The 121896-nt window shown below is 34.0% G+C and overlaps 4 protein-coding genes and 1 long non-coding RNA gene across 16 annotated transcripts; 1 reads left to right on the top strand and 4 right to left on the bottom strand.

Annotated features, from left to right (window-relative positions):
- The first annotated feature begins 1951 nt into the window (after positions 1-1951).
- On the top strand, positions 1952-59814 carry LOC143222917 (uncharacterized). 10 transcript variants are annotated; one of them, XR_013012585.1, is made up of 6 exons: positions 2056-2399; positions 18220-18296; positions 21150-21250; positions 21468-21657; positions 23327-23402; positions 49901-59814. XR_013012585.1 is itself a non-coding variant. In XM_076450093.1 (5 exons), exon 5 carries the CDS (start codon positions 36518-36520, stop codon positions 37046-37048), a length of 531 nt encoding a protein of 176 aa, XP_076306208.1. In that variant the 5' UTR covers positions 2039-2399; positions 18220-18296; positions 21150-21250; positions 21468-21657; positions 23327-36517; the 3' UTR covers positions 37049-59814. The 10 variants fall into 10 exon arrangements, 8 of the variants coding, with proteins under 8 accessions (XP_076306215.1, XP_076306208.1, XP_076306210.1 ...); XM_076450093.1 differs by having other exon boundaries at positions 2039-2399; positions 23327-59814; XM_076450097.1 differs by lacking the exon at positions 49901-59814 and having other exon boundaries at positions 2058-2399; positions 23327-27568.
- On the bottom strand, positions 42863-45384 carry LOC143223958 (uncharacterized). Its single transcript, XR_013013185.1, has 3 exons — positions 45261-45384; positions 43676-43754; positions 42863-43046 (listed from the first exon to the last, which is right to left on the bottom strand). It is a non-coding gene; the product is annotated as an uncharacterized LOC143223958 (long non-coding RNA).
- On the bottom strand, positions 48384-73285 carry LOC143222916 (uncharacterized). Of its 2 annotated transcripts, none has more exons than XM_076450092.1 (4): positions 73245-73285; positions 58204-58387; positions 49664-50010; positions 48384-48514 (listed from the first exon to the last, which is right to left on the bottom strand). In XM_076450092.1, the coding sequence occupies exons 1-4, from the start codon at positions 73246-73248 to the stop codon at positions 48510-48512; spliced, it is 540 nt and encodes a 179-aa protein (XP_076306207.1). In that variant the 5' UTR covers positions 73249-73285; the 3' UTR covers positions 48384-48509. The 2 variants fall into 2 exon arrangements, with proteins under 2 accessions (XP_076306207.1, XP_076306206.1); XM_076450091.1 differs by lacking the exon at positions 73245-73285 and adding an exon at positions 69945-70151.
- Positions 73286-83455: 10170 nt separating this feature from the next.
- LOC143222914 (uncharacterized) lies at positions 83456-91404 on the bottom strand. Its single transcript, XM_076450088.1, has 3 exons — positions 91155-91404; positions 85262-85967; positions 83456-84102 (listed from the first exon to the last, which is right to left on the bottom strand). The coding sequence occupies exons 2-3, from the start codon at positions 85947-85949 to the stop codon at positions 83888-83890; spliced, it is 903 nt and encodes a 300-aa protein (XP_076306203.1). The 5' UTR covers positions 85950-85967; positions 91155-91404; the 3' UTR covers positions 83456-83887.
- A 9876-nt stretch (positions 91405-101280) lies between these two features.
- On the bottom strand, positions 101281-119631 carry LOC143222915 (actin maturation protease). Of its 2 annotated transcripts, none has more exons than XM_076450089.1 (6): positions 119495-119631; positions 114742-115045; positions 107290-107414; positions 104871-104994; positions 103793-103863; positions 101281-103171 (listed from the first exon to the last, which is right to left on the bottom strand). In XM_076450089.1, the coding sequence occupies exons 2-6, from the start codon at positions 114990-114992 to the stop codon at positions 102849-102851; spliced, it is 894 nt and encodes a 297-aa protein (XP_076306204.1). In that variant the 5' UTR covers positions 114993-115045; positions 119495-119631; the 3' UTR covers positions 101281-102848. The 2 variants fall into 2 exon arrangements, with proteins under 2 accessions (XP_076306204.1, XP_076306205.1); XM_076450090.1 differs by having other exon boundaries at positions 101281-103120.
- Between the last annotated feature and the right edge of the window lie 2265 nt (positions 119632-121896).

The raw sequence follows: 121896 nt of genomic DNA, 5'->3' as shown, positions 1-121896 counted from the left end.
TATATACGTTTTACTATATATTTTAGTCATTAAGGCCTTCTACAAAGACAGAAATGATGATGCACTTTCTGCATTCAATTTTCGAACATTACTTATGGGATGACCTGATAGTTATGGTCTTCCCTTTTATTTTACCCATAATTACTTGATTATCTTATGTGAAGGTAGTGCTTTGTGTATGTAAATTAGCGATACACTGGATACTAATGATACTTGAAAATTACATGAATTTACAAAACCAAATAAATCACACTTAAAGAAATCCAATAACTCAAATGTTTTTCTTACGTATGTTTTTAGTGTTTCTCTGATAATCTAACCGCGAACCAGTAATGTTTATATTTGAACAAAATGCAAAATTAATAATTTATGGTTGACATAGGAGTAAATGTTGCATATTAATGACACATTTTATTCGGTGGATACAGCAGATGACCCGATGTGGCTTTGCTATAAGAAAAAAGCATACACACATTTTATTAGAGTTATTTCGTCATTACGAAATTGTCTGATAGGTAGCAGTAAATTGACGTGACTTACAATGATAAAATACGGAATTTGATTCCACAAAATCATCTTAGCGCGTTTCATTCTATAGCTTTGTATACGTGCATATACTTTGTTTGTTTTTTGGAATTTCGCACAAAGCTACTCGAGGGCTATCTGTGCTCGCCGTCCCTAATTTAGCAGTGTAAGACTAGAGGGAAGGCAGCTAGTCATCACCACCCACCGCCAACTCTTGGGCTACTCTTTTACCAACGAAAAGTGGGATTGACTGTCACATTATAACGCACCCACGGCTGGGAGGGCGAGCATGTTTGGCGCGACGGGGATGCGAACCCGCGATCCTCGGATTACGAATCGCACGCCTTAACACGCTTGGCCATGCCGGGCCCAAATTGTGTTAGACATACATGCTCAATTTGATAAATGCCATACCATCACATTTGCTGAAGTGGTAAAAAAGTACTTAGTTTCAGAAACAAACACCACAAATATCAGTTTATAATTTTCATCTTACTTGGCATTGAGACGTTCATCAGCAAGTGCTATAAATGTCTTAAAGCCAGCATTCAGTGCAGCAAATAACACCCGAGCCATATTCTTAAGGAGGATATTATGGACGGAATAACTTTGCCATAAAAAAATGTCCATTCTGCTAATTAAGTGTGTTATTGAATGCATTTCACACATTTTGAATTATTTATGTCACTTACATTTCTTTTGACTCTTCTCCAATTCCCTGCTTGTTTACACTTAGTGACTTGTATGTTTCTTCCAAATTTCACATTTTCTTCATTGACTGGGTAAATGGAATGTACTCGTGTACAGTCAAGAACCAACTTTAGAATGTTATGTGCTTGAAACATAAAACAATGACGCTTGTTTTTCCGTGACTCTGTTCTAGAGCGATTTCTGCTCAAACTGAACTGAAGCTAATCTGTTGTAATCTTCACATAAAATGTTTTTCTACTAGGTGCAAATTTCGCACAAAGCTACTCGAGGGCTATCTGTGCTCGCCGTCCCTAATTTAGCAGTGTAAGACTAGAGGGAAGGCAGCTAGTCATCACCACCCACCGCCAACTCTTGGGCTACTCTTTTACCAACGAAAAGTGGGATTGACTGTCACATTATAACGCACCCACGGCTGGGAGGGCGAGCATGTTTGGCGCGACTCGGGCGCGAACCCGCGACCCTCAGATTACGAAGCACACGCCTTAACGCTCTAGGCCATGCCAGACCACGTGCATATACATACGTACATATAGAATTGAAGAAAAAGACAAATACAATGATAATAAAAGAAATATTTAAGTTTCATACCCATATTATTTTAATACGCCTCAGTTTATTGTATTATTTCAAACTGTCTAAATTTAATATAAGTAAAATGCTTTTTAGGGTATTATTGTTATTTCCTGTTCTTAAATGCGTGTCCTTAGAAGGATAGCCTGAAATATTAATGATAATATAACCTACGACAACAGCGGTAAGCTTGATTTTTATTTTTGCTATTCCTATTGGTATGTATATTATGAATTATAATTTTAACTGAAGGACGTTTAGGAAGGTTTAATTCATGATTTTTTTAAAATTTGGCAATATTTTTAGAATAGAATATGCTAGTATTAATTATAGTAGTAATTCATTGAAATTAAATTTTCAAAGCACGTGATCGCGACCAACGAATTATATCTTTTAAACTTTTAAGTTTAACAATAAAGTGCGTATTTAATTTGTTACGTTGCATTGTGATGGTGTTACCGGCGAGTGTAAAAAATAATTCTGTTTATTAGAATGGTTCGTAACCTGTAATAAATAAATAAAATGCTACCAAATTGTGTCTGCTACAGTAATTCATGTCAGCAGGAGAAGAGGAAGACCGTTCCTTTTCCCGAGTGAGTATACCTTCATACAATAATAAAGTTGTTAAAAATAAAATCCAAAGATAAAATTACAAATGTGTTGTAACAAATATACTGTAATGTGGCGTTGACACTGTCATAGTGTCAATGACAGTGCAGATTATTGTGTTGTTGAGCCGGTACGTACAAAGTTCAATCTTACATAGTTATACCATTGCTAGTGTGACACACAAAACCTATGAAACAGAAAGATGAAAGAATCCCTCCAAAGATATTCTGTATGGGGATCTGGTGGCAGGAAACAAAATCAAGTGGACACCCCTTCCCTTATCTACGCCGCAACGGTAGTACAAGGAGGATTGTAAAAGTGATGTGGAAATTTTTAAAATTTGTTTTGACAACTGGGAAGGAGTAACAGAAAATTGCAGTGCTTAGTAAAGTGAAGGAAGGCATGAAGGAAAGTGAAAAGAGCTCGGGGACTATCAGAAAAGAATTGAACTCAACAGCCTTAATGCCTAACAACCTTTGTCTGCTCAAACTGTAACAGTGTGCTTCTCCCAAGTAGGACCATACAGTAGTACAAGAAAGTGCTTAAATAATTACTTTTTGTGTGCTTAATCTATAGTCTTGAAAGACTTGCAGTTTCCTACAGTTGGAGATTTGTGTTCAAGAATAAAAATAATTAAATTTTTGGGTCTGCCACAACTTGGGAGTAATACTGAGATCTAAAGTGTAAGGGTGTTTACAAAAACAAAATTTTTAAATTTTGTAAATTGTGATATCAGTGTGATATCTTAACACGCTGAAAATACAAGATTCTTGTTAATGCATCACTTGTCATTTCTCAGCCTTATATTCAGTGACTTTAGTATACAGTGTATACAATTTTTGAAGTTTTTAATTATGGTTACAAAGCTACTTTGGGAATGGTGGGTTCTTTACTGATTGGCTAATAATGCCCATCCTTCTCCTCCAAACCCATGTTCAATGTCATGATTGGAATGCTAACAACTTGCTTGTGAGAAAAAAAGATAAGAAAATCATCTAGCCTGTCTGCAGGCTGAGACAGACTCCTAAGAGCCAGGCTTTCTTAAGTGTTCATTTTTGAACTGGAAAATATCGATAAAAGAATCTTCTCTCATAAGTATGCTTATACGGTTTTTGAAGGTGACACTCACTTGACATGTTTCAAAAACTCCTGCATATTAAATATTTAGTTTGTGTGCATGCATGTATCCATAGAGAGACATTAAAGTGTAAAATCTCGTATTACAAAGTTAGCAAAATGAGTGTTTTTTTTCAAATGTATGTTCTGCTGTAGAAAATTTCATATTGGTTTGTTTTAGTTTTTCTCTTTTTGGTGTAAGGATGCGGCACTAATATATGAATATAGTTAACATTAATTTCAGGTTAAGAATACTGAAAAATAATGACACTAGCTTATTAACTGTATTCTCATCTTACTTAGAAAGACAACCATTGTCTAATGACACTTATGAAAGTGAAGTTTCACATTGTTAAAAGTATATTGTAGTGCCTGCATAATGCACAACTTACTGTGACTTGTGTGTCAATTTACTTGTAGTAAATGCTACTGTATCTGTATGTACATGTATGCATGAATGAATCCTAGTGAAATATTTTTTGTATTTTTAAGTTAATCTATCAATTCATTTATGGAAGGTAGGATAAGGTTTGTTGTGTTCTCTTAAAATTATCCACATAAGACATGTGGCAAAGTAACTATGCTATCTCTTTATCAGGAGGTGGTGGCCCTGAAAAGGACCATTTTATTAAATACTTTTTTGGTAGCTATCAACGAACTTCTTCTCTGTCTTCTTGGGCAATAAGACAGCCAGAATGTTTCATTTAGAATGCTGCCCTGAGTGCCAGTAACACCTGATAGCAACTTGAGTTCTTCACTGTTGTGAATGGCAGGTTTGCCAAAAACCTGATACTCAGACTACATTTTATCATGGTTTTTCACCTTGATTAGCATGACTGCTGTCTCTCATGTGTTCTGTATCAGATTATATAGTACTTAGAATAAAGTCAAAAAGCAAATAAATTGTAAGAAAGGTTTTCTATTATGCTGCTGTTTTTCTGTTATAATATTTTAGCAACTGACTTTATTGACCATACTAAAATTCCAAATTTGAAACCCATTATAGAAATGTATATCCCATCTGCATATCAGCAAAGATAGGTGCAGAAATTACTGTGATTGCCTTTACATTTCAACAGTAAATTTAGCTATAACAGGCTAATAAAAATACTTTTGTATTAGACTACTTCCACAAATCATAAGCTTTTATTATATTGTGGTATTATACTAAGAAGTGCAAAGAATATGAGAAGTGGAACTAAAATGGTTATTTCCTTTTCTCATTTTGTGAACTCCTTTATGTGCATCTTACCATGTCGCTAATTATCTGTTTTTATAAATAGCCTTATAATTATTGCCCACAGAGTTAGCTTGTAATTTTTTGGTCATTTAAGCCTAAACTATCACTCTCACCATTTGAATGTTATACAGTTAGAGATACTCGCCCATTAGGTAATCCCACTTTAAAGATCTTTTCATGTAGGAAAATGATTTGTGGCAAATACGTTTCAAATGCACCTTATCTTATTCATCTGAATATCATAGAAACTAACTATGGCAGGAAAAGCATTATGTACTCTATATATTCCTCTCTGAAGCAAAACTGAAGTAAAGAACACATAAAGGAGTTCATGCAGTTTTTATGTTCAGTAATTTGTATTGAAGAATGTTACTGATAATAAGTGTTTTGGTTGTTGTGACAGAATGGCATAATTTGAGTATCAATGCTATGTACATGTGTACAAGAGATTATGTTCTGTAAAAACTAATTATGTTACAAGTTCCAAATGGACATACCTAAAATATTTTGTTACCTTATTTTTGGGGTATGATTAAATAAAATTCAGTAGCATTAGCTAATTTTCAGTGTTTTGGTAACTGCAGTCATAAAAATTGCAGCAATTCCCATATCCAGTCTCTACAAAAGTTGTGTAGAAATATCTGACATAGAAGCTTTGTCATTTGAGAAACTTTTCAACATTTTCTTAACAAGCTTGGAGATAATGAGAATTTTGTTTGATCTTTTTTCCATCTGTCAGTTTTTCAGGATGAGGAATATTGTATAAAATGGTATAAGTAAATATTAAATAAAAATGCAGAGAAGATTCTCTCCTTTCAGTTTACCTCCTCTGGCACCTAAACATCTACCCACGTTTGCCATGTGTGGTGACCCATGAAGGGGAGGAAAGAATCATGGTGGTTAAGTGGTCTAACTCTAACAAATCACTTTGGCTTTGAATTCTTGTAGATGGAAGGCCTTGGTCTACCCCCTTCATCCTTAAGGGTCAGTCAGCTATTCCACTTGGGCTAGGGTCAACTGAGTACTTATGTTTGACATTCTCAACAGGTGTTGTAGATATTGTGTCTGATACTGGTGGTCTGGTATAATGCTCATGAAACCATACCATTGCTGCAGTGTCCTTGTTTGGCATTGTAGCACATACCTTCGTAGGGTTCCACCATGATGGGTGGGGTCAATGGGCAGTGAAGTGTCTTGCCTTTATTGTGGATTAAAAAACAACAGATTATTGTAAAATGGCCATGCATGGATGACTTTGTAAAATCACTGTTGCAATTAGATTTTGTACCTCAATTTCTAACTGTCTATTCCTTATCTGAGAAATCTTTGAGCAGATGTCCCCTTTTTTATTCTAAAGGGATTAAGAGGGGCTTGCTGGCTTCCATAAGTCAGTAAAGAAGTTGCATTCTGGAGACATTTTGGTTGAAACATCTTCACTACAACATACCAAACCCCTTTAGAAATCGAAGGCCATCTGGGGAAATACTCATTGAGGTTACTCCACATGTTCAGGTGTTTCCTGGAATCTACCCTATATTACAGCCCAGAGAAGTAAAACAACCATTTTTTTTATGTTCTCAGTCTTTGGGATCTAAAAATTCACCCATGTGTTTGCCGTGTGTGGTGACCCATGAAGGGGAGGATAGGATCCTGGTGGCTGAGGAGTCCAACCCTAACACACCACTTTGGCCTTCAATTCCTGTAGATGGGCAGCCTTTGGGTCACCTGGCTGGTCTACTTGGGCTATGGTCAACCAAGTATCAGTGTTGCATGTTCTCAACAGGTGTTGTGGACATTGTATCCGATGCTGGTGCTTGGGAATAGTGCTCATGAAACCCTGCCATTGCTGTAGTGCCCTTGTATGGGATTGTAGTTTAGCATCAAGGCAGGTTATCTTAATTGCATAGTACAGCCATACATTCCAAATCCTCTTGGATGTTTCCATTGGCAGCAGTTCACTCACATGAAGATGTCATGTCATCGTTCTTTGACGTGCTCATTGAGGTGGCAAGGACCACGATGCCTATGAGTGTGAAATGGGCCCTCATTGTATCAATTGCAATGGCCTTCATCTATCATACTTTCATTCCTTCCCTAAATGGATGGAGGATAAAGAGGTGCAGTGTTTGAAAACGATTCAAAACATTACTAACCCTGAGGCTTGAAAGTTGCTGTCCACTACTTCATCTCAGTTGTATGCTGCTACTCTTCATTCCGCTACTACAGTTTATGTGCAGATGGATCTCTCTGTCTCTCCAAAAGAATTGTTCTCAAACCAAATGAAAAGTCTTGACCTCCATGGTTAAAAAAATTGATGAATCAAGTTCAACATCCATCTCTGTCCCAAACATACATTCCAGCAAATCCCAAGATCCACTTCCTTTGGTTCCAAGTATGGGCATTTCCTTGAGTACATCATCTTCTCCTACCCCATGATGCAAAGCAATCATTCATTCATGTACTCAGTTGCTGGAATCCTCTTCCAATAGTAAAGACCAACCCAATTGACCCAGGGCAGGATCCACAGAGGCTGATAGACCTCCCTTGAGTAAAGACAGCAAAGAAAAAAGAAATGGTCATAAACAAAAGGGTTCTCCACCCAATTTGCCTACACATAAATAAAAATGGTCACCTTCAATGGAACTGTCGAGGTTTACGTTATAATATGGATGACATCAAAACTTTGATTGCTTTTTACAGTCCTGTATGTCTTTCCTTACAGGAAACATTTCTGAAACCTGCTTATACAGATACCTTTTGGGCAGTTTTCTTTGTACAGAAATTCCAGGCTGCATGATGAATGAGTGCATGGAGGGGTTGCACTGTTGGTTGATCAGCATGTGCCAACCCTGTCTTTGCCACTCGACACACCCTGGAGGCTGTAAACATTCATGTTTTCTTTGGTCTTACCATCACTGTTTGTTCTCTCTACCTGTTGCTTGAAGAGCTTTATGATGAATCAGACCTTGATGCTTTTATTCAACAGTTGCTGTCTCCCTTTTTAATCCTGGGAGACTTTAATGGACATTATTTTCTCTGGGGAAGTGCTGATATTGATAGCAAAGGTTGCTCTGTAGAGCATATATTCTCTGATCACAATCTTTCTCTTTTCAATAGTAATTCTTCTACTTATTTTTATGCACCTATTCAGTCCTTCACTGCTATTGATCTCTCAATTTGCTCCCCTTCACTATTCCTCCATTTTTCATGGAGGGTTGACAATAATCTTATTGTGATCATTTTCCTATAACTTTGAGGAAGACTGGTCGTGGTTCATGCCACCCAACCCATGTGCAGTGGTGGAAGCTGGATCAAGCAAACTGGCCCTCTTTTACTGCTCTCACAGAACTTGATCCTGCCATTGTCTGTAAGCCATCAGTAGAAGACTGTGTGGCAGCAGTAACAGACTATATTATACTAGCAGCTGTTCAATGTATTCCTAAAACCTTGAAATGTTTTTCCAGGATATCTTCATCTGTGGTGGAATCCTGCCTGCTACATGGCACGGAAGGCTCAAAAATGGGCCATTACACATGCTAGGTGGGTAAGATGTCAAAGCCAGAAGGAGCTTTGGATTAAGTTCACAACCAGCATATCTTCTACCACCAGTTCCAGAGGGATTTCCTTTTTCCTTTCGAGCTTATTGTCTCTATGACTGTAATTATGTGACTGTCTTCCTGTCAAGTTATAATTACAGTTATGCTCCAGAAAGTCCTTTACAACTTGTATTATTGTAGTTTTTCTCTTACTGCTGTAAACTAGATGTAAACATTGGTTTTAATTCTATTTGTGTTTTTTAACTTTGTTTTGTTTTACCTAACTTCCTTTTATTAGTTTTACTAAATTTGATTTTAACTTTTTACTGGATGTTTGGCACAGATAGCCAAGCTGCTTTATGCTAGAAAACACAAAATCAACTAACCAACCATTCATATAGTTTCACAATAGTCTTGTGCATTTGAAAGTAATGGAGCACACAAACACCAGATTGTTCTTCTTGCTCATTCCAAGAGTAATGAAGTTAGTGTTTGACTATCTTGTCCAACTCTTTGTGTGGAAAGGATGTTTCATCCTCAAGTTTTTCATTGGATTTGCCCTTGTCTAGCAGCACCACAGATGTAGGTTTTTTCTATACAATGGAATGCTCAGCTCCTATCCATCTGGTCTCCAGTGCTCCATCCTCTAGCTTTGGGAGTAAATGCTCTCAGCCAGGATTGGTAAAGTCTTAATATTTTTGCATTTATTCTCTCCAATTCTTCTGGCACTGATTTGCTCCATTACTTTTCATATTCTTCTGGTGGAGCACTATGGTAGCTAGGTCAACTCTGGTTTCTACTCCAGTATCTTTAGGACTGTTAAACTCTTCTCCTTCCTTCCTGGCCATCTCTCTTACATCAGCCTTAGTAAGACATTTCTCATTCAGTAAACTGCATTCTTTGACTTCACATCTGGCTTTTATGTGGTCCACTGCTTGACATCAGGGACTGAAATATCAAGTGGCATCTTTATTAACACATACCATTTGACATTATTCTGTGGAAGTTTATTGAAGGAAATTGGTTACTTTTCATCGGTGGTCTCTCAAACATTGTTCAATTCTTTGTGTCCCATAATGCCATATTTCTCAATTTTTGACAAAATTGTTTGACAGATGTTTTGCAGCTTCATTTGTTGCCTTGTATAATGCTGCCCTATCAGTTACTTTTTGTGATTGTAAGAGAATAAAAGTTTTTCAGTCCTTAGTTTTGTCATTATTTTTAAAATTATCCAAGACTATATGTCCTTGTCATTCTTTCCAGGTTCCTAATTGGAATGTTATATTGGTTCTGCATGCATTAACCCTCAGCGTGGATTCCTTTATGTGGTGATGGAACCTCACTGGGAAGGTTCTGTTCTTTCAGTTTATCTCCTCTGGGATCTAAACATCTACCCATGTGTTTGCCATGTGTGGTGGCCCCTGAAGGGGAGGAGAGGATCCTGGTGGTTCAGGGATCCAACCCTAACACACCACTTTGGCCTTGAATTCCTGTAGACAGGCAGTCTTTGGTGGCCCCCTTTGGGTTGCTTGGCTGGTCCACTTAGGCTAGGGTCAACCAAGTATCAGTGTTGAATGTTCTCAGCAGGTGTTGTGAACATTGTATCTGATGCTAGTGTTTGGGTATAATGCTTGCAAAACCCTGGCATTGCTGCAGTGTCCTTGTTTGGCATTGTAGTGCATCCCCTCATAAGGCTCCATGGTGGGTTGGGTCAGTGGGCACCGAAATATTTTTTTTATTATGAATTCTCCAAATAAAAACCTAAATAGTGAAAAAACAGTCCATTGTTAAACGACCACATCTTGAAGTCTCTGAGCAGCAATCTTCAACATATGTAACACCTGTTGTACCCCATTTTCTTATACTACATTCTCTTCTAGACCAACTTTAGGGCAAATATGTCCCTTTTTCATTCAGAAGGGACTAGAGGAACTTGCTGGCTCTCCTAAGTCAATAAAGAAGCTTCGATCTGGTGACATATTGGTAAAAATATCCACAACTCAACAGAGTGAACTCCTCTTGTATTTAAAGGCAATTGGGGATATATTTATTGAGGTTACAACTCTTGTTACTTTGAATTCATCACGAGGAGTTATTGTTGAGAGTGATTTTAAGAACATCCCCGAGTCGGAGATTCTCGCTGGTTTATCCACCCAAGGAGTTTCTGCTGTGACACTATCTCCACTCCCAAAGATGGAATTACGATGCCAACCAATGTCCTTATACTGACATTTGTATCATCACGTCCACCTATCACAGTCAAGGCAGGTTATATTAATTGCAGCATATGGCAATACATTCCAAACCTTCTTGGATGTTTTCATCAGTCTTGGTTCGGTTGCTCAAAAATGTCATGTTGTAGTTCTTTGGCATGTGCTCTTTGTGGTGGCAAGGACCATGATGCCTGTGAGTGTGAAACAGACCCTCATTGCTTAAATGCAATGGCTCTCACCCATCCTACTTTCGTTCTTGCCCTAAATGGTTGGAGGAAAAAGAGGTGCAGTGTTTGAAAATGACTCAAATCATTACTTAGCCTGAGTCTCGAAAGTTGCTGTCCACCACTTCATCTAGGATGTATGCTGCTGCACTTCATTCCACTACTACAGTGGGAGTGCAGACAGATCTCTGTGTCTCCAAAAAAAAATCATTCTCAAACCATATGAAAAGTCATTTGGCTTCCATGGTTAAAAAAATTGATGAATCAAGTTCAACACCCATCTCTGTCCCTAACATACATTCCAGCAAATCCCAAGATCCACTTCCATTGGTTCCAAGTACAGGCATTTCCTCAAGTACATCTTCTCCCACTCCAAGATGCAAAACTATCATTCATTCACTCTCTTGGTCACTAAAATTTCTTCCAGCAACAAAGACCTGCACAATTGACCCAAGGCAGGATGCATCTTTGGAGTCATTTATGCTTTTACAAGTCTACACTAACTACTAGTAGACTAATAACTAAATTTGCAATTGCAAAAAGCTCTGTTTAGATGGTTGTTCCACAAGATTACCTTGGCACTCTCTAGGTAGTGAAAATTGTTCTGTATCAAATATCATATACAGTACTGGACTGCCATTCCTAGATTATCATGAGTAAAACATACAGGGACTTTGCACATCCCTGCTAACTCCTAACTTCAATAAATTATGGTTTGTTTGCTTTTCAAAATAGAGAATGTTATTTGACTATTGCACTCTCTATCAAGCATCATTCCTTGGGGCTCTCCAACATGAATCTTCCTCCTCTCTGCTGGGGGACCAAGGATGTCTTTACCACTGTCTTCAGTTGCTGGAATGTTGAACATGTGTATGTTCCTCCTGATTGATGTTTGAACTCTTTATTCCATTCAAGGAGAAGAGGGCAAAGCTGGATGCTCTTCCAACCTTAACTCTGCATGGTTTTTCCCAGAAGAGTCAGTCTAGGTTACACAGAAACCTTGTAATTTTTGTTGAGAAATGACACTTTGCTGCCTTATTGTGTGAATATGGCCTTTTTATTTCATCATTCTCATGTGATTTCTGTGACTATAGAAGACAGTTTTAAACTTCTTGTTTGGTTTTGCACAAAATGTTTTTAAAAAAATAAACAAAAATATTGAATTTTAAAGAAATTATTCAACTATATATGTTCCATGTTCTAACATTATATTGATGTCAATACATGTTTTTGTATTTTGTTGTTTATAGCAATTAAAGAAAACTTGAAAAAATAAAGTTGTGTGTACATATTATATTGTATATTATGACGTTTTTTTTCAATTTTACTGTGGGAAATCTTGTAACACAGATTGTTGCACTACCCCTAAAGTCATGTTATGCCCAGGGAGTACTGTAGTGTGTATTTGTCTATTACATTGTGCTGTCATTATATAAAGATAAAAGGGTAGCTTAGATTTATTGTGTTTGCTTTTGTTATGTGGTTGTCTCAAGGTCAATGAAGTCAGTTGAACCTCATACAGTTAGTATTAGGGTAGAGAAAATAATGGAATATCATATCTTACTTTAAAAAAATAAATAAATAAAAATGAAAATACAAATTTATTTAGAAGGTTCTAGAATTCATACAAATGAAATACAAAACTAAGATAAAAATGTATTTTTATTAAGATGAAAATAAGATTGCACTCTTGTGGACTTGGTAAAAAATCTAAGTTCACAAATCTTCGGTAGAAATAATTTCTAAAAAAAAAAAAAGAAACTAAATATTTGTGGGCAATGGTGTAATATGGAATAAAAGATTCATGAAGTTAACACATTACATTCAAAGTTATAGTATGTATAGTTTCATAGTTATGGTGATTACAAGGTCAGTCAAATTGTCTCAGTCCAAATATGGAAAGATTAAAGGATTTTTACAGATGGTAAATATATTAGAAAAATTATAAGCTTGGTGAATGATGACTGACTGCTTCCTACATATTGGGAAACTTTAATATTTAAAAACTGAACATTAAGTTATGTGGCATGAAGTTTTGTTAATCTAATTGCACCAATCAACACACAACTAAGACTAGCTTTGACATCAGCAACCCCTGGGTAACCTGTTTTACTAAATTTACAGAGTGGATGATAACATCAATCAACACACTTTCAGATATGCCGACTTGCATGAAGAAACATCCACACGAAAGAAGTCTTATCAGAACAATACTAATCAATTAAGAATCGCTACATGATTAACAACTTTGACTTAAACCTGAAAAAAACCAGTATGTAAGCTGAAATATTCCCCTGTAGTAGCAGGCAAGAGCAGTCCATAAAAGTCAGAACTCTACTAAATTTTAGAAAAGTCTGGTAACCAATATTTTTTTAATTTATGCTCAATGGCTCATCATAGTTTAACTTATGTATTTATTAAAGAAAATGTGCAAACTGTTATTTTAAAATTCTTACAATAATACATTATAAGAAAGATTAAATGGGAATATTTTTTGTAGGTATCCTGTTTGTCTTGACAGAAACATGGGTTTTAGTTCTATCATACAGAAAATGTTGACACTTAGGATACTAAGTTTTAGTGTAGATAGACAAGGAAAATAAGTTTGCTTTTTTTCACTTTCTGTATTTTAAGAAGCTTATATTTTTGATGGCTTTATGGTACTACATGGAACAGGTACACGAACTTACACAACATCTGCTCTCTTCTTTATGCTGGAAAACCTAGATAAAACTGTCATACTAACTGGATCACTGCTGGATCCTCTTATCAAATCACTTACAAAATAAAACTGCAAATTAAATGTTCTGAATTATCACTGTATAAAGCAAACCAATATGATTTTGGTTTTTGTACATTTCCTTGTCCATTTCTAACTTGCATTATTTGAATAATTTTGAAGCAAGTGGTGTCTAAAAGCATATAATTCAAGTGACTGTTTTTTGTTTTACAATTTTCAACTTTCTAAAATTAACAGAGCCCTCTTTTTAAACTATGATTGTAAATTTTTAATTATGCTAGAAGTATTTCTTAATTACTTTCTTTAAAATAATCTAAGTATAACATGGTTTTATGTTTGTTTTTTAGTGCAGTGTAAATGTAATTAACTTGTTTCTTATACCTTTTTTTTTTTGAAGTAATTATTTTACAATTCATCTTTGCTATATAACACTTCAGATTGTGATTTGGAACTCAAAGCTTTGGGGTCTTGCAATGGGTGGGCTTCATCCTGAATGAAAATGACCACCTCTTAAGTGTGTAAAAAATAAAAATCTATCCAGCCCATTTTCAGTTTTCTATCAAGCACTAAGAAACAAAATAATTTAAGTCACAGCAAGAGCAATTTCTTTTCAGTATTAAGATTATATTTGTGTACCATTGTCAAGATTGGGTTACATTTAAGAGAGAAACCTGTTTATCTGGATTTGTATCATATGGAATACTTGTTTAACATTTCAGCTAGCCTAAGTATCAGGACACTGAATGGTATAATACATTATGGAGGTTGTCTTGTGTGTAAATACTTTTTATCAAAGGATATTGGAATTAAACACATAGAAGAGAAAATAAATAGTATTCAAAAGAAAAGCTTTCAAGCTCAACACATAACAGTTAGTGATATTTGCATATGTCTCGCTAAAAATGTTTTTCCTTTTGTATATTCCACTGTATGAGCCTTGCAGCAATGACCATGAGAACTTCTTGAACTTTTTAATAATAGCAGGAAATTATTCCATTCCTGAGGTATTTTCTATGTTTATTTGTTGTGGAGTAGAAAAATTGTTTTAACTCTAAACCAGCAGTTGCTGTCAACTATTGTAGTGTGACAAAGTAGTACATCACATTGTTTATAATTTACCTGTGTGTTCTATATTGAAACATGTCTGTTAATAAATATATAATTGCACAGTGACTTTCCAAACACCCTGTATTTGTGCCCATTAGTTCTACTATTCTCACTGATGAATACAAAAGATATAATGCGTCAACTATTGGTTCCCTTTGCTATCTTAGACACATTAATTAGATCTCTTCTAACTGTTCTTTTCATCAAGAGAAAATTTTCCAGAGATTTTGGCCTCTCCTCATATGACAACCTCTATTCCAGGCACCATTCTGGCAACTTTTTCCTGAACCCTTTCCAACATTTTGATGTCTTTCTTAAGATGAAAAGGTGAATATTGAACACCAAACATGTCCGAACCAGTGACCTGTACAATAAAATTATAGCCTATTTAGACTAGTATTCAATATTTCTGGAGATACAACATAAAACCATATTTGCTACCATTAGCACACTGCCTGGATGGTTTTAGACTGATCAACTATTGCACCAAAATCACTTTTTTCATGAGTTGTTAGTCATTCCTATCAAAGTTTTACTTTGATAGCAGCAGCATCTTAATGAAACTTGCAGCAGACTAAAGATACAACTTACTACCTTGAATTATTTATTTAAAAGAACATGTTAGCCTTTTCACAGATTAAAATGGCTTAGAAAACCATTAGGGGACATTCTGAGCTGTTGATTGATTATTCACATGTCATATATTGCAGTAAGTGTACATAAGAAACTGTTTTCAAAAATAGAAAGAGGTGACTGTGTTTGATTCAGTACGTAAGTTATATCTCGGCAAAATAAAATACAATGTTCTTATTTTATATTCTAGCTTGTTAATATTAGTAATTTGAATACCTAATTTGTATGAAACTATAAGCTTAGTATTTTGACATCAGATATCTAATTTTAAGCAGTACTGCCTATAGAATACCACATAACTCTCTTAAAATCTACAATTAAGCATGTTCTTTTAATATTTACTTTTAAATTAAGAAATTAACTCGTATATAATATTAAAGTTTGAGTTATAATCTACAAGTTGATTCCAAACTCGCTGACATAAATTCATAAAATAGTAGTTCAATAAAATTTTGAATTCAAGTCAGCAGATATAATGACATGGCCTTTGACCCATGACCCCTTGCAAAAGGGTTAATTTGGTGTGGCTAATCTCCATTTGTAACAACCCTCTGATTTTTCTATCCAGCCACTCTTCTATCCAATTAGTTAACTTATCTCCTATACCTACAGAGAAATGTTTACAAGCCTTTTATGCAGCACTCTGCTAAATGCATGCTGAAATTCCAGATACACCAAATCTACACCCTTTACTTCATCTACATTAGCAGCAACCTCTTTAAAGAAATGTCAAAAGATTTGTAAGTCAAGATTTTCCCTTAGTGAAACCATGTTGACTATTCAATAAAATTCAATATTTGGTTAAATGACTTTGGAAATATGTAACCAGAATATCATGTCTTATATCTATGTGCAGCAAAGCATTAAACCTATTAGAGCAATGATCACTTGCACTGATATAGTCACCAATTTCCATCCTGTCAGTCATTTCTGTATTTAAAGTAAACAAAATGTCTAATTTAGCATTGTTTCTAGTTGGTTTATTGATTAACTGGTGAAGAAAACCATTCTGAACAGTTGCAAATAACCTTTCTCCCTCATGGTTTGAATCTAGTGTTTCCCATTTTATGTCTGAAATTAAAATCACCCATAACAAACTTTTACCATTTTACTTTTATTTACCAAAATTACTATATTTACTTATTATTGTGCCCAAATTACAAAATATTATAACATAGTTATCAAATAACTCTGAAATCTGTAAGAGAGTATGTTTCAACATCTCTCATCAGTATATTAGCATTTAGTACATAGTAATATTGTTGTAACTGACAAAACAATATGAAATGTTTCCTTTATTTCAGGAAATGCATTGAATGTTCAAAACATCTTTGACAATTTGTTTTCAGCTCTGTTAGGTCTTAAATATTTATAGCTTATATTGGACTATATATAGTTATTACTGTAACATTTCCCTTAGGCACATTATTAATATATCAGTATATTAAACAAAAGTTTGAGGATTTATGTTGAATAGCATTGTTCTTGCTACAATGTCAAAATAAACTGAATTTTGTTGTTTAGTATATATTTGAAAATAGTGAATATTTTCAGATGTCATAAGATATTTATTAAATTGTAAATTTGATTTCATCTTTTATCCTGCTTCTAGGATATTTATTTAAATGTGCCTATTATGTATTTTAGTTTAGATGTTGGTAAAAATTTTTTCTTTGTGATTGTATGTTATGCTAATACTAAAAACGCATACATCAACTTTTATGGTACAGTCAACTTGACAAAATGATGTGTGTTTACTGAAATCATGATACTTTCTTTCAGCATATCATGATGATTTTATTGCTTTTACGATGCTTAAATTTTATTTTGTATGCTATATGTTTATACTTAGTTTAACTGTTCATTTTCTATATTATTACTAATCTGTTAAACGTAACAATTTAAATTGTCATGCATTTGTGGTAATATCTGTATTTAACTTTCTCACTGTGGGCTTGGTCAAGTCACCTGAGGTCATGACCACAAATTGACCTGTATAGTTTTAATACTATAACTTTTAATATGTTTTGTGTATCTTCATGAAATTTCACAATCTTTAGTTAGCATAAAGTCTTTTTGTAGACAAAAAAATTAGAATTTTTAAGGCAGTATTTTCAATAAAAAATTATTTGAACATATGGAGCCAGTGTTGACTGTTTTAAGTGTAATGTTAATATTAAAAACTGTTCATTTATCTGAAAATTATCAGATTTCATTTGTGTAATCTCAATTTTCAAAATAAATTTTAAATGTTTTTGTTTTTCAATAAAACTTCCCATTAATCATTCTTTCAAATTTCATGAATAGTTAGCACATTTGACCATCTACTTTGACAGCAAATTTGTATTAGCTCATGTATTCTCAGAGATATGGGCAAAAATTTGGGAAATGTATTTTGTTGGAGCATAGCTAAAAATAAAACAGCAGTCCATGTGATTTCTTGTAGATGTGCATATTCTACAAATTTTGTAAAATGTTGAATAATAGTTAGTTGCAACAGATTGTACAAAAATTTAATAATCAGTATTTTCTTTGGCCACAAACTTTAATTTCATATTTTTTTGGGTTTTTTTTCACATCTATGCTGTTTTTGATTATATATAAATTACTAAAGGAGAGCTTGTGACATCAGCATTAGCTTGTTGCTGTTTAAGACTATTTATTACTCCTCTTGGAGATGTGTTTTTGAACTCACTGTGAAGAAGCTGGTATAGTTAGGGGTGAGACATGAAAAACACCTACATAGTACATATTTTCAGAAAGTTTCCCTAGGTAGCCATTTCTGTAATGTAAACTTTAAAGGAATTAATATTGCAATTTTTTTTATATTTCTTTGTGAAATGTTGCAAAAAATAATGTTTTTGAGTTAAAAATTAATTAAATATAATTATCATTTTTACTTAATGTTTGAAACTTGGCATGCAAAGTGTGCACTCAACACTTAAGAGGTGCTCTCTGGTTATGTTGGTACTAACATGCTTTCTTTTATTTTTAGGAGATTGAATCACTTCATAGTGCTTTGTACTCTGTTCAGTCAGAGCTAAAAGTGATCTGGAAATAATGACACAGTCTGTAAGTTAATATTGTTTCAACACTTATAATGTAAACTATAAATTACTCATAGTTTTTAAAACATATCACATAAGAAATTACATTTACATCTAACATTATCTCAACTTTAGTGAACACAATGAAGTTATCAGTCATATATAATTCCTTTCCAGTATAGGATGTGTGCCTGTCTTTATCCATCAACCAACACCAACTTCTCAAAACTTGTATATCCTTCACCATTTGTCATTGTGTATTATAATGAATTTTAACCTCATGTTTGTATGAATGTAAAAATATAACTTGTACAAAGATGCTGCCTGTTGATGTAATTATGTAAAATATCAGTGAACAGTAATACAGAATGTGTGGAATAACTTTTATGCTGTGGCAGTTCAAAATGCAAACGATTTATAAATAAAACTATATTACTATTTCCTATATGATAAATATTTAAATTCAAACTTGTAATTGATTATTGCATCCAACAAATTTCATAAGCTTTGTACTGAAACAGTGGATTTCACAATCAGATATAAACAAACTTTACATTTGACATATAACAAAAATATATCTTAATATGATTGAATCTACATGAGGATTATCAAAATGTTTATAAAAATAATTTAGGTAATGAAGAAATTCCTTGATAATTGTAGTATGCAAGTAATTGTGTATTCATTTTGTTATTACACTATAACCCACTTATTACTGTATTCATCTATTCTGTGAAATGATGTTTATGTTTCATTTTATGTCTAAGTATTTTTATGTAAAATTTTTGTCATAGATTTTATCATTGTTATCATAATAATAATAAAGATTTAAAAAAACCTACTTGTTAAGTGAGTTTCGTTGGTTTTTTTATAACTTCCTGTTGGCTTAAGTTTTACTGTCAAACTCTAAAATTTGCTAATCTTCTTCTTGGAGAGAGCTTACCTTTCAACCTGTGATTACAACTTCAGGACTTCATTACACATTGCTGCATGGGAATGTAATGTGAAAATGTCAAAATACCTTCTTCAGCATGGAGTAAGTGTTCACATGCAAGACAGAGAACACAAGTGCTCAATCCAGGATGGTAGTGAATTTGATTATCATTCCATTATAAAACTGATAAAGACAGCTGGAAGCCATCTTTGTCTTCCTCTCATCACCTCAGCAGATAATCTTAAGATTTGTGAATTCAATCTACTTCCTATTACAGTTAGTATAAAGCTATAATTAACAGGTTTGTGTGGTTTGTGCTTCATATTCTACACCTTATTGCTATAGAAGAAAAAAATTTGTTGTACTGTAGTTAAACAAATAGTGTAGAAACATTACCATTAACAGTAAAAATTGATATTCAAGAAACAGTAAATGTTAACCCTTTATCCACCATGACCCTGCATTGTGAGGATCTAATGCAGGTTTTGTCAAATTTTGTCCCCAAAATAAGACTAATAGATGAAATTATTCGAAACTAGACAAGAACACTCCTAAAGGTATGTAGTGTAAAACAAATGTATTTTATCTTAAACTTGTTTTATTAATTTATTTTTTTATTATACATTTATTTGATTGTGCCAATAATTTTGTTTACTCTGCCAACAAAATATATCAAATGTGTGAATAAAGCTTGAAATATGCTCTCAAGGCATATATTGTCTCTGTTATGGTAAGCTCATATTTCTGAATAGTAAGTTGTATCTTTAATATAAACTAAATTTAATACATACTCTTAATTTGTTTTATTTAAATCTGTTATTTTAAATAAAAAGAATATAAAAGCTGTAATTACTTTCAGTACAAAGTGCTAAGCCTACTTTACTTTTAAAGACTTTGCACTCGCATATCAGTAAATCGTAACCCTAATGCAGGTGAATCAACTTTTGTTTCTAGAAACATTCATTTTGAATGAATACTGCAATATAGTGATTAAAATGAATAATTAACCAATAAAACAACTTTTTGAATTCTATAAAAAAAAAAAAGCACGTATATGCTTTATGTAGTTCTTTTTCAAAAGCAAGATTTTCAAACGTTCCTAACGTAATTTTAGACTGTAGTTAATGTGTCTGAAGTTTGTCATGTTTTGCTTATCTTATGATGTGTCAATGCAAAATACAGTGCATTGAACAAAGTGGTAATATAATTGACATCTTAAGTAGTTTTGGTTAAAATTTCTAAAACTGATGTTGAACATGTCCAGACATTTTTATGAAGCAAAAATGTTTAAATGTTCATTATAGATGATTGAACAAGAACTAAAGTGAAATAATTAATTTTTTTAAATGTTTAAAGAAAATATTTAAGCCTTAGAGGTTATTTAAAACACATTTTGGATATGTTTAGGTTAATTCTTTCTTTGAACTTCATTAAGCAATTTAATATTATAGCATTATTTAAAAAACTAAAATTTAAATACAATTTAAAATAAGTAATCTTTAACTTTTTCATTTTGCTGTTGTAATTCTCCCTCGTGGCAAAACAAAATGGACATGGTGGAGAGAGGATTAAATGAAACTTGTGAAAACAAGCACAGATCATATACTTCTGTTAAGAAAAAAACTAACTAAAGCTTCAAACTTAAAAGTAGATTGCTATTAAAAACAAAATGCTTTAGTTCATTGTGTGTATTATGCTATTTTCATTTATCTGGAACACAGATTTTACACTTAAAAACTGCTTTAAAAATAAGAATACTATTTCATTTATTATCAAGACAATATGGAAAATATAAAGTGTACTTAAGTCATATTTTTAAGTTACTAGAAGTAAGAGGCTGGTCAGTGTCCTTAATCAAACTAACTAAAAAATTAATTTATTCCCCCTTTTTTTTTCTTAAGTAATTACACTCTTAAATATGACTGTTCTTAACTAACCATATAGTGCAGTTGAAAGGAACACTGTACAGTGACTGAAGCCTTTGACAATAACTGCTGCTAACCGTAAAGAACAAAATGGTTGCAAAAAGGACAGCTCTGCATGCTGTGAGTATAATGAAATCTGATTTCTAGGTATACATGTAAAGTTGAAGATAAGACTTTTTCCAGAAATGTATGAAATTATCTTCTTCATTAGAAACAAATTTTCTGTATTGCATTTTATTTTGTTCTTTATTTTTTCCAAAAATCAGTCTTTTAAATTTTTTATACTTCAAGCAAAGAGTCACATTTAATATAATGAATTTCCTTCTGATTTTTTTAGAGAGTGGATCATGAGGAACGTGCCAAGTATCTCTTGGAAGTAGGTGTTGACACCAGTTGTACTGACATCTATGAAGTACGAGTATGCGTTTATTCAGATCATTTGGATGAACCATTCAGCACATGCTTACAGAATGAGGATCTTTCTCATCTGAAATGGTTTTAACTACCATAAAAAAGACTAAATCAAGGTATTATTATTAGATGATTCATTTAAATTTTGGTTACTACATTGGAATTACCAGTAGACAGTACATCAAACATTAGTATTTATCAACAGTGCTATAAATAATTACAGTGACCTTTGTTATAGTACTAATCTTAGCACTGCTCAGAAATGAACCAAAATATAACAGTATTGGAAATTGCCAATAATTACAATTGATATTTATAACTAAAGATTGCACACTTCATATAATGTTCCAGAAGGACCATTCAGTATAGGAGGCATTTCTAAATTTGAAAGTCAACTAAATTCTCACATGCATGTATTATCTTCAGAAAATTTCAACTATATAATATATAAAGGTTCTTCATGTCAAGACATAATCTAACCATGGTACCAGCTCATCATTTTAATGTTATAATATCAATGAAAAGGTTTCTCGGTGTAAATTATTACTGTTCAAAATGTGACAAGGCATTTGATTATTTAAATGAGCATTATTGTTCTAAATATTGTAATGTTTGTCATAGTGGTGAAGGCTTGAAAGTTCAACCCGTGGTTTACACTGATTGTAATACATTTTGAAAGTCTGCAAAATGTTACAACATACATGAATCAAGCAATGGTAAACAATCAAAATCCTTGTGTGATAATTTTTACCAGCATAGAAGTACTTTATTGTTACTGGCAGTTTGTTTATTTGTTTGTTTTTAATTTCACACAAAGCTACTTGAGGGATATCTACATTAGCCATCACTAATTTAACAGTGTAAGATTAGAGGGAAGGAAGCTAGTGATCACCATTCACTGCCAACTCTTGGGCTACTCTTTTACCAAAGAATAGTGGGATTAACTGTCACATTATAACATTCCCACAGCTGTAAGGGTAAACATGTTTGGTATGAGCAGGATTCAAATCCGCAATTCTCAGGTTATGAGTCGAGCACCCTAACCACCTGGCCATGCTGGGCCCATTACTGACAAAAAAGAAATAAAAATGCAGTCCTGAATTTCATTAGTATGTAAAAATCATGTGTGGGTTGTAAATGTATAGCTTAAATAACCATTTCAAATATTTGTGAAATAAATACTTATTCTATTTGACACTGACCAAGAAACCAAAATTAGTAAGTTAGACTACTCTTATAATTAATTTGACGAATTTTGTCAATACTTGTTTTAGAAAGAACATACAAATTATAAATCTACAGCATATAATACGAAATATTGAGATAGATATTTTATCTTGAATTATCTTATTCCTTGAGGAATGAAACCCAAAATGATCATAAATGGTCAAAAAATATGCTTATGATTGTTAAAGTCTCAGAATTAAAATAATTGACAGTAATGATTTTATATGCTTGTCTTTATCATTGTTTCAAAACATCTGGATTAGAAGAATTACAAAAAGGATATTTCCCTTATCTTTTCAATATAACTCCAATCAGGAATATTCAGAACTAATACTGGATGCCAGTTTTTACTCTCCTGACACCATGTTAGTATCCATAGGACAAAAGTTCCTGAATTGTCACTTCCAGCAATGAAGGGAAGAGTACATCTTTAACTTTAAAAAACAGATGCACAGATAAGAGAAAAAAAAAACTGTTAATGTTGATTCTTATTAATTTTTGTTTTTCTCCTAAATTGTGTTGAAATTATCATTTATTGTTCTTTATTTTTATTTTTAGATACTGTTGATCAAATATAAATACATTTCAGTGGTGCTGTCTTCACTCTAGGAATGAATTACACAGAACCTGTGATGTAGGTTTGTTTATATGCACAACCATTTATTTGTATGTATGGTTATATTCAGATGGAGGTTGAAACCATCACGATTGATAGCTCTCATACCTAATCGTGGATAATTTACCATCAACAAGTACAGCCAATTAAATATTCAGTGGTTAGTTTATGTACAAAAATATTCAGGATTTCATTGAATTTTAGAAATTGTGAATCTAAAAACATTATATTTGATATATATCTAAAAAACTATGAACCCATTAGAATTGTATTTGATACTCTTACAAGATTTACGTACACGAAAAAACTTGGAAGCATATTTGATAATGATGAGTTACCTGACCATGCAGAAAAACAGCTATAATTATTAACCTGGATCCAAGTCATACACCCATTAGTCACTGGGTTTGTTTTTAGGTTAGATGAAATGAAAAAGGAGAATAATTTAACCCATTATGATAACCTGCACATAATCTTAAAATAAGAAGATTTGTGAATAACTGTTGAAGATGGACTCACAACCAAGATGTACTGCAAGGGCTGTACTGTTCAGAGTGTGGACAATATTGTATACGTTATTCTTATTATCATGGTTGATATGTAGAAACAAAATCCCTCACCTACATTTGGATCTTGCTGATATAATAACACTGGTTTACAAAGAAATTGAGGCAAGCACAAAAACAGCTGTTTTAACCTAATTTGGGGGTGCTGAATTCAGATTTGAAATCCGTTTTTACTCATCACCTCTAGTTTTTTAGATATGCATACTGTACATTTTGTACACATACTGTACATAAAGGCGTATATGCATTCAGGGTTAATTTCTAATATTGTGTGACTTATGTCTTCTCTTTTAGTTATTATGCAATAAATGTAAGTAATAGCATTACATTATATATCAAGACGGATTTTGGCAGTTAAGCGTAGCCAACACGTCTCAATCAACAGCCAGTAGTGCACTGGCAGTCAGCGCAGGAGGTTGGTGTCCCTCGACAATTGTGTTACACAATCTTTTGGGTATATATTTGTATTACAATTTCCAACGATGCACATAATTATTATTGCCTTACATATGATTTAATTTTACAAAGTACTGTTGCTTTCTCTGTCTCTGGGATAGTCGAGCTGTATCCCAGCATTACAAGCAGAAAGACGGGGTCTAGAAGCACTTTCGTTCCTGGCGAACACAGCGTCAAAGAGAATCCTCTGGTTGACATGAAGAAGGTGCTTCTTCCTCCTCTTCACATCAAGCTTGGTTTGATGAAGAATTTCGTGAAGGCCATGGACAAAAAATGGTGCTGCCTTCAAACACTTGTCTACTGTGTTCCCAGGTCTCAGTGCTGCTAAGCTCAAAGAGGGAATCTTTGTCGGACCTCAAATCCGAGAAGTGCTGAAGGATACTGATTTTGAGGAGATTCTTACCTTAAAGGAACTGAGAGCATGGGAAGCATTTAAGTCAGTCTGTAGTGGCTTCCTTGGTAACACACGCGTACCAAATTACCAAGCCTGTATTGAGAAGTTGCTAAAGACTTATGAGGATATGGGATGCCGAATGTCACTCAAAATTCATTTTCTCCATTCCCACCTCAACTTCTTCCCTCCAAACCTTGGAGCAGTGAGTGATGAGCACGGAGAAAGATTCCACCAAGACATTACAAAGATGGAAAGCAACTACCAAGGCAAGTGGAACCCCAGCATGATGGGAGACTTCTGCTGGATGCTCTTGCGTGACATCCCGGAGGCAAAATACACCAGATCATCTAAGAAAACACACTTCTAACTGTCTGCGGTACTATGAATTGTGTACATTGTGTCATCCAAGTATATTTATTCCGTCAATGTTCTTTATCTATCCTGTTTAATCTGTAATAAGCTGCTGCAACTGTTGAAATAAGCATGTATAAACTCTGTATATACTAAAATGAGACTATTTAAAAGCCAGAAAACTAGAGGTGATAGAGCAAAACTGTTTATAAATTTGAATTCAGCACACCAAAATTAGTAAAAAACATCTATTCACATTCTTGCCTCAGACAAAAAATATTTTTTTGTAAACCAGTGTAATGATGTATTAGTTTCTGATTTTTTTGTGAAATGTTTTAATGTAAATACATCCATAATAACTGATTCTGAAACATTAGTCTTAACAGTAACAATGTTAACAATAGGCCACTGATATTTGGTACTATTTATTTTCAGGTCATAATTGTAAAACAGTGGTTAAAACCTATACAGTAGTCAAGTGTTCACAGTTGTTAGGTGTAATAGGTGGAATATGTGGGTCTTATATTTGAACTTGAGACTGGCATATACTTTTAAGGAAGCTAGTGATAAAGATTTGCAATATTTATGTAGAGTTTGTAGGTTGGAGAAGTTAGAAGTTATTCTAATTAAGTTATGGCAATAGATAGAGAAGCATAGACTGAGAAATGGCAGCAGGATTTCAGGAGGAGCTTAAGCTTTTACATGCAAGAGAAATCAGCTAGCCCACGACTTTTTCAGGAAGGCAAAACAAACAGTATTGGAGTAAAAAGTACTGAAGTTAGTTACAATGAGCCTATTCTGTTGAATCTGTAAATGAACTATTGGATGGAAGAAAAACCAAAGAATCAAAGAAGAATGTGGATGATAAGTAGGGTATAGTTATAGGTAATTCCTTGAACAGATGTGTGTGCAATAACTAACTTATTAAAAAGTGAGAAAAGAATGAGATTATGCTACCTAGTGGCACAGAAGAAGTATATAACTGACAGAGCAGAAAATTTAATAATGGGGACTTGCAGAGATACAGTTAGATATAGAAACGTTTAATGAAGAATGCCATAATTTAGTTTTAACATATGCTGTTGAACATTAACTGTAGTGATGAAGCTATAAATAGGACACTAGGGATAAATTCTAGGTTAAGGACGAGCAAAATTTCAGGTTCACTTATGGGATCATTTCAATGGAAGAAGGGAGATTTACTGTAATGGATGGTTTACATTTAGATATAGTAGGGGCAGGCTTGCTTGCTAAGACTTAACTCAGCTGTAAGAGAGTACTTAAACTATGTCTAAACAATGGTGAGGGCCAGAAAAACTAAATGAGAAATGAATAAGAGGCAAAGAAATGTTTAGTATATGTAATAAGCATAGAAAGAGTTACAAAGAAAAGTTTAATCGTTATTATTGTAATACCAAAAGTAAAAGAAATGAAAAAGATGACTAGAGCACTGGTAGGAATTTTTTTATATAGCGAGAATAATTGAAACATGGTTAATTGTAGATGATTTTGATATAGTAGTTGTTTCGAAATAGAGGGTTTCTGCCTATTTAATAGTGATGGAGTGTTAATAAAGTAATAATTATGGGCAATTTTAACTTTAGGCATATATTTTTGGAAATGCTAGAGTCAAACCATGAAGATAAATCTTTTTAGGATGACTTTCTTCATCAAATTATCAAGGAACCTATTAGAAACAATGCTATTTTAGATTTATTGTTAATTTCAAATATAGAGGTGGTCAAGAGGTTGGGAACTGAACATTTGGAGGGAAATAATAATTGCTTTTTCAGGTTCAATCTTTTGCTTCAAATGGAGATATAATAAATATTTTGGTTACAAATTTCTCAAAAGATGTTTTGAAAGGATGCAACAAAAAATCATCTGATGTGAATTGGTCAGATGAGTTATGTGGTAACACTATTCATATGTGGAAAATTTTTATGAAAGATAAATTTTTTATTCTTCAAATGAAATGTATTTGTAAGAGAAAGAAAGGAGTAGCAACAAGTAAAAAAAAGTTAGCTCAGAGTTTAAGAGATAGAATTACAGAAAAGCATCATAACTGTAAGAAATCTAAATAGACTTTTATGACAAGAAATTAAGATAATAGAAGATAAAAAACAAATTTGAAACAGGAAATTAGAACATCAAAAGGTGTGTATTAAAAACACTGGCAGGAAATTAAAAAATAAAAGTGAGGATTTCTTTAAGTATATTAAGAGCAAACAAATTGTTAGGATGAGGATATAACACTTCAAGGGTGATTAAAGAGAGACTTGTACATGATGATTATGAGATGGCTGGGTTACTAAATTTTGTTTTTCCTTTAATTATAGTAATGAAGATTTAAACAGTATTACATGTCTTGGAGAGTTGTTAAATGTAAATGAGTATAAATAAAATTACAGCATTAACTTTGAACTGGTTAAAATAATTTAGAAGATTAAAAGAAATGATGTCATGTGAGCCAGCCCATATTTCCCCAATGGTTTTGAAGGAGGTTAAGGATTGGATATGTGTGTCATTTACTACTATTTTTGTCATTTGTTAAATAGTTGACAAACTAGATGATTGAAAGCTACCTAAGGTAAATTTTCCTTTCGAGAGAGATAATACAAATTGTTTCAGTGAATGTAAACCCATTAGTAGTCTTACATAGGTTTTGAGAAAAGTTCTGTTAAAAGGTGCTTTGCAAAGCCATTTAACAAAGTTTTTAGAATGTTATTGTATAGTGAACATGGTGTCACAAAGGAAAACCTAACCTTACAAATTTTTGAGATTCTTTGAAAATATTACTCCTTCTATAGATGAGGGTAAGGGTGTAGATTTAATATCTGGATTTTTCAGAAAGCTTGTGAGGAAGTTGTCTCAATAGGTCTAAGAGATAACTCGCTGTATAAAAAAAGTGACTGGATAAAAAAGGGAAAAGGATTGTTGCAAATGGAACTTATTCAAATTGGACTAATGTTGTAACAAGGAAATCTCAGGACTCACTCTTACAGCCATTGCTCTTTTTGATTTACATTAATGACTGAAGGAATGGTCAATAAATTATTTAAGTTTGATAAGATATCAAGTTCTTGGGCGGTGTTGGGTGTAAAGAGGATGCTACTGCTTTACAAAAGGATTTCGTCCATTTAATGTGTTGAGAAAATAAATGGCAGATGGGTTTTAATTATGATAAATGAAAAAATGTTCTATGTGGGTTGTAATAATTTGAGTTATAAATATAATTTGAATAGAAATGATTTTATCTGTGTAATGAAAGAAAAGGATCATGGTTTAATGATTGATCAGTTTCTAAAGCCAGTAGTGGGCTTTATTAGTGATAGGACAAATAAGATTTTATATTGTATCTACAAAAATACTGAATACAAATCTTAGAAAGGCTAGGCTGCGATTTCATTGAACTTGTCATGAGTTAGATTTGGAAATGGTGTTCAATCTTGGGCTCCACATCTTAAGAAAGACATTGAATTGTTTAAAAGGATTCACAGTACTGCTACTAGAACAATGCCTAGGATGGGAGGGGTTGTCATACAAGGAGAGACTGAAACCTCTCAAATTGTTCTCTTTTGATAAAAGAAGAGTTAGGGGAGATCTGTTTGAGATGTTTAATTCTTAAAGGGAATTGATACAGTTGATGCATTATCTTTTTTTTGTATTTAACAGTAGGACTAGGAGATACAAATGTAGCTTTTGACAGGGTAGGAGTCATCTTTAGCTTATACATTTTCAATTTTCTAAGAAGGTGGTTGGCCTTTAATATGGGTTGTCTTCAGATGCTATAGAAGCAATAAATGTGAGTTTAAGAAAAATGTTTGATAAGTATATGAATGATAATGGCTGGCTATAATTTTTAAAAATAGTTTGGTTTAGGGGATAGAACAGCTGGATGGACAAATAGGTAACATGATGTTTCAAAATATTATGTTAATAGACGTGTCATGTTGTGTATGACACCTCTTCTAACAGCGTGTTGGGCAAGAGCTGGGACAACTAGTTATGCTTATTATATTTTTAATAATTATTATGCAGTGTTACAGGTTGCAAAGAAAAAAGCTAAAAAATATAATTAAATTTTTGAACAACAGCAACCTGTATTTTATAATTTTTGCAACAAGTTCAGTACAAAGTTTCTGTATGCAAAGTTCCATACAACTTATTTTTTTCAGGATAATAACGAAAGTTACATATGGGAGGAAATATCTTTTATTATAATATATTCAGTCTTTTTTGTTTTTTGTCTGTATATTTCATTTTCAACAGTGGTTTATCTTTAATGTACTGCCATCCACGTAAATTGTGTTTTAAAATATTAATCAATCCAAATCCTGTTTCTCTGGATATAACGTGCTTGCATTTGCCATGAATGAAACTTAAATATCTATATCTGTAAAAGAATATCATAGACCTACAAGAGTTCTAATGATGTGAGAAATTTTTCCTTTACTTTCTTCAGGTAGGTTGGCAAAGTTGATAAAGTAGTTTGTATTTAATATCAAGAACGACAAAAATATAATTAAAGAACAGAAACTGATGCATTCTGGAGCTAGGCAGGAAAGGATGTAACAGCAAAATGATATCAAAGTATTCTATGGACTCCCGAGCCAGGTATCTAAAAACAGTTACATTGTATAATTAAACTGGCTGTTGGGACTGAAAACGTTTTAGTCTGAGTGAAGGTTTATACAGAAATTAACTGTCTTTCTCGAATGATTCATCTATAGTTATTCTGTGTAGAATTCTACAGGTATGATTCCATTTATCTACCAGTACAATTTTGTAAAGTACATGTCTTCCCACATGTGTATATAAAAGGTGTGGTCAAAAAGTTCTAAGACTTCACTTTTTCCATAATAATGTACATACATCAGTATAGTATGCTATCCCCTTGAATGTAATCTCCCCCAGCTTATACCCACTTTTTCCAACGTTCCTGCCATTTTCGGAAGAAATGCTGGAAGTATTCAACTGTTATGTGACTAAGATCTTTTTTTCACATTATTACAGATGGTTAGAGTGTTATCAAATCTCTTTCCTTTGAACTTAATTTTTGTTTTGGGGAACATACAAAAACGTAGAGGGCAAGATCAGGAGAGTATAGGGTGTGTGGTATCACAGGAATCTCTTTCAAAAATTATTGAACAGACAGCAGTGTGTGAAGGCACACTGTCACGATGAAGAAATCAGTGACCATTCTCCCACAATTTGCGGCGATTTCTTCTAACTTTCTTTCTCAAGTGCATTTAGACCTTTTATAAAAGGCCTGGTTAACTGTCTTTCACCTTATTGACCATTTCATCAATGGACGATATCGACAGTCACCCATCTTGAAAGTGTTTTATCCACTGATAAATGACAACCTGACTTAAACAGTCATCACCAAATGCAGTTCCTAACATTTTGAGGATTTCTGTTTCTTCTTTACCATTTTTCACACAAAACTTGATGCAAACACGTTGCTCTTCTTTTCTGTCCATTTTTATTACGATAGGGGTAAAAGATACGTCTGTCTTTGAACACTTTTTGCAACACTGGTATAAGGTCTGGAGAAGTGGCTTATTCATGGGGTAGATTACTATTTGTACATTTACACACCTCAGTGAAGCTCACTGCCCCTATACTGGCACCTGTAACAGAAGAAGTTTTAGAACTTTTTGATCAGATCTCGTAAATAAATTATTATGATTAATGATAAAAAAAATTCCATTGCAAGACTCGGATGGCGAGTCAACGACGATCGGCGACCTTTTTGTATATCTTAAATTGTCTTTCTGTTTATATCGGGATTGGATGGTCAATAATTTCTTATATTTTACTATTAAGTCTTCACTTCTGTCTTTCTCCTCAACACTAACTCCATCTGCCTCTAAAATTTTGTCACCTGCCTCAAGCAACCCAGCGAGCAAAGTCGATGTTTCACAGTTTATCATCCTGGTTACAAACACTCATGGAACCATCAAAACAATATATACACGAATAGTGGAATCTTTGTAGTTAATTTTCATTGTTATTGCATCCTATCTACCCAACTAAAATTCATCCAGTAATATCTAACTTGTTTTGTTTGACCATGTTAGGGAGGGTAAACGCGAATAAGAAATAACTTGAAAAAATAGCATCCACACACTGAAACAAAATGCTTGAAAATTTAGATCGCGTTGGCTTATTAAAATATTTCTTCCATCGCATTATCTTATTATCGTTATTGATTCGACAGTTACGAATGGTAAAAACTGCTGATTTTTTTCCTAATACTCTAATATTTTCTTTAAGTAAGGATTTTCCAAACTAACAATTCAATGTTTTTAACAAATGAATCATAACAGTTATATTGAATGTTATTCAACTATTTTTGGCATAAAAAATAATCACACATTATGGCTTTTATCTTTTTGAGTACCTGAACATTTCTGAAAGCAACATCGGATCAGTGCAAGACATGCAGAATAGCAAGTTACAACTATCTATGCATAATGACAAACTCCGCTTTACGTGATTAATTCGTCCCAATTTTTATTCGCGTAACACGAATTCACATTAAGCAATTGAGAGAATCAATGGGAATAATTACAATGAATCCCCGTCCTTTCAGATCGACCATCAAGATTTATAAAATGTGATTTAAAAACAACTTTTAGCTGCATATTATGCCAAAACTGTTGTGGTTAATAAAAATAATTCATAATTGTATCATAATTAAACTATTTCTTAGAAAAATATTCGTCCAAAGTTGACTACAGCTTTTGATTTTTTTTTTCTCATTATACAATTTCTTATAGCTAGTTGTCGCTTTTTCCATATTTCTGTGGACTTCCATGCTTCTTTCCATGTTAGGATTGACATTTAGATACAAATCCTTGGTAACTTCAAGTTTAAATCCTTCTTCAAGTTCTTTTATAGTGATTTCTTTCGCTGTATTTTCAGTTGTTTCACCCTGTTTGTCTTCAGCTTCTTGAAATACTTGTTGCTTATTGAGTTGAAGATCATTTTTGCTAAATTCTTCTACATACAATTCTCGTACATTTTCTGTATCCACGTCAAAATCCTTGTTACTTCTAATAGCATTTATCTATTCAATTATTTTGTTCATGGGACTGAATCCAAGAAAATCATTTGCATAATGGGTTAAAACATATTTCCAAACTGCTCATATATTGCTAGAAGTAACCTCTTGTCTCGAAAGTTTAATGTTTTCAATGGCCTGCTTTATACTTTATTTCTTCCCAAATTCTGTACATGAAATTCCATTTTCTCCTGATGTTGCTTGAAGTGCTTGTGCAAAAGTCCTCTGAAGATAATATGCTTTGAATGATGCAAGAGTTTCTTTGTCCATTGGTTGCAATGATGATGGTCTCTTTGGTGGTAGAAACACAACTTTTACATTTTCATTCAAATTTCCCAATGAAGTAGGACGTCCTGGAGCATTATCTAAGAGCAAGATTGCTTAAAAACTAAGGTTGTTATTATTGTAATATTTTTCAACTGTTGGACAAAAATACGAAACGAACCAGTCTTCAATAAGTTCTTTGGTTATCCATGTTTGTTTGTTTTTTGTTATTAGCATACCAAATAACTGGTTGAGTTTGACTGCTAGTCCCTTTTAAAGCATGGGGATTCAGAGTGCGATACACTAGCATAGACATAAGTTTTAAGTCCCCTTCTACATTGCCTTCTAATAAAAGGGTGGGTTGATCTTTCGAAGTTTTGTATCCTGGTTGAGATGCTTCATCTTTAGCTAAAACAGTTTTTCTTTGCATTCTTTTCCAGAATAGGCCCAGAATTCTTACCATCAAAGAGTTGCTGTATACTTCATGATCAGTATCAGTGATGTATCTATAAACGTTGGGGACTAATTCAGCAATATTGCCGACACTTGAATATAGCTTATTACCAAAAGAGATTTATCAATCATCGTATCAAAGAACTTTTAGTTATAAATCAAGCTATTATTCTTCCACATTTTCTATATCCAACATACTTGTGTTTATTATTATTGAACACACCTTACAATAACAAAGTGAAATTATAGGCTTGAGAAGGATACTAATACATTTATTAATAAAACTTTTAAATATACTGTTACACTATACACACCCTTGCTCATAAAATACTGGATCAGCATTCATTTAACTTTTTTACAGTATGTTTTTGTTACTGTTTCAGATAAAGTATATTTTACATCTTTATAACAACACGAGAAAATAAACATTGATACCTCATAATAAAGATACTTCATATATAAATAAACGAATAATGGATTCAACACAAACTAAACATGAAAAATTTCACTTTGTTGGTTCAGAAAAATTATTTTACTTTTCAAATGTTTTCTCCATATAGTTTTAAAACTATTACAGTAACATGTAATCGATTATCTTCCACTTTATTGAAACATCATCAAATATATTAATAATCAGAATGAGTATTTAGTAATTGTACATTTGTGTAACTAGTGAGTTTTCACACTTCAATATTTCAATTAAATGACACTTGTTTCTTGTTATCTTGCGCACTACTTAACTATTGAAATCTATTCTTTATTAATCATAATTGTGCATTACTTTTAAATATATTACAGCGGTCATTTGAATGTATTTTATTTAATGAAGTTTTTATATAACAGTCAGAAGATATAAAGATCATTCTCTATAAAATTGATTGAAACTATTTGTTGATTTATTCCATGTTGATACTGGAAATTCTAGACGATGTGTACTAGATATTGAATTGGTGTTGGTATCGCAGCATATAAATTAATTAAGTACAGGCTTGAAGTACGACCCAGGTTCAAATTGAATAGAATATTTTTTTTCTCAGTTTGCTTTTGTAAAGCAGAGCCACTTCGTTTTTGACTACAGCACGTATCTTTCGTGCCGGAGGAGAAACACAAAAAGTACTTTTAGAAAGTGAAAGTTTATATGTTGGAGACAGTGTTTTGATATATCGAAATTTTTAAAATGTATTTGTTTTGCCTTTGATTTTAAATTGTTTCAGAAATCTATCTGCGGTTGTTTTAAAGAAGAGAAACGACTGTAGTTAGATTGGTTGTTAATTTCATACTTTGTTTTGGATGCTGGCAAAGAAAATCTGCTATTGCTGTAAGTATGGAAAGAGTAGATTTGAAGTGAAGGATATTTTGTCTCAGGTTCTAGAAATAAAGTATTATTTTTCAAGTTTGATTTTAACCATTTCGGCGCAGTTGGCGACCACAGTCGACTTGAAGGCTCAGTGCGACAGGTGACCTTCCTTTATTCCTGTTATTCTTATGTATTGAATTTAACATATATAGTATTGGGTATAATTACTGAATATTTCCGGGACATTTGTTGAGTTATTGCCGAGATATCATGCTTTTAGTACTGATACCGTAATTAGTTGAAGTATCAAACATGTATTCAGCGCCATGCTAAACATTAAAAGTTGTTATTCAGCGCCGAAAGGGTAAAAGTACTTGAGAAGTATTTCTGCATTTGTTTTAAAGAAGAGGTGTAACTGAAGTTAGGTTGTTTTTCAGTTGGATGTTGACGAAGAAAATCTGCAATTGCTGTAAGTCTGGAAAGGGTAGATTGAAGTGTCTTTGTATCCGATTTTGTAGGTAAAGAAGATGTTTTTGAATAATTCTTCTCGACACTTTTTTTAGTTTTAGAAAATCGATCAATTTCACTTTTTGTAATCTCTCTCGAAATCAATGGATTTTTGTTATCCTAGTGAAATAAACACAAAAATGTATTGATAATATATTTGTCTGAAACCTAATCGGTAACATAAAATAAGTAATATCTTTATTTAACAGAAAAACATTCGTAATTAAGTAGCTCAAATGTATTAACAATAATGTTAGAAATACATTAAGCTCGTCTCATTTTTAAGTATCAGATGCGAGGTTTTCAATATATTCTCCTAGCAATATTTAATGTAAATATTATTGTGTTCTTGATATAAATATATTGTGGTTTGTCATTTTAAGAATATAAATAATTTTCGATGAGTATTCAAATACAGAACAAACGTAATTAATTTTAAGTTACTTCCAGCGCTTATGAATATTTATCAATATCAGTTTACTTTCATCTAAAATTGATAGTTAACTTCACTTTGTGTATGTGACAACCGAATAGAAAAATCGTTGAATAACTAGTCCACCAGAACTTATAATGCAGGAAGTACACAACAGAAACTTTATCTACAAAGTTATTGTTCCAATATTTCAGATTGTAAAACATATTCATGTTATTCATTTATTACTCAAATATAAAAAACATCTTTACCATATGGTGATGAACAACTTCCAAAAGGTCGTTTGCTTTTTTATTTCACCTAAAGATATCAGTGTTAATCTTCTCTAATTTAGTAGTGTAAGAATAAAGGTAAGACATCTAGTTATCACCACCAACCATCAACTATTGGGCTAACCTTTTAGAAACAAATAGTGGAACTGACTGTCACGTTTTAACACCCTGATAGCTACAACAAGACGGGGATTCAAACCCCTACATCTCACATTGCGAGTTGAGTACCTCAATCATCTGGCCATGTTAGACATACTTTACCCCTCGGTGTGGATTCCTGTACGTGGTGAGAGGACCTCCCAGGGAAGTTTCTGTTCTTTCAGGTTACTTCCTCTGGGATCTAAACATCCACCCACATGTTTGCCGTGCGTGGCGACCCGTGAAGTGGAGGAGAGGATCCTGGTAGTTGAGGGGTCTAACCCTAACACACCACTTTGGCCTTAAATTCCTGTAGACGGGCGGCCTTTGGGTGGCCCCCCTTGGGTCAATCGGCTGGTCCACTTGGGCTAGAGTCAACCAAGTACCAGTGTTGGAAGTTCATAACGGGTGTTGTGGACGTTGTATCCGATGCTGGTGTTTGAGTATAGTGCTTACAAAACCCTGGCATTGCTGCAATGTCCTTGCATAACATTGTAGTGTGTCCCCTCGTAGGGCTCCATGGTGGGTGAGGTCAGTGGGTACCGAAATTTTCCTTTCTTCCTATGGATCTTCCTACGAAATATTTAAATAAAATACTGAAAAAAACAGTCAATAGGTAAACGACCACGTCTTTAGACTTAGCAGCAATCTTCAACATCTGTAACACGTACCTCATTTTCATATCCTACATTCTCTTTCAGACAAACCTTTAGAGCAAATGTCCCCCTTTTTTATTCAGAAGGGACTACAGGGACTTGCTGGCTCTCCAAAGTCAGTAAAGAAGCTGCGATCTGGAGCCATATTGGAACATCCACATCCCAACACAGTAAACTCCTCTTGAATTCAAAGGCAATTAAAGATGTACATATTGAGGTTACCCCTCATGCTACCTTGAATTCATCACGAGGAGTTATTTGAAGAACATTCTCAATGAGATATTCTCACTGGTTTATCCACCCGAGTTTCTGCAGTGACACTATCTCTACTCCCAAAGATGGAATTACGATGCCAACCAGTGCCCTTATTCTGACATTTGCATCACCACGTCCACCTATCACATTCAAAGCAGGTTATATTAATTGCAGCGTATGGCCCCTCGGATGTTTCCATTGTCAGCAGTTTGGTTGCTCAAAGACGTCATGGCATGGTTCCCTGACATGTGCTTGTTGTGGTAGCAAGGACCACGATGCCTATGAGTGTGGCATGAACCCACCTTGTGTCAACTGCAATGGTTCTCACCCTTTCTACTTCCATTCTTGCCCAAAATGGTTGGAGGAAAAAGATATGTGGTGTTTGAAAACGATTCATAACATTAGTTATCCTGAGGCTCGGAAATTGCTGTCTGCTACTTCATCTCGGACATATGCTGCTGCACTTCGTTCCACAACTAGAGGATCTCTCTGTGCCTCCAAGAGAATCGTTTTCAAAACAAATGAAAAGCCTTTTGACGTCCATGGTTAAAAAGGTTGATGAATGAACTTCTACACCCATTTCTGTTCCTCCCATACATTCCAACAAACCCCAAGATCCACATCCTTTGGTTTCTAATACAGGCATTTTTTTCAGATACATCTTTTTCTCCCACCCCAAGATGCAAAACAATCATTCGTTCTCGTCCTCAGTCACAGGAATCCTCTACCAACAGCAAACACCTGCCTATTCAACCCAGGGCAGGATCCATAGAGATTGATAAACCTCTATTAAATAAGGGTAGTAAGGAAAAAAGACACAGTCATAAACAGAAGGGTTCTCCAGCGATTTCGTCTTCCCTTTCATTAAAAATGGCCACCTTGATACAATGGAACTGTCGAGGTTTACGTTCTAATCTGGATGACATCAAAACACTGATTGCTTTCGACCATCCTGTATGTCTTTCCTTACAATAAACATTTCTGAAACCTGCCGATATAGTCACCTTTTCGGCATCACAGCCTGTGTGATGGACGAGTACATGGAGGGGTGGCACTGTTGGTTGATCAGCATGTGCCCTCCCTGTCTTTGTCACTCAACATACTCTTGGAGGCCGTAGCCATCCGTGTTTCCTTGGGTCATACCATCACTGTTTGTTCTCTCTACCTGTTGCTTGAAGAGCTTTATGATGAATCAGACCTTGATGCTTTTATCCAACAGTTGCTGTCTCCCTTTTTAATCATGGGGGACTTTAATGAACATCATCCTCTCTGGGGAAGTGCTGTTATTGATAGCGTATGCTCTCTGATCACAATCTTTCACTTTTCAATACTGGTTTTTCCACTAATTTTCACGCACCTAGTTAGTCCTTTACTGCTATTGATCTCTCGGTTTGCTCCCCTTCATTATTCTCCCATTTTTCATGGAGGGTTCTCACTAGGCAGTGATCATTTTCCTATACTTTTGAGAGAGACTAGCTGTGGTCGATGCCACCCTACCCGCATGCTCCAGTGGAAGCTGGATCAGGCAGACTGGTCCACTTTCACTGCTCTCACAGAACTTGATCCTGCTATCGTGAGTCAGCCATCAACAGACGACTGTGTGGCAGCAGTAACTGACTGTATTATACTAGCAGCTGTTCAGTGTATTCCTAAAACCTTGAAATGTTTTTCCAGGATATCCTCATCTGTGGTGGAATCCTGCCTGCTACATGGCATGGAAGGCTCAAAAATGGGCCTGGGATACTTTCTGTAGATATCCCACACTTTTGAACTGCATTGCTTTCCAATGGGCCCGTGCACATGTTAGGTGGGTAAGACGTCAAAGCCAGAAGGAAACTTGGGTTAAGTTCACAACTAGTATATCTTCTACCACCAGTTCCAAGGTCATATGGGACAGGGTTTGCAAGGTCAGTGGGCACTACAATTCTGTTCCCTCTCGATCTTACTCTCTGATGGCCAGGAAGTAGCTGATATCCGGAGCATCTCTGATACTCTAGGTGAAAGCTTTTGCCAGGTATCTAGCACATCTGCTTTCTCCTCCACCTTCTTAGCTATCAAGACTCGGGCAGAGCAGTTACATTTTTTTCTTTTGAGCTGATTGTCTCTATGACTATAATCGCCCCTTTACACTGGTGGAACTGAAACTGGCTCTTCATTAGTGTTGCAGTACATCGGTTGGACCAGATTATGTACACTATGACATGCTGAACCATCTATCTTCTGCTTTTCTTGCTATCCTTCTGGTTGTTTTTTAACAGATCTGGCAGGAGAATGTTTCTCCTGATGCCTGGCACCAGGCTTTTGTCCTACCTTTCTCTAAACCTGGGAAGGATCCCATGATTCCATCAAACTACCGTCAAATTGCTTTATCGAGCTGTTTCTGTAAGACCTTAGAGGGGATGGTTAATGCTCGTGTTGTTTGGTTCCTCAAATCAAACAACCTGCTCTTGCCCACCCAGTGTGGGTTTCGAGGTCAGCACTCCACCATGGACCATCAAATTCGACTTGAAACATCAGTTAGAGAAACCGTTCTCAAATGACATTTTGTATCAATATTCTTTGACACTGCAAAGGCTTAGGACACAACATGGAGGTATGGCATCTTGCAAGACCTCCATACATATGGGTTACGTGGCCATTTACCCATGTTTATTAAAAAAATTTATGGAGAGGAGATTCCAAGTTCATGTGTGTTTGACACTTTTCCGTTCTTTTCTACAGGTACTTGGGGTCCCTCAGGGCTGTGTTCTGAGTGTCACACTTTTCAGTATAAAGATAAATGCCGTCACTGAACAACTCCCTCTCACAGTTGCAAATGGGTTCTATGTCGACAACTTTCACATTTCGTGTCAGTTGTACATTAGATATTGAGTGACAACTACAAACTGCCCTCAATCATGTACTGAAGTGGACCACGGTAAACAGCTTTAATTTCTCTCTCTAAAACCGTTTGCATGCACTTTTTCCGCCAATGGGGTATTCACCCTGATCCTGAACTCTGTACCAGTGAAGTTTTGCTATCAGTGGTCCCTGAGACTGAGTTCTTGGGACTTGTCTTTGACCGTAAGCTGACTTTATACCACACTCCAAGCAGCTACGGGTCAAATGCACAAGAGCATTGAACATCCTCCGTGTACTCTACCACCAGCTGGGAGCGAATTGATGTTCTGTGTTAAAGATTTATCGTGCTCTTATTCGATCGAAACTCGACTATGGATCAATGGTCTATGGCTCTGCCAGACCCTTGGCCTCAAACATGCTGGACTCCATTCATCATCAAGGACTTCAACTCTGCACTGGGGCTTTCTGCACCTCCCCAGTTCAAAGCTTATACGAAGAATCTCATGAACCTTCTCTGCACCTTTGCTATTTACAACTGTCTTTACTATGTTCTTTGAAACTTTGTTCCTTACCAAAGCATCCCACCTGGGGATGTGTTTTCCTTCCTCAGTGGGCCATACCTTTCAGAACAGACGATCTGCCATTGCTCTGTTTGGCCTTTGCATCCAGGTGCAATTGGATGAATTGGGTCTGTCCTTGGATAACATTGCAGATTCCACTGGTCAGCCCATCCAATCATGGCTTATTGCAGTCCCAAAATGTGACCTTTCTTTAAGTCATCTGAGAAAGGCAGATACTCCCGATTGGAAGTACCATATTTTATTTACTGAATATCTATCGAACAATCTTTCCATTCCAATTTATATGGATGGTTCCAAATCAGGTAATTCTGTGGGCTCTGCCATGGTTTGTTGCAGTTCGGTAGTTGTGTGCAGAATCCCCTCTACAGCTTCTGTGTTCACTGCTGAACTCTACGCCATATCTCTTGCCCTGGATCATATTGGAGCTAAGCTTCATTATTCCAACTGCATTATTTATACTGAATTGCTTAGTTCTCTTCTGTCCCTGGAATTGCTTCACGTTGGCTCACACCATGTTCTCGCAGATATTCAAAACCGACTGGTCCATTTCTCATTAACAACTACTTCTGTCCAGTTTTTCTGGATACCAGGCCACGTTGGTATTCGCGGTAATGAGCTTGCAGACACAGCAGCTAAATTTATCTGCTCTTGCACTATCACCCCTCTGCCTATTCTGTAAATGGACTATGGTCCTGTATTCAAGTCTCGTCTCTGTGCCAGCTGGCAGTCCACTTGGAGTGAGCAACGCGACAACAAGCTTTTCCAAATAAAACCACATATTGGGCTTTGACCGTCTAGCTTCTGTAAGGTTCAGAAGGAAGAAGTTGTTCTAACTAGACTACGCATTGGTCACACTTTCTTAACTCATCGTTTTCTTTTAGCTGGGACTGATGTACCAGTATGTTGTCTGTGTAACATTCAGGTCACAGTAAGCCACATTTTTCTGTCTTGCCATCATTATGACTCTCAATGATGGTACCATTTTAAACATGTTCTGTCTCAAGGTTTGTTCGTAACATTGGACAGTGTTATTGGTGACGGTGACACTGTCCACTTTGATAAATTTTTAGTTTTTTAATGGCCATTAATCTTTTTAACCTCATTTAAGTGTTTGATATTTATTCATTACACCTTGTTAATTGTGGTTCCCTTTTAAGAGTCTTAATCTCTAGTTCAATTTGAAATTGGAAAATGGCCAGAACATTGAATAACTCGACACCAGGACTGGAAAGGCCAACTTCAGGTGACTAACGCTACTGTTTGAACTGCATGTTAGTCGTCCTGGCGAGTTGTTATTACAATTTTGCTGCGTCTTTTAACACTTTTATTACTTTATTTTTTGGCACTGGTCATAATGACACATAACCCGGAACCAAGACTGGAAAGACCAACTTCAGGTGACTGACGGTGGTTCTTGTACTTACCTGTTAGTCCTCCTGGCAGGTTACGATCATTGCCATTATGCTACAGAAAGTCCTTTACAACTTTGTAGACTGGATGTCAACATTGGTTTTATGCCATTTTATGTTTTTACCTTCATTTCCTTTTATGAATTTTACTACATTTACTTTACTTTTACCTTTTTACCGGATATTTGGCTAATTATTAATACGATTTTGCTACATGTCTTTTAAAACTTTTATTACTTTACCTTTTGATAATGGCTGTTATGACACACAACCCGGAACCAGGACTGGAAAGGCCAACTTCAGGTGACTGACGATGGTTCTTGAACTTACCTGTTAGTCTTCCTGGCGGGTTATGATCATTACCATTATGCTAGAGGAAAGTCCTTTACAACTTCTCTTACTCTGCTTTCTCTCTCAACATTGTACGAGTAGACAAGGTATCACATTGGTTTTATGTTGTTTTATTTTGTTTTTCAGTGCTGTTTTGTTTTACCTTTATATCCTTTTGTATTTTACTAAATTTAATTTATTTTTACCTTTTCACTGGACATTTGGCGCAGATAGCCTAGCTGCTTTGTGCCACAAAACACTAAATCAATCAACCAACCAGACCTACCTTAAGGTTGTAAAGTCAAACGTAAACTTAATTTAATTATAAAATGTGATAAAACTTAAATATTTTAGATAAATATGTTTATGAACTAATTCTTTGAAGTCAAACTTGAAGCAAATTTGCATCTTATTCAGAACAATGATTTGTCATTCGATAACGGTGGTCTTGAGTCTGCATATTCAAATTAGAATATAAATTGAATATTTATTCAAGTGTAAGTACAATAATTATAAAGTACGTCTTTTCCGGAAATCACTCTGTAGTCAATGTATATTTTGTGTCAGTAGATTTCCTGTCTAATTAGGTACACATCTAGATTATTGTTTTGGTCAATTTGATGTAATCACTTGTCCAATGGGCATTAGCAGATAGAGTGGGCCCACAGTTCGAATTCCGTTACTGCGAATTTACTCTAGATCTTCCGTATTTGAGTGTTTTATAAGAGTGACTATGAAGCCCCATAACTCGACTATAATAGTTCAAGTATTTGTGACTGGTGTGTTAGCTAGCTGCTTTCAATCTAATTGGTGGTACAGATAGCTTTTTTGTCGGCTTTATTGTTTTAGTTGTTGTTATTGAATTTCGTACGAGCCTAAGGTTACTTAGCTATCCGTCTCTTACTTTTAAGTGACAAACAAGATAGGGACTGCTCTTTATTAATGAATAGTGAGATTGGTCGTCACAGTATAATGCCAGTAAGACCGTAATGACAGTCACGTTCCATGACGAGAGTCGATCTCGAGAGTTTTTTCTCCAGTACCCCAGTGTTGAATCTGAAAGCTTATAAGGCCAAAAACCGGATTTCGTTTAGATAGTTTATTGCGTGGGTTTATGCTTCACAATAAACAAAAAAAAAAAACTACATTTTTGCATTAATTGCATAATTACTTAATAGGATCTTGAACTAAATTTATTAACACTCACGTCACAAATTTCTGATAAATTTTTCTTTGTGGAACTCTTGTAGTTTTTTCTGCATCTTCATGTTTTAAACTAAAATCTCCAACTGGTGAATATTTTATATAATCGAAGTTTCTTTCTCTCCCTGAATTTCTGTTTTTACAAAGTGATACTTTGAGACTTCTTCGTTTACGAATTATAATACTGAAAAAAAAAGAATATAATTTTGATAAGTCTATAAGTATAAGTATATTTGTATCAAAGGAAATATGAGCTAACCGATAAATAGCAGCAATCTTAATGTAATCTGCCTGACTTCAACATCATTATAAATATTACAGTAGTATATTAGTACAATGACTAATTGACACGTTTCATGATAAGATTCTTAATTGCTTTAACAAACATCGCAAAGCTCCAATCTTAGAGAACAATTTTAAATTATATTCCAGGTTAGGAGATGAAATAAAAATATTAATTGTATATTAAATGAGTTAACTGGTGAGTAAATGTCTCTGACGAATACTGACAATTATCAGTTGAATCTAAATTGTTTTACCCATTGTTAGTACAAGTTAAAATTTCGTGTTTTATTACACCACACCTCCCTTAGTCATAAGCCTATTAATTATTAAATCAGTATAAGACTCGTAAGTACCATTTAAAATTTACTTTATAAGATATCAATTTCAAAATGTTGATAATAAATCATACAGATATAAACTTAGATATAAACATGAGGATTAATAACAGTACAGTAAGGAATTCGACCCTATTGAATGCCTCTGTACCTAACAATAAACAAATTAAACCAACAATTATATTATGCTTACCGTAATAAAAGTATTAGAAGTGGTATTCCCACCGTGGCAAACACACGTGAAGGCGTAAATAGCTTTTCTATCATGGGTGCTGAAATTAAAACAATATTATTATTGTTTAACATTGATATTGTTTCTCAATAAATATATTGAGACCGCACCAGTTGCGTAATATTTAACCTGTGAAAAATATTTAATTTCAACTCATTAAAAATTCCGATACCTGTAACTAAAGCCAACCAAGGAGAATGAAGCACCGAAATCATTTGTTATAAACCTAGTCGTAACTTAAGTTGCAGATGGTGTTTCTATTAAATCAGATATATAGCTTTTTTAAAATTTATTTGTGGAAAAGGCATCCTATGTATGCAGATCATTGTGCAAACATTTGTATAAATACTCATTTATAGAGTTTTATTAAAGTTCGTTATATGTCAAATCATAGACGTAGGGAATATGTTTCAAAGGGTAGTTGTACAATTTTTGCTCGATTTATTTAATATTTTCTGATTCAATTTTGCCCGAATTAAAATTAAAAATCTGTTCAAGTGGCTCTATGTATTACAAGCTAGAGGGGCTGCTCCATCCCGTCTCCTGCTCTTGCACTTGTGTGCAAAATAGTTGAGATTAATCTTAATAACACGAGAACTGTGTCGTATTACTTCCATTCGTTCCGATCGTACTCAGTTTCATTAACATTATTAGTAACCGCTGATTATGTCAGTTTTTGACCAGTCACACTTTTCAAATTTTACTCTTCTCTCTTTATCGAATTCTAATACCGGTTTTAAAATGACTAAATGAATAAATGTCCATTGTATAGTTACATTGTGGACTTTGAAGATATACTCTGATTCCCGCTCCTTCAAACATTTTTCAAATGAAAACAGTTGCTGATTTGTAAACTGTTAGCTTATAATCCTTTGTCAGCTCAAATTATTGTTTATTACTCTTTTAACCAATAAAACAATGTGTCCAGCTTCATCACAATACCTTTGTTGTTTTTCATTTATTTCTTCTATTCACTAATCATAATAGATGATGAAGTTGCTCGGGATAGATTAGAGCCCCTTATAGTCCTAACTTGTCGAATTCTTAAGTGTTTTCTGTTTATAGGAAAACTGAGCCCCCTTTTAAAACAGTGTCTTCACTTCTACGTAGTTGTCAACCATGATATAAGAATATTTTTATTTCGAAACGTTTTTTGTAATAATTCGGATATAAGATGCTAAGCTTGTAGCCTAATGTTCCATAACTTGCAAATACAACAACACGCTACTGTATTTTACATTCTGTATTGTGAGAGCGTATAATTCAGATTGTTAGGGATATCAAAAAATAAAATTATAACAAATTGTCTGAATAGTAGAAACAGGTCAATTGTCTGAACTTGGTATTAAGTTCACAGCGAAAGTTGCTTTACTATCTATATAAGAAGTAGATAACATTAAACTACATAAATAACATGACTTGTTAATGATACTGACTAGAAGTTCTAAAGTTATTTGAGAGTTAAGCACTTGCAGCAGTAGAATTGTTAAATATAACTGAGATAAAGTCGTTTATAAAGCGATTATAAGTATCTGATAAAACTTACGTTTATATGCATCCCGTGAAGAGGCTCCAGGGTTTGTAAATCGTCTTTCTGGGCAAGCCGAACATTTGTGGGATCCAAAATAATCACTGTAATGATCCTTGGGACAGGGAACACACTCTTCTTGGTTTTTTACTTCTGAACTGTCCAGGAGGGCATGGAACTCAAAGATTTTGTTTGTTTGTTTGTTTGGAAATTTCGCACAAAGCTACTCGAGGGCTATCTGTGCTAGCCGTCCCTAATTTTGCAGTGTAAGACTAGAGGGAAGGCAGCTAGTCATCACCACCCACCGCCAACTCTTGGGCTACTCTTTTACCAACGAAAAGTGGGATTGACCGTCACATTATACACCCCCACGGCTGGGAGGGCGAGCATGTTTAGCGCGACGCGGGCGCGAACCCGCGACCCTCGGATTACGAGTCGCACGCCTTACGCGCTAGGCCATGCCGGGCCGGAACTCAAAGAAAGGAATAATTTTTTAACATATATATTTAACCATGTTCTAAACACCAAAACTTTATAAAATCAAAGGAATTAAATCGTGTAACAGAATTAACACAAGTTCTTAAATATTTAGTTTTATATATAAATATTTTATAGTATTTATAAGTTTTCTGTAAGAGCTGCTTTGTTAATATATTTCCCAAAAGATTCATCAGGTGCATCGAACGAATAAAAGAAAATAGTGAAGAGCAACTTGAAATAGCGTTGTGTGTGTGTGTGTGTGTGTGTATATATATGTATATATACTTTTCATGTATTCTAATTCGATTTATTCTTGTTAACTTAAAAATATTACACAAAAACACACAAACATGATTAAAAAGTATTGGTTTCGTATCTTAAACAATAGTTTTCACAATAAGGCACTCTGCTAAGTTCCTTAAAAATGAAAACGTTTTCCAAGATTTTTCATGTAAATGGTTTAAATATGTGTTAAACTATGAAACATTTAGTATGGCTTAAGATTTCCTAATTAATAAAATAATATCTATAATTTAGTTTGTTCGGTATTAAGCACAAAGCTACACATTAGGCTGTCAGTGCTCTGATCACGATGTGTATCGAAACCAGATTTCTAGCGGTGTTAGTCTTCAGACAAACCGCTGTGCCACTCGGGATTATTTTCGTAAAGTAACCTCTTTTTTAACAACAGTAGCAAAACGTAATATTTGAAAAATGTTTTTAATGTGTGATATTTTCCACAGTACATTCATTAATGTTTTTGTTAACAATTTGTGGACAATTGTTTGCATTTCTGTAAACTTATTCTTAAACACGATGCAACGAATAGTTGAAAACAAATGAACCTGGGGCCAGTTGAATGGTTGACCGCAACGCGGTCCACGAGGTTTGGTTCGTTTTGAATTTCGCGCAAAAGTACACAAGGTCTATCTGCGCTAACCATCCCTAATTTAGCAATGTAAGACTGGAGGGAAGGCAGCTAGTCATCACCAACAACCGCCAACTCTTTTACCAACGAATAGTGGGATTGGCCGAACATTATAATGCCCCAACGGCTGAAAGGGTGAGCATGTTTGGCGCGACGGGGACTAAAATCCGCGACTCTCGGATTACAAGTCGAACGTCTTAACCCACCTGGCCATGCCGGGCCAACGAATAGTGAAATTGGTCGTTGCAGTATAATGGCCACAAAGCAGTAACTAAATCTCTACCAGTATCTACCGGGCCTGTCCACTAGGAAACGCTTTCCGTTTTCATCATGTATAGTAAGTTGTAGGTCTCATTGAAATTTTAACTAACTTGTAAACTTTTATGTGATGATATAATTTGTACAAATATTTTCCTATTGCAATATTTCATTTTAATTGAAAGTCACAAAAATTTATTACATATATCGCTTACTCCACATATTAACATAAAATATATTGTGTCCATCCAAGATACTTTGTGTAAAAGAAATTCAAATTCAAAGTCGATTTTTCATCATTCTCTCGTGAAAAATATACTTGAAGAAATAAACTAACAAAAACACTACAAGGTTTCAGTAAAAGCATATATGTTGTGATGAATCTAAATGCGCTTCATGTTTTATCTTTAAATTAATGTAAACATATATTTCCACGAAACAGATTTTTTTTCATAAACAAATTAGGAGAATAAAACAAAAGTATATCGTTATTCACAATTTACAGCAATTTCTTTTCACTAACATGTATCCATACGGACAGATGACCTTGTTATCTTGTGGCAAATAAACTGAAATAAGAAATTAGATAAAACTCTTAAAAAGTTCCAAGTTAACCATTTTGCTTAAAACTCTTAAACAATATTTTCTGTATGTTTTAACACGAAGTTTTAATGACGATATGTTTCTAATTAAATTTTTTGTTTATAAACGATTTTATAATTTTTTGTAAATTTATAAGCTTAAGCCATCAGTTAGTTAAACATCTTAAGCTGGAATGTTTATATCACATCACTACTCAGTAACATCGATGAGTCTTATGTCGGCATGATACTCATGAGGAACATCTTTGACTATTTTGAAAGTTTAAAGTCAAAATAATACATAACAATAGAAACTATGTCAAAAGAATTATGAAAAATACTCTAATAGAAGGATTGCGAATTTTTAACATCATTGAAAGTCACTAAAGTAGCTTCGAGCTTTCCTTACAAAAGACTGTGGTTGTGTGTCTTTGGGCGAAGAGGAACAACATTTTCTTAGCGATCCTAATTGTCTATCACGCCTATTAAGAGCTTGTTAGATCTTAGAACCCAAATACAGGTGGTCTTACCTGTTGCCCAAACTCGGCAATTACCCGGGGTCTCACATATGGAAGTGTCCCCAATGCTATGGTTGTCAAAAGTATATTAACAAAATACTTAATAATAATTAATTAACAATAATGAAGGCCCCATAATGAATTTTTCTCGGGGCTCAACAGTGACAAAGACCGCCCGTTAAAATGTCTACCAAGTTAGTTGAGTATCGAGTCTTTCAAACGAAAGTTGAGCTCAAATGGACACGTGAAAGCGCAGAAATCAGTTCCGTTACAAGTTTATTGTTCAATAATCTTTATTTTTGTTGATCATATGAGAGCACTATAAAATCTGATAAACTGCCATCTGTTTATGATAATTTTTGGGTTATTGTTTAATTACATCTGTTTGGTGTTTCTTTTCTTTAGTCAGTAGTCATACCTCACGATTATTTTGCTTCATTAACGCTCAGAACTTGACCCCCCTCCGGCTACTTAGTCCGTCTCTCCAATATTCCTTAACGGGTTACCCTATAAGACATAAACTATGTTAAAGATCACAAATAGACAGAAGCAAAACAAAACGGTGATTTCTAGTTTGCCAATGAGAAAGAAATGTTCCCCTTTTGAAAGCGCTCTGACATAAGGTGTCGCATGTTTGATTTAGTCTATTTTTGTGAAGTCCACATGACACGTGAGAATATGGATATTAGAAAGCAGCCTACTGGGGGCAATAAAAAAACTGATTACTTTTGAGAAATGAAAATTAAGGAAAATGCGTCAATACATACAATATGATAAACCAGAAATGGAATACTACATATTCATCAGTCACAATTTATAATACACGAATTACAGATGGTTGATTAAAACAATATCAGTTTGAACAGTACTTGTTGAATATTTTGATTCGTGTGTACCTTCGCAATTAGTTTGTTTTTGAATTTCGCGTAAAGCGACTCGAGGGCTATCTGCGCTAGTCGTCCTTAATTTAGCAATGTAAGACTAGAGGAAAGGCAGCTAGACATCACCAACCACCGTCAACGCTTGGACTATTTTACCAACGAATGTATTGACCGTCACATAATAACGCCCACATGGCTAAAAAGGCGAGCATGTTTTGTGCGACGGCGATTCGAACCCGCGACCATTAAATTACGAGTCGAACACCCTAACCCGCCTTGTTATGACGGGCCATTTTGCAATTAGAAGAATTTTAATGGTAATTTCAATGTCTGTATATCCGTCTGTTATGGTGGTAAAGATCTATGTGCACCCGAGTGGCCCAAATGGTATGTTTATGAACTTAGAAAGGTATAAACTTAATTTCGATACCCGAGGTGGGCAAAGCACACATAACCCATTGTATCGCTTTGTGCTTAACTTTAAACAAACAAACGATCTGCGCGGTATTCCTATATATTCCAAAATTAACTTTCAAATGGCGCTTAGTTTTGCCCACATAAGTAACTTTACAGCCACTCACTACCCGTGTATTTCTGTATGAACCTTGAACGTTTGTTATTGAACAAATATCATATCATTAGATTCCATGACATATTTAAATTAATGTTATCTCTAAATTCTTGTTAGTTAGAATATTATGTTACTGGAAATTATTTTCTAAGTGAAAGATAAATATTTAGATGAAATTATAAATATTCAGTACAAGTTATCTACCTTTTAAATAATGGTTAACAACGATTTCTTGTTTGGTTCGTGGCCTGATGTCTTCATTCCAGTATATAACATTACAGTTGTAATCACCCATATCGAAAGCTTGAAAGTCTTTGATTATAAGGTTGCCTGTATACTTGTCCATTCTGATTTTGTTTCCTACAGGTCCAATTGTACCTGTTCGACTTGTCCATTTGTGGCTAACAACATTGCTGATTAAATGTTTTTGTTTGTAATTAGGTGGAATACATTGAACTACAATATCTTCAATATCTTCTCCTTGATGGATGTACGTGTACGTAGGTTTCACAAGCTTGTTAGTAAAATAACTCTTCAAAACACTGTAGTTTCTGTAATGAAAATGACTAAGGCAAATATAATACGCAATAATAAATCTATTATTCACTGTAACTTCACTGTCTCTCTTTCGATTTACTTTTCTATAAAGATTTATGTTGCTAAGATGCGTTTATAACATAAATCACTGTTGAAATTACACTGAATATATTAGTGTTGAAGCTTGTAGTAACTATATTGTCATTATCAAAGATAATATTCAGGTAACAATACTTATAAAATTATACATTAATATAATGCCTGTTGTAATGAGTATTGTTCTGCAAAATTGGAGAAGAAAAGTTTGGATAAATAATAAGAAAGATCAAATTAACATGTATAAATAAGATTTAGATATTTAAACAAGAAGAAGATATATCGTCACAATTAATTATTTTTAGTTCTATATCTTATTCACCATTTACTTTTCTTCTGCACTAAAACTACGCAGTTTAGCGCCTTTTTGATTCTACAAAAATGCATATTCTAACTGAGGAAAAGGTTAGGACACTCTACCTCCTAATAGCTAGTGTTACCCCCTTTGGCTGAAATAACTGCAGTGAGACGCTTCTTGTAGCCATCTACCAGTCTCTGACGTCGGTCTAAAGAAAGTTTGCCCCACTCATTAATCCAGAATTATTTCAGCTGTGAGATGTTTGAGGGGTTTCTTGCATGTACAGCCCGTTTCAAGTCACCCCACAGCATCTCAATGGGATTAAGATCTGGGCTTTGACTCGGCCATTCCAGGACTCTCCATTTTTTAGTTTTCAGCCAGTCTTTAGTGGATTTACTGGTATGTTTTGGGTCATTGTCATGTTGCAGGGTCCAATTCTGCTTCAGCTTTAGTTTTCGTACAAATGGTCTCACGTGATCCTCAAACACCCTCTTATACACAGTAGAATTCATGGTGGATTTTATGATTGTGAGCTGTTCAGGTTCTGCTGCAGCAAAGCAGCCCCAAACCATGACACTTCCACCTCTATACTTCACAGTTGGTATGAGGTTCTTTTCCTGGTATGCTGTATTTGGCTTATGCCAAACATGTCCTCTGTTCTAGTGTCCAAATAATTCAATTTTGGATTCATCTGTCCAAAGAACATTATTCCAGAAGTCCTGGTCTTTGTCTACATTCTCTCTGGCAAACTTCAGGCTGGCCTTGATGCTTCTCTTAGAGAGCAAAGGTTTTCTCCTTGCACACCTCCCATGCAAGTTAAACTTGTGCAGTCTCTTTCTGATTGTAGAGGCATGCACTTTCACATCAACAGTAGCCAGAGCGTGCTGTAGATCCTGTGATGACATGTTAGGGTGTTTGGAGACCTCTTGTAGCATCTTGCAGTCTGCTCTTGAGATGAACTTGCTTGGACGACCAGACCTGGGCATGTTGGCAGTTGTTTTGAAAGCCTTCCACTTGTTGACTATATTCCAGACAGTGGAATGGCTGATTTCAAAATCTTTTGGGATCTTTTTAAATTCCTTACCAGACTCATAAGCTGCTGCAATTTTCTTTCTGAAGGCTTTAGACAGCTCTTTTGCTCTCACTATGGTGATCACTCTTACTTCAACATTCAGGATAACACCAAACTAAACGTCTGAGGTTTAAATAGGGCAAGCCTCATTCAAAATGCTGGGTTACGATCTTCTAATCATGTGCACATGGTGTAATACACTTGTGTGTGAGTTGAGCCATTTTAAGTGGGAATAAATGTGGAGGTGTCCTAATTTTTTCCTCACTTAGAATATGCATTTTTGTAGAATTTCATTTACAGAAGATCTTGAAAAGTCTTTTCTTCAGTTTTAATTGTTTAGTTATATTCCTATAATCTCTCAGTATTGCTAAAATTTAGATTAAATATCTACATACCCAAAAATGTTACAAAAATACACAGGCTTTCATAGGGTGTCCTAACTTTTTCACATGACTGTATGCATAATACTTTACAAGTTTTTACTTATCAGTTTTACATTGTATGCTATTGGTGTGTGAAGTCAGCACAACAGGGGACAGGTAGTTCAGTTTTCAATGGTTTTGTAGTTTTCAAAATAAAGAAACTTTGTTACTTGGTCCTAACATTTCATTTACTGTAATTACATGAACAATATATATATATGTGGTAACCCATCATGTATTAAGTTAATGTTTTGTATGACTATATAATGAACTTACACAGATAGTAACTATTTTATCATTGGTAACCTTGTTTCAGAATTGTGCAGTTTTAATTAAATACATAGATTGTGTTTAACTGGTATGCATTACATTCCTTTTGAGAAAATTGGCATTTTGTTTGTGTAAAAATGTAATGTAGTTATAGTTAGAATGCCTTCTACAAGCTGGTAAAGCATAATTATAATTGTCATAAAACATCACTTCTATGTTTTATGTCCCAGTCAGCCTGATGAGCTCTGGGTTGAGCAAGATACATCTTACCATACATACAGTGTGGTCTAATTCTTGAAATTTCTGAGAGACTGGATAAGGAGTTTAATGTTAAAAATATGATAGGCCTAACACTTATGTAATGAGTCCTGCAATGAATGAAACACGTTGTTGGGAATGGATATGGCAGTTATAGTTTGGGTGAAATACTAAGTTGTTGTCTTAAGCTCTTCTTTTACTTGATAAAATTCACAAAGGCAGAATAAAGAATGCAGCATTGAAAAATGTTTGCTAGGCCTAATAGTGATATTTTATGGAAAGTATAACTAATTCTGAAAATCATATACATTCATCCCCACTTGAAAACATTGAAAGTTCAAGAGCATTGTTCAGCATTATAAGACAAGCGTGATTTTTCTGGGGAGGGGGGTGTTGTTAAAGGAGATTGTGTGTTGCCTGTTATACACACTTAAAATTGAAATCCTCTTTGTTCCCTAACAACTCACAGAAAGTAAGATGTGGAACTGAGTGTAGCTTTTCACCTTAGTTAACAGTTTGTATGATTGTGTTTAATGCTGTACTTGCATGTCAGGCAGTTGGATGAAAAGAAATATATGGCATTGTTACTAACCAAAACAATGCCTATGAAAAGACTAATGGTGAGGTGGGAACAAAATATTGGAGAAGTATGAAACAATAATCATACTTGGTGTGGGATAATGAAGCTTACAGACTTTTAGTATAAACATCAGGAAGAAAAACACACATGTGTATATGAATAAGTTAAGCAGAAACAAAATTATAATTATTAAAATCTTAACTCAATTGATAAGAATATGTTTTTTATTTCAAAGTAATAGAAGTTCTTTTGCTGCAGTCCCTTTGTTTGTTCATTAACAATTTTTAATGTCGTTATTTTAACATAAGTAAAAGGATGAATTTTAAAATACTTTAATTATATGAACTTCATTAAATTGGTTTTAACTTCAAATCTATTTAAGTTTATACATATATGTAATGGATTTTAAGTTTGATTTACCTATTTCATATTAAATTCAGTACAGGCCAATAGATAATCTTCAATATTTATTTTGCAGGATAGATTTGTGTGAGTTATAGGATGAAAAGTATTTAGAGCAGGACAACATGTGAGATATCGCTTGCTATTACCACTTATAACCTTAGCAGAAATTTAATTATTATAATCAGCTTGCTGGGCTAAATCACAGTTCACACAGTTGTCTACAAGTTAAGGCAATGACACATACCTGCATAAAGACTGAACACTGTAATGGAGAATTGTGACATAGTCAGCAGCAAATCACATTCATGGAATATATGTATAGAAAATTAATATTCAACAACCAAGCAAAACAAAAACAGGAAGGACTGCATTAAAAATAACAAATTAAAACCTGTGGTAAACAACATTTAAATGAATTTCTTCCTGTGAGACTGTGAAATGTATGTTAAGATACATGAATGGTATATCACCAGTGCAGTGTGATTCCTTCTGGAGCACCTCCAAAACCAAGGACCACTTTATATTTCACATTGTGGCCTCTACCCTGGATCTTCTTTTAGTTTATACAGCATTTTAATGTAATTTTCTTTTCTTCCTTTGGGCTTGTTTTTCTCAGATAAGAAAACTGTATGTGGTGGATTCATTCAGTCCATAACCAGATGATATCTGGAATTTTACATCAAGTCCACAGTAAGAGGAGAGTGCACAACAAATACACTGGCAGAACACAAACACCCAACTCACAACTGAGGAATCCTTCATGATATGTCACCCCAGTAGTTAAGAGCTGATAGATGCTAAGAACTCCCTTACATCACTACAAGAATGGAGGAAATAGTATATTAACAATTTAAGATAAATGCATCATTGTAAAAAGAGCAATGGGTTATCATGGAACCCTATTTTGAAAAGCATTGAAGTATTAAACAGGAACAGAGGGATGGGCAGATATACCCTTTTCTTATACATGATAGCCCATGAGTCTGTATGGTTTGGGATGGGCATACTTATGATGCAGTATACTGTGAGGATGAATCTGTTAGCAGTCTTGCAAAACACTGCACCTCCATGGTTGGTATTATGGACCTGAAAGTCCATAGAATGCATATTTGATGGCTGGACCAGCTCGCATCCAGAACACAAACCCTTAGAGTCTATATCCAGAAGTAGGTATGATTGGGGCCATCAGCCAAAGGGTATACTTGGCCAGTCATCACTTCCCACAGAATGGAATGGCATCCAAACTATAGGGTGAAGATGGCTGAGGAGACAAATGGATCAAAACAAGAGGGAGGAAATGAAATATAAAAACACCCAGCAAAAGCAGGTAGAGGAAAAAGGCTGTCCTGTGGCCCATAACAGTCAAAACCATTGCCAAACAGCCAAAGAGATGAGGCATACTGAGATGGGAAAAAAAGAAACTTCATTGTAGAGATCAATAGCAAAATATTCACAATTTTCTCTGATAAATCAACAAGGAAGAAGGAAAGGCCAAACTGGAAATAAGGAATGCTACATGTATGAAAGGGCCAGACTACATCACAAGGGACTGTACAAAACCATACATGAAGCTAGTGTGTGGGAATGTAGGGTGAAACACACATGTGTGAAGTCGGCAGAGGAAGGGTGTGGATAGAAGAAGGGTTAAGGAAGTGTTGAGTGAAGCAGTTCAAGTACCACAAACTACAGTTGGGCAGGCCAGAATGGGAAAATGAGAAAGACCAGAGATGGAGTGGTTTGGATAATAATAAAAACCCCGGGAAGGAGACAGATAGGTGGGTAAGCATAAAGATAATGGTTTATTCAATCATGAATGAAGGAATGGACCACCAAAGGCAAGGGATGTAGAATCAAGGACCAGAAGAAAGTATGTTTGGTACTGAAATGGACAGTAAATGGTTCTAGCAGAGAACTGCCCTTTTGTAAACACAACCTCCAAAAGAGTTGAGGATCAAAAGACAACTACAGAAATGAACATGTTGTGTATGGGCACAGAAAAGGAGACCTAATGTTTAAAAACAAAAGGAACATGAGCGAGTCCCTTCTTGCTGTTTGATGTATGAGACACTCAAATTAATGGAATAGATCAGGACCAAGTTGCGCAACAAAACTGGAAAGAAATTATCAAACAAAAAGCTACAAGAAGTTCCAGAAGACTGATATAGAATCTTGACTCAACCAAAGACCAATGACAGGACATTTCCTGAAAGTCCAGATATGCCCCTCAACCCTTTATCAAAGCATCAGTGAAAAACTATAAATTTCCAGAACTAATAGCTCCATAGAACACAGGAAAAGGGGAGAAGGCTGGACCTGCCCGTTATGGGAACTAAAAAGCTATAAGGTGCATATATTATTAAGTTATGATAAGAAAGGACTTCTCCACCTTAACAAGGTAACCCAATTGAGTAGTTTCTTCAAGACAAACTGTGTGGTTGTACAAAGCTTTTAACGAAAGTGCTAAAAGCAACCAGTCATCCATATATTGGTAAAAGTGAAGACTATGAAAGTATAATAGACGGAGAAAAGCCTTGGGCTACCCAATAAAAAAAACATAGAGACCTGAGGCCACACTGAATGGAACAGCATGGAATGAAAGACTAGACCCTCAATGACAAACTGAAGGCAACAATGGTATACTGGAAAAATAGAGATCTGAAAGTATGTATCCAATGTTTACCTTTGTTATCTAAAGTTATAGTTGAAGCTTTGTGGTGAAAGAAGGAAAGTATATGACCAGATACCAGTGTTTGGTCTTCTTTAAGACAAGGAACAACTGGGAATAGCATCCAGAAGTAAAGTGACCGACAGGTTTAATAGTATTGTTGAAAAGAAGATCCTGAACCACCTTGGAAACACATGACTGGAAATGGGATCCAGAGAAGGAGAAAAAGGAACAGGAGATGGGGCTAAAAGATGATGGAGAGAAAATGGAATTCCATTTGACAAGGATTGGTGCTGAGGGTGCAACAAAGGGAATGAATCTGGACAAAGTTTTCGCAGTGGTATTCATAAGGATAAGAAGTGAACAATATATCAACTTATCACCTCAGGCTGTGATGAAGTCACAAGCAAAGGAAAGAAAGGAGAAGAGCATAAAACAATAACAGTAGTGGGAGAAAGCTGCAACAGAAGAGAAAGGATAGGAAAGTATGCTGGTGAGTAGCTTTGGCATGAGGCTTCAATGTATAAAAGAAATCCCCGTAAACGGACTGACTTACCAAAATGTCTACACATAAATCATGTAAAATAATGTGGATTGAAGCACAAAAACTTAAGGATTAGAACAACAAAGGTACTAGATATGAACATAAACTCTGCACAATCACTTCTGTGTATGTGCTGGTATCTTTTGTATAAGTTTACAGTTATCACTTTCTTTGAGCAAGTTATAAACTGAATTTATTGCAATGAGATTGAAGTTATTTTATAATCGTTGTTCAGATTGGTTTCTTTTCGTTTGAATATTGGGGCAGTGAATAGTTGATGATACAGTTAACATTAAATATGTACACTTATATTTTATTTTCAACTAATGTTCCTTTTCTCATTCTATCTGAGAAGCTGAAATTGGTAAAACGTAATGTATTTGATAAACACGTACAAATCTGCTAAATGTATGATCAGATGGGGAAAACATTGTCACATTTTCAGCAATCACGAGGTCACGAGCCTGTACATCAAATCGACTGATTAATGTTAATTTCAAGATGGCGTGAAGCCCGACCACTGGAGGTCCTATCAATGTTGTAGATCCTTCCAGTGAATTTATCTTCTATCTATTTCGTGAATCATTTTCCGTTTTTCCTACTGGTTCATTGTTACTGAGAAATTGTCACCACTCCAAGAACGTTTGTGTGTTTATGAAATAACTGTTTCTCTTAACTGAATTTTTTTGTTATAACTACACTATTATAATGGACTAAGATGAATTATGTTATGTACATGACTATATATGTTTTATGGAAAATTTCTGTGTGTGTGTGTATATATGGTTTTTAAGTCTGAATACCAGATATATATCCAGTGTTTGAAACTATTTATACTGTAGAAAACGTAGGATACTAGATTTCTTAAATTATTATACTTAACCTTGAGTTAATTAAACAATGTAACTTCTTATTTCAGTTTTGATTAATAGGTTAACATGTGGATAAGTAATGCAGTCTATAATATTCATGTAAGGGAATAATTGGTTTGGTTTGAGTTTCGCGCAAAGTTACACGAGAGCTGTTGGTGCTAGCCGTCCCTAATTTAGCAGTGTAATAAGATTAGAGGGAAAGCAGCTAGTCATCACTACCCACCGCCAACTCTTGGGCTTCTCTTTTACCAACGAATAGTGGGATTGACCGTCACATTATAACGCCCCCAACGCTGAAATGGCGAATATGTTTGGTGCGACGGGGATTCGAACCTGCGACCCTCAGATTACAAGTCGAACGCCTTAACCCACCTGGTCACTCAGTAGTTGTGATGTAGATCATTGTGTAGCTTTGTGATAAACAAATCTAACAATTATAAGATAGAACGTTTTCATTCTTGTTAGGATAGGAAACCTGCGTATCAGTTTAGGTAACTGACTTTTATTTTAATTGAGAGTTATAAGACTAGATAAAATGACTAATTTATTTCTAAGTATTAAATATTCTACATTTAAACTTTACAGTTTATTATTGATGTATCTTAGTTGTCAACATATTTTGTTTATGGTACGAAAGCTAAACTATTAAATAATAAATTGTTGTTAATACTGATTTAGCATGTGAACGTAATACATTTAGTCAGTTAAGTTTTGTAAGTACGTACGTTTTGTCGCTAACACATCTAAATGAAATGTGATTTGGTTGAGTGAGCTGTAGGTTAGCTTCTGATTGTTTATGAACTCTTGTACACGTCTGAAAAGGTGAGCATGTTTGGTGCGACGGGGATTCGAACCTGCGACCTTCAGATTGGGAGTCGAAAGCCTTAATCCACCTGGCCATGCCCAGCCCTAAAACAAACATTATTATATAAGTAGTAATACATAGAAGTGGTGTAAAAACAAATTAATTTGAATGTTTGTATTTCTCAGTTCTTTAAAAGGGAAGAGGTAGGCTTATATATCTGCTGTTTTTAGACACTTAAAGATTATTTTTGATGATGAAACTACATAAGTTTAGCGCATAGAACAAACAAATAACACAATGTTAGCTAACGTAATACAGGACGTTGAAATTGTGTTATAATAGAGACAGTTTCTAATAAAAAATTGTATTTGCTTGTATCACATGAGACACTTGTGTACAGTAAAACCTAAAGATCTTCAATTAATAGACTGTGTTTGAACGTTGTTTGTGCGGATCATTTATATTATATTGTAGTTAATGAACATATAAATGTTATGGAGTACAGAGAAGCGGTAGTTTCATATGAATGCAAAAGCAACAAGATAGCATAAAACCATATTTTGTTTGTTTTATACAGTTAAATACTAAAAGTATCATCTAAATAAATCAATTATTTTGTGCGAAAGATTCTTTACAAAAACAAGGGAAATACGAAATTCATAATTAATATCCTTCTGACTCTGTCATAAATAACTTTAGTACCAAACATATAAATACCTAAATTATGAAACAAAGTATATTACGTGGAAATGTCTCAACGAATGAACTATCAGTACAAACTGTGGGTATTTTATTAGTGTATATAATTTCGTTAAACAAAGTTGGACATCAGGTGACTTTGAGGTATTTTTCTCTGAAAACGTGTTGACGAGGATAAGATAGTTTTGCTTCGTAAACTGAACGTTTTTTTTTTAAATCACATACTTCCTCATTTTAATTTTCCCTTTTTGATAACTTCAGTTTCTGAGACTGTATTATTTTCAAAGTATATACCAGCCAGTAAGAAGATATTTGAAATGTACTTATTGTGTCTCTAGATTTTATTATGTCCTCGATAAGATTCCAAGAACAGATATTTCTATCTTCATACACGATTGTTGGCTGTGATAAACCTTTGTGATCACATGGGAAAATAGTAATGTTGTAAAATTTCATGTTTTCTACACATAATATTCTAAGGAAATAGAACCTTCTGATCAATAAAAAATTTTTTAGAGAATTTCAAATCTACGAAGGACTGACAAGATGGATGCCTTGTTTAAGTTCTATTCCTTTTGTATTTTTTTATCAGCATTTATCAAGCCTGTCATTGAAAGTTTATACATTTTTGTTATTATCTTCTCTAAATGTTAGATATATGTTACATGTACATTTATTTATTGACGGGGGCCATGAAGAAGTACATTTATTTTTACCCATTCATAGGTGATTTAATTCTGTAATCTTGTAACTGAGTTGATAACTGACCGTTTTCAAGTACTATACACTAATATGATTGTCTTGTTAATAAATTTTTGTTTCTCTATTTGCACACTTATTGCATCTAGTTTCTTTTACGTCATACTTTATCCGAGTTATAAATATTTTCACATAATGAACAGTAAATATCCGAAGAGATCAGATGACTGCTGAAGAGAAAGTTTTGCAACCCCTAAGGCAGCGTGGACAAGAAAGACTTTCGTCTGCTTTTCCTCTACGACTTCAAACTTGGAGGAAAAGCTACCGAAACTACACGGAACGTCAGCCGGGTATTCGGCCATGAATCTGTTACTGAACGTACAGTTCAGCGCTGGTTTAAAAGACTTCAACATGGAGATTAAAGTCCTTCCACTACGAGTGTAGTGGAAGGAAGCCATCCTTAGATGAAAACGGTTGAGACAGACAACAGTACGTGAGCTTGCAGAAAAACTAGGCACAAGAAAATCAAGCATTGCCAACCGCCTGAGTGCTATTGGAAATATGAAAAAGTTGGATAAGTGGTTCAGCATGAGCTGACTGAAGATCAGTAAAATCGACATGATGAGACCTGTTAAGAATGGCGCTTTAAAAATTGAATAAATTGGGAATCGAGGTTCTGCCTCATCCACCTTATTCTCCAGACCTTTCTCTTACAGATTTTCTTTTTTCAAGCACTTTGACAACGTTTTGAAAAAATAAATGCTTTCAAAACCAGGCAGCTGCAAAAGAAACTTTCAGGGAGTTCATTGACCATAGAAACTCTGATTTCTACAGCAGGAACATAAGCAGAATCGTTTCACGTTGGCAAAAGTGTGTTTAAACATGTGGTACTTACTTTGATTAAAGCATGCTTTACAACACTGGTTTATACTTTTCCAAACTTCGCAATTCAAAAACGACATTTATTTTTGGACAACCTAATATATTCAAAGCAAGAAAGCATTGTCTTACACGCTGTCTTTAGTTTCCCTACCAGGTGTCAAATATCAAAATTAAGATTTTCCTCTTATACATTTTTCACCGAGGTACGTTTAAGTACAAAGGTTTTTTGTTGTTTTTTTCAGAAACACCGTCCAGTAAAGGTAATATAATTTGGTGTAGCTTTGAATTTTCAAAAAGAATGAATTAATATTCTTTGATGGAATCAGAGTCAAATGTTTGCATAATGATTGTTGTAGCTTAAGAAACATTTCAAAAGACCTTGGCAGCTCACCAAATGCTGTGAAGAACACGTTTAACAGTCATATAAAATTATACAAGGTTGAAGAAAGAGAACAAAACTATCAGGAAACACTAACCAAATAGCATTTCTTAACCTCAAGATCACTAGAACTGATACACTATTCAAAACAGGAATCCACAGAAAAATCACCCACACTGGATTATACATTCCATGGGACTCAGCACAAGAAACAAAACAAAAACTCGATATATGAAACAAAATAAACACAGCCATAAAACTATGCTCACCCGATAAAATTAACGATGAAATCAACAAAATAAAAGAACACTTCATCAACATCAACAAATTTCCTCAAAAAACCGTGGAAAAAAATTATACTCACACACCCAGACCAACAACAAACAAAAAACAATAAATCCCAAGATAGAACAAACTATAGAACCTTATACTGCTGCATATCATATGTTCCCGACATCAGAGAAAAATAACCAACATTTGGAAAAACTTATAACAAAACACAACATTCCAGAAAACAACTTTATTCAAAAACCGGGTACAAAACTAAAGTCTATACTATGTAAAAAACTACACTGACAAACACAACATCAACATAACTTATAAAATACAATGTGATAACTGGTACGAGAAACAAGCAGAAATATGGAAACTCGATTCAAAGAACAAAAAAAAAAACACCTTCACACGTTTCTGAACACTTCAAGTCAAATAAACGCAACATAGCCATAGAAAACACCCAGATATTAAGTAGGGAAACAAGTATAAACAAATGCAAAATAAAAAAAGCCTTACTTATGCAACAACTTAAATCAATATAAAGGAACACTTATAGTTATACTAATTACCGTGTTTCTCCGAAAATAAGACAGGGCTTATTAATTTTCACTCCAAAATGACACTAGGGCTTATTTTCGGGGGATGTCTTATTTTGATATATTAAAAAAATGAAGTTACAAAGTAAAACTATTAAACTAACCATTTAAAATAAACTATTATTAAACTATTAAACTAACTGATTAATACTTAAACAAACTAATTAACTAACTATTAAACTAATTAATAAATTAATTTTTTTTATTTCTTTCCTCTTCCTGCCACTCTTAACTAGGGCTTATTTTAAGGGTAGGGCTTATATTAAAACTATCCCCAAAAATCACACTAGGTCTTATTTTATGAGTAGGTCTTATTATCGGAGAAACACGGTAATAACCTAGCATCGAACTGCATCGCCCCTACAATCCCGTACCCGTTTATACTCTTGTCCCTAAAACTTATGCCCAGCAATGATCACATTCAAACTCTTTTAACCTGAAGATTACCTATGAAAGTCGAAACGTTGTTCTCTCCTTATCAATAAAAGTGTTAATACCCCTACCAGCCTTTAAATCGTAAACATTACTACTCTTTTTTTTTTTTTAATTGAACATGATCTACCATCAACTTCTGATGAACTACGAAATAACCTGTCCACTGGAATAGACTACGTTCAGAACAAATAGATCAAAAATCGAATCTCAAATTACAGCAAATCAATTCCGCAGATATAGCAGTAGAAACATCGAAAGTATAGAATTAAAATTTCATTTACTTGGCTGTGTCAATGTGATCCCTCAAAAAAATTATAAAATATTTGCGAAAAGTAATTTTTAAGTTTTATATTACATTTCCAAAAGGGGAAGACATGAAAATATGGCTCTTTTAGAATTTTATATTTTATCAAAGTAGATTCATAAAACTATTTATTTGCATATTATGGGCTAATTACGAACTATCTAATATGAAATTAATGTAAATTTATCCTTTTCCTCAAATTATCCGTTTCAATAGTTGATCACATACGACCATAATTTACGCACATTATAACATATATTACGTTTCTAGGATTGCAATTAAACTTAAATTACATAATTTAAACTTATTGGTATATTTACATAAATTACATGCTAGATTCTCCGAAGAAAATCCACTATTTGCCAGTAAACAGTTTTTAAACGAATTTTGAAAACATTTAAAGTTCTAAAAGAACTGTATTTTAATATTTTCCCTTTTTAAAAACGTAATGTAAAGATTATTTTTCGAAAAGTATTTTGTAAAATTTTTGGCGCCATTTTAAATACCTTGTAGTAAGAGTGCAGAAAAAAAAACTGGTTGTGTAAAGTCGGTAAGAATTGTGAAATCATGAAAACATTTATTAAAAATTAAAGAAAATAAATAGTAAGCAAAACTACGAAATTGTGAAATAACTAAATTCCATTTCTATTATAATTATGATGAAAGAGTATGTTTAGAATAATATTTTGATATAAAAAGTAAAGTATATTGAGTAAGTTTACTTATTTTTGAACATGAACTTGTTTATGGACTTTATTATGCGTTTGTACATTTGGAAAGCATACGTATGTACACATGCTCAAAAAGTTTGTTACATGTGATATTTTGAGCTTCTTTTTCCCTTATGGTTTCGACGAGCAATGGCGAGGATCTCGCGATAATTATATGCTGTATTGGCACATGGACGACCCGTAGGTCTGCTGGGACTCACACTTTCGGTTGCAGCTCTTCTTCTGAGAACTCTGTTGACGGTCTACCTGGATACATCAAGTCGTCTTGCAATATTGCCTTGTTTCAACCCTGCGTTGTCATAGGCAATCATCTGATTTCTCAAACCTACGTTGGTAGGACCTGGCATAATATCTAAAATACTTACAGAGTTGAAAACGCATCACCGACAGGTAGGGTACAAAAGTAACACCAAAATCCCTGGCTTTTATACCTAACCCCAGACACTGCATTTGGGACAATTCTTAGAACACTCCCATGTTCAAGGGATTAAACCGACACAAAATAACCTCAGGTAATGCAGGGTAGTAAAGAAATAAAACTTGAAAGTTTAAGGACAATACACAAAGTGAATTTAGTTTTAAACTGATATAAATGATCAAAAATCACATTTTTCGAACACGTAATAACCTTTTTCAGCAAGAGTGTATTTTAAAATATTTATATGTAGTTGAAAAGCAGTATTTGTATGTTTTTTGTTAAAGATTCTCAGTGACCTTTGAAATTACGAAACAAGTAAAATACATTAATAAAAGAAACGGCATATTTGGGAACGTACAACGTTAGAAACCTGGTTTCGATACTCGTGATAGGTAGAGCGCAGATAACCGTTTGTGGAGCTTTGGCTTAACTTTAAATGATCAATGAAACAGAGTTTTGGTGACTTTTATATATATATTTGTTTCATTAGAATACCACAAAACCAATGACCTCGACCCAACCTGAAATCCTTACAAATGCCAAAAAAATCTCAAAATAAAAAGATAAAATATCTCTATTTTTTGTTGGTTTCTCATCAAAACTAGTTGTAAAATCTTTAAAGTTCCAGTGAAAATCTTTATAGAATATTGTAGACCCGAGAACAAAACCTCCTCTTCCTCCCCAAATTAACACAGTTGTAGATCTTCAGTAGAAACATCGAAAATATAGAATTAAAATTTCATTTACTTCTCTTCGCCAAAACAAGCATAGAAATGTTTCTTAAGCAATTTTTATTCAAAAATGGAGAAAATAAGTTTGGAAAGAAAACATTTCATATCAATACACTACTTTCAACGCAAAAACTTCCACTTTTTAAAACTTAATCTCGTGCTCGAAAACCTAATATATACTGAGAATATTCATCTGATAAAAACGACCAATCACTTAATCATGTAGAGTTAGTAAACACCCATCCTGAAGCTAGTTAAAAAGGGTCAAAACGTAGAGAGCCAAACATGTTTCTTATAGGCCAAAAATATTAAAGACGAAAGGAAAATCTAGTTCAGGATATCGTCGCGACCTGACAGATGTGTTTCTTTAGAAGAGTTGAAACCAACTCAAAATCGTTTTCACTATATTTTAATTGAACATGATCTACCATCAACTTCTGATGAACTACGAAATAACCTGTCCATTGGAATAGACTACGTACAGAACAAATAGATCAAAAATCGAATCTCAAATTACAGCAAATCAATTCCGCAGATATAGTTGATTGCCAATTTACATCATTACTATCCAGTAAAGTAGGATTGAAGAATAGTAAAAATCATCGGACAAATAATTTACTTCAATCTTTTAAAATACGCACACATCAACGAACGTTCGAACTAAGAATCACATTAACGTGCTTTTAATGATCATCTGACGCTAAAGTCCAAACAAAGAAATGTAAATACCATGTTGAGTTCTTACTCTTCTATCATTTAATTGCCTTCACGTATGTAATAAGTCTATAACGGATGAAACAAACATTTATGAGAAGCCTCGACATATTCTGACAGAGAAATATGCTGGACCTTCATCTCTGTTCCAAACTTCATTATATTTGTTTACTCTTTGTATTTTTCAATGGTTCACGAGTGTCATTGGTTTTAATACCTCATGGTTAAGCCTACAATGACAACTTTTATCCATAATATTTTATGTTTTTCTTCATAGTTTTCATAATTTTCTTCATATATATGTGTGTGTGTGTGTGTTGTTTCATTTCTTTAGTACGAGTTCTTTAGGAATAGATAAAGAGGTGTTTATTTAATGTCACTGCTCAATATATTAAAGAGACTAGTGATTTCATGAGAATATTTTGGCATGAAATGGGATGTCGGTAGAAGTCTATGGTTAGTATAGTAGGCTCCAAACTTCAATAAAAGCCCCATCTATGATGTTTGGGCTAAATAAAAATGTAACTGTTCATTTCACCTCTTATATACATATATATAAATATATTTGTGTGTGTATAACATGGAATAATTCGAAAACATATTAGTTAAAAGCTTCCTAGAACCACGTTATTAAAGGAAACTTCTTCAGGTGAAATATTGTCAGACAAAACTAAACACGTGGGAACAACTCAACTCTTCTCTCATATAATTCACTTTTGTGCGAATGTACTATGACAGATTCATTATTCGTAATTATTGCTTTTATTCCAGTGACCTGTAAAAAGAATCGACTTCATCAAAAAAGTCGCTGAAGAAACGGATCCTGGCCTTTAGAAGATCTGCCAAGAACGCTATACAAGACATTTCTAGCAGAGAACATGTTTGTTTGCCTGCTAAAAAGGAAAGACAGCAAAATTCGTGCAGGTCGAGAAGATCACATAATTTTATAAAAAAAGCTGAGGATTCCCACGTGCTTCAGAAGAACAAAAGGAAATACTGACAACCAGACTGACTGTGTACGTCACGACTCGAAAGTACTAGGTTTTTATGATTTAAGTAGGATACCGAATTTTCATACAGCATATGCTGAACGTAATGTATTACATTACAAGAAACAAGTTGTAATACATAAATTGTATCATATGGTTTAGGTATAGTTACAAAACTTATATTCTTGTATCCGATTACACGAGTGGTCGACTTATTCAGTTCCACTCAGATGGATCACGTGTAGTGGAGCTAATAAAACCTCTTGGAAAACCATACGGAATTTTCATAGGTCAGAGAAAGACCTGTTTGCCACTCAGTCAGTAGGCACTAAAGTGATGTCACGTGAGAGACTCTTAACATTTCATTTTTACTGCTGTGACATTAGTAAAACGTGCACATGCCGTGAATCACGAGAAGAATTATGCACTCTGTAAGATACGACACATTATGACATATGAACTTGAAAAGCGAGAAATAAAAATATTTGTTACTCGTGATTTTGTTTTTGTCTACTATTCAAACAAAACACATTAGAGGACCCTTCAGCAAACATCTACTATATTAATATATTTCAAGATGAAAGGATTATTATTTACAAGCTAATTCATCGTAGAGAAAACAAAATTATTCTGGCAATTATCATGGCATAATCCTGCAGAAACTAAGGTAACGGTTAGTTGACAAAATACTATAATTACAATAATTAATTGATTAATATGCTAAAAGGTCGCAACGATGTAATTATTAAAATTTACCTTGTATAAAAGTTGCTATTATTGTATTTGAAATTATTTATTTAGTGTGTCAGATTAGACAGTTTAAACGCTATTTAATATTGTGGAAATCAGCATTTTTTATTTTAGTTTAGGAAAAAGTAAAAATTGCCTAAATAATTAATTGTTTTTGAAATCATAGACAGATTAAATGTTTTACGTCGTAACTGAAACGTTTTATCAAAACAGGTATAAATTCCCCTTTTTTTAGTTCTACTCTTTGAACTAAAGAAAGAAGGTTACCAAATAAAGTTTATATAGTAGCTATGGTGGACATATCGCAGATAGCCTCTTGTTAAGATTAAACACGTACATACACAGATTTATACCTAATTATCGTTGCAGATTAATTAATTTATGTTTTAGCATATTTTTTAATCAAAGCCACATATGGGATACCTCCGCAAAGACGTTCCAAAGTTTGAGCTGTTATAGTGGATGGAAGTTGGCTACTAAATAACACCCATACCAACTCTTGGGCCACCAATGAGCTCAGCGGCACTTTTGCGAAGTCAAATCGCTACAAATCGGGTTTCGATACTCCTGGTGGGCATAGCACGGATAACACATTGGGTAACTTTATGCTTTATTCCAAACAAACAAACTATTGGAATGTTATTTTCTGACTCAGTAAGTGTGACTTGACTTTCACTCTTAAAGGGTACCCACAGATTGAAAGAGTAGAGCATCTTCTTATGGCAGTAAGTCATGAACTAAAATATACGCAAGTCCACTGTCCTTTTCTTCAAGCTCTAATTTCAATCTCTGTCCACCTGACACTTTCAACGGGGAAAACAAATTATTCGATATAACCTTGTATGTTGTCCTTCTTCAGTATTAACAGCCGAAAAAAAATACATCTGTAATTTGAGAGATAAGTCAAGGAATAAGGATGCAAAATTGAACATAGTCAATAATGACCCATTTGCTCCAGGTCACGTTATATTACTAACAGTTATATAACAAAGCTCCATAAAAAGAAGTGAGATAATTACGTCTACATAGTTGAAACTCGCTGTCCCGCATGACTCTAATTGATTTCATGTTGCTTAAAGAAATAATCAGGTATTGACAAAAAGGAAAAACCCATAATACATTGTAATAATTTTTTGTTCCAAATATAGTTGAATAACATTCAATATAACTGTTATGATTCATTTGTTAAAAAATTAAATCATCAATTTGGGAAATCCTGACTTATAGCTTCAATGGTCAAAGCCTCTTTGATTCGTAAAACATTCGTTTTCAAGCAGCTCAAGTAATCTCAAAGTATTGTTACCAGAGTAAAGCTACAGTCTAACACATGCTAAAAATGTTCAACATTTCCTCATATCTTACCTCTCGTGCCTTTAAACACAAAATATTTCTTATTCTGATGATAGGTTTAAGCTAACATTGATATCTTACTTGTGGATAAACGACGTTCTACAAAAAGACTTGGTAAAAAGTAAATCATTATCGGGAAATTCCGAAGACGATAGCATATATCTAATAAATTATACTTCAAGTAGCATAGAAAAGTATTATCTCACAGGTTGAGATTTGTTCTTATCACAAAACAAAATTAGTTCTTCATGATTATCTATTTGGGAATGAATTAAAGGACCTCAAGGATTATGTGATTAATTCTTCGATAGAAATGAACTTTGATAGTACATGTACACTCATAACCAGTATTGGTTTTAATGGTTTACGTATGTAGCCAAATCATGGAATATTAGCTTGTTAGAAACACGGGTATTAAGGACGGTAAGTAAGTATAAAAATATTGTAATTGATAAACATCATAAAGTTAATAAAGCTCTAATCTTAAATAAAGAATACCGTAACTATTATGTTCTTGAAATTATTGAAGATATTACTACATTTTGCGTTCTTAAAAAAGATCGAAATAAATACAGTGAAATGAATGAAGCTAAGTAGATATTTATTGAACAAAGTAACTTCAATATACGTGCGTTAACAACGATTAGGAGTACAGGTAGTACAACAACAATATTCGTTTTAAGTGTGCTTATAGACTGATTTTCAGCTCCATTATCGTCTCACAACAAGACAAACGTTTATCTTTGACTTGAAGAACAATTAAATATCAGCAAGATAAGAATTACATTCACGTGTGACAACGTTTCAGATGAATTATATTCTGTGATGATTAAGTTTTGTGGACATGATACTTTGAAAATATTTAGAAGTTGTGACAGAAATTGTTTGTTTGTTTTGAATTTCGCGCAAAGCTACACAAGGACTATCTGTGCTAATTTAGCAATGTAAGACTAGAGGGGAGGCAAGATAGTCATCACCACCCACTGCCAACTCCTGGGCTACTCTTTTACCAAAAAATAGTGGGATTGACCGTCACATTATAATGCTCCCATGGCTGAAAGGGCGAGTATATTTGGTGTGACAGGGATTCGAACCCGCGACCATCAGATCACGAGTCGAGTGCCTTAACCACCTGGCCATGATGGGCCTATTGACAGAAATAACGTACTTCTAGAATACGAATATGGCAGTTTAAGATATTTTCCAGTGAAGTTTCTTTTTTGTTCTAAATTCTTCTAGAATCATATTTATAGCTCTCTCATTGTTTTGGATATTCGATTAAAGATACATGTAAGAGCTAGCCGCCTCTAATTTTGAACTGATAAGTTATAGTGTCTGCCTTACCAACAATGGCCATTACCGCCTGTCGGACAAGTTGTGAGATTTGATCTCAACTTTAATAACTGAGCCACATGTGTTTAATTAGATTTAAGGTATATTGGCGCAAAGCAACGTGACTATCTGTGTTAAACAACCATTGTAACGATAAAACACAAATTAAAACTCTATAAAAATGAAAAAGAAAACAAATTAAAAACGAAACAATACCTTAAAATTAGAGGAAATTCTAAAGAGAATTGAAAACTAATAGCCCGCAAAAAAATGTGAACACAGTGAAGTTGGACAGTGTCACCATTGTCAATGATAATGTCCAACATCAATGGTAAAGCCTTGGAAAATACATGTCTTAAATGGTTTTGCCACTCACGTTTGTAACGATAGCACAAAAGTAGCATGTGGGGAGTTGTGCCAGAGTATAAAAAAGGCCACACGAAAGAAAATTATTGGTCAAAAACTGTGACCAACGCGTAGTCTGGTCAAAACAACTTTCTCCCGTTGATCCTTATGGGAACTAAACCGACAAACAGGAACAGTAGATTCGATCTGCCAAAGCTTGTGAAGTTTCTCACCCCAAATCAACGGCCAACTGGTATGAAGCTAGGCCTGGATTATAGGACCAAAGTCTGTATACGAGACCGTCAAAGCTGTGATAACACCAGAGTAAACAGACTTATCCGTGATGTCAACATACTCACTCCATACAATAGTGACATGGCCAGATATCCAGATAAATAGATGACAGAGAAAACTGAGCCAGTTCTTTCACAATGTCTGAAAGAAGATGGTAAGAACCAACCTTAATTAACTCTAGAAGAGAGATAATTGAGTCACAGTAAATAGTAGAATTAATGTACTACTTAATTTTTACGTGATCCAAGTAAAAAGAAATGGCATACAACACAGCATTGAACACAGAAACTGCAGAGCAGATCCTGTGAGCGACTACCAAGCCATAATGAACCAATTCAGAAACGGAAACAGAAGAATGGTTCTAAAGATGTTTGGCAAAGAGAAAACAGTACTCAAAGAAAAGTTACAGGCGGAGATGGTAATGAGCCATGAAACAAGGGGATAATCATCAGACTCAGCAACTTCATCCAATGACAGACTGACTTCAGCCGGTGTACCAGAATACAAAGATTAAAAGGAAGAATGGCAGATTCACTTATTCTGAAAGAGCGCAGTCCAGAAAGGAATGTACAAAACAAGGTGTGATGCTGTGGTAAGGATCAAAGCTTGGTAGCATATTACAAAGAAATTTGCAAATGGTGGGACTCAGTACACAAACTCTAAAATGGGGAAGTGTGAAAACTGGATGATAATTAGAAACAATCTTATGATTCATTCAAGGCTTTGAAAAAGAATAATAATAGTCGTGTGTGAAGCATCAGGGAAAACATTATTCTGCCAGATACGATTAAATACAACCAGAAGAAGAGCCAGAGATGCAGGAGAAAGATGATGCAGCATAAGATAGTGAACATTATCAGGTCTGACTGATACAGTAGCAGACTGACGATAAGAAAACTTAAGTTCCAGCAGTCTAAATGGATTATTATAATCATAGAGATGATCTACTTGAAAGGAAAATGGCGATCTCTCAACCCGAGAAGTGATAGTGAAGAAAAGGGGGAAAACCGAAGTGTAGGGAAAATAATCAAAGCTTTCTCCGAGAGTATTTATATACTCTATATACCAGCAAGTCCCTGACTACTGGAGTACAAAATAAAAAGGAGATGGTAAACATACTTCCTATTGACGTTTCAAATAATGTCTCAGATGACTTTGGAACTGATGGTAAACTTAACCCAAAATTATTTCTGACTTTGACACCTGACTTTCCATGCATAGATACAGACATACTGGAAAGCAACGTGTTTAGAAAGAGAGGAATACCTGCAAAAGGTATCCCAGCCCCGTGACTGAGCCTTCTGTGCCTGCTGGCAAGTAAGAGACTACCATTTCAAATAGGATTGTTTCCACTATAGTCTCCCAAAATTAAAAATGGAGACGGAAACTGTTCTATAAGAGCATCAAAGTCTGATTGGTTGTAAGTCTCTCCTGGAGACAAGTAAAGAGAAAAAACAGTGATGGTACGACCGACTCCAAAAGTGTTTGAGTAGTAAAGACAAGTTGGATGGTGTTTGTCAAACAGCAGTGCCACGCCTCTATGAATTCGTTCATCACACATCCTATCATTCCAGTATAAAGAAAACTACCAAAAGGTGACAGTGTCACTAGGTCTCAGGAATGTTTTCTGTAAGAATAGACACACAAAATGATGGTGATTTATCTAAGCCTCGATGTCATCCAAATTAGAATGAAAACCTCGACACTTCCACTGTATTAAAGTGGCCATTTTTATGTAGGTGAAGAAGAACGATACAAAGAATCCTTCTATTTGCGACCACGATACTTTTTTGAAACCTCCGTTGAACCTGCCTCGGAACAAATGGACAGATCTTTGCCAGAAAATGTAAACTTTAGATCAGAAAATAAGGTCATAATCGAAAAATAGTTCTACACCTCGGAATTAAAAAAGATGGATCCGAGCAGTCATTGGATGCAACACTCGGGGCAGAGAAAGGAGTAACGCTGACTTATCAACTCTTGCAACCTTGGAGGGCAAAAAAAATCCTTACGGTGAGAGAAACATTCTGATTGAGGTATAGAAAGATCCGTCTGCACTCCCACGGTATCAGTGAAACACAGTGCAACAAAGATGGAGTAGGAGACAAGTTTTGAGCCTCTGAATAAGAAATGTTGTTTACAGTTGACAAACACTACAATTTTTTCCTCTATCCACTTAGAGCAAGATAGAAAAGTAAGCGAAGTGGAAACCACCGTAATTGACGCAGTGAGAGACCAAATGATACTTGTAGATGTCATGGTCTTTGCCATCACAACAAACACTTCAAAAACCAAGGTGCCTTAGCATTTACAAATTGCTGACACTGAGAGAATTAGAATATAATACTTTATCTTACGGTCCAGATAACCTGCCATTGGTAAACAGTATAATTCCATCTTTGTGAGAGAAGATAAGTCGCACACCAAAACATCCTTGGCTAAAGAAACCAACGAAGATCTCTGACTTGGGGATTTTTCTTAAATCCTTCCCAGCGACAACTTCTTATGATTAATTCAAAGCCTACATTAATATTTCCAATGTTTTTTATTATTTCAGGAAGAGTTCACTGTGACTTGATGTTTCTACCAAGAACATAGTTTTTTAATTGGCTTTGGAGAGACAACAAGACTCTTTATCCCATTCTAAATGAAAATATATAGGAATATATAGGCTCGAGAAGCCTATCGACAGAGCGCAATTTTGCAGAAATAAAACGTGAACCAGGACACTGTGATTCAAACTCTGTCCTGTTAACTACTTAGGCACAAGCACCAATTTACAATAGAAGTAGCAACACCTGTGAACGATATTTCTAAAAATAACCAAGCTTATCAGACTTCAAACAGTCAATGTATGAGAGATTTTTACCATCATATTTAAATAGTGATTTTCAGACATTGAAGATATAGACATTGTATATAATAGATTGTTCATGTTCATTAAAATTATATAAAATACTGAGGAAAGCATGGGCTTAATTTATATGGAGAGTGCAGTGATATTTTTATCCAAATTTAAAATATCAAAAGTCTATACTCATCTTGCCCCTGGATGAATGGAGAAAGCATGCTACTGTGTGTGCCTTTTAAAGCCTAATGTATTATTTTTAGTTTTATTTGTGGGTATAGTTATCAAAAACATTAAAGCTTTGATTAAACTTTATGAACAAATAAATCAGCTAAATGATATAAAAGCACTTTCATCATATCTAGAATACCACTGTAAGAGTAGTTACATGATAAATATATCAAGGTAAACACTTGAAATGTCAGGTACAAGCTATTATTACAATCGTCAATAAATCATTCTAATCTAGCAAAACCCTATATACTTGCTTTAAACTATTTATCGAAAAAGGAAAGATACATCTGAGGCTTGTTAACAAATAAAAACCTAATAATTTATTTTCGCATGAAAACAATTAGCACAATTAACTCATTATAAGTTCCATAATCCAATAAAACAATTTACTAAAGTTAATCTAAAAATAATTATTTTATATCGAAAAACTCCAACTATATCTACTGTCTGCTTTACTTCTCTCTCTGAACTTTCTTCGCACAAACACTAATCTTTCCGAAAGGAGTCCAAAGGCTCCCTAGATGGTTCAACTGTATAATCCACTCGCACCGCTTTACAACAGTTGTTTTGTTTGTAGGTCAGTCAGAGACACTAAAATGGCGTCATATAAAAGGCGCTTAACTTTGCAGCTTGTACTGTCGTGATGTCAGTACAACGTGAATTACAAGAAGAATTATGCACTCTGTAGGCCACAACACAACATTACATATAAACAGCCCGGCATAGCCATGTGGTTAAGACATTCGACTCGTAATCTGAGGATCGCGGATTTGAATCCCCGTCACACCAAGCATGACTGCCCTTTCAGCAGTGGGGGCGTTATAATGTAACAGTCAATCCCACTATTCGTTGGTTAAAGAATAGCCCAAGAGTTAGAAGTGGGGGGTGATGACTAGCTGCCTTCCCTCTAGTGTTATACTGCTATATTAGGGACGGCTAGCGCAAATAGTCCTCGTGTAGTTTTGCGCGAAATCGAAAACAAACAATCATACATATAAACTTCAAAACAAATAAATAAAACTGTTTGTTGCTCTTAATTTTGATTCCATTGACTCTTGATACCAAACAATGTCGGGGACTCTGGAGAAGTGCATCTAGTTTTATTTTGGTACGTGAACCAAACCAGTAAACAGTACAGCAATAATTCTCAATAGGTGGATTACGATCCAATCCTAAAGTACTTACCATAAAAAATAAAAGTCGCTATTTACACTATGCAAAAATTAATTCGATTATAAATTAAAACGAAACCAAAGTCCTTATTATTAAATATAACTGTTAACACTAGTTTTTGCGAAATATAATCATGGCATCAGGAATATTTTTCACTTTTATTAGTACTTCATTGTCTTTAATTTCCCGAAAAAATAAAGATATTCCAGAAACTAAATTACAATGATAAGATAAAAGTTTCTTTACACAGTAACGGTATTTTACTGAACTCGTCGTAAGAGGATTATGAAATTCAATTGCGAAGCAAGTTGAAATTATCATACACGTAGCCCCCCAGTGGCTCAGCGGTATGTCTGCGGACTTACAACGTTAAAAACCGGGTTTCGATACCCTTGGTGGGCAGAGCACAGATGGCCCATTGTGTAGCTTTGTGCTTAATTCAAAAACAACAACAATCATACACGTAATAATAGTGTAAGAGAAGATACTTGATAAATATATGAAAGTAAACACTTGAAAAGTCAGATATAGGCTGGAATTATAATCACCAACAAATCATCCTAATCTTGCAAGCCTGTAGTAGTAAGCTAAGAAACAGCATTTCCTTAATCTTTCCCAATATTCACGTGGTTCCTCTATCTCGAATAGACGCCATTGTGAACAAACGTCTTCACATGCAATTCAGTTGTTTGTTAAAGCCATTGATTTCTATATCTGCTCTGTTAAAAAGATTAGGGGTTAAAACTGGTACAAAATCATTCCGAAAGTTTGTGATGTGCAGACATATCTCGCGTTTCGTACCTTCTTTAGTTAGAAAGGATTTTATAAAATTTTTCGTTTATTTATTTTGTATTATATATGTTGTTTTAAGATGAACATACGGTCCAGAAAATTGTTGAGATTGTTTTGTTTGGTTACTTTGTTTTCGTTCTGTATAAAAGATAGTGTTTATTTTGCTAGAGAAGACATTGCAATAACATGTAGCAACCAGTTGTATAGGGCTGGTGACTGTAATATCAGTTGCGGGCAGAACTGACTGGTCTGAATGTTACAGCTGACAAAGATCAGAATATAACACCATCAACTGAACAAAGAAACCAAGTTTACCTTTTGAGTTCAAGTATTCTTCCTTCAGTTCTATTTGAAATTCTTTAAGTAAAGACTTACTTTAAGGTCAAAGTATTTAGTTCGAAGGATGCCTATCTTTGGAGAAAGAAAGTTGAGAATCTAAACACATTACAGTAGAAGTAACTGTTATTCTGTCTGCACAAGTACGTAAGATATATCTTCTTTTTAGATGGTTTATAATAAAGATTGTATTAATTTTTTTACTAAATTTGTCCATTCTCAATATTCCACATGTATAACGAAAGTTATTAATCAGATACAGAATTGTTTCCTCATTTCCTGTTATCTACTTGTCGAGAAATCATATTCACCTAAAAATGCCACAAGGTCGCCATTAAAAATATATTGTCACTTAGAACCGTAGTTTTTCATAGTAAATTTGAATAAAAAATGTGTTCTTTTATCAGTGGAATATAGATAAATTTGAACAGAACGATATCAGATAAGATAGATGATTCTATAACTGCTTACTGTCTCTTACATAACTAGAAGTGACTTTTGTAAATGTCTATTGTTTTTTTTTCATTGTGGATTGCCCCAGAAACTAAAATGTTTAGTTATTTTTCAATCACTTCATAAAATTTCGAGTTTTAGAAATACTAAGTACAGCACACATAAAGAAGTGAGGGAAAAGTCAGAAAAGGTTCTACAGAGAAATTTGTATATATATATTTTAAGGCATGAAAATAATATAAGCAACTGAAAAATTACAATAATAAAATAAATGTTAATAGTGAAAAACAACATAGGTGTCAGTATGTTTTCGCAAACGATGTATTATTTAATTTTGAAACAATAAAAATTAATAGTGAAAATAAGACGAAAAACTTGTCGAAAAGATTGCATCGATGGATAAAATTATATAAAAGTCGATCTGAGACAGATAGTTGTTTTTAAATGTGTATTTCAAGTATAACGTTTATATTTTCTGCAGGACAAATAAAAAACGATTTGATTCAATATCTTTCAAATTCTAATTGATATCCTACTATTGTTAAAATGCAAAATTTTGTCTATTTAAGAAATGCATAATATTGTTCATTATTTTGTATCTTGCAGATATGTGAATATTATTTTTCAAGTGTTTCCAAAAGTAAAACATATCTTGAGAGTTTTTTGTTTGTTTGTTTTTTATCTTAGTCTTTATTCGAGATCAGGATAGGCCCAGGAGATGAATTTAGCCCTAGGCCCGTCTGACCCTTAATATGCCCCTGATAACAGTCACAGTCAAATATGACTATTTTCTTATAAGTCTAAGAACTGGCAGTAGGTACTTTTTACTGTTTACTTTAATTTTAATCTATTAGTTCGAAATTGGGAAGGCTCTGCATGGGTAGGCCTTTCCGCAACTTTGCACAAACATTTTGAAACAAACAAATAGAAATAATTTAGACAGTTAAACAAAGGAGGTGTAATTTCTTGTTTCTGATGCAAGAACTTCGCTTCAACGTGATTTATCGTAACTGATAACAGTATGAATGATTAAAAGAGCATACGGCAAATATTCGGCTAAATTATTCTTATGCAAATTGATATGAATAAGATTAAACAATTTAATGCGTAATAATATCTATTTGAATATTAAAATAGGCTTTAAAAATGGTGGAAAATAAATTTTTATAGTGAGTATCAGAGGCATGTTAATACCAGAAAATAACCAAATACATCTAACAATAACTCCTTTGTGTCGTCATTTATTTTCAGTGCTCTTATTTGATTATTATTATTTTATGTTATAACGGTGTAGTGTCTATATTTATAGTTAAGCCTTTTATATAATGATTTTCCTAAAAATATTATTACACACCAGCTGGAGTATCGGTTCCCTGGGCCTGATAAGGCCAGGTGGTTATGGCACTCGACTCGTAATGTGAAGGTTGCGGGTTCGTATCCCAGTCACACTAAACATGCTCGCCCTTTCAGCCGTAAGAGCGTTATAATGTTCCGACCAATCCCACTATTCGATGGTAAAAGAACAGCCCAGGAGTTGGCAGTGGGTGGTGATGACTATCTGCCTTCCCTCTTGTCTTACACTGCTAAATTAGCACAGATAGTTCTCGTGTAGCTTTGCGCGAAATTCTAAACAAACCAAACCAAGAAACCGGCTCCCTGAACAGAAATTATATAAAATTCATGATTAATGAAAGGTTATCTCAGATCTCAGGACACAAAAGTTGATTCCCTTGTATAGAGTTGCAAAAAACACCCGTAAAAATTGCAAATTTGCCTTATATTTTCATACGGCCAACAACCTTCATGCTAAGTTTGGTGAAAATCCATCAACATGGAGTAAAGTAGTGGTAAAAACGCATAAACGCAAAAACACAAATTAACTGCAAAATTGAAAATTTGTATGTATTTTCCTATAGACCCAATAAACCTATATAGGTCTATATCAGATTTGGTAATGATCCATCCACAGAAGTTAAGGTAGTGTTAAAGAACGCAAACGAAAATATTTATGTATCTCCTCATAACCCAATGAACTTCCATACTCTACGAAATAGGACAGACTGTACTATTATATATATATATAGATACGCTGCACGTTTTATTGTATTTGAATTATATTATTACTATTTTAAATCTGTTCTTTCTAAAATGGTTATTGTAAATTTAAATTCTTGCAAGCTTAACAGCTAATGTTTTTCGTTCTTTTTGTTGTACTGAGTATGTTTTCTTATAACAAAACCACATCCGGCTATTTGCAATGTTCACCGAAGGGAAGAAAACTTTTGATTTGAGCATTATAAATACGAAGACTTACCGCTGTCTCACCGGGGAACTATGGTGGTTAGCATATTGCGAACTATCTTTTTAAGGTTTTAACGCTGATAATGAAATTCGAGGCAATTCTGAAACGTTTGTAATTATATATATTCCTTGGTACAACCATATTTTAAATACAGATTACAAAACTTCGTTTTATCCCTGATGAATCAGTTGTAAATACTCTGATATGATGATCGTATTGTTCTGGGAGAAAAAGATCTTGGGAGAGGGAGGAGAATATCTCTGATCATCCCAAATTTAAATCCATTTAGATACTTCACTTTTAATAGAATATCGATCTTTTTTTTATTTGCCAGTTTGGTATAATGCGCTATTATTTTTAGATTACAGTTGCAAACGTATAATTACATCTAACGTTCATGATGTAGGTATACTCTGTGAATGAAGTTTATAGTTGTTAAAACTAAGATAGGTCCGACATGGCCAGGTGGATTAAGGCGTTCGACTCGTAATCTGAGGATCGCGGGTTCGAATCCCCATCGCACCAAATATGCTCGCCCTTTCAGCCGTGGAGGCATTATAATGTGACGGTCAATCCCACTATTCGTTGGTAAAAGAGTAGCCCAAGAGTTGACGATGGGTGGTGATGACTAGCTGCCTTCCCTTGTGTAGCTTTGCGCGAAATTCAAAAACCAAAACAAACAAAACTAAGGTACAGGGTGCTTCAGTCTCTAGGTTCTATATTGTGTTCTGAAACCTCTAATAAACACTGGTACAACACCGTATCCACAGTCTAATTATATCGTGTAACCTGATAAATGTAAAGAAAAATTAGCATATTTCTGTATCACAACACCAATTGGCACATGCACATCTCGCTCAGTATTAATCAACAACAATGAATCCAGCTTGTCTCGTCCAAGAATGTTCCTCGGTCTATTTTCACAATTTTCAACTTTGAAAAACTCTTTTCGCATTTTACCTGTGTGAAAGGTAAGCAAATAATTACTTTGTGTACTATGTAAAAGTTTGGAAAAAAGCTACAATGCAAACGGCATTTGCGCAGGAACCGATAATACATGGCAAATACTTGTTGCACGAGTCACTAGATTGAGTCACTTCTTCCATTGGGCTGTAATAAACATTTTTATTTGACAGCTCAACATCTGTTGAATTTTCTCGCAGAAAAATACCATAGAAGTACTTAGAAAATGAAAAACGTTCTTTACAAAGCTGGGTTCTTTTCATGTCTGCCAAATTTTCCAAAGCATGCATTATATCTTATGGTAATTCATAGGAAAACTTATATGAGTTAAGATGTACAATGTTTTTAAACCGATCTTCATTTGCCTCAAATCGTCATCTAATCGAAAAGATGTCCAGAATGATATTATAAACGATCACCTTAAATCCCTTGAGTGTGTATTGTAAAGCTTGTTTTGTTTCATATTTTCCTTTTCTGATTCAGCCTTTTCTTTCTTCTTAGTTTGGTCACAGATAACTCAGTTTGCATTTTCTCATCAACGTCTACATAATCAAATAATCCATTGACGAATCTGGCAAGAGTAGTTAGTTGTTTTCTAAAGAGTTTTTCATATTCACATGGCGTGGAATTTAAATTATTTGTTACGTTCTAAATCATTTTAAAGACATTAGCATGTTCAAAACATTTATTTAAAGATACTTCAAACTGGTGTACAGAACTGAAAGATTCGGGAGTATACAACAGCGACCAGTAGTTCTTAAAACTCGTTCAGGTCTCTCGCAAGGTACTGATTTTATATGCTATGTTTGGGTCAAACTTTTCTAAAGTTGCAACATGATAAGTGCATGGATAGACATCACCAATCAGATTTTACCCTTCCTCGGTATGCTCCTCCTTGATGGTCAATAAAAGATATATCTTATAGTTTTTGTAGAACCTGTCGTATATGCTTTTCAGAATCTCGTTTCTTATTGATCAATTCATCTACGGTACACTTTTGATATACAGTCAAAAGCTATTACCACAAGTCTCAGTATGATCATAAAAATGGTAAAAATAACACATGAAACTGGAAATAAACAGCCATTCTCTATTTATTGGAAATACCATACTTGCATTGCAAAATATTTTTCCAACTCAGAAGAATAAGATAACCAGTGATGTGTGAGCAGATGTCGATCTGGCAACTTCTTGTTATATATTCGATGCTCTTTACACTTCGTAACACAAGTAGGTTGAATAGGATATTGGTTAATTAAAATTTTACTATTTCTAATAATGATGCTATTTGTAGAGGAGCAATGAATTTACCAGTGATTCATCCCCCAGGTCTTGAGCCATGTCTGTCTCTTGTTCTGGTGACACATCTTCCTCTTGTGACACTTCTTTTTCTGATGATACCTATTTCTTTTATGCTTGAACTATGGAGCAACAAATGTAAGATCGAATGTTCATTCAGATATAGTTAAAGAAGGGTTGAATGTTAATTTCGTCTGCTTTGCATCTCTACTAGTCTGCTCTACGTTTTGTTACTTTTTATCTCTTCTTTTCTATGCTTCAGATTTCTGTTTATTCTGACCCATCGTGTGACAAGCACATTAACTAAAAAGAATACAAAGTATTAGACAATGTTTAGGCTTATAATATTGAAGTTTAGAATAAACGATTGCTAATATTCAGCAGCAATTTCAACCACGCTGCATTAGAAGATTATGGAATCATTGTAACATGGAATATGAATCAATATTCCTTTAGGGCTTTAATCCAGTAGACCTTACCGTACAGATCTATTATTATATTATCATCAAGCAAATTTTTATATAGCCCTGTTACCCGATATTTCTGTTATATGTATATCAGTTTTAAAAGGATGTGACATAGTTCTTTATTAGGTGGCTTCTTTAGTATTCTCATTATTTTATTGTGTAATGCAGTACATCATATTTTCGATTTCAATGTTTATACTGTATTTCGTTAAGAGTAATGTATTTTTGCATAAATTAGAAGTGAAAATTGTAAGACGGTTTTCTTTAAGTCATATCTTGATGTTTTATTAATGTCAACAAGGTTTCTTTTTATTTCATTGTATATTTTCTGGTATTAAAGTATGGTTAAAGAGTTTTTATTCTCTAGTATGTAAGTGTAATTGTTTATTAAACATTTGTGTAGTCCATGCAACGTGTAATTGTTTGTAGGAACAAATTAAAGTTAACATGTTTCTTGTCCGTGTTGTACCTTTAGAGTTGATTGGTTTTAAAATTACGTATTATTGTCAGTTTTAGATGAAACTTGAAACTGAGATGTGGAAAGAAATGCAATATATGGGTATATCACATACTCTCCATTAACTTTAAATATATATAGAAATTTTAAAAAGGTTTTATTTAACCTATTTATATACAGTTTTACCATAAAGACGTAGTCCAGAAAACTGTAGCAAATAGTATTTATCTTGTCCTTTACTAATCGAGTAATTTACATCTAAAAGTTACAGTCCCGTATGTTATAAAAGAGTAACCAAACACATGGTAATACACACACGTAACGACTATGGCCATGACTAAGGTTCTCTTTTAGCATAGGTATAAGTTTTAAACAGAAAAGAAAAATTTGTATACATTCCCCGTTGGTTCGAGAAACAAATCGATCAACGGAAGAGCATATTTCAGGAATGTACTGATAGATTCACTGTGTTTATACTTTTAGGTATATAATAAAGATTTTGTTTCCCGTAAATATCACATATCCAGTGTACATATTTCTCATATACCATAAAACTCAGTCATTTAGTTAAATTACTCCACCAATTTCCTCCTGGATCCTACTGTTATTAACCAAACTTATTTAATACACGCACCTAAGTCAGCTTTTTGGGAAGACTTTACTTCATCCTGCTTAACCTTGTGTATGAAGAGAACCCTATGCAGCTGCCATATAAACTAGATTAATTTAACTGTGACAGGGACTCAGTTTATGAAGAACACTGTCGTCATCAGAGAAGTCTGTCAGCTCTTCCCAACTGGAGTGTTTGAGAATTTCAGCCCATTCGTGTACAATTATTTCGCGCTATAATGTTAACCGAATGGATTGAGTTTTAATCTTTGTAAGCGGTAGGCTAATCAAGCGGTTTTATTTTCTTGTTCATCCACCTCGTGAACAAAATACAGGAGAAGGGAGGCGTGAAGACAATGAACCATCGCGAAGACCGTCTTATGGGCTTAATAAAAGTTAGTCTTTGGAACTCAGGGTAGTAAGAATAAGAATGAAAAGAAGATAAAAAATAATAGTAATAATAGACCCGTAAATCAGATTATTGTAGAGTATATTTTATATGAAGCAGACGTGCGGCTGTATTCTTATAATATTATAGCAATTGAGATAATGTGGAACAAGAGAGTCGTACTTTCAGGGAAATTAGCTTCTGATTCGTATAAGTGAAGACAAGGGTTAAGGTGTAGGTTGCTGTGTTTGACAACCATTGTCACACTTCAATTTCCATCTTTAATTACCTGAAATAATACTTCTCTACGTGATTCACGTACGCTTATGTATAACTGGGAACAGTAGGCTATAAATCTATTTCCATGTTATCGTAATAGTTAGCAAATCTTATTACTTCGAAGATGTCCGGCAGACACGGGCTTTACCGACTTATTTTTATCTATATACAGTGCTTCCAATTATTACTTGCTTCAAACCAATTTGTGGATCTATTTGGATAACAAAACTTTCAATTAGAATTATTTTCATTCTCCTATAATACTAGTGAAATTCAAAACTATGATTTTTTCAAGCATTATGGAGCCATGAAAACCAGTCTGGATTTTTCCAAGCTTTTTAAATTACCATATTGGCTCTGAAATACAATATATATACAAAATAAGAAATAATTGCTTCTTACAACACTTCATGATTTTGTAAGCGGAAGAAGCTTTTACTTATAATGTTAAAAAAGAACTTAAAACAGAATCTAAAGGCTTCTCTGTTGTCTTAAGAATATTAATATTACCAGTTTTGTATTCTACCTTGTAATTTTCTCCAAGACATTTTTGTTTTATATATATATTTATTTATTTACACGTTTTTCAAACTTCTAGGTGTACGCATAATGTATTTTATTTGAAAGTTGCACAATAAAAACACTCAATTGTTGTTCTTTTTTATTTTTAAATCCACCCAAATCAACTCCCAAAACATATTAGCAAACTTCTAAACGATCACACACATATGGATATTTAACTTGATGAATGGAGTTTTTTCAGGATTTTACTTGGAATCTTATTAAACCCTACACAATGTCCAGTAGACAGCTGAATATATAGAATAGAAATTTGTATCGGAAATTAAAGGTGTATTCTTTATTAAGAACACTATGAAACAAAATGCAATGAAAAAATTATTCATAAAACTAGTACTTCTTGCTTTTCTCCAGAATATATTCCAAACTTGTATTTTTATGACTCAATTCTTATCAAATGTATGCTACAGCAGTTGATGCACTTATTAAACATAAAATGAGTGTTTTTTGGAAGTAGGTAATCACAACCCAAGTTCTGTGATAACCATCTATTGCGCAATATTAGTTAAGAAGTTTCACCCCTATCAAAACACTCACAACCAGAGTTGCCATAGCGTTGACACTACCTGCACTACCACACAAATCTTTCTCAGTGAGATGGTCAAGTTTCTTAGATTGTAATTTTTTGGGGCTTGCGCATTCCACGTCCAAATTCTTCTTCTGTACAACCCATTTGAAGAACGAACTTTTTTTAATCTCGCACTTACACTCCAAATCTACAGAAAGGAAGTAGTAAATGAATACGATTTCATCCACATTTCTACAACTATAAAACAAATAACATGACTAGGTAAACTGATAAATGTCTTCTGTTCTTGATAGAATCATTTTACTGGAGCTAAATACAGTTTAGATAAATTCAAAATTAGTATAAGTTATTGCTAAAATTTTATGAATTTTTTAAATTATTAATTATTTCTTGATCTTTAACTACTATGTGAATATAAATGTTGATGATGCGAAAGAAAAAGAAATGTTTACAAATCACGTTGATCTCGAATATACATTTAATTACAAGTGGTCAACACAAAAATGCGAAACGAGTACTAAGTATAGTTTTGAATATATAGACTATACGTTCTATTCTTTCACTTTAGTTTCTTGATAATACTTTTATAAAGCCTATCTTTATGAACATTTTAGTTCTAAATAAGTGAGATTACTTAGTTACCATATATTAAACTTTTAACGTATAGAATGAAAGAAAAAATTAGGCGAAACGTATATATATATATTTGATGCCATTTGTTTATTTTGAGCGCTCTGTATACTAAAAAACAGTTTATCTAGGAGTAAATTAACTGATTTTCATGAAAAGTAACCAGAACTCTTTGTCAAATGTTGACATGATTACTATAAATGCACTAAACAAAAGTTTGAAAGATTATATTTTTTCAGCGAACGAAATATTACCAGTATCTTATATTAGTGGGTGCTAACTTACGTTGAATAATAAAATTAGGCAACTGATATATTATTTTATTTAGACTGAAACCTGTACAAAGAATTAATATTCGTTAGCCGAAGTATATACACACAAAATGTACATACACATCTTAAACAGTTCGGTTTCAGTTAATATTTCCCTTAACAATAGCTATAGCGTTACATAATGAAAATAACCTTTGTACCCTGAAGATATGAATATTTATAAATTATTTCATGTGTCTGAATGTGTCTTTGATAATAAAATGGTATAAATTTCTTTCCCTCTCCGTTTCCTAAGCATAATCAAATTACATAGTTGTTCAAGTTTCCCGCATTTACTTTTAAACACAGTCGTATATTAAACACAGATCGAATACAATTTATTTGTTTAAAACTATAAAAGTAGCTTATAATTATTCCATATTCTATATTTTGGTATTAACTCACCATTCATTCTTAAAGTTTTCAAAGTATCCAAGGTTTTCAGTGTGTTAACGCCCTCGTTCAATACTGATCTAATTTTGTTGTTGCTAAGGTCAAGTAATTCAAGAACCTCAAATTCCTTTATGGCTTCTGGGATTTTGACAAGTTTGTTTTCACGAAGCTCTAACTGTTTTAAGGTTCCTTTGAAAGATTCGAATGCAGATACCTCAATTTCATTTATATTATCATTATTCAACACCAAGGTTTCTAATGTTTCTCCAAATCCTTCTGGAAAATTTGTACGTTTCACTTTCTGAAGGTTTTCCTCTTCCAAAATAAGATGTTTCAGATTAGGAGTTGACATGAGAATTTCACTTAAAGCTTCTGGGTCAATATTTGAAGCGAAAAAACTCATTGATATGAGATCTTGAAGTTCTACATTTGCAAAATGCTTTATCTCTCTTAAATCGGAATTTCGGATTTGCAACTCAACCAATTTTAAATTGTAGTTGAAGATTTCGAGTAAAGAATTATTGAACCTTGGCAAGACAGAACATTCAAGCTTGATGCCATTTTCAATATTATCACTCAAGCAAACAATTTTGCAGTTGTGTATTGATTCGTCACACTGAAACGTTTGGGCGTTGTAAAAACGTATAACCGTTAAGCTGACGACAATACTCAAAAATACTAAACGTTTTGAGCTCCACATTTTGTTCGGTTTTCACAGCTGAAATAAATAAATAAACTACCATAAAATAATAATAAATAAATAATAAAGTCAACCAATTGTTTCATGAATATTTAGAAATAAGAACTGAAATTAGTTATAAGAAAAATAACGGATGATTTCCACGTTTATTTAGAAATTTTGCACCAAACACTCGAGGGCTATCTGCGCTATCCGCCTCTAATTTTGAAGTGATTGACTAGAGACAGCTAGTAAACACATACCCCTATATTTTGGATTACTCTTTACCCACTAGTAGTGAAATAAACTGACACATTGTAACATCCCCACGGTTGTAAAAAGAACGAAGATGTTCTGTGAACAGGATTCGATCAATGCACGAAGCAGGGTATTTGTAAATCACAGACAATGTTTGGTCTAAACTCAAATATGTTCGCGTGTAAAATTTTGTAATGATTAAACATATAAATATTTAAACTGTCTTGTTTTAATTTCTTCCATTTTTTATTCGCATTGGTACTTTACGAGTTATTTTCAAAATTCTGGCCCAATAAAATAAATCCCTATTTCTTTTATTTTTCACTCCAACCACTAACTGCTTTATTATTACAGACTACTAATCAAGGAAAATCTCTAGTTAGCCATACATCCTTCCTGAATCGCTACAGATTGTTGTGTGAAGGTTTTAATAATAATATTTGTTCGATATCTGCTTTAATATAGACATTCCTTGTGTATAAACTAAGAATTTTATGAATAATTACACTGAAATTAATTGAACTGACTACGAATAACAACATTTAGTTCTTTCTTAATCTATATATTTGAAAAATCAAATTTTGGTAAATTTTCTTTTCTTTTTCAGTTTTATGAAAGTATTCTAAATAACGATAAATGATGAAGTAACCTTACAGTAGAAAAAGTACTCAGTGAATTGCTTTATTGTTTAATTATCGTAAATACGGTAGTGCTCATAGTAGGAGTGGTGCGATACACAACGTATGCACTAGAAACTATTTACTAATATACATCTTTCACAATAAATTAATAAATATTCAAATGTATCTGAAAAACGTTCTTTAGGTGACAAATAAACCACATAGGACATCACACGTTACAGAACCACTTGAGAAAGTCAGCAGAGCAAATATACAAAATTTACAAAACCATAAATTTCTAAATTTCACTGAATAAATTTCATCGACTGACTGACATTTATCCAACGCGTACAGATGTGTAACAAACAGACTTACCATAATTATAAATGTACGTGGTCCCTGTGCTGTTGTTAACGTGAAGTAGTTAATTAAATTAAATAAGTTATCAAATTTTAGTACATGCATTTAACATAATCTAAATGACATTGTACCCTACAGTGAGTGCCATCAAATGTAGAGCATACATGCATATTCACGATGGGTACACAAACCACAAATGAAGAGAATGCATACCAAACACATACATACACCATTTTCTGCACATACTTTAATATTACTGTGCACATCCACACTTACGATATACATATAGGATATCAATACAAGTGAATGAATGATGCATAATATGTTATCTTGGATGTAAAACATGAATCAACAAGTATAAAAAATATTCAAACATTGAAAGTATAGAAATGGGTGCACAAGAAAGTGAGGAAACAAGGTAGGAATGGGCATGTGCAAAAACACTCCCTCTATACAATGTAACATTGGGGCGTGTCCAACATGGGTCCATACTTCATTTCTCTGTTTATTATACTGTATTATATAACTTATGGATACCTGCAAAAGCGTGTCTATGTTTCATCAATTTTTGTACAGACAGCAATGAATCCACGATGTTGATACATAAAAGCCTCTTGTGATATTTTATATTTCTGTTGTAATCCATTTATACCGCTAATGCACGAAATTCTGATACCTTTTCATGTAACTGTAAAAGGAGGGACAAGCTGTAAAGAAAATAGCATACAAGTTATGGGTCTACACGAATATCTGATTCTTCTGGTGTTGTATAAACAGACTTTACACTAGTTTTATTGCCTTTAATAATTCGACTCACAGGAACCTGTAGTCATGGTATAATAACCATAAATAAGTTTGATATGCTCAGTTCACCTGGCTTATTGTATATAAAATATTAAAATTGAACGAATTAAGCATGGACCGTATCTTGTACACGTCCCTTTGTAAGGTTGTACAGAGGAAGTTTTATTACACGATGTTCGTTCTTATCTTGTTTCCTTACTTTTTAGTGCACCCATTCCTACAGTTTCATTTTTTAAATATTTTTCCACTTACTAAAAGTTATATGCATTGCATGTTTTATAGGATAGACACTTTTTCTGCTACGTTTCATTGAATTTATTTACGAACCACTGGTTTGAGTTATTTGCTCCACATTGTTACGAACATATAAATAACAAAATATTTATGTTTTATGTATTAGTGATTTCTATGTGTTTAACATAACAGACAACTAATGTTTAAGCACTTTGTAAGTAAACACCATACGTAACATGATAAACAACTAGTGTCTTTAAACACTTTGCAAATAATAAAAGTGGTTGATATGATGGACAACTAGTGTGTCTAAATTCTTTGTAAGTACAAACTGTAGAAAACCGGAAAGAATACGAGAATGTTTAAGCAATATCTAAGTAACGACCACATTTAATGATAAAATAGTAGACTTAACTTGTACAAATTATTTTCCTTATTATACTCAATTTTTTGTAAAGCTAGAAAAGGTTCTATGTACACAACTTTTTTCGGAGTTGGAGATCTGGCTTCAAATCCCTATGATACTACAAAATATCCTCCGGCACACTTTAGCCTGTACATAAGCAATGACAGTCAATATCTTTGTGGATGACAGTTGATAGGATACTGCTGACTGGCTACATTCCTCCGTTCGGTAATGTGGCCCAGCATGGCCACGTGGGCTAAGGCGTGCAACTCGTAATCTGAGGAACGTGGGTTCGCATCTCCGTCGCACCAAATATGCTCGCCTTTTCAACCGTGGGGGCGTTATAATGTAACGGTCAATCCCATTATTCGTTGGCAAAAGAGTAGCCCAAGAGTTGGCGGTGGGTAGTGATGACTAGCTGCGTTCCTTCTAGTCTTACACTGCTAAATTAAGGACGGCTAGCACAGATAGCCCTCGAGTAGCTTTGTGCGAAATTCAAAAACAAACAAACAAACAGTTATTGAATACATTTTTGATATTTTTCATTTGTAACAAAAATTCTTACTTTGTTTCATTGGATGTTTGTGCAAAAATGCTCAAGGGCAATTTACACTATTTAATATTACAATGGTAGATTGGACTTAAAGCAGCTGCTCCAACATTATCCATCTACAACAACTCTTGGGTTATTTTTTTTTTTACAAACGAACAAATAATTGTTCGTAACATCATAACGCCTTCAAGACTGAAAGGTGGAGCATGTTCGGCAACAGCTTTCAATCTGTAACTTGCAGATTACCAATCGAGCGCTCCATTCACTATTTCCTGCAGGCTCCATGATAGAATGTCCTTAACTGATTATTTAAAATAGCGTCAGTGATCCTGTGGTATAATATCTATTCTTCCCAACTTTCATCGGATCATGTCTATCCAGTTCAGGACATTCCCGGTAGCTTTACTCCCACTATTACCATCCGATATTATCACTCCCCTTGCATTTCATTCTTTGTAAATTAACTCTGGAATAATTTGTTAATGTGAAAAAAATGTTTTAGTATTCCATAACCTAGCCTAAGTTCTTTTAGCTAGATATAATGCAGAAAACAAGATCGACTTTTTACGACGAATAGTTCATAATTTGCATCTCTTTTAAAAGAATATTAATTTTATTCTCAATTATTATAGAACATCAGTACAGGAAGTGAATTTACAATGAGTAAAATACACAAGGAAGGAAATTACTGGGAGATAAATTACTGATCACCTTAATGATCATGACGAAAGATTTAAAACGTACTTTTATGCTGATCTTTCTCGATCATCAGTCATTAAATTATAAGCAGTTTCTGCCTTTCCAAACTGTTGGGAAACCTTATGCTACTAAAGGTGTTTTGCAATTGGTGTACCGTCTATCCATCAGCCAATTAAAGAAATTTCACATATCAGTTTTGATTTAGCGTACTCATCCTAACCTTCCTTCGCCCCCTCCAAACATTTTTCTTATTGAATTGAGTGAATAGCTACTTTGATAATAGAAAGACAGTTAATTTCCATCTCTGTAAAATACAGATACACATCAAATTTAGTGTTAAAAACGAAGATTGTTTCTTTGGTTTTTTTTAAATTTCATGCAAAGCTACACGAGGACTATCTGCACTAACTATCCCTAATATACCAGTAAAAGACTAGAAGGAAAGTAACCAATCAACACGGTTCACCGCCAACTCTTGAGCTACACTTTTATCAAAGAATAGTGGGATTGAGTGTCACATTATAACACTCTATAGCTGAAAAGGCATGGTCAGTGAAAAATGAAACTAGAGTTTCTGAAATAGAAGAGTTAAATTCGGCTAGAAATACTCTTTCATTATAACGGCTGTTACTTCTATCGTTAAGTTAAACTTCTCGTCCAACAACTCGTTACTTTAGACGCTGTAATAGGCTAATGTGCCTCAATAAAATGTTTGCTAAAAGTAGAATAAAAATTACGAGGCATTATGGTTTGGGATGGCTGTTTCGAATATTCACAAAAAGGGCTTTTTACCGCTCGCTGTTCCTAATTGCCAACTTAAAAAGTATACAGACGGCAGTTATATCATCAGCACCCACCTTCGACTTTTCGTCTACTCTAATTGAATAATAGGGTTTGATTATTACTGTTCTAACACACCTTTGGGCCCAAAAATGCAAGGCGCATTTTTTTTATCTTTTGTTGTTTGGTAACATGACACGAATAATGGGCCCTCGAATTACAGCCTAATACGCTAATTAGAACACAACGCTCGATATATGAGGGATATCGTTTATGCGGTATAAACGGGCGGTGCATAGTTATGTATAATTTTACACAGTTTCACATTGGATTGATTATTAATTATTATATACTATTTAAAACTATCATTACAACACCGATTTGCAAGTTTTTGATTACGTTAAATAGAGTTGGCCGATATTTTGAAAAACAAAATTTCGAATTAGCCAATCAATGGTACCATTTAAAGCTTTAGATATCACTAAAAATTAACAGAATAAAATTGAACTTACCAATACTTGTCTTTAAAAATTAAAGTGGTAGATCACAAGCCAGGAATACAAAGTAAATGACAGTGAACCCAAGAATCACAAAGATATTTCTTTGTTCTAAAACGTACTCCTACGAAGGTACGATATTCTGTTATCTATGTTGTGCAACTAACCACACGGTGATAAAACACTCGTTTGAGTCACCTCAAGAGCAAGTTACGACGTTAGGTACTAAGTCCACGAATTTCCGTTTAAAATATTTAAGTAAAGTGAGGACGTGTAAGACACACAACGATCTTGTGAATCACAAAGAAGGAGAAGTCGAGAACTATGACGAATCACGTGTGTTACAGGACATAACGTAACTACTTAAATATGAAACATGTATGTCATAGGAAAACCTACTGTACTTATACCTCAGATAAACTGTGTAAGATCGTTATGTAAACACACCCGTTTTTATTATTTTGCTGGATACATATGACGAAGAGATGCATTATGCCTATAGGTGAAAATAATTGTATTTAAGCGCAATGTTACACAATATGCTATCTACTGCAGATACCAAACTGCATACGTCAAACGATACTTAACTATTAAGCAGAGGGAATAAACGCCGCTGTGGTTTTTAGTTAGCCCTATGTTTTTAGTGCATGAAAAAAAAAAAACTGATGGACTTTTTTGTTCCATAGCTAAATAACGTTTCGACAGCCATATGTAAAGACGACTGTCAATTCGTTAAAAATCGTGTTGGTTTGCAAGTGGACAGCTAGATCAAAAATAATCTTTACAATATGTATCTAAGATTAGTTGTGACCCGTAGATACGTTTACTTTATACAAATTATGTTATTATTTTGAACTATATTTCATGAATTACCTCTTGAATTATGCACAAGTTTCACAATAAAATATATGTTGCTGTATCATGTATATAGTTACTTGAACGTGATATTTGCTGTTTGTGCACTCTACATTAAGTTGGTAACGGATGTTTGTGCAGCCCATTGGATCAGTCATTCGGCGTTACACTCGTTAACAAGAAATTTATTTGGGTTTCAGATAGCGCTTTTGCGAGAGAAGCACCCAAGCAAACAATTCGAGCAAACTTACGAGTGGAATAAAGAACTGATGCAGTCATAACGGTATATAAATAAAATAACTTATTTATTTATATACTGTCAAATGGTTTGTCTATATCAAAACTTAATATTTTTTTGAAAAACAGACTAAATAATTGAATTATTCGTTTTAAAGATTTACAAGTTCATTAATAAGTTCTTCTATTATGTTCAGTAACATAGACACAACGTTTTTTATCACCTAAATTAAATTATCGCAATCAAAATCTTTATCACTGTATTAACAACTCTTTTAAGATATCTTTAAGAAATTCCAGTTCAATCATTTTAATGTCTAACATTTCTTTTGCACAGCAGTAAGTCTGCAGACTTTTGTACAGTTAATGTTATTCACTCTTCTCTCTTTATATATTATTGGATTTTAAGTGAAACTCTGTTAGACTAGATCAGAAATAGCATACTTATAAGGAGTTTGTGCAGCAAACTTCTTGTAGATTCTGAATTACTGCCACCTTTCCTCTTCTGGAGTCAGTACAATTCCCCAAAGTAACGTAATTTTTGAGTCGGAAACACTGAACTATATACACAATTTTAATGTTTTTTTTATCCAATTCTTCAAGAAGTTAAACAAATGCATTTTTTTAATTGTGTCTTTTAACTGAATTGATACAATGAAATATCCCATCACCAAGTGGACAATTCCATCAGACTTGTAACAAAAATCCACTTTATTATTGGTCCTTAAAGAACTTATTTCTGACCCTCATCTAATATACTTGATGATATCATCCAAGAGAAGTAACTTAGTATGTATAGAGACAAATAATTAGGAAAAAAACAATAAAAATGGAAAGCATGACAAGGGAAGAAACAATGGTAAAATTAAAGGCAATGTGATGATATTTTTGATGTATAAAAGTTTTAGATGATCAAGATATCCCCATTACTTTAAAGATAAAGGTTTAAGGTGTACTGCCAATCTTAACCCTTAAACAGCGGGAATGCTGTAGGTAGCAGCATCAAATGATGATGTCCGCCTTTTAAGGGTTAACATATGGCAGCCAAACATGAACACTAACTAAAGAAATAAAAAGATAGAAACCACACAAATGGCAATGGAAAGAAAAAATTATACAGCACTACAATACAGAAGGGGAGAAATGACAGAATAAAAACAACAAATGCAATAGATGCAGTAATGTTCATTCTAAGAACTAAATGGGAATGAGGTGGGCATTTAGCAATGTATTTCGATAATAGATGGACATTAAGAACAATGGAATAGAAGCCAAGGACAAGGAAATGATCTATGGGAAAGTAAAATGGAGGAACGATATAGTGTGAGAAGTAGGAACCAGATTAATATGGTATGCTAAGAGTAGGTTGGTTGGTTAGTTTGGCGTTTCATGACGCAAAACAACTAGGCTACCTGCGCCAAACATCCAGTAAAAAGTTAAAGTAAAATTATTAAAATTCGTAAAAAATTAAAGTAAAACAAAAGTTTAATTTTTAGATTAAAAACATAAATAGCGTTAAGTTCAATTTTTATATCTAGTTTACAGCAGTAAGAGAGAAACTACAGTAATAAAAGTTATAAAGGACTTTCTGTAGCATAATTTTAATTATCATAACTCGCCAGAATGACTAATGGGTAAGTTCAAACATCAGCGTTAGTCACTTGAAGTTGGTCTTTCGAGTTATTTGACGTAATGCCCGTTTTCAGAAAGTAAAGTAATAACAAGCAATAGACCAGTGACCCATAATATAATTTTGATCGAATAAGAGCACGATATATCTTTAGCATGGAACATCGATCTGCTCCCCAAGTGGTACAACATAGGATGTTCAGCACTCTTGTACATTTAACTCATAGCTGCTTGTGTGTGGTGTAAAGGTCCGCTTACAGTCAAAGATAAACCCAAGAACTTTGTCTCAGGGATCACGTGATGCACAACTTCACCGACATGGAGTTCAGGATTGGGGTGAACACCCCATTGACAGCAAAAGTGCATGCAAATCAGAGAGAGAAAATTTAAAACCATTTATTGTGGTCCACTTCAGTAAATGATTGAGAGCAGTCTAGAGTTACCTATCAATAAACCTCATGTTCGATGACTGACGAGATGTGGAAGTTGTAGACATAGAGCCTGCTTGCAACAGTAAGAGGGAGTTGTTCAGTGATCGCATTAATCATTATAGTGAAACGTGTGACACTAATAACACAACCCTGAGAGATTCCAAGTTCCTGTAGGAAAGAACGGGAAAGTGTTGAACCTGCATGAACTTGGAATCATCTGCCATGAAAACTTTTTTAATAAAAACGGGCAAATAGCCACGTAACCCATATACGTGAAGGTCTCGCAAAATGCCATACCTTCATGTAGTATCATAAGCCTACTCAGTGTCAAAGAATAATTATACAAGATATTGTCATTTGAGAAAGGCTCCTCTAATTGACGTTTCCAGTCGATTCAGGTGGTCCATGGTGGAGTGCCCTCATTGGAATCCACACTGGGTGAGCAAGAGGAGGTTGTTTGACTCGAGGAACCAAACAAGATGAGTATTAACCATCCTCTCTAAAATATTACAGAGACAGCTCGTCAAAGCAATTGGACAGTAGTTTGAAGGAATGTTGGGATCCTTCCGTGGCTTAGAAAAGTGTAGAACAACAATATGGTGCCAGGCATCAGGAAAAACATTCTCCTGCCAGATCCAGTTAAAACAATCAGAAGGATAGCAAGAGGAGCAGGAGATGGATGGCACAGCATCTTGTAGTGTACATCATTAGGTCCAACCAATGTACTGCCAGAACAATGAAGGGCCAGTTTGAGTTCCACCAGTGTGAAGGGATGATTATAGTCACAGAGACAACCAGCTCAAAGAGAAAGAGGTGATTGTTCTGCCAAAATCTTGCTGTTTAAGAAGGTGGAGAATGAAGCAGAAGTGCTAGATACCCAGCAAAAGTTTTCACTTAAAATATCGGCGATGCTTCAGGTATCAGGCACTTCCAGGCAATGAGAGAGCAAGATTGAGAGGGGGACAGAATTATATTGCCCACTGACCTTTCAAATCTTGTCCATATGACTTTAGAACTGGTGGTAGAATATATGTTGGTTGTGAACTTAATCAAAGATTCCTTCTGCCTTTGATGTCTTACCTGCCAAGTATGTGCATGGGCCTGCTGGAAAGCAATGCACTTCGAGAGTAAGGAATACCTACGAAAAGTTTCCCAAGCCCACTTTTACGCATTCCATGTCATGTGGCAGGCAGGATTCCACCACAGACGAGGATACTGGTGAAAAAGTGTTGACGTTTTAGGAATACACTGAGCAGCTGCTTGTATAATACAGTTAGTGACTGTATCAATACACAGTCGTCTATTGATGGCTTGCAGACGATGGCAGGATCAAGTTCTGCAAGAGTAGTGAAAGAGGGCCAGTTGGCTTGATCGAGTTTCTATCAGAGCACGCGGATCGGGTGACATCGACCACGGCCAGTCTCTCTCAATATTATAGGAAAATGATCACTGCCTCGTGGGTTACTGTCAACCCTCCTTGAAAAGTGGGAGAATAAGCAATGGGAAGAAACTGAGAGTTAAATAGAATAAAGGACTGACTAGGTTCATGAAAATAAGTTGAAGAACCAGTAATGAAAAGAGAAAGCTTGAGATCCGAGAGCATATGCTCTATGGAGCAACACCTCCCATCAATATCAGCACCTCCCCAGAGGAGATTATGTCCATTAAAGTCTCCCAGGATTAAAAAGGAAGATAGCAACTGTTCAATGAGATCATCAAGGTCTGATTGATCATAGGTCTCTTCAGGTGAAAGGTAGAGAGAACAAACAATGATGGTACAACCAAAGGAATTACGGGGAGCTACAACCTTCAAGGGTGTGTCAAGTGGCAAAAACAGGGTGGGCACATGCTGATCAACCAACAGTGCCACCCCTCCATGTACTCATCCATCACAAGCCTGCTATTTCTGTATAAAGAAAACTGCCGAAAAGTGACTGTATTTGCAGGTTTCAGAAATACTTCCTGTAAGTAAAGACATACAGGATGGTAGGAAGCAATTAGTGCTTTGATGTCATCCAGATTAGGACGTGGGGTATATTTACTTTTGTTAGTTGATTTTGCTTTTTATCTAGGTGTGTACGCATAATGTTTTCTACAGTTTGTGGAGGAAACTTGTTGATGTTCGTGAAGTATTGTTTTATTTTGTCTAATTCGTTGTTAATTTTATCTGGTGAGCACCAACATCAATAAGTTTGTCCAAGTCTAGAAATGTAAATTGGAGATTCTTTATATTTATTCAAGTTGGATGTCGAGTTTATTAGACCAAACATTTTAAGCCATGAAACTGTCTTTACTAATTATATCATTTTGAAAGCAAATTCGACATCTATGATGAACAGTAAAGACTTAAATCCCAAATCACATCAGTGACTGTACACCCATGTAACCGAGTCAAACTAGTGCCTATATACCCATGTGACCAAATCAAACAAGGAATTATAAGCGGTCTTGGCTTCCACATCCTGTAAATTTGAATTAAATCTACCTCTCCTTGCTTGATTGTTTGTTGCAGTTCTTGAATTCCTTACTTAATGGTCTGCAAAAACCACTTGCCTGTACTAATTGTCTCATACACACTTTTACCCAAGACATCATAAGTGCTGTGACAATTGGTGAAATATTTATACCAAAGAATATTTTACTTTTCTGGCCATGTTTAACTGATCAAAAGTACGAATAGACTTGGCCATAGTTGCTTATACTTCGACTTGGAAGAAATATACACTGCACTCTGCATTGAAAACTTCAAATCATTGAAGGTAATCATGTTCTCCCTTCTCATAAGTATACATCCATCCATCCCTACAGTACTCCTATTTGAAAACACTGACAGGCAAGATAAAGTTTTAGGTGGGACAGGTACATCACATTTTGTCAATGGGATAATTTTCCAATGAACCTCCTCAACTTGAGCTGCACCAAAAGTGAATACAGAAGCTAATAAGGGCAAAGCTCATAAAACCAAACCATTAGACCTCCATCTTTCACTCTATGCAGTTGGAGAAAAAAATGAACCAACCATCGATGGTGCTATCTAATCTTGTTGAAACATTCAAATCTGCAGCACCGAATGCATGTCAACAAAATATCCTATGGGTTATGGCCTGTGTACAATTCAGCTGACAAAACAATAAGTTCACAGACAGAATTTAATATTCAAATACAAAACCACAAAACAGTGACAAAGGACATGACAACTGTTCAATAAATATTGCAATAGTCCATTTTTATTCAGTCATCACTTTACCTCAACTTCATTGCTATAGTTCTAGATCAGACATTGTTTGCAAAAGTGACACGAGATGCTTAGATACCCAGATAAGTTTGAAAGCTTAGTACTGAAGATCGGCGATTTCCAAACCATACTTCTCTGGCCAGTAAATCCTGCAAGAGATTCTTGATGACGTATTTTGATATGGTTGAAATTCTCCTGGTACTTTTTAAGGCTGATAGAGATGGTGACTGGTAACTTCCCTTTTCATTCATTTGGGAGCAGATTCATTGGTGCTTTATGATGGATACAACTAACTACATGGGGTATCTTTCATGTTACTGTGGTCAAATGTCATGGTTGAAGGAAAACAATCTAGATCTTTATTATCACTTTCAGCAGGGATGATTCTCTATTCAAATGAGAAGTGGAAATTCATTTGCTTGAATTGCTGTCGACTAGACCACAGAAAAAACAATTAGCAAAGATACCCAAACTACTGGAAGGACATTCTCAAACTTGGTATAGCATCTCAATATTACCTTACATCCAAACAACAAGCTGCTACATAGACAACTTCGACAGCAGATATCTGTCTAAAGTCGTCATATTTGCCAGCTAGATTTTAAGAAAATCTATATAAACTGAGATTAGTCCGACATCATTGCACTTGTTAATTTTTGGAAGACAACTGGATAAATACTTCTGGTAAATACCCATTAGACCTAGTGAGAATTTCTACAGGGGCAGTTGCACTGCCTAAAATTTCAGTGAATTTACTAACAGCACATCAATAAGATGAAGCATACATTAAATTTCAGAAGCAATGACTATAGAAAAATAAAAACTTCCATGAAACATTTAAGAGAATCAACGTGAAAACATTCAGTAACATGAAAAATACAGGTGTCAAAAGAAACAACAGAGAAACTGTATTGAAAGCTGACAGAGAATTGTTTGGGAACATGGTATTAATCGCCTAAAACAGGAAACTAAAGGTGCACGGTACCCTTTGAAATTCTCTTAACCCTTTATACTGTGTGTTAGCAAATGCCAATGATACAATAAAGAAAACAAACAAAAACGTTCAATCAAAACACCTGAAATCTAAGGTTTTACCAGCCCATGGAGTCTCACAACTATCTGCTATGCTAATTGACACAATGGGGCTCATTAAGAAATTACACATTCATTAACTTTCTGATCACACGTTCACTCAGATGCCTCATACTGACTAGGGAAGCAACAGAATCGATGTGTTATCTAACTAATAACGAGACCATTCTATTAAATCTGCTAAGTATATTCATTGTTGTTCCAACAAAGGTGTCACTTAGAGCAAAATGGTGTGAGCACGTAATAGAAATATTTGAAAAAAAGGTTACTAGCATATACCGAGAGCAAAAATAAACTAACAGCACTTTTGGCAGAGTTTGAAAGAACATGAAATAAGAAACAAAATAACAAAATGATGACATATTTAACTCACCCAAAGAGGTTGGAAAGAGTTTGATGCATTGATGTTTGGAAAAAAAGGTACACATACGTTTCATGTTACATACCAAATATGCTACAGAAAATGATGTCTTCATTATATGTCTAGAGATGAGTTAAGAGAATCTACAGTAGGATCTTTTTGAAATGGGGTTAAAAATCACCTATGAGGCATTACAAAAATAAGCTAACGCATTGGTGATATTTAGTCTTCATTCATGAACTTGATATGATGCAGTGAGCTTGTTTGCTGGACATGAGAAATTGAGAGCACTGAAATCAGAGATACAGAATCCTTGAAGCATTTGCCTTACCAGGCAAAGTATGGACCCTTTCCAGTGAAATATTTAGTATTGTTCAAGAGTTTGCTTGTCAATTATACTGTCCTAACAGCAATGTACTTGAGATTATTGAGCTGCGATACCAAATCTTCTATAGCAAAAGGAGGAAAGTGAATCTGGAAAACTACTCCCTGTGAAAATTGGTTGCTGCAGCAAACACACCATGCATATTATCAGACTTCTATCTAGCAAAAAAGCCTTATAAACTCCTTAGGTATTTTTATTCATCGTGCAGAACAACAGATCTAAGTAGTAATCTAGTTAATTTGGATGAAAGGTTCCCCCAGCTAAAGGTATTATCTACAAGTGTACTTGAACTTAATGCCTTTGTGTTTGCATATGCGTTATAAATAGTAAAATATACAGGACCGTGCAAACTACTTGTCTGTGTCAACATAGCAGTTGATAAAAAAGTTAATGAAAATGCACAAGATTTACCATATAGTGAATACAAATTCATCCATCTTCCTCACAATGTTTCATTTTAGGTATCACCCATCACAGCCTGTATCTATTCATTGAATAACCACATAAATTTTATTGTTTGAACCAGTACTAGTATTTTGTTTCTTTTTTTTTTTACTCACTGTACAGTCCATAAATTGAAATCCTTCAAACAAATGTCACAGAATAAAGTTAATGGTAAAGGAAAAATGCTACTGTTTAACTCATCAGATTTTAAATTTAAATTTTCTTTATTAATAGTCCTCCTGTCTCATAGGATGAAAGGCCTTTTGTATCATTTTCTTTCACTATTTCTACTGCAATAACTTTATAAGGCTATATTTGATCATTAGAAAACTTCCAAAGAACATTGCATGAGTCTGTGAAAAGAAGCTTGTTGACCTTCAGCCTGGCTCAATATGTAATACGACTGCAAATATGGGTTTCGTTGTCACCGTCACAAGTCTAAAACTCAACCAATTATCAGAACAAGCAGTATAGACAATTAATAATCTTTTGTGAAGAAGCCTACTGATTTGGAATGCAGTCAAAAATCCATAGTTAATGTCAGGTGGCTATCTTAAATTTTCTTGTCACCACAGAAAGTTCCGAGTGCCATAACCAACCATGTTGTATTTAATTCTTGATGACGAGAAACCCACTTGAAATAATGTATCTCAGGATGGCTGGTATAGGTATTAACACACTTACTCATAATGAGAGAATAACGTTTCGACCTTCCTACATTATCTTCAGGTTAAGAAAGACAGAGTTTGCAAGTGACCATTGCCAATACATTCTTTAAAGTTGTTTTCTGTAGAGAGACTTTCAGAAAGTGTGTTTGTGTGTTTTTCTTATAGCAAAGCCACATCGGGCTATCTGCTCAGCCCACCAAGGGGAATCGAACCCCTGATTTTAGCGTTGTAAGTCCGGAGATATACCGCTGTACTAGCGGGGGGCCTTTCAAAAAGAAAAACTTAGGTTCAAACATTTATGTGTACATAGGTCCAAAGCCGAACATGCACGTACATAAGTGTATGAACATCTACTATGTTCCTCTTTACTCTTGAAAACAAAAATGAACATTGTACAAACTAGGCAATAAAACTAGTAAATTTCAATACAGAACTACCCTACACTGATGAGATTAGCTATTCTCATCCTGTTCTGCTTTCTAAATACAAGTTTTATCTTTAAACATACCATAAGCCTTCTGCTCCCACTATTGGAATTGAATAATTCAATGTGTCAAAAAAAAGCATTATCATATAAATCATCATGCATCACTTCACCACCAATAGAAATGTGACATATGTGATGCATGCAACTGACTCCCTCTGTAACCCTCTACTGAAACATCACGGTCACTCACAAACTCTCTCTTTCTTAACCTGAAGATGACCTAAGACGGTTGTTCTCTCCTTATTAATAAAAGTGTTAATTCCCATACCAGCCATTCTGAAATAATGCTGCATTTAGTATAGACAAACAAACTGTCTGTAGGAAGAAGTCTATTTTCAGCCCAGTCAATACAGGCTATGTGGGTATGTTAAACAAATTGGATGTCCCACTGATAGCAGTGAGAAGACTGCCTGGGATCTTGTTACACAGAAACCATTATTGCAAGATAAATTTAATTTAAAATACATTTTATCAAAGTCACCTTGGATGTAGATGACCAGATGTAAAGTAACTTGCATTTTTTGGTGATTTTTGTTGAATTGAAGGTCACCTTCAGAGAAGCCATACTTCATTTTATGTTCCGATTTTTTAACTTGTTTACCAGAACTTTTTTGGTTAGTTTAAAAGTAGTTGTTTTTTAATGTCATTTAACTAAAGTGGTTTTGTATGGGAGTAAAAAAATATTTTAAAAGAAATAATAAAAACATATACTGTGTTATATCTAAAGGTTTTTTGTTATACAAATTACTCACCTACAATCTACTTGATATAATTACAACTATTGATTTTTTTTTTTTTCCCTTAACTCACCCATCATTAACCTTCAATATTTTCTCTAAGGAAAAACTACAAAGCTAAAGTATATAATTATTTGTCAAATGCATTATGGGATGTTGTCTTGAAAAACTCCTTTGGATGTACTTTATATTTTTTTTTATATATTTTAAAATAAACTTTCCAATAGACATGGAGTACATGATTAGATATATATTATCATTAATGGCTGTGCATATGTATTGCTACCATATTTATTAGACAATCCTTAGCTAAAAGAAGTGATGTACTGAATCAAAGTACTATAACAATATTACAGCTTGGGCACATATTTCATAATTCCTAAAACAATCACTTATTTCAGATTTTTTGGTAGGTAAAATTAAACTTTTTTAAATTATGAAAACTATCAATACTGGAAAGTTTAAACAATGTAGTAATTGTTTAGAGTTACATTCATATGCTTAATAACAGAATATTTGAAACTTTTACTTAATACTGTAACTACATGCATGTCTAAATGTGTGTGTGTAGGGTGAGACAAAAATTACTATGAAATTGTTTCATTTAGAACACAGTTTAACTTCTACCATCTTTGATAAATAAAACTGTTTAAATTGTCATAGTACTATATTTCCTGTAATACGAACTACAGGTTACTAGTTATACCAAGTGTAAAATAACTTATCTACCCTGTATATACATTAATCTATACTCAAATTCACAAAATTACTATTCTCATAAAGCTTCTCACATCTTTCATACAATTACAAAAGATAATGACAGTAATTGCATTTTTCAGGTCTTATCCCTACAATAGAAACAAGAATTACATTTCATTTTGCAAACTGGAAGAATGTTTTCTTTAACAAAACTTAGATTTGTACTTAATCAAGTTACATATTTGATCAAAAGAATGAAACCTCAAGAAAGTAGCAACCTATGATATTATACCATTATTTAGTTTAAGTAAAGATTTTAGTTCTTTCTGCATTAACTCACCAATCTGATCAATTGTAAAAATTAAAAAATAAATTCCCAAAAATAGTCTTTACTGAGTAGCACTCTCATTAAAATCACTTCAAACACAAACCATTTACAGTTCTCCATATTATGGACTCAAAACAACAATTTTATTACAAAGGCCTTCTTCTATGCCACCAACTGGTAAATTAAACTGTCCTTCAACTTGATGCTTTGGAGCTACTTTGTTTAAATTTCTATTACTTTCACACAGTCTTTTATACTGCCAGACACCCAAGTGTTTACTTTTTCCTTGATGCCCAAAAACCAAAATCTTTTCAGATGTTGACAAAGTCTGCAGATTTTCTACCAAGATTTGACCTTTTCTGGCATGATAAAGCTGTGGAATGTTGTCATCCACTTTAAATGAAGATATATTAATCTGATTTGTATGGTTTGTAAAGCAGAAACCTAAGATATATAAAATGTTTTGTGAAAACAATAACTTTGGTTATAATTAATACTAATCAAAATGAATACAGCGAAAAAAAATATCCATAATTCACACCAGTTTAAGTTTACCAAAAAATGCTAAATGTAATTGTTTTATGATTTATAGCAATATTTTACAAATTATGATTCTATATTACCACTACTCCACTGCACTTTGCCCTATTCTCACAAGTACAAAATTGCATAAAAGTTTTACAATAAAGGTGTGCAACCATGGCACAATGGCTTTGTGCTTTTAGTTGTTTGAAAGTTTGAGGCTAGCTCATGTCATACTGTTGTAGCCTTCAGAAAGACACCTTTCTTCACTTTGTTTTTACACCCAGGTCTTAGTATTAATTAAAGAAACAAAACATAAAATATAGTGAAAGAATGTGAACAAAGAATTCAACAAATAATTCTGTAAATTAATTTACATACAAAAAACCTATAACACACCCTTGTCAGCTAAAGATATTTGCAAACACAATAACACAAGAAGACCACTTGAACATTGTTGCTAACATGTTAATATATTCCACTGAGTTGTATGTGTTTATAAATCTGTTAATATGATACAGTAAGGCGAGTGTATATACAAACCTGTCAATATACCCCAGTGAGCTGAATGTCCATTCTTGCAACAAGGTTCATAGTTTCCATCAGCATCATAGCTGAAACGAGTTAAAAGTGAAACAACAAAAATAATGTTTGTTAAAACATCCAAAAAAATGTTAAAACACATACTAGTAATGCTAAGTAAATCGTCTAAGATGCCAAGTTAACTCAGCAATTTATTGCACAATTAAATTTATTTTTCTTCACTGAAATTGTTTAATTAGAAAACAGACTCCATGATCAACAGGCTGTGTGGTTATAACTATCAGTATTCCAAAGTAAAAAATGAGGCAACATGACCTAACTTGTAAAATGGTTGAATGAGCAGTACTCTATTCTTATAAAATCTTTCAGAGTTAAACGGCATTTAAAATACAAAATTGTCTATCAAAACTTGATATTCATCTAAACAAACATTATAGAACTGTCTGTTCTATGTAATTACTTTGCAGGTTTAAATAAAGCTTCACCAAAATGGGTATGGAAGTTCATTAGGTCCATGCAAAGGTACATAAAAATTTAAGTGTCACATTTTGTATTTTGTGGTTTTTTGCAGTTTCTACCACTACCTCACCTCCTGTGGATAGATCTTCACTACATTTGGTACGAAAGGTTTGTTGGCTCCATGTGGAGATATGTGCAAAGTTTCAGTTTCACATTTTATGTTTTGCAGGTTTTGTGGGTCTTTTCAACTTTTTTTACAATTATGTATAAGAAAAGCAACTTTTCATGTCCTAAAATAAACTCTTTAATCATAAATTTATCTAACATCTATCCAGGAAATGGGTATACCGTTAGTAGTAAATTTTGTCTGAAGACTTTGTTAACTGAAAATGAATACATTTTCCCTCTATGTACAACTTCATACTTTAAAAAAGGTTCTCAAAGTTTTGTATTATTTCAAGTAATAAGGATTCATAAGGTGATATAAAACTGCAACATTAACTATCTTAACTACTAGTGTCTCAAATTACAGTAACTGTTATATACTCTATTTGGTTAACTTGATTAACTTACAAATACCTTACTACTCCCTTAATATTAAAAAAAAAAAAAAAGATACGGAACCAGTACTGGCCAGCCCTCTGCTAGGTGATGAAGGACTCCTACCATGTCTGTAAGTCCATTTTCCCAAACATCAGCTTTACACTTCAACACATCTTCAGCCAAAACTGCCATGTTTCTAGCTTGGGTGTTAAAGTCATGAAATTAAATTAATATTCTTCTAATTAAATAAAAGTTCAAATCTTTCTTTGCTGAATATAATTTTAATCTTTATATTCAAGTGTATAATGTGTACATTATATTATTGCTTTTAAATTCTATAAAAATTATATCTTGTAGGAAAACTTCTTTAACTGTTTGTTCACAAATATACATTTCTCTAACAATCACTTTCATTTCTGAAATACAAATTGTGGTAATTTTTAACATTATCCTGCTATGTTCCATCACAACATTGATACAGAAATGTTATAACTTGTATTAGGAAAAAAACGTCCTAACTGTCTTAATAATAATGAGCTCTTCACAAATGAATATCCTCAAATTTAGTTTTACAGAGAAATGCCAATGATTAGATATACTTATCGTAATTAATTACACACAAGTTTTTACATTACTAAAAACTTTCATTTAATATATCAGTAATCTTTTTATTTTCCCAATCTAACTAAAATTTACATTTTAGTTGATACAGAAAATATTGTACACATGAGAAGCAACAGCTCTCTTCTCTTATTTACTTAAGAAATGTATAATATACATTTAACTAACCTTTTACTGTGACTAATGTTCCTGCTAATTAGTACCAAATACACAATGTTCTTGACCAATACACACACTGAATGAAAATGAAAAAAATACTACTTCCAAATATCTAAAACATAACAAACATAAGAAACAAAAGAAGAGATATATAATTAGAGTATAGCATTTCAAATCACAATCTTGACACTTTGAACAATTTTTATAATTCATAAAGCAGATTGGAAAGAAGTCTTTGTACAAAACTGTACCTGTCCTTACTTCTCAGTAATCACTAAATAGTTAAATGTTCTAACTTTTATATATATATTGTGCATATCCAAATTTATGATAGCTATTATGACTAAATTTAGTTTCAGTTGTGAAAATCTGTTGATGGCAAAAAAGGGGTGATTATTGTTTCATCTTAAATGTACAGTAATGGTAAAGAATAACTGTAATACACATGATTGATTATATACATTATATAAATATACTTATTATAATTCAAATGTTAAATAAAGCCAATCTATAATAAAGATATTCTTTGCATTAATGTAAACACATATCAAAACATAATATAATTAATGTTACATGGATTAACCATGTTTGGATGTGTTGGTGATGATGTAAAGGCAGCATATTATTTAGAACCAAATACATAATGCTCTTGACCAGTACACATATTAGATCAGACTTTAAAAAGTACTTCTCCAACTATGTATTAAGCAACAAATGATAAAAATCCTTACTACTCATTCAAAGTCTGACCTGCCATATGTAAGACTGGCATAGATTCAGGATTTTTGGTGGTGGTAATGAGTGATCATTTTCCTTTTTATGTCAAATATTTTTGTGAAGGTTGTAATTACAAAGAAAATTAAGTATTCATACAGTGCTTATACTAGTACAGTATATACCAATTATTAATATTCTCAATACCAGTTATAAGCATTACTGTTAATTTTGTGTAGCAGTTACACAATTCACATATTTAAACTGTCACTTAAAAAAGCTAAGAAAGGAAAATAGGACAGAACACTGTTATATGCATGTCTATGTCATGTGTTTGGTAAGACCTGTGTTGCCCAGAAACAAATGACTGGTTTCTTTATCTGATTTATACATAGTGTCTTTCTTCATTATTCTTTGAAGAGAAAAGAACCTAGAAACCTGAAATTTTGCACCCACGCTAAATGGACCCTGAAAGTGTGCAACTTCAGTGTTACTTATTCATGTGCATGCTCATGTGCACATTCTTTAATGATGTAAAATAGCAAAAAAGAAAAGAAGTGTTTCCTTACATAACCTTTAATATATACAAAAGCCAATGCATTTTGGTAACAATGGCTTTTATGTCATGTTGCTTTTATGCAAGAAAAGGTTCAGAATACACACACTTTCAACCTAATAAAATTAATTAAAATCCATGACAACTTTAAACATAGTTTCATTTTTGGCATTATCAAACCAATCACTATCCTCAGTTATTGTATTAAATAATGGATGTAAACAGCTGAATTCAGAGCATTAAAGCCTTATTAATTTGACTCTATTTCTATTTGAGACAACAGAAGAAAAAACATTATGGTTCATAGAGGATCTGGTCATTAAGAATATCAAACTGGAAAATAACATCAAGAATTATTTTAACATCTAATATAAATTTATTAATCTTTGTTAATGCAAAATTTGATATACAATTAAAGATATATGTTTAAAGAAATAGGCTGTACCTGAAAACATCTCTCCTTGCTTAGTGAAGCCTTTGTGCTGAGCTTGAGAAAATACTTCATCTACACTGATAAAATCTCGGCTATTTAATATCTGGTCAGCCATACATAGTGCTACAATTCCACACCTAGAGCAATACCCAAAAGAAACTTATGATCCAAATGCTTTTACATATTTCTCTTTTACAAATATATTATGAAAGAAAAGCACTTCACGACATAATATGGATTCTTTTAGTACCACAATTCATGTTTCATTTATAATTTTCAGGCATGATTTTATAATCTTTTATAGAATGTCTAAAATATTCAACTAGCATAACAACTATCATAAACTTCATACCTGAGAGATACACTATATGGCCAAAATATGTGGATACCCCTTCTAATTAGTGGTTTTGGCTATTTCAACCACACCCATTGCTAACATGTACATAAAATCAAGCATACAGCCATGCAATCTCCATAGATAAACACTGGCAGGCAGTAGAATGGGTCGTATTGAAGAGCTTAGTGACTTTCAATGTTCCACTATCATAGAATTCTACCTTTCCAATAAGTCAGTTTGTCAAATTTCTCTCCTGCTAGAGCTGCCCCAATTAACTGTAGGTGCTGTTATTGTGAATTAGAAATGTCTAGGAACAACAGGTCAGCCACAAAGCAGTAGAACACACAAGCTCAGAGAACAGGATCACCAAGTGCTGAAACTCGTAAAAATTGTCTGTCCATAGTTGCAATACACACTACTGAATTTCAAACTGCCTCTGGAAGCAACATCAGCACAAAAACTGTTCGTCAGGAGTTTCATGAAATGGGTTTCCATGGCCAAGCATTGTTTGAGGCTGTTTTTTATGGTGCTAGACTCTTTAGTTCCAGTGAAGGGAAATCTTAATGCTACAGCATACAATGACATTCATGAGAATTGTGTGCTTCAAACTTTGTGGCAACAGTTTGGGAAAGGCTCTTTTTCATTTAAGCATGACAATGCCCCCTTACACAAAGTGAGGTCCATAAAGGTAGGATTTGCCAAGGTGGGTGCAGAAGAATGTGACTGGCCTGCACAGAGCCCTGACCTCAACCCCACTGAACACCTTTGGGATGAATTGAAACACTGACTGCGAGCCAGGCTTTTGCACCCAGCCTCACTAATGCTCTTGTGACTGAATAAGAGTGAATCCCTGAAGCCATGTTCCAAGGTCTAGTGAAAAGCCTTTCGAGAATAGTGGAGACAGTTATAGCAGCAAACATGGGACCAATTCCATATTCATGCCCATGGTTTTGGAATGAGATGTTCAAGAAGCACACATGGGCATGATGGTCAGGTGTCCACATACTTTTGGCCTTCGGGTGTACGTAAGAAACCCTGTTATGCATAAAAGCAACCTGCATAATCATTAATTCTTAAATTCATTCATAATCACTTGCCTATCTACTGAGACTTATCAAAAAAAATAATTTATTTAAACTCTTTGCAGACTACACATTTTATACCTCCAACATTTTTTCATGCATCTGTTTTACACATACATTATATCTATAACTTGATCAGGTAATAATAAATATTCATAGTCGGAGATTTAAAGTCAATATTCACTTACATTTCTAACAACAGTGGAATATAAACTTAGCTGAAATAATGTTCTAGTACAAAATGGCACATGGTAAGTTTTTTTTTCCTCAAATGTGTAACAGTTTATTGAAGAGATTCAAACAACAAACATCCAAATAATAAACTTATTGCTAAAGAAGAGAAGTTACAATTTTCTTACCTGTCACAAAATTACCTGTTCTCATTTAGTGGTGCCATCTATATGCAGGCCATAAGCCTTCTGCTCCCTCTCCCCTTTTTTGAAATTGAAATATTCCAAAGAGTCTCTCATGCAGATCATCAGGTGTCACTACTCTACCAATATGAACATGACATGTTCAAGTGCCATGTGATTCCTACTATACATTCTACATTTTCAGTATAGGAAAATTATAACTTCCACTGTGGTGCTTACCTTCATTCACAATATTACCTAGAATCCCACACTGGTAGGAGGAGGGACCAGTGCAAGAAAATGAAATCATCCAACAATAACAATAACAAATGAAAGAGTCAGATCTGTAGATCCAATGACAGAAACTGTCATTCCTTCTGAACCACTGTGAAATGTGGAGAAGAGAAAAATAGTAAAGGAGAGAGAGCCCTTCTAAATACGTGATCATGTTCTGGACCAATAAAACTAAACATAACTTAATCTGACAACCAAAAATGTGGTTAAAACAATGGATGTGTCTTCAGGTGTAGTGGCTAGAGTGGAATGTACTGTAGTCAGTAACTCAACTACATCCAAAACCCATGCTGCTGGGAACTAATATCTAAGCAAGGGTAGAATGATGATTACATCATCTTCACCTGAAAACCAAGAGACCAAAAGATTGTAAATCACGCCATGTCCCACATATGACAAGTATTAATACTGAGCTATCGATCCATGGACCTGATATCCAGTATCAAAAAAATGTTTATCACATGCAATCAACTACCCCCACCACGAACTTACAAGGACCATACAAAAGGCAATAACATCCTTCTATTAAAATAGGATGATGTAGAGAATCATAACAATGCCACATACCATATCTGTAACACACAACACAAAGGAAATTGAGGAAGGAAGACAGAAAACCCAGAATGTGTGAGAACTTACACTGATTGATTTTACTCTAAATCCAAAACCTAGTTGTAGGTAGCTGCACAGGGGTAGAACAAGTTCTCCAAATCACAGTGATGAATTGCATTTTAATAGACATATCACTATTTTGTAATTGTAAATCACAAAAAGGAGGATATATTACATCATCTACAATGACAGAACATCACTGATCTACCATGCAATGAATGGTTATTACCATCTTTGAGTGAAGCTCATTCAGAAGAATGTTTCCACAGTTAACCACCCCAAAAGCTTCAAACTGGAAAGTGGTAAAGACTTCCACACTTTACTGGAAGAAAGAAGGACAAAAAGGAGGTGGAGTCCAGAGGAACATCATCACCTGAGAAAGTGTAATGTGTGACCACGAAATCATTGTTTGTATTATTATACTGAGCTATTCATTACAGGCATGGCATGGATGGTGTGTGTTTTCTTATAGCAAAGCCACATCAGGTTATCTGCTGAGCCCACCAAGGGGAATCGAACCCCTAATTTTTGCATTGTAAATCCAGAGACATACAGCTGTACTATCAGAGGGCTTATAATAAGAGCGAGCATGTTTGATGTGACTGGGATTTGAACACGCGACCCTCAGATTAGGAGTCGAACGCCTTAACCCACATGGCCATGCCGCGCCGGCATGGATGGATGGTAGTCTTCTACTTTACACATGTGAGGTACAGTCTGTGACATGGATGATTATGAAGCAAAATATCACATGGTTATTCACCTACAAGTGATTTTGTGGATCATCCACTTGGTGAGCATTGCAATACCGTAAAATATAAGGTGCCAGTTAACACAGCTGCATAGTGCAGATTTCACATTAAAGAATACCTGGACAGGCACCCCATGGCAGGATCCATATGATGATGAATGTAGAGATGACATCTGATGAGGGATAAAAGTATGAACAGAAACTTCCCAGTCAGAGTTGCACCAAATTCTAAAGAATGGTCACAGGTAGACAACAAAAACCTGACAAAGAACAAAAAGTGATATGATGAAGATAATGCAAAGCAAATGTATTTGGCATAGTTCACATGTTTGATTGCAAAATTACCTCCTACAGATGACAAAGAAGAGAAGTGAGGGAAAAAATAGGTTATCTAAACTTATCAGAAGACACCCAGGACAAATTATGAAAGTAATGAGGCAAGAAAGAAATCAATCATATCAAAATTAGACCTAATTAGTGAAGGTTGAAAGTAAAAGATCACGAATGGAGGAAGAGTGCCAAGGGAGAAAAAGTTAGGAATGAGTATCAAAGAAGGAAGCCACACATGAAGCATAACAATGAAGGACCCTGACTGGACACCAGAAGCCTATCTGGATCTAGTCAAGGGTAAAAATAAGAAATGGAGGAAAAAGCAATTGGTAAAAAGGAGGATTTACCCTCCCAAGCCACTGTAGTCTTTGGGAGAAAAGAATGATAGGAAGGGTAATAAAATATACATGAAATACCATTGGCTAACAAATCAGACTTTTCAATGTCCACATACTAATAGAGGAAGGAAAAACATTTTATAGGAAAGATGAAACATGGAACACAAGGGAAGTGGTTCAAACAGAGGTAAAGTGAGAGAATGGAGGACCAAATTAATATCCCAGTCTGGAAGAACAGACCATCTGAGGGGACAATAAATAGAGAAGGAATATATTAACATGGTGAAAGCACAAGAAACATAGACTCAACAGATCAGGAAAAATGAAAGGTATGAGGTAAAGTAGCCTATATCCTGAGACTAAGAAAACTGAAGACCCCTGGTCAACAGAACATATGATAAACACCACCACTCAAGCCACTGTAAGGTTTGTTAGTGGAGAATCACTAAGTCACAGGCCAACTGCTAAACACTTTCCACTTGTACTCCATTGATGGAGGAGGTATGGAAGAGCTAAAAGTAAAGCTACTTTACAGGAGAAATCTGATTTCCTCATCAAGGGCCAGATAAAACTATGCATGAAGATGAAAGATACAAATGGCTGGATGTAGAACTGGTGATTAAGATTGAAGAAGTGAGAGAGACAAAGTAATAGGTACTAAAGGGAAAAGTGGTAGGTGTTGTAATCATAAAAATCATAGTTGAGCTGGCAATATAAGAAGTGATAAGAAGGACTTTATATGGAGTGGTATGGATGAGAGAGATACCCCAATTAATAAATCAGATAGTAGGTTATGGTTAAAGGCATCAACAGCCAGAACTTGAAGATGACGTCCCAGGGACCAAAGGAGAAAGAAGTTGTGCTTCAGGTATATGGCAAATACATGTATATGGAGAAAACCCCATAGACTCCAAAACCACTGAAAAAAGAGAATCCAAATACCACTCCATTGGATGCATTTGGTAAGGGTGGTAAACATGGTCTGCTACAAGACTGAAAGTACCCAAAATGTAATATACAATGAGTTGAATGTGGTGTGTGTGGGCCCAATATTGCAGATCTAATGTTCAAAAACAGAGGAATCCCAACATTATGCCTCCTTGGTGGCTGATATATGCTACCATCATAGAATTGTTGAAATGAATCAACACCAGATAATGTTTGGCAAGAGGAAGGATGTAATTCAAAGCTTACCAACTCCAATACAGAATGAGCCAGAAGAAGCCAATCATCCATATGATAATGAAATTGCAACCCCAGAGTATGATGATGGTAAGCAAAATCTCCGACCATCTGACAGGAAACATAACAGATGAAAGTAGGCCCAATGGTAGGGCACGAAATTGATAAACCACCCTGTGATGGACAAATTGAAGATGCAAGAAGAATTGAAGAAGGTGGTAAAATAGCAATATGAAAATAAGCACTGGCAATATCCACCTTGGTCATCCATAAGCTCAGAACAAATGCCCACTGTAGGATAAGAAATAGCTCCATGCTAAAATCAGGCATTTGGATGAAAGAAACTTTGACAGCACAAACAAGTAATATCTCCAGCCCCCAGTTTTCTTGGGAACAGCAAAGAATCTTGAATGAAAAACTGGTGAAGGTTTGGTGGCCTACTGAGACAGTAGTTCCTGAGCCACCTCTCACAGACATTGGTTAATCATGAGATCCTGAAGGAGAGGGAAAGAAATGGATATAGGAGACATGAGGGGTGAGGAAAAATGGGATCACAACTCCTTCCAATAAAATTCAAAGAGCTCAATTAGCCTTGACAACATTATACCAGTGATGAAGAGATGAAGAAAATCAGCAAGCCAAGCTTCCACCTAACTAGAATGCACCAGGCTGTCACTGATACTATTGGTGGTGTGGTGCATCTTACAGAAGAAAACAAGACAAGGCATCTGAAGAAAAAGAGACATCTGAGTGTTAGAAAGAGGAGGGATAGGAAACAGTAATCTGTACCATGTGGAGCTCTATGAGAAACAACTGGGTAACAAAAATGGTAAGAGTAGACTTGTTGTACTGATGCAACTTGAGTTTCCAAAGACTCTGACATATTTTCACTACAGAAATGCCATCATATGTAAATCCTAAAAGTAAGATGATGGTAAACAGGTGTGACTTAAGGTTGCATCATGACCTACAAGGACCCAACAACAGAGAAATCACTAATGTAAAGTCAGAGCCAAAGATCACAAATGATCCAATGTGGAGGGAAAAAGGGAGAGAATTTCTGTGGAGAGTTTCAGAAAGGAAAAAATAAATGATAAAGAGACACCATAGAAAGGTTGTGGGTGTAACACAAATGTGGGAACTTGGGAAAAGGTCAGACTTACAGAAGATTCAGAGGCTGCATCCAAAATAGGCAAACTGGAGCCTAATATCCAGAAAGGGAGGAAAGCCAAATAGGAATGGGAAAATTAATCATGTAGTAAGAAAGAATGCAGTTCATAGGAAATAGGGGAAAGGGATAAAATGTTACATACCTGAGAAACAAAATCCAAAAATACCATATTAGGCTTAACTAATTCCTCAAGCAGAACATGGGAAGACATGGCAAAATCAGGAGGTAGAAATAGGCAATTTTAATACACCTGAAGAAGCTGAGGCATGAAACATAGGGTTAGATGCAGCTGTAACCCCCAAAGTGGTAACACGAACTTTGAAATTCATAATGAAGAAGGATCAACCAATAATTGAAAAAATAAATAACAATGTGACTGTAACAAACTGTAAGAAACAGTCTAAATAGAAACTACAAGTGAAACAAATGAAGATCACTTCATGAGTATACAATAAAAACTTTCAACTTTTCAACAAATAAAAAGGAAACTTCCAGTCACAAGAACTGCTAAATAAGAAGTGAAAGTTCAATAAAGGCACATAGAGTCATGTGAGTATGTCATACTCCCACTGGTGAAGAAGTGGCATATGATGATTTACATCAGAAACATGTTGGAATCAATCAATTTCAAAAAGGGGAACAAAAGTTTTATAGCTTGCATAAAGAAAAAATTGGATGTAGAGAACAGCATTGGATGAGAATAGCAAATCTCATGAGTGGACAAAAGTGCCATATTAGAATTTTTTAAGCCTTAGTAACTTAAGTAAACATTTGCTCTGAAGTAAAGCTATTTCTTGGATTACCAAAATATACATATAGTTTACAAAATTAAATGATGGATATTACAAAAGTCAAGTTCTTCAAAGAAGTATATTCTGTTGATTAGAAGGTTAATAAGTTATCCTTGTTATAACCATTATTAATACCTTAACATACACAAGAATACAACAGTGTTCAAAGTCTATAATAAAGGTTTTTTTTAATTTAATTTTTGTTTGTAAATTCAACTCTTACATTGGTCCTTGCTGCAAAATTGGGTAGACTTGACGGTAAAAAGAAACAAGCTTACACTGCTCAAAATTTTCTGTAATATAGTTCCACATATAACTACAAGTTTGAGATACTTCCTCCTCTGCTGATAAGGCTTTACTGGGATGAACTGTTGGAACAACTACAGTTAACTGTTTAATTGAAGAAGGGAAGATAGGAGGAGGAGGAGGAGGGATTGGTGGTGGTTCAGGATTTTTATCCATTTGGACTTGCATTTATTCACTTCAGATCTGCACAAAACTTGAAACAAACAAGGCTTGGTGTATACCTGGAAAAAATGAAAATTTAATATCCTACTTTCATTATTATTTGTACACCTAAGAGAAAGAACACAATTAAAAGTAAACACATTAAGCCATTGAATGATTTGAAAGAAATAATAACTATTCAAGGAAGTAAAAACATTTTAAATAAATTATTCACTTTTTCAATCACATATGGGTTCTTCCTTGCATGAATGTGTGTGCCTATATGTATATCCAATTGTACAATATTAAAAATTTACAAAACTGCTATACTGGTTTTTCTTTCATATCACTGAATATCTACCATCACTGAAATTTCTTTAGTATACCAACACATATGAATGACTCCATTATCAACTTCTAAATTAAATGTATTACTATTTAGTTCTGTATTTAAAAAACTTTCTAATATTCATTATTACTTGAAACCGGAGTTATATTTTAATTCAAAGTTTCATTAATCAGATATGAAACAACTGTGTTTGAGCAAAATAATTTGGATCACCCACTCAGAACTTGTAACAATTTTCCTGTGTTTAAAAGAAAATGGGACAGTTTCAAATATCTGACTGCCATCCAACTGTTTTGTCATAAATGCATACAAGATAACCTGTCCAGAGATTTTACATTTCTATATATTATAAATTAAAATATTTTATCTTCAATACTTCAAAAATATTAGTCTACCACATATGTAGATTGTTTCACCAGATCCCAGCTTTTATATCTTTGCCAAATAGGCTATAGTAAATCACATTGTTTTTAGTTTCATAATACTGTAAAAAACATCACTACAGATATATGTAAATCTATAATGTGTAATAATTTAGTTGTCAGTTAAAAAAGCAAAATAGTTGGGCTAGTACAATTCTCATGTCTGCTTTCATGGGTCTAGTAAATTTTTCATAATGCCAGTACTTCTCACATTATCTCCTTGTGTGTCAGAAGTAATTTATGGACTTACAATGCTAAAATCTGAAGTCTGATGCAATGAACACAGCAGGTAGCCTATAGAGGCTTTCTCATGTCTACTAGCAAGTACTTAATGCATCTCTCATGTTTACTTTCATGTATCTGATACACTTTTCATATTTATTTTCAGGTGGATTGTAAATTTATTATGGTTATTAACATAAAACTATTAAATTTCTCATGTTTATTTTTATGAGGTTAGTACATTTCTCATGTCTACTGTAGCATGGAGATAGTACTCTTCCCTGTTTACTAGCAATCAATAAAAAAAAGGAAGATTTCTTATATTTGCAAAATGGTTAACAAATGAGGCAAATAAATATTAAATTATAAAAGCTGAATTAAAGAGAAATAAAATCAGCTTAGTAGTAAGAAGCAAATAGTGTTGATAAATGTGATTTTCTGTTGGAAGAAAGACATTGTCATCCTCCTGAGGCACATTTGAAGCTTTTGTTATTCATTATTTGTGTTGATTAATTTGAATAACTTTTAGGCCAGTGTAGTTTCTATATTTGGGGGTGATACTAAGATGTTGCAAAGAGCCATTCTTTTCAAAATGTTCCTCTTATTCAACATAAGATTCAGAAACGTGACTAAAATATAGAAAATAATTTCAGTATTGAGATATCTAAAGTTATGCATTTGGTGTATAGAAATTAAGAAAACAGTTTTATTGTGTGAGAATTAAAAGTATCATAAAGGTAGAAGAATAGACATTTAGAAATTATTGACAAAAGCAAGGAAGCCTTTTTAGTGTATCACCCTTGTCAAAAGAAGCAAACTGGATTTGTGGTTCTGTTAATAGGAATTTTGAAAATAAAAAGAAGGCAGCTGTTGAAAGATTATAGTTGTAAAAGCAGCTTAGGTATTCCCACTATCCTTACAGAAGATATATGAACTCTGTAGAAACATTCAGAAAAGAATAACAATCATGGTTCTTGGTTCAGCTAATGAACAGTTAAAAACTCCAGATTCTTCTTTCTTGTATAAAACTTGAGAGATTTTAATTAGTGTTAATAACTGTGAACTAGATAATCTGTTACTTGTGATCTATTTGAATGAAGGAAATAAAAATATTAGAAATATGGATTGAAATAATAAGCAGATCTGAACTGTATAGTTATAACTTATAAACCTGTGTAATACACTGACTGATGTTATGATGTCAATTTAAATTTTACTAACATTATGTTGGATATATATATGGATGTGAAAGGCTACATGCTTATTATCCATGTTATCTTGTAAAGGACTAAATAATCCTGTGTTGGTTATTTGTTATATAACACAGCTATATTATGATGGCAAGATGAGAAGAGAGTTCAACTGACAAAATGACCACCTGTAACCTTGTTCATTCTTGACAATCATTTCATTAATCATTCTCCATGCTTTTACAGATTACAAACATAATCTGTATGCAGTAAGAAAACCAAAACTAAATAAAATATTCTAAACAAAGACATTGTATAATGTAAAGGTAGAATAAAATCCCCATTCTTGAAATAAAAATGTCTATAAATAAAAACCAGACTATATTACTCTACCTAAACAATAGGCAATTGGCTTTCAAGTCTCACAAGTAATCACATCCAAATTCTACCTAAACAGTTTCCATTCAGTTACAATTTTCCAACTCCTGGCCCCTGAAGAGTTTAACCTTATACCTCTTAATATTAAGACTCATTTTTAAAATACAAGATTACTCACTAATCACTGAGATCCTTCTGCATTAAAGAAACTTTGTGCAGAGAATCAGTTGTACTTAAGCTTCTGATATAATCTTCATATAAACATAATACACAAATGTTCAGTACCAAACAATTATTATGTATATTAAATAATAAAATAATCTTAAACAGAGCCAACAGGAACACAATTGCTCACAACTGCTCATTTTAGAAAATTATAAACTTGTAACTACCTTTTATATAGATGAAACAAATTAATTAATTTAGTTATGATCATGTTAATTAAATTACATAAAATAGATAAAAATCAGAATGTTTTGAATTTTAACACCATCATAATCAAGTTTAAAAATCAACACCTTCTAAGGTAGGTACCTTAACATATATCTTTCAACAGTTTATATGTTAAAAAGCACAAAACAAAAACATTAAGTACCTTTATAATGCACAAATCATCATAACAGCAAATCTGCTTTTAATTAAATATTAAAAAGATCTCTGCTTTTTCATTTTCACACAAGGTTTTATTTATTATACAGAGTAAAACTTTTATTTTGTTCACATCATTTAACAGGAATTAGTTGGTGCCAGATAAACATGGTAAAACAGAGTTTTACACTGTACAACTAAGAAACTCAGTGGATCAAGTAAAAAAGTAAGATTTTTAACAGACTAAGATATTGACAAATTAACTGATTTGAAAATAAACAGTTCTTTACAAACACACAGAAAATGTAAAACATACATGCACCTAATGAGATACCACATTAAACAGAGCAATATTGGTTTCAAGGTAAGTGACCTATAATAGAAATAAGAAAACAAAAAGTATTTACAATTAAATGAATACACTGCTTTTAATCCAGTTTATCTAATTTTAACATAATGAATATAGATCTTCTTTGACTTTTCAATCAACTAACCTTTCTCAGTTGCTGATCTCTAACAAAGATAACTCTTGAAGGAAAATCTATTTAATTCATGAAGTCATGGAATTAACACACTGTGTTACTAATTGTTAGTTTCATTTGATGACCTCATAGTTACAATTATTTCACTGAATTTTAAATGTTTCAGCCAACATTTTAACCTAGATATTTAACATTTAAAATCTAAAAATCATATGGTAATTCCACAGACTTAACTGTCATTTTATGAATGATAACTACAATTTTAGCTCATGATATTCATTTGAATTAAGATGTGATGCTTGGTGATGATTTCCTGTAAAATTTTATGTGGCATATTTATAATATAATATAGTATTTGATGTGTGTGTTTTTTTTTTATCTTACAGCAAAAAACATATCGCACTATTTGCTGTGTTCATCGAGAGGAGTCGAACTCCTTATTTTAACATCATAAACCCGAAGGCTAACCGATATCCCAGCAGGTGACTAATATAAAACATATTTTAACATTACATGTAGAATAAATACTCAATGTAAGTTATGAAAACTACGTTGTTGTTTTTTTACGTTTGCATGCTAACACATTAACTCCTTCAAACTCTTCACTATTTCTAAAGTATATATTACAACCTTGAAATAATGAAACTTGTCAGAGAGACCTTAGAAATAAAATTACAATTAATAATTTAGATACAGGCTATTTGCATACCATGGTTGGTGTGTTACTATTAATAAGGCATTGGTTTACACTTAGGCCTAACCAAAAAAGGAATTTTTGTTTTTAGTAAACGGACATGACAGTAACATTAGCTCAAAATACAATTTCGAGATCTAAAGCAAGTTAACTTTCAAAATCTTTGACTTTATTTGTTCTTATGAGATTCATTTTACCACTTACGTTTAATTTAACCCAGTCTGGAACTTCAATCTTAAGCTTTCTTCCACCGCCTAAAGGTTAATCTTGTAAGTATGATTTTCAACAACCCCCTTCCAAAGTCGTACTTCTACTGAATGCTCTTTCCAGACTTGTGCGACGCCAAATTCCAATGATAATTTCAATCAATATTTTACTTAAACATCCCTAACACAAATAAATTTACGTACTCGAGTGAGCTAAGATTTTGCGACCAAAAAAGATTTGATACACTTGGACTTCAATATTCAATACTACACAATTTGGCACATGACTCTTAAAACATTTGAAACTTTTGCATAATATTGTTTGAGAATTTAAATTAATACAAATAATTTTACTTCCTCATAAACAGCTTCTCCCCCATTGGTGCACCCACGAGTTCGCTTGCTTAAAACGTAAAACTCGGCTTTCGACATTTGTAAGTATCCCATTGTGTAGCTTTCTGTTTTACAAAACACCAACATTATCCTCACAAGCAAATGAACTCAATTCAGTGGGCCAAACTGGGTTTCATGACTGTTGTAGCATAATTCTTCCCTTTTACAAGTATTTTAGAATGAAAATTTGATGCATGCCAAATATTCCAGTTTCAAAATTGAAACACTCTCGTTTCCATGATACTGAATATAACAGGCTCAGTGCTTGTACCCTTAATGTTTCAAAAAGCCAACAGTCACAGTTAACTTAGTATTTCAAGATTCTAACATACTAATCAACTCTTCCACTCCTTCAAGTATTGCTTATTAATTGTGTTTTTATTAATCAATTCACTTCTTTTATACAGGAATCGTGTGTGGTCCTTTATATTGTGCAAACCATAGGAAGTTCAGAAGAACTTTCAACAATTAAATGTAATCCGTGTTAGAATCAACAGTTTTTGGTTTTATAGTCGTAACACCTTTTCTGCTACACTGCAGCCATTTCGAACTGTTGTGCTCAAACTTGTGTAGTTCATGGCTGATCCTGGTATTCCTGTGGCCACTTCAACACACTTGCAGTTGGGGTATGACAGCACATCACATCAAAAAAGAGCAGTATTTCTATATCAAACATACATGTTATGTTAAACTCTACTCTATTGCCTGGTACACCCTCATGATGTTCGTACAAGTCAGTTCATCCACGATTAATAAACGCAGCAAGCATCTGCTTAATAGTATGTATCATCCTTTCTGCCAAACCATTCGAATGAGGGGGTAGAGATAAGTTAAGCTGTGAATCATCACTGAATCCAAAATTTTCCACAATTTAGGGAATAACTGATAGTAGTTCTCTGGTTATTGTGAATTTCTTGTGGTGCATTAGATTTGGCTATCCATTGTTACACATATACGCCAGTTACACTTTGTGTTAAACTACTAGCCAGTGAATAAGTTTTTCTGCACTTGATGAAGTAACTGAACTGATACCAACCAACAAATACTAATTAACACATTCAGTTTCTAAGAGATGGCTCACAATATACAAGGCTACTCTCTGTGAAGGAGAACCAACAATTATTTACTGGAGTTTACCCTGTCTAAGACGGCTTTTTTCTCACTATGGCACACAATGTTCAGTACTGATACTAGTGCTACATGGCGTAACTCGAATGTGGTGAGTAAACCAATACTATATTATTAAAAGTCTGAGAAATAGTCTGCTTTAGAATTACTGTAACCATTAGCTGTAGCACACATAAACAAGAATGTCTTGGTGGTCGATAACTATAGTACAACATACTTTTATATACCTGTAGCTGCTTATTATCACAAGAAACACATTTCTACACTATGTTCCTCAATCTGCACTGACTGTGCTTCAGCTTGCTACATGGCAAAGAGTGCTCATACTAGTTTGAAGTATCTCAGTTGATCATCTCAGAGCGTTTGGGTCTTCGATTGTGGCATACAATTACTAGTATAACCTACCACTATCAGACTTGTAGTTACTATGTTAGAAATGGCTTTCACTTACACACAGATCAGAACATTAAAAAAATGAGCAGGGTCTTACCATATGGCAAAACAGTACACGTGCATTATCATGTCATTCTTCTGCAACATTTTACTCCAATGCGCTGTCATCCTCTCCAGATTATTCGATTTCATGAGCTATTTTAATTATTCATTGTCCACCCGAAATATAAGCCTTCTGCTCTAAAACTAATGTTGGAATTGTTTCAAAAAGACCTTAACTTCAATTAATTTTATTTTGCCATATAGTATCTGCATTCAGTAGCCATGAGATTATGATTCACATATGCAATGTTACACATTCTTCCTAATCATTCAGCTGCCAAAGGACAAAACCAATTTTAGTACCACTAGCATCCTTATCCTACAAAAATTGAGGTTGTGTATGTGCCAACACAGGACATTCCACGAAATATACTTCAGGGACAA

The sequence above is a fragment of the Tachypleus tridentatus genome, chromosome 8 (genome assembly GCF_004210375.1).
Source record: "Tachypleus tridentatus isolate NWPU-2018 chromosome 8, ASM421037v1, whole genome shotgun sequence".
Classification (NCBI taxonomy): domain Eukaryota; kingdom Metazoa; phylum Arthropoda; class Merostomata; order Xiphosura; family Limulidae; genus Tachypleus; species Tachypleus tridentatus.
Note: the sequence above shows the minus strand (reverse complement) of the source record. Positions and strands in the feature narration are given on the sequence as shown.

Excerpts from the sequence above, each read along its gene's own strand:
- LOC143222914 (XM_076450088.1), bottom strand. The coding sequence starts at position 85,949 with ATGTGGAGCTCAAAACGTTTAGTATTTTTGAGTATTGTCGTCAGCTTA. Across the intron at positions 84,103-85,261 it reads GAAAACTTTAAGAATGAATG|ATTTGGAGTGTAAGTGCGAG; the intron begins GTGAGTTAATAC and ends TCCTTTCTGTAG.
- LOC143222916 (XM_076450091.1), bottom strand. The coding sequence starts at position 69,972 with ATGCTACTTTTGTGCTATCGTTACAAAC. Across the intron at positions 58,388-69,944 it reads TTTGTGCTATCGTTACAAAC|GGCTGGGCATGGCCAGGTGG; the intron begins GTGAGTGGCAAA and ends TGTTTGTTTTAG. Across the intron at positions 50,011-58,203 it reads AGATGTGTTAGCGACAAAAC|AAACTACAGTGTTTTGAAGA; the intron begins GTACGTACTTAC and ends TTTTCATTACAG.
- LOC143222915 (XM_076450089.1), bottom strand. The coding sequence starts at position 114,992 with ATGCAAGTCCAAATGGATAAAAATCCTGAACCACCACCAATCCCTCCT. Across the intron at positions 104,995-107,289 it reads GCAAGGAGAGATGTTTTCAG|CTAGAAACATGGCAGTTTTG; the intron begins GTACAGCCTATT and ends TTAACACCCAAG. Across the intron at positions 103,172-103,792 it reads TCACTGGGGTATATTGACAG|GTTTCTGCTTTACAAACCAT; the intron begins GTTTGTATATAC and ends TATATATCTTAG.
- LOC143222917 (XM_076450093.1), top strand. The coding sequence starts at position 36,518 with ATGAGATATTCTCACTGGTTTATCCACCCGAGTTTCTGCAGTGACACT.